Here is a 124,663-nt window from a genome sequence, read left to right as displayed (position 1 = left end):
AACATGAGATTTACACTCTTAACAATTTTTTTTAGTTACAATCATTATTTTTATTCTTTCAGCACACAGGGTTTTCTAAGATTTTATTTATTCAAGAGAGACACAGAGAGAGAGGCAAAGACACAGGCAGAGGGAGACGCAGGCTCCCCACAGGGAGCCTGATGCGGGACTTGATCCCAGGACCCCAGGATCATGCCCTGAGCCAAAGGCAGATGCTCAACCGATGAGCCACCCATGCACCCCTATCTTGTGGCCCTCCACCCATGGAGCCAGCCGGGTCTGGCCCTTTTAAGCTGCATAAATCTCCAAGGGTTCTCCAAAACCTTGGCCAGGAGACTTGGTCTTGAGCAATAACTTTGAATATGAAAAAGACAGGGCAGCCCAGGTGGCTCAGTGGTTGAGTGTCTGCCTTTGGCTCAGGTTGTGTTCTTGGGGTCCTGGGATCAAGTTCCACCTCAGGCCCCCCACAGGGAGCTTGCTTCTCCCTCTGCCTGTGTCTCTGCCTCTCTCTCTCTCTCTCTCTCTCTCTCTCTGTCTCTCATGAATAAATAAATAAAATATTTTACAAAAGAAAAAGACAGGTCACCTTAGTTGTCCTCCAAGCTGGTGAAGCCAGTCATGTGGACAGCAGTACAGGTGCTTTGTCTCCCCTCCTCAATAGCATGATGCAGAAAAGCACTAAAAGTATCGAGAGGGAGAGAAGAGCCAGGCTTCCAATTTGGTTTCCAACGGGCTAGAGCCGAATTGTCTTGGTCAAGTCATTTAACCTCTGAGACTCAGTGTCTATGTCTGTAAAATCACAATCATCTCACCTACCCTGTAGGGCCATTGTGAGGATTGTGAGAGTGTGTATATAAAATACCGAGCACCTAATAGACCCTCAGTAGGTGAATTGCTGCCTTCCATCAAGACAGGCACTGGGGCGCCCGGATGGCTCAGTTGGTTATGCGTCTGACTCTTGATTTTGGCTCAGGTCATGATCTCAGGGTCCCGGAAGTGAGCCCCATATCAGGCTCCATGCTCAGCACGGAGTCTGCTTGTCCCTCTCCTGCTCTCTCTTTCTCTTTCAAGTAGAAGAATAAAATTTTAAAAAAAGACAGGCACCATATTGTGTTGTAGAATCTCAATGGGACCACATATAATTCAGCAGACAGTAAGGCCCCAGCAAAGGCTCATTGGTTTGATACTTAGATTCCCCCATAGTAACACACCCTCAGAATGGAAGCACACATCCCACAGACTTGGGGCCTACAGGTTGTTGAGCACTGACAGAATGAGAGGCGTATTCTCTCAGCCTTGCCTTTGCCCTCATCTTGGCCTGGAGGCCACATCTGCATACTCACTATCCCAGATGACACATCTTCTCACACCTCCTGCCCAGCTGTGGCTGTGTGGTTGCTCCATCCTTGCTCTTTCTCATTCACACTAAGGCCATGAGGGGAATCCATGCCCCTATGGCGTCCTGCAGCTTCCTTGGGTCCTCCCTGTGGACCCCCCCCCCAGTCGGCTTGCCAAAACTCACCACTTTGGCCCTGTCCCCTTCACCACTGGTTGATGTGTCCAGAGTCTTTCAAAAATATTTTCTTTAAAGCTTCAAAATAAGTTGTATAGACTGCATTTGAATTTCTTCTACAAACCCCATTGTATTTTGTACCTACTCTTTATTTTTTTTTATTTTTTTAATTTTTATTTATTTATTTATGATAGTCACAGAGAGAGAGAGAGAGAGAGAGAGAGAGAGAGGCAGAGACATAGGCAGAGGGAGAAGCAGGCTCCGTGCACCGGGAGCCCGATGTGGGATTCGATCCCGGGTCTCCAGGATCGCGCCCTGGGCCAAAGGCAGGCGCCAAACCGCTGCGCCACCCAGGGATCCCTGTACCTACTCTTTAAAGTCTGTCACATTCTGCCTTGGATTAGCTTTTTTGTGCATTTGTCTTCCAATTTGGTTTCCAAATTCTTTCTCTTTTCTTTCTTTCTTTCTTTCTTTCTTTCTTTCTTTCTTTCTTTCTTTCTTTCTTTCTTTCCTTTCCTTTCCTTTCCTTTCCTTTCCTTTCCTTCCTTTAATTTAAATTCAATTTGCCAGCATACAGTATAACACCCAGTGCTCATCTCATCACATGCCCTCCTTAATTACCTAAAATGAACTATTTTTAAAAATTACCACTCACATCAAGATACTGAACAGTCTGCATATGAACGTGTTATTTACCAAAGATTCTTTTTTTTAAGTTTTTTTAAAATTTTTTTTATTTATGATAGTCACACACACACAGAGAGAGAGAGGCAGAGACACAGGCAGAGGGAGAAGCAGGCTCCATGCACCAGTAGCCCGACGTGGGACTCGATCCCGGGTCCCCAGGATCGAGCCCTGGGCCAAAGGCAGGTGCCAAACCGCTGCGCCACCCAGGGATCCCCCTTTACTAAAGATTCTTAAATGCTACATCCTACACTGTGTTGTATACTTTGTTATAGCTTAAATTCTGATAAAAATGTTGCTTCCTACTTCAATTTCTATGACTTAAAGGTTTTCATTATCTTTAAACTCCTTTAATCCTTTGTTTTATACAAATGTGAAGATCACATTTCAAGTTCAGAGAGTCATTTTTGACCCAACTGGAATGACCCCATCCCCCCACTCTCCTCCCATTAATGTGTATTTCTGTCCAGGTGTAATTGACTTATGACATATTAGTCAGGTGTGCAATGTCAGGGATCAATATTTGTAGGCCTTGCAAAGTGATCACTACAATAAATCTAGCTAACATCTGTCACCATCCATAGCGCCAAAAATGTCTTTCTTGCGATGAGACCTTATAAGATCTGCTCCATTCACCATTTTCAAATACTCCACACAGAATTATTAACTACCGTCATCATGCTGTGCATCTCATCTCCTCGACTTACTTATTTCGTAACTGGAAGTCTGTATCTTTTGACCCCTTTTACACATTTCACCAACTACCTACCCCACCTCTGGCGACCACCCATCTGTCCTCTGTATCCACGAGCTCATGAGCTCCTTTTTGTTTGTTTTTTTAGATCTTACAAATAAGGGACGTTATACTGTGTCTTTTTTTCTTTTTCCTTTTTTTTTTTGTATTTGTCTATTCCCTGTCTGACTTTCTCCCCTCGGCGTAATGCCTTCAAGTTCCAGCCATGTTTTCACAAATGACAAGATCAAAAGTCTTCATTGATTTGAGGACATAACTTTTGTTTCTTAAACACAGAGCTGAATGATTTACGAAAAATACAAACTTCCACAGTGGAAATGGTGATGGGCTGGTTTTTAATGTCTGTGCGGTTGTACTTTTGATGTGGGATTTCTGTTCTAAGTATTCATAATAGGTTATAACAGGTTAATTTGGTGTTAAATGTGTTCCTCACAGTCCCCAAACCCAGAAAGTGCTGATAAAGGAAGAGTTCATTTGTTCCTAAAACAAACCTAAGTTTGTATTGTACCAGTGGGAACATGACCCTTTGGGTTTTTTTGAGGTCCTTCAATGTTTGCAGTAAAAATACAATTAATCAGTGCTCCAAAATGGCCTGTTTGTTTAAGGATTTAGCACCTCCCTTGAACAACAAACCTTATTGTTTAATTGAGAACCGTCCTCTTGGTAAAGGACATTAGAATATCTTGATTTCATTCCTGAACAGTATCCAAGACAAATAACACCAGTTGTAAAATTAAAAAAAGAAAATGTTACTGTCCAACTGGATTGAATTTTAAAGAACTAATTTGGTGTGTTCTGTTTGTGAATGATTCTCTTTTTCTGTACAAAAGCCGAAATCGCGGCCCTGCTGTGGCAGCTGGTGGGAGCACCTGGTGGTCACGGCTGCCAGGGGAGCCTTTGGCCCCAGCGGGGACAAAAAAGCCTGGAAAAGAAGAAAGAGCGTGACACAATCCGAACCAAAGTTAAAAGCTGCCCAGTGAACTTTTGCTCCTTTCACCCAGGCATGTCGGTACAGAAAAACAAACCACTAAAAATACAACAAAAGCTCGTTTGATGGTGAGGACTGTCCTCCACCTTCTGGTTGAAGCAGCGTGGTTTTCCACCAGAAGAAGGAATCAGCAGGGGTGGCCCCGAGGGGTCCTAAGAGGGCAGGGACAAGCTTCATGGGTAACACTCTGAATGGGTGTCACTGTTCAAAGCACAGATACCATCGCTCACCACCCTTCTCTGCCAAAGCTGACCCACGAGAAATTTAATCAATTGAGATTTCAAAACCAGAATTCCTTAGTTCCACTCTTGCCGGATGTGATCCTCGCTTGTGGGGTTTGATGACTTCATCCTAATTCGTACGCCCAGGAATTTTATTGGCAGATTTGGATATTCTTGTGGCGTGGCAGATCTTCCCAGGCGACCGTGTATTTTATGGGCATCCAACCGAGGAGAAGCAATCCTCATTTCAAGGGCTGCCGTAAGCACGTACCACCACAGAGGGCCAGACAAGCAGAGATGTAACTCCTCCTGGTCCTGGAGGCTGGAAGTCCAGGATCATGGTGTCCTTGGCAGGGCTGGCTCCCTCTGAGGGCTGTGAGGAAGACTGGCTTCCAGACCTCTCTCCCCAGCTCCAGGGCAGTGGTCTCTCCCCGTGCCTCCACATCATCTTCACTCTTGTGTATCTACATCCAGATTTCTACCACAGTTTAGCCAGGTGGGTGACTGGCATGGACTATTTATATAATTTTTTTATCAACCTTTGCAATTGTACTGCCTTAATTAAAATAATGTGGAGATTTTTCCTCTTTTTCCATGCCCCAAACAGTATCCAAAAATCTCCTCTGTTAGAATTTTTTGTGACATCGACAAAGTCTGAACCTTTGGGGGAAGCTAGCAACTCTGAAAATTTTTTGTATTTCTTTTTTAAAAACCTCTACTTATATCTTCTCTCTTCTGGGATCTTTCTTTTTTAAAAGATTTTATTTATTTATTCATGAGACACACAGAGAGAGGGGCAGAGACACAGGCAGAGGGAGAAGCAGGCTCCCTGCGGGGAGCCTGAGGTGGAACTCGATCCCAGGACCCCAAGAACACAACCTGAGCCAAAGGCAGACGCTCAACCACTGAGCCACCAAGGTACCCCTCTTCTGGGATCTTTCTGATAAATAATATCCTCTTAGAAAATGATCCAGCTTTTCAAATTTGGTGTTTTGTTTTTTTAATGAATGATGAATGAATTAGCTTATATCTTCAACTTTATTCCTTCCATCTCCCAATCCTACCACCAAACTTTTGTGTTAGTTCTGTGATAAATATAGTCTATATGTACCACCCTCCTTTTACCAAAATGTATCCAGTTATTCCTTAGTTGATCCAAATTCATCCTCTAGTAATCTCTTCAAGAATTGCTCATGAGGGATGCCTGGGTGGCTCATCGGTGTCTCTGCCTCTCTCTGTGTGTCTCTCATGAATAAATAAATAAAATATTTTTAAAAAGAGCTCATGAAACCATTATCAAATCATGCATGTCCAAAATTGCCTAAGGTTTTGAGAATTAGAAGATAAGCCACAGACTGGGGGTAGGGAATTTGCAAAACATATATATGACAAATGACTTCTATTCAAAATTTACAGAGCGTTAGGGTGCCTGGCTGGCTCAGTCAGTGGAGCATACGACTGTAGATCTCAGGGGTTGTAAGTTCGAGCCCCACATTGGGTGTAGAGATTACTTAAAAATAAAATCTTAAAAAAAAATTTACAAAGAGCTCCTAAAATTCAACAATAAGAAAATAAACAACCCAACTGGAAAATGGGCAAAACATCTGAACAGTCACCTCACCAAAGACATGTGGACAGCAGGCAAGCATATGAAAAGATGCTCAACATCCTATATCAGAAGGGCACTTAAAACACCAGTGGGACACTACTGCACACCTATCAGAATGGCTAAAATCCACACCGACAACAGAGGCTGGCAAGGGTGGGAAGTAATAGAAGCTCTGGTTCACCGCCACTGGGAATGAAGTGTCCCACCATTATGGAAGACAACTTGGCCATTTCTTACAAAGCTAAACATAGACTTACCATACAATCCAGCAATCACACTCCTAGGTATTTGTCCAAATGAGTTGAAAATGTATGTCCACACAACAACCTGTACATGAATATCTGTAGCAGCTTTACTCATAATTTCCCCAAATTGGAAGCAACCAAGGTGTCCCTTAAGAGGTGAAAGGATAAGCAAACTGAGGTGCTTCCACACAATGGAATTTTTTTTAATGAGCTATTAAGCTACCTAAGAACATGGAAGAAATTTAAATGCATATTGCTAAGTGAAAGAAGCCACACTGGAAAAGCTACACACCATAGGGTTCCAACTATATGATATTTTGGAAAAAAAAAAAAAAAAGCAAAACTATTTTGAGGTGGCAAAAAAGATCGGTGGTTGCCAGGAGGAGGAGGGGGAAGGAGGATGGAAAACTGGCCTTCTCATAAAATCCTGACTTCACCTTCTTTCCTTGAGAATAGTGGGCCACCTCTGCTGGAGTTTGCTGTGGATCTGTGGACATGCAAGGTTGGCCCGATCTTTATCCCCTTGTAAGTGGCTTGACCCTTTATTTTTTTTTCCTGGCTGCTCAAAAAATTCTTTATTTTTAAAATTCAATATGCTTGATCCATTTTCCTTGGCATAGAGTTTTCTCTTTCAATATATGGATTCATCTAAGGAAAATTTCTTGAATTATTTATTGAAATGTATGTATGTTCTATCAATTCTTTGGGATTTCTTCTTCAGAGATTCCAACTATGTGTGTATTAGACTTCTTTGCATGTCATACATAAAATATATGACATGTCTGTGTATAGTATAGAGATGCATTACATATTTTATATATATAAAACTTTTCTCATTCTTTTTAGTTCTACATTTATTCCCACTTCATTTGCTCACTTTCATCCCCTCTATTTGTCATGTCCTGTATAGTGTATTCCACAATGTCTGTCCCCCTCATACTCCTTTCACTGCATTTTTATTTCTCTGTGATGTTCATCTCTCATTTCTATTTTTTTAAGATTTTATTTATTTATTTGAGAGAGAGGGAGAGCAAAAGCAGGGGGAGCCGGGGGGGGCAGAAGGAGAAGCAGGCTCCCTGCTGAGCCAAGAGCCCCACATGGGACTGGATCCCAGGACCCTGAGGTCACGACCTGAACCCAAGGCAGACACTCAATTGACGGAGCCCCCCAGGTGCTCCTCACCTCTCATTTCTTTGTGCAATTCAACCAGTTCTCATGTCATGTCTCCTGTTGTCCCATAATCTCTTCTCTTGCATTTCAGCCTTATGACCTCCTTTCATCAGGCTGCTCGCTTAACTAATATGCCTAGTGTCTGGTCACCGTCTTCACCTGCTCCATGGCAACATTTTTTCTGGTGGCTGTTTTTCATCTAACTGTGAGTTTAATGGCTATTCTCCACACCCATCTCTCTGGGCATCTCTCAGCAAGGCTGCGCCATTGGTGCTTAGACTATCACGGAATGGGTTGGATTGTCCTGAGCCAACTAATGGCACAGCAGCCTCCCCAGTATCTCAGCCCAGACTCTCCATGGGATTATTTTTTTAACATTTTATTTATTTATATTTAAAGAGACAGTGTGTGTGTGCTTGTGGTGGAAGGGGGGTGGGGGCGTCAGGCAGAGAGAGAAGAAGAGAAACAGACTCACTGCTGAGCACAGAGCCCCACGCGGAGCTCGATCTCACGACCCTGAGATCACGACCTGAGCCTAAATCAAGACCTGGACACTTAACCCACTGGGCCACCCAGTCATCCCTCCACTGTAGGGTTTCTTGTGGGATCCTGAGCCCACTGCTTCGCTGCACAGGCAATGAGCAGAGTGATGCCGCCAGCCTTGCTCCCTGCAGGCCCTGCTCATGCTTTACCCCAGGGAAACACAGAACGACCCTGGCCCCTCCAGGAAGGGTTTCAGGCACCCTGAAAGCTGCAGCCCTTACCCCCACTTGCCATGTCCCCATTTCCCTTTCTCCTAATCCCAGGTTCCACCTTATCCAATTGTGGAGTTTATACATATCTCTGAAAATGGAATTATTTCTTCTTCTTCTTCTTCTTCTTCTTCTTCTTCTTCTTCTTCTTCTTTAATTTCTATTCTCTTCACTTCTCTTATATACTTTTCCCAGCTCCATCCCTGCCCTGCCAGGCTTGGGTCTTACCAAGTCTGTAAATTCTTGTTGCTGCCGTCACTGTCACACGGGGAGTTCTGACACATGTGGGAAGTCGCTGCACTCTCTGCTAACCCTGTCCTCTTGCACCTGGTTTCTCCAGGTCCCGCTGCCCCAGCCTGGCACCTTGTCCCACAACAGGAGCACAAAATAGGCATAAAGAGCCAGGCCACCTCCCTGCCCTGAGGCTCTTATTTAATAGATCTTGGTTGATTTCCATAACTGACCATTTGGGCCACTTTGTCTTTTGTCTTGCCTGGGCTTTAAATTCTCTTTAATGTTTTAAATTCACCAACAGAATGAGCCTGCAAAGCCCCAGGCCCCCACCCTCGACCCCAATAAAAGCCACTGGCTGCACATGCTCTCACTGCACCTGCCACCTCACTGTGGGGCTCCAAGTGCCCTGTACAGTTTCCAGGTCTTTTTTTTTTTCTTTAAGATTTTTTTTTTTTTTGACAGAGAGGTACAGACAGAGCATGCACAAGCAGGGGGAGCCACAGGCAGAGAGATAAGCAGGCTCCCCATAGAGCAGGGAGCCCTCCGCGGGGCTCGATCCCAGGATCCCAGGATCACAACCCAAGCTGCAGGCAGAGGCCCACCAACTGAGTCACCCAGGTGCCCCGTTCCCAGGTCTTTGGTAAGCGATAAATCTTTATTTTTTTTTCAAAGATTCCCAATGGTCATTCCCAAAGGGTGTCTTGTAATCATACCACGAGGGCCAGGCCAGTCATAACATTGGTTTGAAAAGGGCACCCATCAATAATTGCAAGTGGCATGTGGTCAGCAGAGCGGGTGTCTAATGTGGGAATGTGGGTGTGACTCGGGACGGAGAGGACGTGCATGGGTGCAGAGATCCTGGCCCCCGGAGCGGGCAGATGGGTGACAAGGGAATGAAAGTGCCACCAAGCCATGTGAGCCCCTACGAAGTCCTCGAGGGACAAGCTCCCCCCAAGCCCCCCACCCCGTGGCCATGACCAGTCAGGGAGACTCTGGGGGGAATCTGGAACCTCTGGGCCTTGCAGATTTGCTAAGAAGCAGCGGTGCCCAGGCAGGAATCCAGGCCCTCTGCAGAGGTATGACCACCCCACTGTGCTTTAGGCACGTCCCTGGATGGCACACGGGTTTCATTCCCCAGGGGGGTAGACAGTTGGCCACGAGAGCCATGGGAGGCAGATATTTTTCCCCTTCAGTTTGCAATTCGTACTGGAAACGTCCACGTCCACTGTCAGTGAGTGGAGAAGGACGCGCTGAAAATCCCCCAAAGCAACCGGCTACTTAATGAAAACAGGAAAACAGGGGTGCCTGGGTGACTCAGTGGTTGAGCGTCTACCATCAGCTCAGGTCGTGATCCCAAGGTCCTGCATCGGGCTCCCCGCAGGGAGCCTGCTTCTCCTTCTGCCAGTGTCTCTGCCTCTCTCTCTGGGTCTCTCATAATAAAATAAAATATAAAATAAAATAAATAAAATAAAATAAAATAAAATAAAATAAAATAAAATAAAATAAAATAAAATAAAATAAAATAAATGGATGACAATTACATATTCCAGTGTCTTGGTGTCTACTTTCCTTCTCCACTGGTTTGAGATTGTGGGAGGGGTTCATGTTTACCTGTTAATTATTATCATCCTGCTGAAAATGGCAACATAAGCACCAGAATTGAAAAATCTGAACATAAAAAAAAAAAAAAGAAAAATCTGAACATAGAATAAATTTATGCTACAGGGATGCGCTGTGCTGAAGTCACTGGTTTCGTGGAAGGTCATGAGGGAAAACCAACCGGCAGGAATACTTTATGGAGCAGTCAGACTTCCCGAATCCTGCAGAAGCATCGAGATACAATCCGCGGGGTTTTTTTCCGTCATACAGGTGGAGCGCATTCCATGCTATTTCGAAAGAGTTTATTTATGGTAAAACATGTGACTTTGGGGGGAGGGGCTGAAGCTCTCTGGTTCTTATTTCACAGAAAAGGTTTTCAGCTTTGAAATTTGAAGTGTTCTTCACCTCCTGTTAAAACATCAGGGGTAGCAGGGCGCCTCTGTACCCACGCTACCACAGCTTATCCCGTTGATACGAAATGCCTCATTCAACCAGATTTTTTGAGAACTATTGTTCCAGCCACGCAGAATCAAGAAAGATACCACATAAGAAATAAATGATTTCCATCATCAAATTTCTTTTTAAATCTGACGAGGTCAGTGAATGGGAGAGACATCGTCCCCCCCAACCATTCACCACATCTTTTCTTTTTTTTTTTTTAATGTTTATTTATTTATGATAGTCACACACAGAGAGAGAGAGAGAGAGGCAGAGACACAGGCAGAGGGAGAAGCAGGCTCCACGCACCGGGAGCCCGACGTGGGATTCGATCCCGGGTCTCCAGGATCGCGCCCTAGGCCAAAGGCAGGCGCCAAACCGCTGCGCCACCCAGGGATCCCTACCACATCTTTTCTTCTCCAATTTGAAACTCCCCCTTCATGATTAAAGGAAAACTCTTGTTTCCTCTACTCATAGCACTTTGGACACCAAATTTAGGGGATGGGGAGAGGTTCCCACACCAACCAATTTTCCAACTTTACAGACACCAACTGAGTATCCGACAGTTCGGTTATGACCCCAACTACCCAGAGTTAGCTCAGACCCCACAGGTAAGTGCTCGGTCGACAGGACTGCCTTCCCTCCAGTTGAGATGCCATCTGCACCCCCAGATGGTCACCTGCATGTCTGACCAACCAGCTCTAAGTCAGGTGTGCCCATGGGCCCCCTCCTCAGACTTGTGATCATTTGCTCTAAGGGCTCACAAAGAAAACACTCGTGTACCGGTTTGTTATAAAGGATATGACTAAGGACACAGATGAACAGCCAAATGAAGAGGAATCTAAGGAGGCGTCCAGAGAGGTCGCAAGCGCAGGGATTTGGAGTGCAACCGCTCTCCTCGCACATGAAGATGTTCTCTGACCCAAAAGCTCTCTGAACCCCCTAATGGAGAGATTTTTTTTAATATTTTATTTATTTATTTATTTATTTATTTATTTATTTATTTATTTATTTATTTATTTGAAAGAGAGAGAGAGAGAGAGCAGGGGAGAAGGGCAGAGGGAGAGGGAGTAGCAGATCCCTGCAGAGCAGGGAACCCAATGCGGGACTCGATCCCAGGACACTGAGATCATGACCTAAGCCAAAGGCAGACACTTCACCAACTGAGCCCCCTGGGCATCCTTGTAGAGACTTTTACGGAAGCTTCATGACATAGGCATGACCAATTTTTAACTCAATCTCCATGGAGGACGGGCAGGGCTGACAATCCCAAGTTTCTAATCATGGCTTGGTCTTTGGGGTGACCAGCTCCCAACCTGAAGCTCTGCAGGAAACCACCAGGGTCACCTCATTAGAACGAAAGATGCTCCTATTGCCCAACAGGTGCCAAAGGATTCAGGGTGTCAAGAACTGGGGACAGAGACCAAATACATATTTCTGATTGTGTCCCAACTAGCTACTAAATTCTTATGCATATATTTTGATGCAATGGACATCTGACGTTTGGTTGGCCCACCCCACTCCAACCCCGTGCCCCAGTCACCGTATTCCTGTGATCTCTCCCCTCCTTCCCATGGGGGGTCATCGAAGCAGCCAGGTCATGACACGCCCCTGCCCTGGCTCCAGTTTATTAGCACGGTGTTAGTGGACCCAGCGAGAGCCAGTCCATGTCTTCCATCCACGGGAGTTTGGACAAGGGGAGAGAGAGAGACGGAGAGGGAGAGAGGGTGCTATAAGGATGTGGACTGAAACACGGAGAAGCAGGTCTGTGGTAGGAGAAACAACGAGGCTGGAGTTCTGGAAGGAGCAGGGCGCCGGCCCCCGACTGGACTGCCAGAGGCCCCATGAGCTGCTACTCCACCCACCGAGACCCTCCTCGCTGTGCCTGAGCTCGTGCCCTCTGGGTTCCTGCCACAGACAAAACAGCCCCAGTTAATTCTCTGGATCCAGGTCTGGGGTCTGTTCCTCATCACTGATCCATCTCGTTCCTGGGCCAGGGCCAGGTATGCTTTCACCACTTACTTTACAATTTAATACATGGTAGGACAAGCCCCGCGATTATTGTTCTTACAATTTTCTGCTGGCTATTCTCACATATTTTATGCTTCCTGATAAATTTAGAATCTTGGTGTCCAATTGCAAAAAAAAATTGCATAGGAATTTGGATTCATATAACCTTGAATCTCTTAGATTCATCTAGAGAAAATGGACATCCCTGGAACACTGAGACTCGGTCACCAGGAATAAGTTGGCTACATTCCAGGCTCTTCACGGCCTTTATGAGTTTCACAGTTGTTTTCACTCACACCTTGCACCTCTCCTAAGTTCATTTCTAGGCGTTTTGTGTATCAGCTGCTTCTGCATGTCCTCGACCTGCTTTCTGGAGTTTGGGCACCGGGTCTCCTGGTAGACGTCCCTGGTGCCCCACATCCCATCCCCTTTGGGCCACCACGGGCGGGCCACCTCCTCCTGTGGGCAGCCAGCGGCCACCACCGGGCCCTCGGCGCCTTCTCTTCCCAGGTCTCCTCCAGCCGCCCCCCCACTCCCCCTCACCCCACCGCACCCCATCCCCACCTTGGGGCCCGGATAGAGCCGGCCCAGGGCAGCTGCAGAGTCCCCACGCAGGGGGAAGGTGCTGGGGGAGACCTGCTCCCCTGCTTTTGCATCCACTGCTCTGTGAGAGTGGAGAGGCCAGGGAGCCCTCTCCTCCCCCCCACCCCCGCCTCACTTCCCTTGCTCCCCCACTGCTTTCTGGCACACTCCGCCAGGAAAACCCCCGGCCTGGCCCTCGAGCCTGTCTCCCACAATCTGCTTTGGGGACCTGCAAGCCAAGACAGGCCCCCATGGGGTCCTGACTCATCGTGACACAGTTGACTTTAGGGGAGAATCACTGGAGTCAGTAGGTTGGTTTGTGGCTGCCAGGAGCCCCATGGCTAGGTCCACCTCCCACCCCCACCTCCCACCTCCACCTCCCATGTCCACAAGTCCACCTTCCTCCTCTCACCACTCTCCCCCCACCTCCACTTCCCACCACCCTCTCCCACCTCCCTCCTCCCACCTCCCACCTCCCACCTCCCACCTCCCACCTCCACTTCCACACGGCTGGGACCCCGCAGCGTGTGTAGTCCACAGCCCATGGGGGTCCCCCACGTTGTCCCTGCAGGGGGTGGGAGTGAGCACCCTGGGAGAGCCCTCTTGGCCGCAGGGGGCAGGGGCAAGGATGGCTAACCCAGTTGAGAGCCTCGCTGGGGGAGCTAGAACTCCAGGTGACAGCGGAGCGCGCGTGTGCCCCTGTGCGGGAGCAGGTTCGTGCGGTGTGCACGCGCCTCGCCTGTGCCGGGCTCCCGAGTTCTCCAGCCTCTGGCGCCTTGCCCCTCCCCGAGATGCTCTAACAAGCATGTAACCCCCCCCCCCACAAAACCGCAGCCTTCCCACACACACAACCCCCCCCCCCCCCCCGTGCCTGCTTCCGGGCGGGATCCAACCCCAGCTCCTCCCTTTATTCCTGAAAACAGTTAGCTTGAGGCAGTGGAGAAGCAAGAAACAGTGCTGGAGAGGGGCCAGGGGATCCAGCGGGGATTTTTTTTTTTGATGGGAAAGTCTTTGAACATGGAAAAGATCCATGAAGGGGGAGAGGAGAGGTTGAACACACCAGAGAAAAGCAACAATCACTGCTGTGAATTAAGGAAATACATAGCACTCGTGGGCTTTTTTTGTTGTTTTTTGGGGGTTTGGGGGGGTTGGGGGTTTTTTTGAGGGGGGAGCTACATAGATGGGATTATATCGTATATATTGTGTTGCAGACTGAATTTTTAAAAAGATTTTATTTATTTATTCATGAGAGACACAGGGAGAGAGGCAGAGACACAGGCAGAGGGAGAAGCAGGCTCCATGCTGGGAACCCGATGCGGACTCAGTCCCAGGTCCAGCTTATTTCCTTTAAGACCTTAAAAGCATGATCCTCTCCTCTCCACTCCAACTATTATTACCCATTCGCACCATCCACTCAAGACCCCACACGCTAGGAGAGTGAAACCTGTGGGCCTGGGTAGGGCTGATGTCATGCCCACCCCCAGCTACACAGAGCAGGGTGGGCAGGGAGGATGTGACCCCTTTGGCTACTTGTGCCCCAAGTTTGCACATAATGAAGGATTCCCTAAAACACAGAAGACAAATATTTACTACAATATCATTTCTCTGTTGGATTGGGTTTTTTTTTTGTTGTTGTTGTTATTTTGTGGGAGTTCTTTATATTCTGGACATTAATCACTTGTTATAATGTTGCAAATAGTGCATCCCAGTCCTCTGCTTGTTTCTAACTTTAGTGAGGTCAGCCTCTTTTTTCTTTTCTTTTCTTTTTTTTTAAGATTTATTTGCTTATAAATCTTGCTTGTGCTCAGGGCGTGATCCCAAGGTCCTGGAATCAAGTTCCACATCGGGCTCCCCACAGGGAGCCTGCTTCTCCCTCTGCCTGTGTCTCTGCCTCTGTGTGTGTGTGTCTCTCATGAATAAATAGATAAAATCTTTTAAAAAATAAAAATAAAAAATAAACATTTTTGCACCTCTCTTTAAAAAAAGATTTATTTACTTATTAGAGAGACAGAGAGAGAGCAGGAGTGGAGGGCAAGGGCAGAGGGAGAGAATCTCAAGGAGACTCCTCGCTGAGCTCAGCGGCCAAAGGGGGCTGGATCTCACCATCTTGAGATCATGACCTGAGCGGAAACCAAGAGTTCGTGGCTCAACTGACTGAGCCACTCAAGCACCCCGTCCCTCTTTTTTTTTTTTTTTTTTGAGATTTTATTTATTTTTAAGATATCTCTACATCCAATGTGAGGTCGAACTCCCAACCCCGAGATCAAGAGTCCCATGTTCCACCCACTGAGCCAGCAAGGCACCCCCAAATTGGTCCCTCTCCTATGTAGAAGCAAAATCTGATTTCCCCAGACTGCACTTGTAACAAATCTATTATGTCCTATTTTTCAGTTGAGCCCTATCTTTAGGCCCTGCTGTTTTTGATTCCGCTCTAGTGAACAAAGTATGTCTAAAAGTTGAGAGACTCATATGATGAACACCCACAAACCTCTCTCAGTCAGATTGGGTTCAAGGTCCTCTGAGAAGAACATTTCACAAGTGACTCTGCGTGGCCCCCACTGCATCACAATGGGAGATGCCTAATGTCTGCAAATCAAATATATATATATTTGATCAAATATATATATTTGAATATAAATATATATTCCACATTTTCCAATATTGGAAATTTTTCCAATATTTTTTATTCTCATTACTCACTCTGGATCCACCACCAGACATAGCCTGGAAGGTCAGGGTCCTGGCCCCCGTGGGCTGCATCTCATCTCTCCCCATGAAGGATCCTAGCCGCACGGAGCCTGTGGGGCACCTGTACACTTCTCCTTCTGGACCAGATGTGAGGCTGGAGTGTCCCATCCTCTGCTGAGCCAGGCTCTCAGCTCTTGCCACCTCGTGTAGATGTTTCCCTTCACCCTGGTGGCACCTGCTCTTCTCCAACCAGCGAACACTGGAATGGGTTTTGACCTGCACTGGAAAATGCACAGATCCTTGAAAATCATCTAGTACTGTGGCAGGTGTAGGCTGTTGCTTTTGATCTATGTGATTGTGTTCTAGAATATATCCTTTTTGCTTTTTCTCCTTCAGGGACTATTTCAGGGCTCCCCGCATTGTTGTGTGTACACGTAGTTGCTGTTGGTTTGCTTTTTCCGTGAAATATGCTTCTATTATGTTTTTCCAGCTTTATTGAGGTATGATCAACAGATAAAAATTATCTACATTTCAGGGGTACAGTGTGTTTTTGGTGTGCGGTGTGACGATTTTATCACATATGCATCGGGAAATGATTCCCACCAGCGAGCTAAGTAACATTCGTCACCTCACATAGTTACCATTTGTGTGGTAAGAACACTTGAGATCTCTACTGTCTTAGCAAATTTCTGAGCACGCAGCACAGCATTATTAAGTACAATCACCACGCTGTACAGTAGAGACTCAGACCCATCTTATAGTAAAACTTTGAATCCTTTGGGTGAGCCTGGGCGGCTCAGCGGGTTAAGCATCTGCTTTTGGCTCAGGCCCTGATCACAGGGTCTAGGGATCCATTCCCTGCTTCTCCAGGGAAGGCTGCTTCTCCCTCTCCCTCTGCCCCTCCTCCTGGTTGCACTCTCTCTCTCAAATAATTACAATCTTTAAAAATAAATAAATAAACCTTTGTGCCCTTTGCCTGGCATCTCCCCATTCCCCACCCCACCCCCAGCCCCTGGTAACCACCCTTCCACTCTCTGGTTCTCTTAGTTTGACTTTTTTTTCAAAAACACAACAGTATTGGGATGCTGGGAGGCTCAGGGGTTGAGCAGCTGCCTTTGGTTCAGGGTGTGACCCCCAGGTCCTGGGATCAAGTCCCCCATGCCCCCCCCCCCCCGGGAGCCTGCTTTCCCTCTGCCTGTGTCTCTGCCTCTCTCTGTGTGTCTCTCATGAATAAATAAATAAAATCTTGAAACACACAACAGTATTTGTCCTTCTGTCTGGCTGATTCCAGGGAACATAATGCCCTGGAATTAAGGCGCAGGAGCGCCTTCTTTTTTGCGGCTCAATCCTATTCCGCGGGATTGTGTTCTCCACATTCTCTTTCCTTGGCCTACAGACCCTTTGGTTGTTTGCTGAGAACGCTGTTGCGGTGAACGTGGGGGGTGATTACGCTTCCTTCAGATACATACCTAGAAGCGGATTGGTAGGTCTGGGGTGCGTGTTGAGGACCCCCACACCTCCGCGGTGTGTGCCCACTGGCTGCCCGCAGTCACTGTTTCCAAGTCCAGGGTGGGGTGGGGCAATATCGCCGCAGGGGCACATCCCACATCGCGCTTTGGGCTTTGGGCGAGCACTGAGGTCGTTTCCAGCTTCTGTTACCCACGGGCCCCGCCGTGCACGTCTTCACCGGGTCCAGCGGACCAGCCGACCAGCGAGAGGACCTTTGGTATGTTTACCCAGAAGCAGACTTGCAGGGATCAGGCCAGATATGCATTCCTAATTCCACTAAATACCTTGGAGAAGGGCTCTGGCGATGGGTGCTCCCGGGAGGAGGGAGGAGTGTGTGAGCTCCTCTCCCCACACCCACACCTTGCCACCCCTTGACTTCATCTCTGATTCTTGTCAACCAGATGGCTGCTTGACGGTTTTCGTCACATTACATCAGACTCTCTGCAGACTACCTCTCTCTACCATTTGCTACTGCTAATGTAGGTTTCCTCCCCCACCCCCCACCCCCCACCCCGGCCTCAGACTCCTGTGTCTTCTGTTTGTCCGTCCACCTCTACCATATACCCTGTTCCTCATCGTTGTTCTTTGGCCTCCGTCACCGAGCTGTATGGCTGCATCATCCCTTTCCATTCCAGTGGCAGCAGATGATCAGAGGGAGGAAGAGGAGGGAAGTGATGTTAGCTCCTCCAGCTTCTCCCCCACCAACCAGCAGTGAGCTAGCTGCCTCCAGCCGCCTGGAGTTATAACAGACACAGGTCCTATTGGGGAGGGGGGGCTCTTCTCTCTTCTCAGGTTCCTGGAGGTGCCAACAACTCCTCACTGCTGGGATCCCTGGGGCCCTGCCCTCTTTCTTGTGGCTTCCCTAACCCTGCTCATCTCTTCCTAGAATCATTCCTGTATTAAAATATCCTCTGGGGGCCCCTGGCTGGCCCAGTGGTGGAGCGTGCAACTATTGATCTTGGAGTTCTGGGTTCGAACCCCACATTGGGTGTAGAGATTAGAGATCACTTAAAAATAAAACCTTTTGGGGCAGCTGGGTGGCTTAGTGGCTGAGCGACTGCTTTCGGCTCAGGGTGTGACACCCTCCCCCCCGCCCCCCGCCGGGTCCTGGGATCAAGTCCCACATCTGGCTCTGCACAGGGAGCCTGCTTCTCCCTCTGCCTGTGTCTCTGCCTCTCTGTCTCTCAGGAATAAATAAATAAAATATTTTAAAAATAAAAATAAAATATTTTACAAAAAAATCCTCCAATTACCCATTTCACATATGCCATCTGTTTCTTGCTGGGTTACCTGATACATTGTCACTGAGCTGAAATGTTTCATTTTCATGCAATCAATTTCACCAAAATTGTTTTGGCTTTTTGGTATTTGCTTTAGAGTTCTTATGGATGAAGTCCTTCTGTACCCCTCTATAACAAGATTATCCTTCCTTCTTTTTTTTTTTTTTCCTATTACTTCTGTACTGTACTTTTACATTTTCTATTTAGGTCTTGAATCTATCCAGCGTCCAATTTTGTATGTGATGTTAGGTATGATGCGGGAAACAAAGGCAGAAGAGAAGTGATTAAATTTCCGTGCTCCCTACAGCCCACTGACCAGTCCTTGAATCAGGCAGGGGGCCTTCCTCCAGGGGCTCAGTGGCCTCCATGGTCACCTGTCACTCAGGGCAAAAGGCAACCTTAGCCCCACCCCCAGGACCCTGTGAGTCTGCTTTATTTTTTTATTTTTATTTTTTGTGAGTCTGCTTTAACACAGAACAATTCCTTTAGAACCTTCCTTCCTCTCAAACCCCCAAGATCATGCCCCAGGCATCTGACCCACAGATGCACATCTGAAGGGTCTCATGCCTCAGGTTTTATTAGACGGTAATAAATGACCTTTCCCGACAATAGCTGGTCCCCTCAGGGTCCCAGGAACCTTGCTTCCAAATTCCTCAGAGTCTCAGGCTCTCCCTGACCCCCTCCCGACTTGAAAGTCTATAACGGGCCCTCCAGGGATCCCTGGGTGGCGCAGCTTGGCGCCTGCCTTTGGCCCGGGGCGTGATCCTGGAGACCCGGGATCGAATCCCACATCAGGCTCCCGGTGCATGGAGCCTGCTTCTCCCTCTGTCTGTGTCTCTGCCTCTCTGTCTCTCTCTCTATGACTATCATGAATAAATAAATAAAATCTTTAAAAAAAAAAAAAAAAACGGGCCCTCCTTGTGACCCCGTGCAGCCCTTCCTGCCCACGGGTCCTGTCCCCAGTCTTTCATCAAACCATCTTTTTGGAGGCACCTGGGTGGCTCAGTGGTTGACCATCTGCCTTTGGCTCAGGGCGTGATCCCGGGGTCCCAGGATCGAGTCCCACATCGGGCTCCCCACAGGAAGCCTGCTTCTCCCTCTGCTTGTATCTCTGCCTCTCTCTGTGTCTCTCAGGAACAAATAAAATTTCTAAAAATTAAAATTAAAATGTCCCATTGTACTCAAATAAAATACATACCCTGTAGTTGATTATTTTAATAAACCCCTGCCTTCTCTTCTGAAGGATTTTATTCTTTTTCCAGTTCTTTGAGCCAAAACTTAGCTCATTTCAATTTAGCCGTGTTTTTTTAGCAAACGGGATTAAGTCCATATACTTTTCCTCCTGAGAACTGCTTTAGACAGTCCCACAACCTCAGTATGGAGTGCTCTCCTAGCTCATTTCTGAATTACCTGTCTCATTTTTATTTTCTGTTGTACCCAAAGTAATCCAGAAAGATGGTGAGATGGCTCACCATCATTTATATGCTGATGGATCTTTTTGTCTCTACTTTTGTGTTCATTCAGTATTTGTTGATGCTCCCATAGGTGCCTGCAAAGTCTTAATCTGTTTGTTCCTGTGTTCCTCCTGGGTTGTGGATTCTATTCATTTGGGGACTTCTTTTCCACTTTCCAGTTTTCTGGCTTTCTTCTCAGGTTTGGTGGTTCTCGGTGGTGGGCTCATCCTCACATTCATTGTATTTGTTGCCTGCCTGTGGACACTGCCTCTGTCCACTGTAATGCATGTGACAGGCACCAATGAGTTTCATGCAAAGTTTTCTTTTTTAAAGATTTTATCTATTTATTCACGAGAGACACAGAAAGAGACAGAGACGCAGGCAGAGGGACAAGCAGGCTCCTTGCAGGGAGCCCCATGCAGGACTTGATCCCAGGACCCCAGGGTCACGCCCTGAGCAGAAGGCAGATGCTCAACTGCTGAGCCCCCCAGGTGCCCCCATGCTAAGCTTTAGAAGTCCTGGACACCTGGGGTGATTCTGATCTTAGGGGGATTGCACAGGTGCACTGGTCCTTAGTCCCAGGACACCTTTACAGGGGAGACCCAGAACAGGAGCCCTAACTCCCACACCTGTAAGTACCAAAGCCCCCTCATTCCTCTCCAGGCCACACCGCCTGCCCCAGGCTTCCTTCCCACCCGCCCACTCCCGATTCCCAACGCCCAATAACCAGACAACAGTGGCACGTTCGAATATTTCTGGGTTTTTTACTCTAAAAAAACGTGGACCATAACCTGCAAACCGCGGCAGGTAATATTGGATTCCATCTCCCCACCCCTCCAAACGTGAGTCTGCGAATCACAGACGTCGTCCTGTCCCCTTCCCTTAAAATCCTGGATCAGCCATCCCAGAGGAGGTGGAGGAGGCCCCTCCTCCACCGGGACGGGGGCGGGAGGATCACGGGGCAGGGGGAGGCACTGTGGAAATAAATTAGGGGAGAGGAGGCCCCTAGGTGGCGGGGTCGCGCGCCGCCTCGCACACCCAGCGGTAGGGCCTCTGGCACACGTCGTCGTTCCAGCGGCCGTCGTCCGTGAAGTGCGCGCAGTCCTCGCCGCCCCCGAGCCCGTGCCCGTACCAGTCGTCTGGCTGCTCAGGCCTCCAGTTCCTGCGGATACCAGTGGATGTGCGCCTCCACCCCGACCAAGCCTCCCCCGCCCCCCCCCGGCGCCCCGGGTGGGGATGGGGGTGGGGTGGGAGTGGGGACCCGCGGGGCTGGGACGTGCACCGCCAGGGCGGGGCGGCGCACACTCACTTGAAGCCGGTCTCGTAGTCCGTCCCGTCCACCCACTTCCAGGGCCCACTCTGGTCCGTGAGGCCCATCCAGGTGTTCACGGGCCCCATGTGATGCTGGATGAACTTCTGGGGAGAGGGGATGGAGTGGTGGGCGCCCCCCGGAGCAGCCAGCACCCCAGCACCGCCAGGCCCCCCTTACCTGCCCCCACGAGCCCTGGGGCGCTCACCTGTTCCTCCCTGGAGTTGACGACCACCAGGTGCGCGCTCTCCAGCTGGCAGTACTTGTCGGCCTCCGGCCAGGTCTTCCCGGAGCGGGAGAACCAGTAGCAGCTGCCCTCGTACTCCAGCCAGTTGACGGGGCAGCAGGTCAGCGTGGAGCCTGGGGGGCGGGGAGGAAGGAGCGGGGAGGCTGAGGCGCTGCCCGTGGGCAGGTGGGCGCCAGGGTGGGCTACCGGGGCCTCGCCTCCTCACCGTTGCCATGGAGCGCCGCGATCTGACAGCTCAGGCTTCGCAGGTCCGACACGAACTGCTTCACGTGCAGCAGCAGGTCCGAGTGATCTGGGGGCGCCCAAGGCAGGGGATCGGGGGACCAGCCACAGGCACAGCCAGGCCCTCGCTTTGGCCTGAGGGACCCCACCACCCCTGCACACACGCCCTCTGACCTTCACTCAGATCCTTCTGCTGCTTCTCCAGCTGAGACTCCAGGGATTTCATCTTTCTGCCCACATTTCCTCCTGGGGAGACACTTGCTCAGTGCCCCCACATCCCTAGCGCCCCACGCACCCCCTCAGCCCCAGCCCCAAGCCCCCCTCACCCTGGCTGCTCAGAGCTTTGACTTCGACCTCGGTGCTTGCCGTGAAGTTGCTGAAAGTCTCCCTCAGAGCCTGCAGCTCCCCCCGCAGCTTGGAGTCTGGATGGGAAAGAGTTGCAGAGAGCAAAACAAGGGGGCTGCGGGTGCCATCGCAGCAGCCAGCCCTCCCACCTTGCCACCCCAGGCCCCCCCAGGGCACTCACTCTGGGATCCGATGACGCAGACGACCACCAGCAGCAGGACACTGAGGCCCAGGGACAGCAGGAGGAGGCAGGGTCCGGAGCAGAGCCTCCGCAGGAGTGGCTGGGGGGCGGGTGGCACTGCAAGAAGCCCGGGTATGAGGATCCCTGGGACACACGGGCGGCTCTGGGGCCCCGGGGCGGGAGGGGGGGAGTGGCAGGGGTGGGGGGGGGAGAGCGGGCTAAGGCTCCCCCTCCTGGCCCAGGAGGAACCACAGGGATGAGGAAGGCTGGGGTAGGAGACCCTGAGGGGCAGGGCAGCTGGCGGTGGGCGCCCAGCGGGACCGCCCCGGCCCACCCAGGCCCTGGGCCGTTGCTGACACCTAGCGGCCACGCTGTGTCACCGGAGCTGCTGGACCTCCCCGGAGCTGAGGGCCGAGCCTGGGCGGGAGTCGGGGTGGCTGGGGTCACTCCCCCCACCAAAAGGCGGGAAAGAGGAAGAGGTTCCTTTCTCCCCCGCCCCACGAATTCCCCTCCTCTGGCTGGGTGCTGGGAGAGAAGACGGAGTAGCTGGAGACCATCAAGGTGCTCCCACCTGGGGAGGCCTACCCTGCAGCCCGTCTCCCCCCCACCAGCCCACCCCTCAGGACCCTCCTGCTCAGCCCCAACAACACCCCCGCAGGTGGGAGAGAGAAGGGGGGCTTGTTTCTGTTGGATGAAGGCCTCCTCCTTCTTGGATACTTGGTGCCTTGGCCTCCTCACGGAAGTATGACCCCTTGATCCCCTGCACTAATGCTCACACACACTCACTCACATCAGGTGTTAGAGGAAAGGAGGGGGACCTCACCTCTCTGAGTCACTCCTGGGCCCCTGGACCCTCACCCTCCCCAAGCTCTGAGCAGTGGGTGACACGGCAGGGTCAGGAGGCACGTAGTGTCCCAGGACGCCTGCCCCAGAGAAAGGGACTTGGGCCCACAACCCACGGAGGGCACCTCCCCAAAGAGGGGCGGCTCAGGCCATCCTCTTGTGTGCAGTGCAGACCCAGGGACCTGGCTGTCACAGAAGGAAGCAGGGGCTGAGGCAAGGGGCAGTCCCATCACGCTCACCTTTCAGAAATGGAAGGAACCCTTACCTTGTCTGAGGTGATGGTCATTGTCCTCATTGTCCAGATGCTGAAGATCCTGATAGTCATTTGTCATGGTAGGGCTGGCTGGACCCGGGCCTAGGTCAAGGTTGGGGTTAGGGCTGGGGCCGAACAGAGCCAGGGTGGGAGGTCCAGTCGGTCTCTAAGTGACCACTGGCTACAGGAAGACTTCCTTTCTCCTGTTCCCTGTTCGCTCCCAGGCTTGACATCCAAACTTTGTCCTCTGAAGTACTCCTGCCTGGTCCCCAGCCCACCCCGTCCCCTGCCTCTGCTTCCCCTTTTACTTGCTGATGGTCTTGAGGTCAGTTCCTGGATGCCTCAGTGCTGTGCAGATAGTAGCCTAAAAAGGCTGAAGCCTGGAGACTTGGGGTGCTCCGATAGCCCTGGAGGATGGGAGGGGAGGGTGCAGGGCCCATACGAGGGCCCTGAGCGCTGCGCAGCTGCGTATCTGTGTGTCCGTGTGTCTCAACACTCAGAACCTGGCATCCCCAGGGCCTGGGACTTTGGACAGTAAATAGAGGTGAAAAGGGATTTGGGACTCGGGGGATGTGTGTGGGGTGGGAGTGGGGGATGGGTCGCCACTGCTTCCCCCCCACCAGGGGGACTCTCCTGATTTGGCCCCCTCCCCCTTGCCCCCCTGCTGGTCACCTCACTCATCACTGGTATGGGGAGCCAGGCCAGGAGGGGCCCGGGGTGCACACTGCTGTTTCTGCCCCTCCCTCCTTTCACTTCCTGCCATCAAATTTCCCAGAATTGTTGGTGTTTCCAAATATCCCTGCCCAGGATTAGGGGGCCCTGTGCTCTGCTCTTGCCCAACCCCGGCTCTAACCCTGGCATCTGAGCCTGGGCCCCTTCCTGCAGAGGCTCTGCAGTCAGGCTCTCTGGCTTGGGGCTCGCTGGCTTCACTCCCCCAGGGGGCAAAGTCCTCCAAGCAGCCTGGGGTGGTTGGGGGAGAGACAGGAAAGCAGGTCTTTCCCACCCAAGCCCGGACTGGTGCCAGCAGGCTCCCATCGGCTCCCACTGTGTGTCTGGACTTGTCATCCATGAACTCCAGAGGCCGATGAGGAAACCAGCCCCCCAGGCAAGACGTTCCCCCAGGGTTATAACAGGCAAGGAAGCAGCAGAGAGAGGACTGGACTGTAATCCTCCTGGCCCCAGGACCAGAACGAAGAACCACACCCAGAACCAGGGATCCCATACCACCACCATGGCGGGGCCCTGGGGTCCCCAAGATGCTGACGCACAGACCCTCACAGTCCCACGGGGGATTCTGGCAGGAGTGTATGCATTCAAATCCTGCCAAGTTAGAAATCGGGCAATCCTAAAGATGTTCACTCGTCCCAAATGCCAAGTCATGCAAACCCTACGTTACAGTAATTTATTTCAATGACAGAACTAGACTTTATCATGAGAGTTCTATATGTCATGAGACCTTCTGGAACACAGTCCTTGCATGACACGTGAAAGGTCCGGGCACACCCCCATCGTCTGTGTCCTGAAAAGCCCCCTGTTGTGTGTACACACTGGGACTGTGGCCAGTCCTTTTGGGGACTTTTGGACTGTTGGTTTAGCATTCCCTTATATCATCACTCACAATCTGGTTTATTCGGGCAAATAAACCTGTGCTGCTTTGAGCCCAATAGTGGTTTACTCTTGTAGACACAGTGACTTGGGAGGCAGCATAAGAAGGCTTCTGGGGAACAGAAATGTGCACATCTTGATCCGGATGCCAGTTGCATGGACATGCTCCAAACTGCAGAAAGCCACATGCTCAGGATTTCTGCATTCCTCCATTTGCATGTTATATACTGAAATATGATGTTTCTGAAATCTGTTTTCTTATCCATAACCGCGTTCCCCAAACCCACTGATTAGGGAACAGGAAGCGGAGCCGTACTGAAAAATGCTCTCCAAAGCCAGTAGCTTTAGAATGGGAGCCCTCGGTGATAAAACAATGTGAAGAAAGCCAGACGAACCACATGATACACTGACCAATCAGGGCACTAACTTATAAGCAAGCCTCTTGCAAAATACCAAAGACAGTCCTAAGAAATGAAAAAGTAGCCAAAAAGGAAACTATGCCCCAATGATGGTATGTTTATGCTGAGAACTCACCCACCTCTTACACTTATTCCTTTGATAATATGTATCTTAGGGCGCCTGGCCAGTAGAGTGTAAGACTTGATCTCAGCATCGTGGGTTCAAGCCCCTGTTGGGCATGGAGCCTACTTTCATATATATATATATATATATATATATATATATATATATATATATATATATTAAATTATGCAAGGTCTTCAGGGACATAGGGCCTCATCTGTTTATTCTCTACTGCTGAGTAACTAAGTACCACAAAGTTAGTGGCTTAAAACAACACCTATTTATTAGCTTGCAGTTCTGTGGGCCAGAAGGTCAACTGGGTTCTCTGCTCAGATCTCACAAAGTTGAGGTCAAGGTGTAGGCAGGACTGTCTTCGTTAATGGAGGCGAAGAAGAAACAGAACGTGCTTCTAGTATATTCACATTGCTGATAGAACCTAGTTTCTTGTGGTTGTAGGACTGAGGTCCCTCTTTTCCTTGCTGGCTGTCAGTCAGGAGCTGCCCTCATCCTTGTCATGTGTGGCCTGTCCACCTTCAAAGTCGGCAACAGCACATGGACTCTTTCTCCAGTTTCAAATCTGACTCCCTCTGTGCTTTTAAAGGGGCCCACGTGGTTAGACTAGATCCACTTGGAAAATCTTTTCTTAAGGTCATCTGTGCACACATGATATATGGTCATATATAAGGTCAACTCTATAGGGGCATCTGGGTGGCTCAGGGGTGGAGCATCTGCCTTTGGCTAAGGTTGTGATCTCAGGGTCCTGGGATCGAGTCCCGCATTGGGCTCCCCGAGGGAGCCTGCTTCTCCCTCTGCCTGTGTCTCTGCCTCTCTCTGTGTGTCTCTCATGAATAAATAAATACAATCTTTAAAAAGAAAAACTTTGGGCAGCCCTGGTGACCCAGCGGTTTAGCGCCACCTTCAGCCTAGGGCGTGATCCTGGAAACCCAGGATCGAGTCCCACATTGAGCTCCCTGCATGGAGCCTGCTTCTCCCTCTGCCTGTGTCTCTACCTCTCTCTCTCTCTCTCTCTCTGTCTCTGTGTCTCTCATGAATAAATAAAAAAAAATCTTAAAAAGAAAAAAGTAAACATCTTTAAAAAAAAAGAAAGAAAAACTTTGACAGAGGCTGCAGAACTCACTTCAGGGACGCTCACTGGGGAGTCGGGGCTGGCAGTCAGCAGGAGGCCGCAGCTCCTCACCAAGCAGGCCTCCCCTCGGGGCTGCTTGAGGTCCTGACAACCTGGCGGCCACTCCCCGCAGAGCAAGGGATTCAGGAGCCCAAGGCGGAGCCACGGTTTCTCCCCTCAGAGTTAACTCTCCATCATTTCCACAATATCCTCAGGGTTACACAGGTCACCCCACCCAGTGCGGGAGGGCACCACACAGGGTGTAAATACAGGGAGGTGAGAATAATTGGGGGCCATCCTGAGGGCTGACTACATGTCTAGAATTCATCAGTGGGTGAATATGCCCTGGGGGACACACGGAGGCTCAAGAACACTTTACAGTCTGGCTATAGACTCTGAGACCCACGAAGAGTTGCTGGCAAGGCAGGTCTGTGAGCTCAATGGGAGCCTGGCCTCGGGGTGGGTGGTGGGTCCAAGGTGGGCTGCCAGGACGCAGGGCGCTGGGTCCCAGTGAGAATCTGTGAGGCTGGAGGCCAGAGAGGGAAGCACGTGGGCAGAACTCTAGCAGAGGGTGGGATTGGACCTCGTGGCTGCTGCACACCCATGAGGAAGAGAATCGTGGGGAGGGGGGACATCGGTGCAGGTAAGCAGGCCAGAAGGTGGCCAGAGATGGCTCTGGAGTCCACGGAGATGCCTGAGCTGGAGACACTCACCAGAGTGCAGAGTGTGGCCCAGGTGTGGCCCTGCGATGAACCCCCCCCCCCAGTGACAGTCATGGTGGAAAGGAAGTAGATGGGACAGGGTCCCTGCCAATGGAGGAAGCTGAAGAGAGATGGCCGGCGCTACCAGTCATCCAAGCCAAGGAGTGGGGCTGACCTTCGGGCCAGCCCTGGGGACTCCAAGGGCCAGGTTAAGACCTCCAAGGGGAGGGATCCCTGGGTGGCACAGCGGTTTGGCGCCTGCCTTTGGCCCAGGGCGCGATCCTGGAGACCGGAGATCAAGTCCCACGTCGGGCTCCCTGCATGGAGCCTGCTTCTCCCTCTGCCTGTGTCTCTGCCTCTCTCTCTCTCTCTCTCTCTCTCTCTCTCTCTCTCTGTGACTATCATAAATAAAAATTAAGATTTAAAAAAAAAAAAGACCTCCAAGGGGAGATGGGGAAGGGCCTCCCATTGGGGTGAGCCAGGAGAAGGAAGGGTTTCTGGGCAGGTGGTGAGCAGAGAACAGAGAGCATGCAGGCGCTGGGAAGGAAGGGTGCTGAGGGAAGGGGCGCTGGGCAGCACAGTTCTGGGTGCTGAGCTCCCTTGGGTTCACCCACTCCCTCTCAGAGGGCTTTCAGACTCAAGCTTGGGATTGACCTCGCCTGGCCCTTCGTCAGAGGGGGCACTGCATGCCAGCCCAGAGTCACTGCCAAGGTCAGGTGAGAGAGTGAGGGAAAAGCGCTTAGTGCCAGGCCTGGGACACACTAGGTTCTCAACACCTGCTGGCTCTTCGGGTACTGTTCTCATCACCAGCAGCACAGCTGAGAGTGCAGTAAGCCTCCCCACCCTGGAGCCTGTGAATGTGGGGAAGGGGGAAGGCTGGGGTCAGGACAGCAGAGCACCTGTCTCCCCATCTCCCAGAGGGGGGGTTAGGAACTACCCTGGGGCAGAACTGGGGACCTGGTGTGTTGGCTAAGACAGCCCCTCCCTTCCTATGCAGAAGACCTGGGTGCTGAGCCCCCTCAGGTTTCAGGCTTGAGCTTGGGACAGGCCTGCCTGGCTTGCGCCCTTGCCACCACCCCAGGGTCCAGACAGCCCATTGCACCCTCAGGCTGCAAAGTCAGACACCCAAGAAGCCTCTCCAAGAGATGATGGGACAACAGGCAGAGGGGGGAACAGAAGGCTCAGTGCTGACTTTCCAGACAGGGTGACCTACAGCTCCCCAAATCCAGGAGAGGCTGAGCAGGGCCTGGGTGGAGATGAAGCAGGAGGGGTTAAGGGAGGGGCGCACGGGCTGGAGGCTCAGTGCTGGGAGCCCCCTGCAAAGGAAGAGGGTCTCCAGGGGCGGCAAGGAGGAGGTTTCCAGCAAGAACCCACAGAGCCCACTCAAGGGTGTCCAGACCCGAGGCTGCTGGGCAAGAACTTCCTCGTCCTGGCTCCTCGCTGTTGGCACAGCCAGGATTCTGGGACCCAGGACCCAGCCCGCTCCTCTTTCCCACTTTTATTTACAGGTGTACGTTTAGAAAAAAAAATTCAAACGCCACGTTTCCAGGTTTTATTTAACTAAAGAACAGACCGGGCGGCAATGGCACTGGTGCTGACCACCTGCTGGCGGGCGCAGGACTGTGCGCAGCGGGCCTTGCGTGCGCCACGACCAGCGAGGTGAGCAGTTACTGTTCGCAGCCCCGACCTAGAGATGCGGTTGGCCCAATTTGCGCTCTGAGCCCCAGCCCAGCGCCCCGCCACCCCTCCCCTCCCCTCCCCGCCCGGCCTCACCTCCCTGCGCCGTCCGCCTGGCTCTCGAGCGCCCCCTGCCGCGCCTCCGCCCCCTGCGCAGGGCAGCCCCGCGGCGCCCACCTGCCGCGCCCACCTGCCAGCTGTGTCGGGCGCTCTCCCTCAAACCCACAAGTCTCTCGCTTCTCTGACCCTCTCCCGTCTCCGTCTCCGCCGCCCGCTCCACCCCAGTGACCTCCTTCCCTTCTGTCCTCCAGCATCACCGGCTTCTTCCCACGTTGGCATTCCTCTGTCCATCTGCCCTTCCTCTGTCCATCCGGCACACCGGACGCCGCAGGCTTTGGCGCCCTGCAGGCCTCAAGCCCAGCGCTGCTCGGAGAAGCCGCCTCCCTAGCGACCCGTCTGACCCAGCGAAGGCGCTTTCCTTTTCCCTGCGCTGCGCTGCCATCATCCTTTCCCTGACCCGACCTGCCCCGCGTCCCTTCACTTCCTGGGCTCTGCACTCCCCACTGCAAGGACCCCAGGGCCCCCTGGGAGGCCGGGATGTTGCACTCCCAGCATTTCAAACACTGCTTGGCACCAAGGAAGAGCCAAATGAGTATTTGTTGAAAGAAATGGCCGGGAGTGAAGAGGAGGAGGCAGGATTTGAACCCTAGTCGGCCTGGGAATCCAGTGTGCCTATCCACTCAAACATTCAGGCTCCGAACCCGGCCAGGGAAGAGCTCTTTATAGATTTGGAAGAACATACCACAAACTGCCAAAGCGCTTCCCTCTGAGGAGTGTGTGGAATGAGATGGGGAGGGAATTTTTTTAAAACCATATGTATTTCTATATTTATTTGAATTTTTATAAGGTACATGTATTACTTTCATAATATAAAAAGTGATGCATGCAGAATGAGGTGACTCTACCCCTTCTCAGTGAACTCTCCTTAACCCCTTCAATCCAGGCACATTACCTGCACACACCTTCCTCAGCTCACAGATTCCTCCCTCCGGCCGATGGCAGAAAACACCAGCATAGCCTCAAACCATCTGCTCCTACGCAGAACCAAGCTAAAAGAAGGATTATGTGGGGGGAAAAAAAAGCCATCCTTGGAAGAAGTACTTCTGCACCCAGCAAGACATTAGAGTCACCTTGGAGGTTTCCCGAAATGTAGACCCCCCCAGGATTCGGTTGGCTGGGTTCTTTTGTCTAGAGCCTGCACAGAGGTTTGTAGGGACAATCCAAAGAGGACCGCTGGTTTAAGTGACACGCGGCTAGAGATCTGTACCCGCTTAGGTTGGGCCAATCCCACCCTCCCCAGAACTGCTGCTCCGTGGGGGCAGTGGAGGGAATCTTTTGCATTCAACTCTCTGTTAACCTGGGGCAACAGAAACTGCCCTTCTGCACTGTTTGGGGCTTAACCATCTCAAGTCTGTACCCTCCACCTCAGCCTCCCCCACACACACCTTGGGGCCCCTAAATCAGAGGGAGAATGGGGTAGTGCCAGCAATGGCTCATTGATTGCTGCAGCTGAGGCCTTTCTGGCGGAAGGGAGCCTGTCAAGTGCACGAACAGTGGCAGAAGAAAGGCCAAGAACCAATACTCTACATAACAGCATCTGAGAAGCATCAGCAAGGCTTGGGGTCAGGAAAATCTGACTCCCTGAAAGAACCAGAGTTTTTTGATCTCCTTTCTAACAATGAACTACATGATGGGCTGCTTCCCTTTTTGCCCTGTCTACCAGGAGGCTCAGAGATCCTATTTCCCCTTCTAGCTACTGCAGATGTTTTTGCCTTTTTTTTTTTTTTAATATATTGAGGTTCCATTTTCCTACCCTGGTTAGTGGCAAAGCTGCTTCGAATCTCTCTATAGAGATGGGGTATAAAGGAATCCCACAAAAAAATATTTCCACAGCATTTCTTACCAGGAAACCTCTGTAAACATCACTGCCAGAGCCCAGCTCTGTCCGCAAGTCTATGAACCTGAACCGAGAGTTTCCTCTCTATTTTCCCTTAGGGAGTGTCATGCTGCCCAACAGGACCCAGGCGGCCCAGGGGAGTGATCAGGGCTGGGCTAAGTTTGTAGGGACATATGCCAGTCCAGCCTCTTTCCAGGTCTGTCAGTGACTTTGGACAGATGGTGTGTCCAGTTCGTCCCAGGCCCACACTTCACTACCAACTTGGACTCCCTGGTTTCAGGGTCCTTCCAAGACCCCCTGTAAGCCATCCTCCCCTCTATGGGCTGGTGTGAAGAAGGATCTGACTACAAGAGTCATCCCTACACTCCCACCTTGTCTCCCTCCATACCCAGGTCCCAAATAACCAGGCCACACACCAGGTTTCAAGTATCTGTCTCTTCCTTTCACTCTCTCAAAAGAAAAAAATAAATAAATTGCAGAAGGCGGCAGCATTTCCAGTCTTCCCCTGGCTCCCAGACGCACAACCCCCGACCCCTGCCCCCCACCCTCCCTCCCACGCTCCCACTCCCTAGACCCAACCCTCCCCTTTCCCCAAAAAGAAAAAAAAAAAGGAAAAAAAGAAAAAAGAAAAGAAAAGAATCCCAGGAAAAAAAAAAGCCACAATTAGACCTTCCATTCATGCAAACCGGCAAAGAAAAAAGGTGGGGGGCACGTGGAAGGCAGGGGGCCCACAGCGGGGTCCCCCACTTATCCCCCCAAAAAAACCACCTTTGAGAAGAAAAAAATGGGAAAAAAATAAATGCTAAACCAAGGGACCTGGGGAGTTATGACAGGGGCAGGGGGGACCCAGGCCTGGCCTCAGGAGACAGAGGAGGCCTGTGCCCTGCGTCCCTGCAGCGGGGTGCTCCTTGAGGGGGCCCTGACTTCTGGAATGTGTGTGGGAGGAGGTGGGGGAGGGCAGGTGGCCCCCGATGGGCTCATGTGTGCGTTGGGGGCGGGCAAGGGCTAGGGTCCTCAGGAGCATGGGCTTGGGACCAGGAGCCCGGCTCCCCCCCAGACCCCAGGTTCCTGGGGTGCGGGGATACATGCAGGGGAGTGTCCCCCCTCCAGGGCTGGATCCAGTGAGAAAGGAAATAAATAAGAAGGGATGGGAGGGAGGCTAGGGGGCGCGGAGGGCTTGGGCAATTCAGTCCAGACCAAGGGGCCCGCGGGACGGAGGCGGGGCGAGTCCAGGCCACAGCAGGGCAGGAGTCAGAGTCTCTCTCGGGCCGGGACCCAGATGTAGGGGCCTGAGAGGTCCTCGATGACACGCTTCACCTTGTGGTAGATCTCCTCAAAGCTGTCGCCCTCCACGATGGCTGGGGGTGGAGCAGGGAGTGAGGCCAGACCCCAGCCAACAGTGGGGCACCCACCCAGGGAAGCCTCCTTCCAATCTGTCCATCCCACGGGCCTCACCTGAGAAGCACTCTGTGAATTCCTGCTCCAGCTTGGTGGCTCTGTCGAAGGCTTTGCGGGCTTGCTCCTCTGTGATCCGCTTGTTAATCTCTCTGTGGACAGCGAGACAGATGCAGCCCTGAGCACAGGTCTCACCTGCCTTTTACCTCCTTCATCCAGGGATGTCAAGTGGCCACCAGCAGGTTCTTGTTTGGAGCACAGAGCAAAACACACAATTCCCAGGATCCTCTTGGGCCGCACTGACCCCTCCACACACACCCACTCCAGGACCCACCCCAGCCAGGTGTGGCCACTCTGGACCTCTTCAGAGCCTCATCCTTCTGGCCTTCAGCCCCAGTGATGGCACTGGGACTCTAACCCCTGACAGCCTAGCCTGGAAGGCCCTGGCTCACCCCGGCAGGTGTAGGCCCTGGCAGGTGTACCCCCTGGGCGCTGCTGGGATAGGCAGTCCTGCCCAGTCTCTCCCTCAGGCTGGAGAGGAAGGGAAAGGCCTGGTGGGCCTTGCACCCTCTGGGTTCCAGCTTTCGTGCAGATCCCCATCCAGGGCCAGGGGAGAAGTCACCAGAGGCCCTCTGAGGCCCGGGGCCACAGATGCAGGGGGTGGGGGCGGAGGGGAGGCCTCCCCCAGGGACCATACTCACAGCACATTCTCCAGGGAGCGGGGGCGGATGAAGATGGCGATAGGGTGCAGGTGGGCCGCCTGCAGCCGCCGCACGGCATTGGCCGAGACATCGAGGATGCAGTGCTTCCCCTGGGGATGGGCGGGGTGGGCGGAGGGGACCGGCAGGCGGGGGGCGGGCAGGACAGATAGAGGTGCCAGGCAGGACATGGAACATGTGACATGGGACGTGGAAAGGTGGGGGATGGGAGGTGGGCCAAAAGGGAAGTGACACGGATGTCAACAGACACGGGGGCAGAGAGTCAAGGTGGGAGGGGTTGTGGACAGAGGGAGTGAAAGACAGAGATAAAGGAAGGGATGGATAGAGCAGAGGAAGAAGCCAGCACAGGAGGAGGGGTGAGGGGCAGGTAGGAAGGGGACCCAAAAGGTGGGGCAGCATGCAGGGTGGGGGTGTGGAGGGCAGCAGAAGAAAGGAAGTAGGATGGGGGGGACAGACAGAGGACAGACAGATGGAAGAAACAAGGAGAGACAGGTGGGAGGGAGGAGAGGCAGATGGAGAAGGGAGCCACAGGGGGTGAGAAGGCAGGAGTTGGGGGCAGCGGGGGCGGGGGGAAGGAGGAGCAGGACAGGGGGGCAGAGACCCCGGGAGAGGCAAGAGCCAGGGGCCACAAGGGAGCAGGGCAGAGGGAGGGTCCACATCGGAGAGGCCAAGGCCCCACGGGCAAGACCACAGGAAGAGACGAGAAGTGGGGCAAGGCACAGAGAAGGGGAGGAGAGGGCACAGATGGTGGCATGAGTTTGGGGTCAGGAAACAAGCGAGGGAGAGAGGGAGGCAGGGGAGCAGGTCGGGGAGCAGCCAGGGAAGCAGGTGGGGGGAGCAGGCAGCCAGAGTTGCCCCAGAGGAGGAGGAAGAGGCGGAGGAGGGAGTGGAGACCCAGTGGGGAGAGAGACAGAGAGAGAGAGTTAGAGAGAGCTGGGGAAGGCCATGGGATGGGGAGAGGGAGGGGAAGGGGCCAGCTGCCCACAGGGCCTTACCTGCTCGGCCACCTCCCGCACGGACTGGACGCTCGTCCCATACAGGTGGCTATTGTACTGGCCCGCCTCGATGAACTTGTGCGCCTGGATGTCCTTCTCCATCTTCTCCCGGGAGGACACGAAGTGGTAGTCCCGGCCGTCTATCTCATACTCCCGTTTGGGTCGAGTTGTATCTGCCAGGAAGTCACCCCAGCCCCCGAAGATCTAACCACCAACCCTCATCTAGGGAGACCAGTACTGCAGGGGCTGGCGGTGCCTGTCAGGGCCCCCCTCCTCTGAAGACCCCTGTGTCCTCCTACACCCCAACGCCTGCAGGCCCACTGCCTGAGACCCCCCATGGGCCCCACCGCCACCTCCCTGCCTCGCCCCAGGGGCCCCACCCACACTCACGGGGAACACAGGATCCGAACTTGTCGGGGAACTCGGAGAGAAGGTCATCGTTGGCTCGGTCCTTGGTGGGTCCAAGAATGATGATGGGGCGAGCATAGTGAACTGGGGACAGAAAGCCAGCTCAGGTGGACGGCTGGGCAGAGTGCGGCAGGGGTGCGGCAGGGGTGCAGCAGGGACAGGGCTGGGGCGCAGCAGGGGCCAGGACTCACCTTCCATCTGAGTCACTGTCTCATAGCTCAGAACGGAGTCTTCTCGACCTAGTAGGAGGCAGGGCGTCTGCGAGGGGCTTGGAGATGGGACTTAGGACCCCCTGCCGCCTTCCTGACGCTATCAAGAGAGGCTCAGGGCTCCCTCACCCCAGGGTGCTGAGTGGACCCTACCTACCCTGTGATCCAGAGCTGGAGCCCCAATCCTACGAGAAAGAGCAGACCACGTGGTTGGTGGAGTCCTGCCCACCCTGCCCCTCCCCGCCAAGCTCACTCCCGGGACCTACCTTGGCCTTTAACCTTGACCACTCCCGTCGTTCGACCCTGTGGGGAACATGGAGGGATGGGCGGGTAGGGAGATGCCGGGCACCCTCCCTCCCAGGAGGTCCTGGGGCTGCCCACCCGGGGACCTCTGGGCCTTGAGGGCCTGTGGCAGGAAGGCTGTGGGCCTGGGAGCCTCACCGCCGTTTGCTGGGGATGAAGCCGATGTCATCCGTCTCACTGTCAGAGTGGACCCGCCGCGCCTGCCACCACTCTTCGTCGCTGGCATCGATGACGTGCAGCACGTCCCCAAAGCGGAAGCTCAGGGCCTGGCTCAGGAAGCCGCAGTCCTTGGTCTTGTCATAATCAAACAGGGCCCTGGGGGGCAGGCAGCCATCTATCAGAGGTGGGCCGAGGCTACTCCTGAGCCCCGCACCCCTAGATCCGCCTGGGGTTCCAGACCAGGGGGCTACAGCCAAGCACAGCGGCTGACAGCCTGCCCACAGGGGCCGCGGACTCCAAGGAACTCAAAACCTGGGAGGACAGAAAGCTCTACTATTGAGGCACACTCAATACATCTGCCGCTCAGTCCACACTGTGTCAGGGACCAGAGCCGCTACAGACTCAGTGCAATTCCTAGAGAACAATCTGGAACACCACCCTCCCATGGAAGCAGTGTGCAGCACGCATGCACAGGACAACCAGAGGTAACCCAGAATCGGCACAAGGTCCTAAGAAAGAAAAGGACCGCTGTGCTATCCCTGATCAGCCCCACCAGTATCGAATTCCTATCAGCCTACCACGACCCCTGGGGTCAGGCCAGGGGAAGGAAAGACCACTGAGGCAGCCAAGACGCAGAGCACAGCAACGAGGCGAAAGGGGAGACGCTCTGGGACGGCCTGGAGACACCCGGAAGCCAGAACAGACCAACCCAGGACAGGGCGGCGGGGGGAGGGGGGGCACCGGAGCCCAGCAGGCAGGACAGGGCCAAGCCAGGCCCCCTGGAGGCAGGAGTCTGGGCGGATGGGCGCCAGTTAACGGCACCAGTTAGCGAGGGAGAAAGCTGGGGCAGCAAGACAGAGCTCCAGGACATGGGAGAAAGCAGTGAGCCCCCACTCAGGACATGTAGAGCTAAGATGCCTGTGGGACATCCCGGGGGAACGTGTCCAGAAAGCAGATGGCCAGCAGTGTGGGTCTGGGCCTTGGGGAAGAGGTGAGGCGACAGTTCTGAGGACAGCAGTGGAGCCCCGGCAGGGGAGGCTGGGGAGGCAGAAGCCATGGCGCCCACGACACCAGGCACCCTGCTCCCCTGGGCCACCCCCGGGGAGGTGCCCGCACAGGCCACAGTCCACCCAGCCCAGAGGCCCCTGCCCTGCCAGCCAGTGACCTGCATGTCACCAGATTGTGGAGGTGTCAGGGGGAAACATAGGGGCGACCAAGGGCCAGACGGCAGCAGGGGAACTCAGCCCAGAGGCCCCCTTCCGGCTGATACAGAGTATCTAAGGTCCCTAACCTATGCGGCCGAGCCCATGGCCAGCGGCAGAGCATCAGGCCCAGCTGGGAGTGGGAGGTAGGCAGGGGTGAGGAGAAGATCTGGAGGGCAGCGGCAGGGGGCAGAGAACAAAGTCAAGCCTGGCCCGGAAGCACCCCAACCTGATGTAGAAACCCCTTTTGGGATTGCTCCGCAGGGAGGCGGTTCCTGAGCCGAGGCTACTGTTCATGAGCTGCTCCCGGAGGTCATGGATCTTGGCCTCGAATCGGCTGTACTCTAGAAGGGACCAGAAGGTTCCTGAGCTGCGGCCCTGGCCTTCCTGCCGCCCTTACTGGGCCTGGCAGAAGCCACAAGCCAAGGGGCTGGCACCCCGAAGACCAGCTTAGCCACAGGCTGGGGCGCTTCAGGCCTGGTACCTTCTGGTTTATACTGGGCAATGATGGTGACTGTCTGACCCGCGTTCTTCAAGGCGATGGCAGCCTGCTCGTGGCTGGCGCTGCGGAGGTCCACACCATTCACCTAGAGACAAGGGAGAGGCCGGGTTGTCAGAGCTGGGCCCCAGAGCTCTGCGCTCTGCCCCAGGGGACGGGAGGGGGGGTGCCCAGTGGTGAGGGGGCAGGGGCAGGCCTTCCCTCACCGAGAGGATCTGGTCGCCCTTCCGCAGCTCCCCGCTGAGGTCTGCAGGGCCACCGGCCAGGATAAAGGAGATGAAGATGCCCTCACCGTCCTCGCCACCCACAATGTTGAAACCCAGGCCCGTAGAGCCCCGGTGGATCACGATCCGCCTCGGTTCCCGGGGAATGTCTTCCTCCCCCAGCAGGTCCTTGGCCACCGGGGAGTAACGCCGAGGGGAAGTGGGGGTCATGGCTGTGGGGTAGTCAGTCCCCAGGTAACTGCTATGACTGATCTCGTTGTCCAGGTGCTGGGAATAAGCTGGAGAGAGGAAGACGTGGGAGAAGGGGTAAGATCGAACTTCGAGAAGGAAAGCACCCACCACCCCACCTTCTCCCTAGGGAACCAGGAGGGAATCAGGAGAGTGGGCTCAGACAGGAGAGTGGGGTGAAGGGGGCATCACATCCCAGCAATGGTGGGGGCAGGATTCACAGGCCATATCAGGGGCTGGTTCTCCCAGGGGGTCATCGATTTGAAGGTCACATGTCCTCGGTATGCCTGGGGTGCTCAAGTCATGGGGAATATGAATACCAGGCTTCGGGACTTTGGGGGTTTTCTTTTGGGTGCTGTTTCTCAAATCTCTTAATCTATAAAATTCCTCCCTCCCTCTCTCTCTCTGTCTCTCTCTCTCTCTTCCTTCTGTTGGCCATCCGTTGGTTGGGAAAACTAGGTCATCTGTCTAACAGAATTTCCCATTTTCTATTAGGCTGATTCTAATGGAGAAATGACTGCTTGCTTCTTCGGTGGTGTTAACATGCGCCTCTGCTCTGTTTTTCCAGTAAACTGGTAATTCATTCTGGAGACTTTGTCAGACTCAAGCTCAATTTTTCAGGGGCACAAATACTTCATCGACAACCCAGTAGAAATGGACAGCTGTGCAACAGGAGACAAGACTATCAGGTGATCTTAGGTGAAACTACCTGGCAGGTTCAGAGGTGGCCAGCCGATCCCCCCACCCCAGCCTTTTACCGAAGAGCTTTAGCGGCCACTGAGGACTACTACCTGGTTCAGATAGTTCATTGGGGATTGCAAAATAGGGTATTCTACTTTTGTTTTGGAGGTAGAAGCACTTATCAGTAGGAATTATTCTATAAAAAAAGAACCTTCCCTTGGGGCACCTGGCTGGCTCAGTTGGTAGAGCATACAACTCTTGATCTAGGGGTTGAGTTCAAGCCTCATGTTGGGTGTAGAGTCTACTCTAAATAAATAAATAAATAAATAAATAAATAAATAAATAAATAAATGTGTTCTTAGGGACACCTGGATGGCTCAGTGGTTGAACGTCTGCCTTCGGCTCAGGTCATGATCCGAGGGTCCTGGGATCGAGTCCCACATCAGGTTCCCCTCAAGGAGCCTGCTTCTCCTTCTGCCTGTGACTCTGCCTCTCTTTGTGTGTCTCTCATGAATAAATAAGTAAAATCTTCTTTAAAAAAAAATTTTTTTTAAAAAGAACTTTGCAGGATGCCTGGGTGGCTCAGTGGTTAAGCGTCTGCCTTCAGCTCAGGGCGTGATCCCGGAGTCCCAAGATCGAGTCCCGTATCGGGCTCCTTGCATGGAGCCTGCTTCTCCTGTCTCTGCCTGCCTCTCTCTGTGTCTCTCCTGAATAAGTAAATAAGATCTTTAAAAAAAAAAAAAAAAAACACTTTGCTACATCAATAATTTGGTAATTCTGAGGTATCATTTGTATAGGAAAGGGAACGTAAATACCTCACTTTTTCTCTGTGTTTGCCAGGTGTCAGAATGAATGGGTCTCCTAGCATCCTCCAAGGACACCCAATTATTCTTACACATCATTATGATCTCACAGACTTTCACATATTGAATGTTTTGATGGAAGAGCCAGTAGGGGCCCATCCTGTGTCATTATAACACAACCTAGCAATCTTGAGTATCTCCATTACTTTCTGACATAAAAAAAAAAAGTTACAAGCTCATATCATACATTTCTGGCCCAAGATTGAGAATTGGCCCCTTCTCCAAGGAGCCAAGGATCCTCTTGGTAGGACAACTACTTTTCATGTACGGAAAATGTCTGCATTCCTCGTTTACTAAGCTTTCACGTGAAAACAGATGTTGCATTTCCTCAATGTCTCTTCCCACATCTAGTTGAAGGAGCTTACAATTTTAGTCTCTCAAACAAATCATATTAAAAGGTTTCCCAATACACAGGCACCTGGGTGGCTCAGTGCATCTGCCTTTGACTCAAGTCATAACCCCAGGGTCCCGGGATCAAGTCCCACATCGGGCTCCCCAAAGGGAGCCTGCTTCTCCCTCTGCCTCTATCTCTGCCTCTCTCTGCATGTCTCTCATGAATAAATAAAATCTTTAAAAAAAAAACAAAGTTTCCCCAAACAGAACCATCTTTAGTTTTCTGAAAACAAATGCTATTTTGTAACGTTATCCCCTTAAACCGCTGCTATGTTTATCAGTATGTCACAATAAACTTTCACATCTCTATTCAGAAGTAAAATGAGGCCTATATTCTCCTTTTACAACAGCTTTGCGACCATTTGAAGTGCCCTCATAAAATAAAACGTGAATTTTTTTTAATCTTTTCTCTTGCTCAGAAGGAGCGTAAGAATAATCTCTCCTCCCCCAAAAAAATTAAAAAATTAAAAAAGAATAATCTCTTCCCTAAAGATTTGAAAAAATGAGCCACAAAACCATCTGGGCCTTGTGCCTTCTGGGGAAGAGACTATTGACAATCTTTTCTGGGTTTTCTGTGGTGACTGATTTTTCCATCGAGTCTCCAACCACAGAACATAAGAAGTGGTTTCTATTTCGTGGGAAGTATCTGAAGAGGAATGGGGCCCTGGAATGTCACAGGAGTAAATGGGACGGGGTCATGGGGAGCTTTGAGGTTTGGAGGGCTCTCACAGGTTGTGATGTCTGGGGGAGCATAGCTGTCACTCAGGTAGGCATTGCTGGGCTTGGCCACCTTTAGGTAGACAACGTCATATGTATTTTTCAGGGCTGCCACGGCATCCTCATGCATGACGTCCTCCAGCCCCACACTGTTGACCTAGGGCCAAGGAAGGAGAGCTCAGATGGGGCCGGAAACAGCCCCATGACAGACATGCTGTGGGGACGGTGATGAGGAAGGCTGGGCCTGCCGGGGGCCAGGAGGGGCTCAAGCATGAGCTGGGGGAATGATGGAGGTCCTCACCGCTAGGATCTTGTCCCCAATCTGCAGCCTCCCATCCTTGTGGGCGGCACCCCCTTCGATGATCTTCGTCACATAGATGCTGTTATCTCCAGGGATGTGCTGGTTCCCTACACCCCCCGCGATGCTGAAGCCAAGACCTGGATGGAGGCAGGACAGAGGTGGGCGCCCCGGTGCCAGGGGAGCAGGCCTCGGGGGCGGGGGGGACCGGTTGGGCTGGGGCAGTTGGGAGATGTGACAGATTACTACCTTTAGGGCCCTTGATAAGCTTAATTTCCATGAGCTTCTCAGCTGGGGGCTTCCGGCGCATGACATAGAGGCGGACAATGGAGCCCGCCTCCTTGAGGGCCTCCACTGCAGCGGAGTGGGTCACCTCCCGTACGTCCACTTCATTCACGAACAAGATGCTATCGTTAACCCTGGGGGCAGCAAGGTGGGCCTGAGCCAGGAGCTTCTGCCACCAGGGCCCTCCCTTCAGAGGGGAGCAGCATTCTGACCCCCATCCCCTCTCCCCACCTGAGGCGGCCATCCTGGGCCGCAGCCCCCCCAGGAATGATCTTGGTGATGAAGATGGATGGGTCGTCGCCAATGTGCGGGTTGTCGGTGCCACCTGCGATGCTGAAGCCCAGCCCGGAGTTGCCCTGGGCAGAAGGAGGGGAGGAGTGTCAGGCCTCCCCCCAGCTGCCCGCTGCCTGCCTGCTGCAGGCAAGGTGACTGGCGGGGGGGCGGGGGGGAGCAGGGAGCCATGAGCAGGGACAAAGCTGAGAGATTGGCCCCGACAACAGCCCCCAGAGGGAGGCAGGGGGCTCTCGGCATGGGGAGCCTGCTCACCCTTTCCAATGTGATCTCTTCGTATTCCATTTCCCCCTCCGTCCCGTTCACCTGCAACTCCAACATGGATCAGAAACACAAAACCAGTGAGATGGGCACCCCTACCGCAGAACCAAGGACCAGCCCCCACCCCACCCCCTCCCTCCTTCCTCCTGCAAGGGCCCTAAAATCTAAACAACTCACATAGCCTGGGGCTTCTAGGGTGTCTGTGTTGACAATCACAGGAGGAGAATTGGCCTGTGAGGGGAAAGGAGATACAGGGCTGCCTGAGTCTTGGCTCAAAAGGAAGCCTGTCATCGGGGGTCCCCACAGTCCGGCTACCCTTTCAGCCTCCTAACCAAGCCTCCTCGTGAACCACTCAAGGAGCCAGCTCAACCCTTATCACAAACACACACGCACATGTGCCAGACCCTAACTCTGCCCGGCCCAGGCCCCCTGAATGTGGAAGGAGGTGTCTGAGAAAGCAGTAATGGAGGGAGTGACAACCAGATGGGGGAGCAGCAGATGGTAAAGGGGGGGGGCAGGCGAAGGGGGTAGTTCTCACCGGATGTAACACCACAGGGTGCTGCTGCCTTATGTGCTACACACTTACACCCCTGGGCTTCTATGTCCACCGGGTCCTGCCCCCCATCCTGCCCCTATCCCTGCCCCTGTCCGCCTATATACACCCAGAAACCTTGAGAAACTGCCCTCAGATGTGCTGCTCACCATCACACACATTTGCCCTAACCCATAGGTCCCAGGAATCCGGGGTTCCCCCAGCTGCAGGCCCCTCCCTCCCCCCCAATCCACCCCTTCCTCTAGCGACTCTGTTGCCTAGCAACGGTATCTAAGCCCAGCCAAGGCCTGGGGAGACCCACCTCCAGAAGGCCCTGTCGCCAGGACAACGGGAGGGGGGAGATGGGCGTGGCCTAGGGGCGACCAGATTCCCGAAGGCAGAGGGATCCGCTAGCCCCGCCTCCTGGGCCCTGGCCCCGCCCCCCGAGAGCCCGGCGAGAGCGATCCAAGCCCAAGAGGTAGGTGCGCGCAGCACATCCTCAAGAGCCCCTGGCGCCCACCCGGCGCCCCTCACCCTACGCTGTGAACAGGACGTCAGGAGGGAGTGGTGAAAGACATCCGGGTCCTATCTCATCTACTCCCCACCCCCACCCCGCGACACGCGGGAGAGGGTTAAAGCCGGGCGTGCCCAGGTCCTGACGTCAGTCGCCCCGACGTAGCAGGGTCTCTAGACTCTGGGGCGGGGCCAGCTTCAGGCCGGTCCTAGGGGCTTCCCCAATTGCCAGGGCAACCGAAGCCCCGTCGCCATGGCAATGGGGGAGGCAGGCACGAGCTTCCTTCCGGGGTCCCCAACTTATCTCCTCCTTAAACAAATATTTATTTGGAGCCTACCAAGCGCGAGGCACTCATCCCGGATTCCCCAGACTCTTCGATCTCCCCCTCCAAAGGGGCCCCTCCTCTCTCCTACTGCTATTTCTTGACACCACACTTTACCTCTCCCAGCTCTGTCATAGATTTCATCTCATACCCATAAATCTATTAAAACCACCAACCTCTGACCCTTCAAATCTCAGCAAATGCTGCTATCCAACCAATGGCCCCTGAGTGCTAAAATCTCATCCACATGTCAGTTCCCCATCCCACAGCCCATCCCCCATCCCCACCCCATCCTTATCCTAGAGCCTCCTTCCCCAAAAGCCTTCTTCTCAACTACCTTCACCTGCTTCCCATCCCTTTCTACAGCATCCCACACCCTCCACGGTATCTCTGTTCCACCCTACAGTTTCCACCTGCCAACCCAGCCTGTGTCCTTGTCTTGGGCCCCTATGGCCCCTCCAGCCCCACTCCTCCTCTCTGTGGGGCCCTCATCCTCCATTCTGACTCCCCGGAGAGATCAATCACCACCAGTCTCCCTTATCCCAGTTTCAAACCCTCGGGATTCTGTCCCCAAATCAGTCCTTCATTCTCACCCCACTCCCCATCTCCTCTACCAATCGAGGCTTCTCCTGTCCCCCAGATGCTGCCTCACGGGATGGGATCGGGGCCTCCAGCACTCTCTTCTCCACTTCCCTTGCTTCCAGAGCCCCCACTCCCGATCCCAATGCTCACTAGCCTCAGCCCACTACCCTCTTGCACACCTTCCTCTCCCACGTCTCCTCCTGCAGGGACCTAATGGCCCGATCCCACAAAGAGCATGTCCAGTCGGCCTTCCTGCACTCCCACGGATACCCCGTGCTGTTTCCTCACCTCCAGATGGGCCTTTATGTCCGTTCCCCTCCATCAGCTCACCCGGGCCCCAACTTCACAGGCTTGCCCAGCCCATCCTCGCACCAGGGGCCTCTGACCCTTCTGTGGTCTCTCCATGTGACTGCGGGCCACAGAATGGTCTTCCCTTCCCTGCGGACTCCTCTTCCTCACACCTGCACCTACTGCCACCCCCTCCCTGACTCCTCATCTTCCTCTTCTAGGTGCAGTGTCAGCAGCCTTGCCCTTCCCAGGACATCCCACAAGATTCTGGAATCCCACCCCTGCCCCTCCTGGATCGCCTGGTGTCTCCCCCATCTCGCCTGGTGTCTCCCCCATCTCGGTGTGGCCCTGAGAAGGGAAAACATAGTGCGAGCACGTTGGAGGAGAAGGGGCAGGAAATAGGTGGTGGTGGGTAATAATGAGGGGACAGGAGGGACCCGAAGAAAAGAAGCACGGTGGCAGTGAGGGCAGTGGCGGTGGCAGTGGGATGAGAGAGAGGTGCGGCAGGAAGAGGAGAGGGGACCACAAGGGAATGGTAACCAGAGGAGGGAGAGCTGGCTGCCCCACGAGGAGGGCCTGAGCTGGGGCTTGGGGAGGCAGCAGGAGAGTGCGTGGGAGGAAGAGAGAGACAGCATCCAGAAGCAGCAGCCAGCCAGCCAGCGGGAGGCAAAGGCGGGGAGGAGGGGACCTGAGGCTGGGGCAGCCAGGGGCCGGGGGCCAAGGCAGAAAGGCCCCGTGGCTGCCGGGAGGCTGCCGGGAATCTCCGGCCAGACAGATAGAAAGGGCTGGAGATGCGGGAACGGCGGAGAGCCAGGCTCAGAGGCCGGAAGTGGGGGGAGGAGGCCAAGAAGGGACTGGAGCAAATGAGGGCAGCAGGCGCTCTGAACAGAGCTCAGGACACAAGGAACGGAAACAGAGGTGGGGGGTGTGAAGGAATGGAGAGGACCTGGGGCGGGAGCATCCTGGAGGTGCACGCACATTCACCCTGGCTTTGGGCTGGCCCCCTCCCACTCGTCGGGCCTCTGTTTCTCCTCTGGGGCATCAGGTGTCTCTGCTCCCCCCCCAACTCCATGCTCCCCCTCCAGGCCCCAGCAGCTCCAGCCCCGGCTGCCCCGTCCCACCTATGGCTGTGGCCCTACCAGCCCTTGGGGGTGGCCGCCGCTCCGAGGTTCCAAGGGCCGCACTGGGGAGGGGGTCGCCCGAGTCTCCTACCTTGAGGGGGGAGAGGTGGGTGTGGCCCACGACCCCGTGGACAGCCTCGAGGTGGGACAAGTTCCTCTCCGCCACGTGCACCAGCTCGGGGGCGTTTACCTGGTTGGGGAGGTGGGCCGGGCTGTGCTCCAGAGGGGGCGTGTCTTCATCTTGGTAGCGGTATTTCTGGGGATGGGGACCAAGGCGTCACTGGGGCCGGCCCAGGGCCTCGGGCTCCAGGCTGCCGGCCCGGCCACCTCCTCTCCCCCCTCCCATCCCCACCCCCCCTCCAGTGCTGTGCGGAAAGCCACGGGGCCAAACCAGTTCCTCCCCCCTCCCTCCAGCGCCATTGTTTCTGCACTCTCCACCTTCCCCCAGCCCCTGTGCCGCCTAGGCCACCAGCTCCCAGCTGAAATCCCAGCCCCCATCCCCACGTCCCAGCCCCCAGCCGCCCCCCCCACCCTCCCCACCCCCTTCCACACCGCACACCCCCTCCTCCAGCCTCCATCTCTCCCCCCTTGCCTGGGCCTTAGGCATCAGGTCCCCGTCACACATCCTGTCCCATCACCAGCCCTCTGACACTTGTACCCCCATCCTTCTCCTCATCTTCACCCCACTCCCCCCACGTCTGTAAGCTCCCCCCCTCCATACTCTACTTGCAGCGCGGGCGCTCTCTCACACACACACACACACACACACACACACACACACCCCACATCCCATCTCATTCCTGCCCCACCCTCCTCCAGGCCTCAGTCTTCCCACTGCAGCCTCTACCCCAAGAGCGACTGGCTGTTCCAGCACTGGCAGGTACTTCGCATCAGCCCCCCAAACAGGACAACGCTAAACTAGTCCAGCTCCTCTTCCACTGGCCCAGCTGGTTCCCAAGTAGTCCGCAAAGGGGCCCCCAGATGCCTGGCCCCATCCCTACCAATGCCCACAGCCCAGCCAGTTAATCGGATATACTAGAAGGGGATGGGGAAGGAAGGGGAGGAAGTGAGGCAGTGGGGCTCAGAGGGCGGGCAGGAATGGGTGTCAGTTCCAGGCTGGCTGATGCGGAAGGGGGTAGAGCGCTGAGTCTCAGAGTCCATTGCTGGTCCCCCTCTGGCCTTCAGGGGGCAAGACCCAACACAACACCTGACTCCAGTCCCAACCAACCACAGCCATCTCACAGACCTCCCATGCTAGCTTAACAAGGACACCAGGAAAGGAGATTAACTGGGGGCTAGAGAGAGAGAGTAATAGCGCAACTGGAGACCGCAGTGAAGGTGGCAACCCTGCCAGGGCCCTCCCACATCGGCCTCTGCCCTCACACTACTCTCTCCCCAAGCAGACCCTCCCAAACTCCAAGCTCAGGGGAGGAGGAGGAGGGTACCACAGGCAGGGCTCCCTTGGGGACTGGAAAAGACAGAAGCCACCCCACCCACACCCACCACCGGACACACAGATAATAAGAGAAGACAGACTTCCTCTCAAAAAAGCATCTGAGAAGCTGTGTACCCCAACATGTGGAGGGCACCAGTTACGAGATCCAAGGTCAATGCTTGATGCTAGAGTGGGATTCTGTAAGTTCCCAGTATGTGACCCACGTTTGGCTGTAGCTAAGTGGGCAGCAAGAGAACAGGAGGGACATGGGGCCGCGACACGAAGCCTGTCCCACCCATGACAGAGATGAGGGGTAAGGAGTGCCTCTCAGAAGGAAAACAGGAGTTCATCAAGATACACTCCGTCTTCTAAGCCACAGACTCATAAAGAAAATCCTGAGCTCTGGGTTTCAAGCCCATGGGCACAACAAGCAGGAAGAAGAAAAGTTGGAGGTGGGGGGTGGGGCTAAGTTAAATACACCCAAGGCTGGGCCATCTTGGTAACAGAATATCGAGAACTGAAAGAGGATGTTCACTCCACATCCTGAAAAGGTGGTCTGCAGCCTAGACTGGGGGTCCAGGGGGGCAGGGAGGAAGCAGCTCTCCTGGCTGTGTCGGGTGTCCCCATACCCTGCGGGGTGCGGGGCAAGGCCCCAGGGTGGAAGCTTCTAGCCTCTCACGGTCTGGGGGAGGGTGGGAGCCCATGGCCCCTCTATCTTCAGCCCACCTCACAAAGAAAGATCCCCAAATGTGATGCAGACATATCAGGGTGCACATAAAGAAAATGGAATCGCAGAAATTCATCATTTATTCTAGAAAGGGGATGAAGGCAAATTTTTGTCACAGTGAGACTGCAGCCGGCTCTGCCTGCCTCACCCCCACAGTGGTGGGGGGGGACGACCATCTAGGACAAGGGAAAAGACTTCCCTGCCTTAGAAGCCAGCGTGAGGGAAATGGGGCACAAGGGGAGGGTACCAAAGTTCCCAGAATGTGGCTGATGGAGGTTAGGCCCTATGTCCATTGCTGGGAAATTTTCAGAGTATTGGACATGTAGTAAGGGGGAGGAGGGGAACCGTCTGAAGCGATGGGGGATACCGCTCATACCTGCTAACTGAGAGGTGGGGTGGGGTCAGCACCTCTTCGGCCCAGATTACTGGTCAAGTAAAGCAGGGCAGGCAGGAAAGGAGCATCCCCTCTATTACCCTACTGGGACTCTGGGCTGGAGCGGCAACAGCTCCGATGCCACGTTGGGACCAAGTCTGAACCCCCAGTGCGTTAGGGCAGGTAAAAGGCCTGGGGATCGCTGTTGCTCCTTCCCCCCTTGGCCCTCTCATCACTGGAGCCGCAGCTGCACAGAATGACCTGGAACCGAAGCTTGCACCCCCGAAACAGAGGGGTGTGAGTGGAAGTGGAGATGTTGATAAGAGGGGCGACCCACTGCGCCTGTCCGCGAGACACTGCAACCCAGAGACCCCGCGCCAAGCAGAAGGAAGAGCGACAGCACTTGAAGCTTGCACCCTGAGATTTGGGGGGTCCGGGAAGAGGGAAGCGGGGTCGGAGCCCGTACCGCGGCACGTACCACGCAGAGACACATGGAGGCGAATCTGTTCCGAGCCGACATGGAGAAGGGGAGGGGGACTGAGGGGATGGGGGCGGGTGGGAGAGAGCGAGGGTCCCAGGGTTGGGGGAGGGGGAGGGGCAGAGGGGCGGGGGCTGCGGCGGACGCGGCGACTGGAGGCTGCGGCCGGAGGGGGGGGGGAGGCGCCTGCGCAGTGCGGGAGAGCGTCACGATGGGAGAGAGGGGGTGAGGGGAGACCCTCTTAGCTATCAACTTACAGGGTTCCAGCGGTTTCTCTGTGGACTTCACCTTGCACAGAACACTCACATTCCGACCCCTCTGCACAGACACTCCTGAGATTTACCAATTTATAACTGCAGTTCTCACCGAATCGTCTGCCCCTCAAATGACCAGACCCCTAACTACTCCCACACTTCACTGGACCACTCCTCTCTACTGGACGCCCGAGGCGCCAGAAGGAAAAAGTACTTCCCTCTCACGGCAGAGGGACCCCCAAACTATCTAAAATGCCTCCCGCAAGCCCCCCCCCTCCACAATCCCCTCCACAAAGACGGTTGATGTGGATCCCCTCGGATGCCAGGACAGCTACTATCCTAACCAGCAGTCCAGTCAGCCCCACCTGAGAGAACACGATGCTTTCCAAGAGTTTGAGGACCACAGGTACTGGCTGTCCCTTCAAAGTAAACTACCCTTTAAGTCATCCCTTTCAAAGTCATATCCCCTCATCCCCTCACAGAGACCTTGAAATTAGTGCAAATATCACCCTTGCTCTAGTGCAAACAACCAAATAAGCATTCTTCAAATCCGTTTGGGGTCCCCTGGCCACATCTCTGCATCTAATGAGACACTCATGATTTTCCAGGATGCAGGTCCAGGGACCACCAGTGGGGTCTCTGGCTGGCTCAGTGGGAAGAGCATGCAACTCTTGATCTCTGAGCCATGAGTTTGAGCTCCACATTGGGCGTAGAGATTACTTAAATCAGTAACTTAAAAAAAAAAAAAAAGGAAAAACTTAAAAAATATATATCACCAGACCCCGATTTCTGGGAGTCCTTAATGTGTCTTAAAGCTGACCCTCCAAATTCAATGGCAATGTCTTCAACTTATTCCTAAACCTTTAAGTTGCAAGATACTTCCCTATCTCCTTTCTTCACTCAAGTTCATACATTACTCTTTTTCTGGCTGCCCTTCCTACATCTCAACATCATCTTCATGATTCCGAACTCCAACTTTGTTAGAAGAGTGCTCCCAAAAATATCTATCTCCCCCACATCCAAGCCTCAAAAAAAAAAAATTCATCTAAAGTAAGATCTGGCCTGCAACTTGCAGTGACCCACAAATCCTCCAGAACACCCCCAAAACGACTGCCTCTCAGGTTTCCATCTTCCCCCCAAACAGCTGACCCTGAAAGCAACTCTTCCAAATACTCTCCTATTAAACGCCCACCTTCCCAACTCTTAAAGCCCAGTGAGCAATCTTTTCAAATCTGCTTCTCCTTGGGCCTCTCTATCTTTAATGCCCACACAGGGAAGAGAGGACGGACTGCCCTAGAACCTCGCCTATGTCACTCCCGTCCCGTTGGTCGGAATCTGCGGGATACGCCCCCAAGATGACCCCCAATGCCCTAGTTTCATATGTGTATAGGATGCTCGGTTCCTCAGAGGGAGCCCGAGCTCAAGGAGCTGGACTAGAAATTCCTTCTAGAATAGAAAATGCACACTCCTTCGTTCTCCACCAGTGGGCGCTGTGGCCCCTTAAGACCCCCCTCCCATCCCCCATTTCCTTTTTCCCTCCATTTTCCGTTTCCCTGTTGCCTGGCAACGCAGCAATCATGGACTTTGCCGTCGCCTAGCAACCGTCTCTCTGGAACAGAGAGCTGAGGTAGGAGGTTGTGCTCTGATGAAATCCGAACAGGCCTCCATCTTAGGAAAAGTGAGACGTCAGATCGCCCAGCCCTTGGATTCTCCTTCTCAAAGACCCCGGCACCCCGCAGCCCCTTAGACTGCAGGCCCTCAGACCCCGCGACTCCTCTCGGCACGGGGGACCACGCCACGCCCCTGCGGGGTCAGCCCCGCCCTCATCCCGGTTGGGGTAGCCGGCCTCAGCCTCAGGCCCCGCCCCTTCCCAAGGGGTGCCACCGCCTCCCTCCACGGAGTAAGCCAGACCCCACCCACCTGCCTCCGGGAGGCCACGCCTCCGTCCACTTCCCGCCCATTCGCTCCCCCGGCCTCGCCTACACTGGCCCTCCGCCACGCCCCTGGCCGCCAATGAATGAGGCCTCTGGCCACACCGCCCCGCCCCCGGCACCTCGGCAGGGCCCAATGAGGACCACCCGGAGGGTTTAACCGCTTCGCCCCCGGGGCTCCGGCCAAAGCCACCCCCCGCCGGCCTAGTCTTTCCCCACTCCCCCTCCCCCACCCGTTCCGCTCCGCCCTCCGACACCCTCGCCCGGCCCCTCCAGTCGGCCACGCAACCTCAGTCGTCGCCGGTTGCCATGGCAACGGCGGCAGCAGCGCGGGGAGCACGGAGAGGGACGGGGGCGGAGTGGGAGAGATTCTCAGAGACCGACGCCGGCAGAGACCCCGGCGCAGAGTAAGACCCAGGGATCGCTCTGAAGGCAGGAGTTAGCACAAAGCACAGGGCCTGGCGCATGGTAGGCATTCCATACATGTTCCCCAAATTACTGCGGCACGAATCTAAATATAGGCAACGGAAGATGGACGACTCCCAAATGGGGCTGGGAAGCGCAACGACCGCAGAGCCTGAGCACCCCCTACCCCACCCAGAGTCTTGGGGGCGGGGGAGGGCGCTGGTGGGAGAGGCGGGGGAGGGGGGCGGGAGACAGGTGCCTCCTGCCCCCTGCCGGCTCCTCCCGGGGCCACCCTCCGCTGCCCTGGATAGAGAGGAACCACAACTCCCAACAGCCCCGCGGACAGCAACCCTCTACCACTGAGGGCTCTGGTGCCTCAAGGCCTTATGGGAGTTGGAGTCTCCATCATCCCGAGACAGACAAGTTTTCTGGCCAAGGAATGTGGCAAGCCTGGGTCTCCTCCGCGCCTCTGTAAAAGCCCCCAAATGCATGATTGATCCTCTCTGCGCAAGGCTCCTTCCTTCGGGGACGCTCACCCTGGGCTCCGTCGAAGAAGTAGGAGTCTGGAAGGGAGATAAAGAAGCTCCCCCTCCCAGAATAGCTGCCAGTACAGGCAAGCCCCTCACCCTCGCTCGCATATGTGTGTTCCCATGTTGGAAGCAGAGCCCACACATTCCACATTCCAACTGGCTTTCTGGGTACACCTGTACGCAGGGGACCACAGCCAGCAAAGCTGAGGCCGCCAGGGGCACGCTAAGGGCAGGAGACAGGAGAAGCAAAGGATCAGACAGACATTAGAGGAGACGAGGCCAGAGTAAGCAAGAGGCAAAAATCCACTGCAACTCCAGGGCATGGGGGAAGTGGCAGCATAGGAGAAAGCCTGGAGCCCACAGAACTGGGGGGGGGGGGAGCAAGCAAATAGCTCTGCAGAGGGTGTGGGGACTCCAGACCCTGAGGTCCCCAGCCTCCAGTCTCTTCCATCCATGCTCACACGTGCACGATGCATGTGTACACACATGTGTGAGTTTGTGGCAGGGAACATGTGTGTCCTCAGCTCCCTCCCCTGAGAAGCTGCAGTTCCCACTAAATATAACCCCCTCCCCAGCCTGTGACTCACCCGGACCCCGCCTCCCCGGCCCCCACTTCCTGTCCCACCCCCCAACCCCCAGCTGCCTGCCACCCGCCCAAGCTCCCTCCACACACCAGGCATCCAGCTTGCCAGTCCCAGAGCCTCACAGCCAAGACCTAGGTATTCTGCATCCCACCAGGAGCTGGCCTGTGCTCCCCATCCAAGCGCTGCCCTTTCCGGCTCCAACCACGGGGACCCCCTCCGCCGGTCCTCACTGCTGCCAACCCTGCCCTCCTCCTCCAGCTCCTTTGCACCCTGGGAACCTGAAATCCAGGTGTCCTCCCCCACCTTGATGCCAAGTGACAGGGGTAAGGGGAACATGCCCCTCCATCTGCTCTTCTCCTTTCTCAACAAGGGGTGGATACAGTGTGGGAGGAGACAGGGATATTGAGCACCTGCCTGGGCCACCCCCAAATTCTGCACCACCCACCTGGTCCCCTCCTCAAATCCCCTCTCTCCCCAAAGCTCTCCTCCTCCACCTCCTCAGGGTCTGGCATCCTCCACTGCTGCAAGCCTCTCCCTCCCAAGGGAGCACCCCAAATCCTCACCTCACCTGGTCCATTCCCTCAGGTGATCCTGTGTCAGGCGCTAGCCCTCTGACAATTCCCAACTATCCCGCTCTATAGGATCAAACCCTGAATTCCCAGTTCCCCGTAATTGAGCGTACCCCCAAATGTATCCACCACGAGACGCTTGCTCTATAGGTTGAAGGCCCACCCCTTCTCTGCCAGCTGACACCCCCAGACCAGTCAGGCACTCACAGCCAATAACCGTCTACCCCCATGCCAAGAGCCCCTGAAATTGGACAAGACACCCAGAAGCCAGTTTGTCCCTCAGGAGGGAAGAGAACCCCCCCTCACACAGTCCACCTTCTAATGTACAAGAGCAGGACTCCCATGTGAGCCAGGTTTCTCCTTAAATAAGTCTCCCTCAAACATCATTGGTGAACCCCAAAACCCATCAGCCCCCCAAACCACAAAACAGCCCAAATTTTCCATTTCTCTACAGGTACAAAGAGATCACTACAGGGGGCACCTGTGGCCAAACCTAGCACGATCTCAGATGTGAACCCCCGAAGTAAATCATGACCCCCCTGTACACTCCCAGCCTCCAGCCCCAGATCAGGCCTGCCTAACCCCTCCCCACAAACTCATACCCTCCCCCCATTTGAGAGCCCCCCTATCGTGCTTACCTTGGTTGTCACTATACAGAGACAGTCCATGTTGGGGGGGCTGGCCGCGGCGGCGGGTAAGGGGCTCTGACTTCATCGGAGTTTCGTTCCTCCCCTCTGTGGGTTCTCACCCCTCCCCCCTCCGCACCCCACTTTTGCAGGGGGGGCCAGGATGGGGGGAGGGGTGAGAGGGGAAAGAGGGGGTTGGAGAAGGGAAGGGGAGGGGTGCGTGGGAGGGAGGGGAAGGGGGCCCTAGAAGGGGGTCCCCAGTGGAGGGGAGGGGGCCTGGGGAGCACACCCCGATTCTCAGGAGGGGCGGGGGCACCGGGGGCTGGCAGCCCCGGAGTTCGGGGGCTGGGGCATGAGCTGTGGTGGGGGAGGGGAACTGGATTTCAGGGAGCCCCGGGGTAGGGGGGGGGTCTTGCCTGCTGGCCAGGGGCTAGGGCCCGCGGCGGGGGAGTGGGGTGGGGGGGTAGGAGGCGGCAGCGGCCGAGGGAGCCGTGGAGCCGAGGAGGGAAGGGGAGAGAGGAGGAGAGAGGAAGCAGGGGGAGGGAGGGAGGGAGCGAGGAGCGAGGATGGAGGGGTGCCTTGGCAGAGTTAACTGCTTCGGTGCCGGCAGGAACCCGGATAATGGGAGAGGAGAGCAGAGCGGAGGCAGACAGGCCCCGAGGCAAAGATGGAGGCCTGGCCAGGCACCAGCGCCAGAGATCAGGAGGCCTCCTGGGTCTCAGGAGAGGAAGCACCCGCTGTGGGGCTGGCAGTACCCATGCTAGTTGCAGTGCTGGCTGGCGGGAGGGGGGGGTTTGGGGGGGCAGGCAGGGGGGACTCCGGGGGGGGGCAGCTTTCCCTCAGGCTGCACAGGAGGAATGATTAGAAGTAATTCTGTGCTGGACTCCTTATGCCCGAAATTGGGGCCAAGGGAGGAGGGGGGCGGGGAAGCAGAAGGGGAAAGGGACCAACAGGACCGAGGAGTCTGGGATTCTCTGCACCCCGGGCTCAGAAGTCTGTCTTCAAGGCCCCCAAGTGTGGGGCGGCAGCTGGGCCCCTGCCCTGCCTGCCCCTCTGGGGAGGTGCCCCACCTCACCCCCTTACCTGGCTCTCCGAGATGGAAGCCTCATAATAGTCCAGGATATCTGTCACCAGAATACAGCTGAGTTACCCTCCCCCACCCCACCTGGGGGGGCTCCCCTGCCCTGACTGCTGCTGGCACCCCAGGGCCTCCTGGCTGCCAACCCAACAGTCCCCCAAGTGTGTTCACTGCCCTGGCAGGCCCAGGCCAGCTCTTTGCACCCCAGCCTCCCCAGAGAATCAGGGCTACTCACCCAGCAGGGCCTGGAAGAGGTCACTGTGCAGAACAGCCAAGAGAGGGGGCGCCCATCGCAACAGTGGGGGGGCCAGGAGCCAGAGGGCTGACCGGGGAGCTGGTGAAATGCAAGTGAGGGAGGAATGGGACAGGGAAGAGACCCATGGACCAAGGCGCGGCTCACTCGCCTCCCCTAGCCTGTCCCCTCTCCCTGGGCTTAAGTGGGGTGGGGAAGGATCAGCACGAGGGTCCTCAAGTCCCAGCCCCACTCGGCTCCGCCCCCAGGCCTTTCCTCCACAGGACTCTCCAGTTTCACCTCTGGGTCTCTCGGACATCTCTTCTCTCTGATTTTAATCTCTCTAATCCCCAGGGTTGGAGCTGAGCTGCCTCCCCACCAGGTTCCAGCCTTTAGCCTTTAGCCACCGAAGTGGGCAGTCCTGTCCTAACCCCCTGGGTCGCCTGGCACAATGGTCTCTCTTCCCAAAGCCAGGGGTGAGTTTGCTGCACTTTCCAGAGGGACTGGGCACTGGGGACGGGGGTGGGGGTGGGGGGTGTCCCCAAGGAGGCTCCTGCAGCCCCAGCCCAGGCCTCTCCCCACTGGGTGTGTCCGCAGGGCAGGGGTATACATGACCTATACATGACCTGGGACTCCTTGACCCAAGGCTAGGGAAGTAGGTGTGTGTGGCGAGAGTGGGCGGCAGGAGAGTCCCTACAGTTCCACTCCCCCTGGGAAGAGTCCAGGATGTCACACAGTCTCAGGAGGAAACACGGGCAGAGAAAGAGACACCTGCTGGGGAAGGTCTCCAGCGCCCCGATGGGGAGGCAGTGAATTTGCAGAGGGGAAGGGAGGGGAGGGCCCTACGGTGAGAATTCAGGTGTTTCTTAAAGTTAATGACACCTCAGGTCTCAGGAGAATATGCCTGGGCCGCCCCACGCCACCATGTCCCTCCCTCTGTGTTGATGGAGATGGGTTTCACAAGGGACTCCATAGAGTCGTCTGCCCCTGCTTCTGCCGTCTTACATTTTTTTTCTCCCACCTCTCCCTTCCAGCTCCACCGGGGAAGTCCTCCTGTTGGCCCACCCTCCATCCCTCCGGCTGCAAAAGCCTGAGCTCCTCCTCCTTCCGCCCCAGCCTATCCCATCGCCCCTTCCGAGGGCTACACTCGAGTTCGGCCTGGTGGGACGAAGGCGTTTGGGAGAGACGGGAACGTCTGGAGATAGCCCTAGGTTAACCAGAATGCAGGGGCGGGGGAACTACATCCGGAACTACATCTCCCAGCATGCGCTGGCGGCCGGAAGCCCAGCCCCCCCCGGTGCATTGTGGACGATGAGTCAAGACCGGACCAGGGCAGCCAGACTTTGGCAGACGGGTGGACGGCGCTAGATCTGCGCTCGGGTCCGCGGCGGCCGGAGTGGTTGGGAGATGCAGGCGGCACGGATGACCCCGAGCGTGGGGCGGCAGCTGCGGAGGCTGGGGGTCGGAAGGTGCGAGTCAGACAGGAGGGCAGGGCCGGGGTGGCAGCGGGACCGGGGACCCGGACTGAGCCCCCGCTCCCCACAGCTCGTGGCCCAGCACGCTCCTGGGGCAGCCCCCGCCCGGTCCGGCCCGCCGACCCTATGCCAGTGGGGCCGCTCAGGTGAGTGACGGCGGCCCGGGGCGCGCGGAGCGGGAGGGGGAGTCCGCCTCGGTTCCCCCTTCCCTGCCGCCGGCAGGGGTCTCCCTCTCCGTCTCGGACACCTGGCGCCCGCGGTGGCGCCGAAAGTAGGGGAAAGGGCAGGCCAGGGTGCCCTGATGATGGAAGTAGGGGAAAGGTCGCTGCGTCCGCGTCCGCCTCCGCCTGCACCCAGAGCTTCCCCTGGGGTCTCCAGCCCCTCGGGAGCCCCTTACCGGGCCTCGCTAACTGTCCCTTTCCCCAGGCGGTTCTGGAGAAGTCAGATTCCCAGTCCTCTGAGGCTCCGACCAGGGAGAAGCAGGCCAAGGCGGTACGTGGCCTCCATACCGGGAGGACCTAGGCCAGGGGCTCACCCACTGCAGCAGACAGCTCGCTGAAACCCCCTTCTCCCTGCGCAGGAATCCAAGTCCTTTGCTGCGGGGATGTTCAAGGGTCAGCTCACCACCGATCAGGTGTTCCCTTACCCATCTGGTAAGTAGTCGTCGGGGTGGGGCAGGGCAGGGCCTCTCCACTTCCCCAGTGACCTGACCAGCCTGTCCTCCCCCACAGTACTCAGTGAGGAGCAGACCCAGTTTCTCAAAGAACTGGTGGGGCCTGTGTCCCGTTTCTTTGAGGTGAGGAAGGACTGGGGTGGGGGAACAGAGGGCTTCGGTCCCTGATGGGATGGCAGAGGTGTTCAGCAGCCTAAAAAGCCTGGATGCGACATCCTGTGCCTTCTCCAGGAAGTGAACGATCCTGCCAAGAATGACACGTTGGAGAAGGTGGAGGAGACCACCCTGCAAGGCCTCAAGGAGCTGGGGGCCTTTGGTCTGCAAGTACCCAGCGAGCTGGGTGGTGTGGGCCTCTGCAACACCCAGGTGAGGGAGCCCTGGTCACTGCCGGCATCGCAGGCTATTCCAACATTGCTGATTAAGCGCCTTCCTCATGGGACCTAGTGTTTAGGTTTGTCAATTAAGGGGGGGTCTGTGTGATGTTGACTGTGCCAATATGTACATCTTTCAAAACAAAAAACATGGCTCTGTTCCCAGTACATAACACCTTTCCCAACAAAATACCAAACTATATGATATCCCTCCGGGCCACAGAATTCACCCAGGCTCACATGCCCTAATGGTAGATGGGAAGCCTCCAAACCAGGGTCCCACTCTACCATGGGAACATTCTCTCCAGTCACTATGTAGGGATGCCCCTATTTGGCCCTGTCAAGACCCCTCCCCCCACACACACAGTTAACCCGACACTGCTTTTCCCCCCAGTACGCCCGCTTGGTGGAGATTGTGGGCACACATGACCTTGGTGTGGGCATCACCCTGGGAGCCCATCAGAGCATCGGCTTCAAAGGCATCCTGCTCTTTGGCACAAAGGCCCAGAAAGAAAAATACCTCCCCAAACTGGCATCTGGTGAGGCGGCTCTTGGAGCCCCAGCAACTGGGGGTGTCCCGGGCTGGGTACAGATGCCACCACACAGGTGGGTGGCTCAGTACATGGGGGTTCTGGGAAGGAGTGAAGCTGAGCGTTTCCAGGAGCACTGAGGGAACGGCTGCAGGCAGGGTGCAGACAGCGAGGGGCCTCTGCCTATCAGCACCCAGTTTAAAGGCTCTCATCCACAGGGGAGAGCATAGCTGCTTTCTGTCTAACGGAGCCCTCCAGTGGGTCAGATGCAGCCTCCATCCGATCATCAGCTGTGCCCAGCCCCTGTGGAAAATACTATACCCTCAATGGAAGCAAGATCTGGATCAGGCAATCCCTCTACCCCCCCCCCCCCATACCACCCTGTCCTCCTCCTCCACCTCTTCCTAACTTCAGGTCCCCCCTGCTCTGTCTCCCGCACCCTGATAGCCCCTCGTTTTTCCATAGTAATGGGGGCCTGGCAGATGTCTTCACGGTCTTTGCCAAGACACCAGTTACAGATGCAGCCACGGGGGCTGTGAAGGAGAAGATCACAGCTTTTGTGGTGGAGAGGAGCTTTGGAGGTGTTACCCAGTGAGTGGGTTTGGGGAGGAAGCAAGCAGTGGAGCCAAGTGGGGGCAGCACTGAAGTCCAGGGCAGACGGTGTTACAGGTCACCCTGGGGATGCGTGCAAAACCCCAAGCAGCTGGATGGCTTGTTCGCTTTGGGATTAAACTGCATGGAACTAACATAAAGCTTTAGCTCCCACAAGCAGTGAGCCCAACATACAGTAGGACAGAAAACCAGGCATCTACCCTGTGAGCATGGAAGCCTGTTGCCTGCACCCTCTCCTATGCTGGCAGCTGCGATTCCTCCCTGGCTCCTAAGAAAGGTACCCCCCCCCCACCCCACCCTTGGCTACCTGTTGAGCACACCTCTGCTTCCCTGTCCTGCCCCGTCACAGCGGGCCCCCTGAGAAGAAGATGGGCATCAAAGCCTCCAACACGGCAGAGGTGTACTTTGACAGTGTGCGGGTGCCAGCAGAGAACGTGCTTGGGGAGGTGGGGAGTGGCTTCAAGGTCGCCATGCACATCCTCAACAACGGAAGGTTCGGCATGGCCGCAGCCCTTGCAGGCACCATGAGGGGCATCATTGCAAAGGCGGTAAGCATCTTCCCTTCCCCTGGCACCCAGCTCTCTGTGGGCCCATCCCTCTCAGCCCTGCCCCTTGGGGGGGGGGGGCTACAGAACCACAACGCAACACATGTGCCCTCTTCCAGGTGGATCATGCTGCTAATCGTACCCAGTTTGGGGAGAAAATTCACAACTTTGGGCTGATTCAAGAGAAGCTGGCCCGGATGGCGATGCTGCAGTATGTGACTGAGGTAAGGCTCTCCTCCCCTGCCCACCCCTCCCTGCCGTCTCCCCCGGTGGTTGGACTACAACCCCCAGCAGCACCTGGGGCAGTGGGTCTCCAGCTCCACACCAATGCCCTAGGGGATGCGGGGGGGCGCAGTCAGCTCGGGAAGCTGTGCCGATCTCCCAGACCCACTCAAACTTTATTCCACTTGCCCCCCACCCTTACTTCTTCACCCCTTTCAAACAAGTCACATGGCTACAAGCCCCCGCTGAACCATCTCCGGGGACCAGATATTTCACCAAGCCCAACAGGTGGAGCTAGAAGGTGAAGGCGAGGGGAGCTACGGCAGACTTGTTCCTGGGGGCTCTGAGCCATCAGGGCCAGTCTGATGCTGTCCTTTTCCTTCCTGTGTCCCCACCATGCGATCTCAGTCCATGGCTTACATGGTGAGCGCCAACATGGACCAGGGATCCACAGACTTCCAGATTGAGGCTGCCATCAGTAAAATCTTTGGCTCGGTGAGTTCTGGGCCTACAGGGCGGGAGAGCCCAGTGTGGAGCTTGGTTCCAGGACCCGTCTCACATGGTTCTCCGTCCCCAGGAGGCAGCCTGGAAGGTGACCGATGAGTGCATCCAGATATTGGGCGGCATGGGCTTCATGAAGGTACCAGGTGGCTCTCTGCCTGGGGTGGCCACGGTGGGGATGGCAGGGGCGAGTGGGCTTTTAGGGACGTGTGCTCTGGCTTCCCCCCACGGCAGGAGCCTGGAGTGGAGCGTGTTCTCCGAGATCTTCGCATTTTCCGGATCTTTGAGGGGACAAACGACATCCTCCGGCTGTTTGTGGCTCTGCAGGGCTGTATGGTAAGAGGAAACTGGGGCCCAGGTGGGGACAAAAGCACGCCCTGACGGTTGGGCCCTCTTCCCACACAGGACAAAGGAAAGGAACTTTCTGGACTGGGCAATGCCCTCAAGAATCCCTTCGGGAATGCTGGTCTCCTGCTAGGAGAGGCAGGCAAACAGCTGAGGAGGTAAGCTCTGAGCCCAGGGTGGGGCAGGGTGGGCTGGGGCAGGGTGCAGCCACTAACCAGTCACTCTCCCCCTTCTGTGAAGGCGGGCAGGGCTGGGCAGCGGCCTGAGTCTCAGCGGCATCATCCACCAGGAGCTGAACCGGAGCGGCGAGCTGGTAAGCCAGCAGGTGGGCGGCCAGCAGCCTGCATCGGGCAGGGGCTGGTGCGGCTGGGCCACCTGAGCCCTGGGCGCCTGCCCTCTTTGTGCAGACTGTGCAGGCTCTGGAGCAGTTTGCCACTGTGGTGGAAGCCAAGCTGATAAAACACAAGAAGGGGATTGTCAGTGAGTGAGCCCTACCCCATCCCCACCCGGCTTCCATTCCTTCCCTCCTTCCCTTCCCGGCTGTCACCATCCCAACCCATCCCATCTACCTGACAGATGAACAGTTCGTGCTGCAGCGCCTAGCAGACAGTGCTATTGACCTCTACGCCATGGTGGTAGTTCTGTCCAGGTGAGGCAGCAGCGTGGAAGGTGGCCGGGGGGGGGGGGTGGGGTGGCGGGGGGTGGGGGGAGTTCCCAGGCCAGGCTCAGGGAGGTTCATGTTCCCTTCCTGCCTCGCACCAGGGCCTCCAGATCCCTGAGTGAGGGCCACCCTACAGCCCAGCATGAGAAGATGCTCTGTGACAGCTGGTGTATCGAGGTGAGGTTTGGGGTTACCCAGGGCAGGTATGCGGCTCAGGGCAGGCGTGCGCCAGCCTGAACACCTCCTTCTCTGTCCCCAGGCCGCAGCCCGGGTCCGGGAGACCATGGCCGCTCTGCAGTCTGACCGGCAGCAACAGGAGCTCTTCCGGAACTTCAAAAGCATCTCTAAGGCCTTGGTAGAGCGAGGTGGCATGGTCACCAGCAACCCCCTCGGCTTCTGAGTGCTCCCCACTGGGGCCTGGCCAGGCCTGTACCTTCTATCTCCAGCCCAGCCTGGCCCCGATTCTGCCTTAAAGAGGCCCTGGCCCCGGGGCGCTGCTGCTCTCGGAGGCCCACTTACAGCCTCTCAAGTAAAGGTTCTCACAAGCCACACTCTGCTCTCCTCTCGTCTTTCCCTCGCTGCCTGCCTCCCTCCCAAAGAAAGGAGCCAGAGGCGGGGGGAGTTTGCCCCTATTGCTTTATTTGGTTTTATACAAGTGACTAAATAAATAGAGTAACAAAAGCAGCTACGTGGGCCCCCAAGACCAAACACCCCAGCTTCCTCTGACTGCCGGCTAGGGTGCCCAGCCCCTTCCTCCTCCCAAGGTACCACTGACCACCCCCCACCCCGCGCAGGGCACAACTGACAGGGCAAACAGAGTGGGAGATCACATTCAGGGGCTAGAAGAAAGGGCCCAGGAGACAAAGATTCTTCATATAAAAGTGGAAATATCTACTAAAAAAATAGTCCAAAAAATGTATGAAAGTCTATTTCAAACCCCCCAGAAGTCTTACAAAAACGGTAAAGCTAAAAATAACCAAGGTCCCTTGTACACCCCCGAGGAAAAGGGGAGGAACCAGGCACTGCTGGTGAGAGTCACAGTGGCAAAGACCCCAGCGGGTGGCTAAGCCCAGGCCCTAGAGGCGTGATGGGCAGGTGACCGATGAGACACCCAGTCATAGGACAGAAGCACCAAGGGCGGACTGGATGGGCCGAGGGAGGAAACTCAACGCGGCCCCGCTGCGCGCCCTACATAACATCCACAAAGAACTCACTGGGGTTGCCCATGGCCATGTGGAAGCTTTGGCGGCTAGCTGTCAGTTCTGGGGGCACAGAGCCCAGGTCTCTGACAGGAGGGGCCCCTGGGGGCTGCACTGCTGGTGGGACAGGGGGTGGAGGGGGGGGCATCATGACCACCATCATAGGATTATAGGGGAGGGCCATCCCCGGGGGTGGCCCATAGGGATGGAGCCCAGGGTGGGCTCGGAGATTGGGGACACCCCCTGACGAGCCTCTGGAAGGGGGAGGGCCCCCATCACCAGCCCCACCCGGCTCCCCGCCCCGCCGAAGGCTGCCCCCACGGCTGGAGGGCTCAGACTCACTGCCGCTGCCGGACTTGGACTCAGGGGCCCTTTCCTCGGGCCTCCCTGTACGGCCTGCCCCCCCATCGCTTCGTGTTGACCCACTGCTCCGGCTCCCTGTGAAGGTGGAGGGGATGGAGCCGCCTGAGCCCTGGCCCAGTGTCCCTCGGCCTTCCCAGTCCCCTGGGCTGTCCCCACCACCAGCGCTACCCGCTGTCAGACCATGACTTACCCTCGCTGTGCTGGCTGCTGGCACTGCCGCCACCATAGGTGTAGGATGACAGCTCGTGGTAGGGGGGCGGCTGCGGGCTGTATGGGTGTGGAGTTGGGTACTGGTAGGAGAAGGTGGGCAGCAGAGGCCAGGGGGTCGCCCCAGGCAGAGGAGCCAAGGTGTCCTGGTCTGAAGCCCCACTGGAGCCATCGTTGTCATTCAGAGACAGGTTGACCAGGTCTGGAAAGCAAGAGAGGAGATGGAGAGTCGCTGCTTCAAGAGGCTGGGATGTCAGGCATCGCAGAGAAGCTGATTCCCTGAACCATGCATGATGGAGGTGAAGACAAGGGCCTCTGACAGGACACTCCTCCTGTACCACTGCCATTGCTCCCAGGGCCACAAGTACCCCATGCTCTCGTGAAACTCCAGAGAAGACAGCACCCCCCCTCTGCCCGGGTACCCCCAGCCCCGCACCCAGGGCCAGCCTGGCCACAAAACACAGGAGGATGTTGTTGGCCAGGGCAGGTCCCAACGCAGGACACACACTGCTTAACAGTGGCCCTGGCTGGCTACTGGAGGTGGAACAAGGCAGCGGGGACACACAGACTCACAGCTCTCACAGCCGCCACTGAGGTCTCCGAAGACGTAATAGCACTGCTCGGAAAACGTGATCTTGTTCACAGTGTGGCGGATGAGGCCCGCCTTGAGCAGCCCGCTGGCATACTTGCGGGCCTCCCGCCGCTCAGGAAAGCCCTCCACGTGATGGTAGAGCCAGTCGACCACGTCCGAGCCTGAGATCAGAGAGCACTCAGGTTCTCCTCTCCAGCTCCTGCCTCACCCCTGCCCACCACTGCCACCTCATCTTCATGCCACCTGCCTGGGGCCCACCCATACCCAGAAAGGCGTTAGGGATGGTGATCTTGAGCCACATGCGGTCTCGAACTTCCAGTCCAGACTCCGGAGCTGCCATGGCCTTGGTGACAGATGCCATGTCCGTATGGATGGACAGACCCCGGCCCTCACAGCCTATCGGAGAAGAAATAAGGAGTAGAGATGGGGCCACACACTGCTGAAAGGCCTCCCAGGGAGGGGAGGGTGAGGTAGGCTGGGGGCTCACCCTCGGGCAGAGAAGACCCGGATGTCATGGTGCTCATGGAAGAGGAGCCCGGGTAGGTGGGGAAGGTGCCAGTCAGTGCAGCCGAGTGAGACACCCAGGCAGCTGGGTCGATCGGCTGGATGGGCTCATCTGGGACAGAGAAGGTCCCCACAATGATCGTTTCCCTGCCACTCCCCAACTGAGACCCCCGACCCCCATCCCACCTCTGCCCTGACCCTCCTCCACCCCTTCAGCACTCACTTCGAGGAAGAGTGAAATAGGCCTGGGGAGACGGATCCCAGCACTTGGCCACAGTCAGCACAATGGGGCTGTGGGGACGGGGAGAAGCAGTCAGGCAGGGGAGGGGGGGATGGGGTGAGGCTTTGGAAGGGTGGAGGATGGACAGAGACACAGACGGACCAGGCTGGAGAGCTGAGCCTGGAGGCATCAGTGAAGGTGACCCACCGACACAGACAACACTAGAAATGAGGCTGAAACACAGAACCACACACACTCTATGTATGGGTCCATGCAGAGCCAGTCCAAGTCAGAGAAGCTGAGCCCGCTGATCGAGGATGGGGACGGACACATGCACATGGACACACACACAAGGGGAGGGGAGACAAAGCAGTGCAGTGGTGACAGATGACAAAGGACGCCAGGGCAGTGCTCCCTGCCAGGGAGACTGGGGAGGGGACTGCAGACTCTGGAGCACAACCCCCCAGCTCACGATCAGGTGGGGGTCATGCGGGCCATCCTCTGCCCCACGGTGATGTCACGTTATGGCTCAGCTCCTCTGGACATGCACCACCACGCCCATGCTAAGGGTGAAGCCACGGGCACCAGTAGAGCAGACGAGAGGTGGCTCACCCCGGCTTGTGCACGATGTCCCGCAGCACCCGCACTGCATCATCGTTGCTCATGTTCTCGAAATTCATGTCGTTGACCTGGAAGCCAGGTTGGCAGGTGAGTGTGGGTGAGAGCTGGTGAGACGCATCTGCCCCCCAGATCCCCCACAGGGCACCTGCAGCAGCATGTCACCCGGCTCGATGCGCCCATCGGCTGCCACCGCACCGCCCTTCATGATGGAGCCAATGTAGATGCCGCCGTCGCCCCGCTCGTTGCTCTGGCCCACAATGGAGATGCCCAGGAAGTTGTACTTCTCTGCAGAGCAGGCGCCCATGACGAGGAAGCCAGCCAGGGTTCCCCGGGGCCCCCCCCCGGACCCCCAACTGGGGCCCCCTCATACCCATGTTGAGTGTGACCGTGATGATGTTGAGAGACATGGTGGAGTCAGTGACGCTGCTGAAGGACGACGCCTAGTGGGGAGACAGGGAAGGCTTGGGTTGCCTCCAATGACCCCAGATTCTCACTTTCTGGGCCCACATACCCCTGAGACCAAGACCCCCTACTCCTACAAGATGTGGCCATCCCGTGAGCTCCCCTCACCCTCTCCAGGCGGGGTGGCCGCTGTTTCCTCCGCCGCCGGTGGCGCTTGAGGAGGCGAGAGGCACTGCTCTGCTCCGTGGAGCTGCTGAATCTGTCCGGAGGAGAGGTAGGGGAGTGCTGGCTGGCAGAGCAGGTGGGGGGGGGGGGGAGGCAGAGACCAGCTTGGGCCTGGAGGACATCAGCCGGTGGAGCTGGGAAGTGCAGGGCTGGGTGCCACACCTGCTCATGGTGTCATCCTCATCGGAGTCCCCCAGGCTAGTGCTCTCCAGCTCGCTGGTCATAAGGGTTGAGGAGCTCTCATACCCGGCCAGGTGGCGCTCCAGCCTCGAGGGTCCACCAGGCCTGTGGCCCCCTGCTGTGAAAAACCAGAACCGTCGGGGACCTGACCTCAGGCTGCCTCCCCCATCACAAGGGGGCCTGAGCCCAGCCCCCAGCTCCTGGGCTCCTGGGCCCCCCTCACCACCGTGCTCACTGCTGTCTCTCCTACGAGGCCGTTCCCGCCGCAGGGACACCACCGACTCGGTTTCCGTCTCAGGCTCCAGGTTCTCCCGGCTGCTGGACACGTTAGGGCTGGGTGGATAGAGATGGCATGCAACCCCGTCAGGGGGACGGGGCTCCGTGTCCTCAACCTCCCCCTGCCCAGGGGCTGGGGTCTCCTCCTTGCCTCCCTCCCCCGGACTAAAGAATCCCAGAGACTCACTGGAAGGACGGAGGCCTAGAGTCCCCGATGCCGCTGGTCCTCTCCGGTGGCAGGGGGGGTAGCGGTGGGGGGGGCGGTGCCAGCTCTGCCCGGGGCTCGTGGGCTGGGGGAGCCATCTCGGGTTGGGGGTTCTCTGACGACACCAGCTGGAAAGATGCAATGACAAAAACTGACTCAAACAAGGAGGGAGGCATCCGAGGTGGGAAGACAGGGAGAAGACAGGGTCTGAGCAAGCACGTGGCCTGCAAAAAACACAGGGAAAGCAGGAGGGAGCGGTAGATGCTCCAGAAGGCTGAGGAGCTACAGCTGGCTCCCCAAGCAGGTGGAGTGGTGAGGACCCAGACTGACAGGACCCTGGCGATGCGGGATGGACAGGGCTGCTTACCCAGGACACCACCCTCCCGTTGAAGCAGGGAAGGTGGGCGTTGTCATCTGAAATCTCCTCCTTCACCACCCTGCCAGGAGGGACAACACAAGAACCAGTGAGATCGGCCTAGCGCCCCCCACATGCACCCCGACTCGAGGCTTCTCATCTTCGTCCAGCTCGAGGACGATGACTTTCGTGCAGCCCGGCCAGGCCCTCTTCCCCAACACCGAGACACTTCACTCTCATGCCCCAGGAGTCTCCAAATTCACTCACCCCCTTTCCTTCCTCCTCCTCCTCCTCTCCCCAGCTCATCCTCGGCTTTCAATGCTGGTCCAAAGATTTCCCAGAGTCTGTGTCAAACCTCATTCTCTAATCTCAACGACCGTCGCACTCCCTCAGGTGACCCCAGCTGCCCCAAAGATCTCTAACCTTTGGGGTCTCTAACAGCCCAGAATGACCCCAAACCTCCCTGAGCCCTACCCCGCTCCTCAAGGCGCCGTCCCCAAACCCTCTGAAGTCTCTATTCTCATGCTTTCTTGGTTTTCTCTAAGTCACGTCCAAAGCCCTAGCCCAACATGCTACCTTTCCCCCATGAAAATATACCCATGAGACCCAAGGATGAGACCTCCTCGCTAGGCTGAGCACTCCCAAGGAGAGGTGAAGCCCACCTTCCCCTTCCCCCGGGGCTCATCTGGCACAAAATTCTACACTGAGCAACCTGTTCTGCCTGACGGACCTCAAAGCCTAGCCTTGGGGTCATTCCTCCCCTGGGTTCCTTGGGATGGACAGGACTTTGCCCCTTCTTCTCAACCACCATGTGGGATCACCACAGCCTATTCTGTTCAACACCGCATCCTGGTCACACAGCAAAGACCCTGATGGTGGTGAGGTGAATGTTAATAAATATCTGTTGAATACTGTTAACGAGTATACTTGTTGAACAAGTATCTCATGAATAAACACGAACTGTGAGACTCTGAGCATTGAACAGAAAATCTCTCTCATACTCTCACATCCTCACCTCCAAATTAGGACAGCCTGTCTGATTAACCCTTTACCCTAATATGGTTCTAGGAGCCTGGATGCGTGACAACTTAATCCCACTTGTTATCGATAGGGCCACTCAGCCCAATCCCTACCACTGCTCTGTCTCGATATAACGCTGGATTCTTAGAGATGTAACCCAGTCTTGGCGGAGCCAAGCCCGGCAAATGATTCCACTCTCTATCACCATAACCCCATTTACAGATTAGCTGAGCTCAACGCTAGCGATCATCACAACTCGCAAAAAAATTACTGTGCATCACTTACCTATACGAAGTTTCTTCCACCAACTGTGTCTATCTCCTGGGTCACATCATTGCTAACAAACAGGAATTTCGATCTAAATCAAAGGTAACTCCCAACACAGTCCCACCTTCCTCACGTTCAACGGTCTTTCTCAGTAGAAGCCAGTCCATTCAGCTATCCCAGAACATGAGCTGTCTCAGGCCAATCCACCCTGCCTTCAAGAGCTGAGGCTGGCTACCTGGAGAGCTCAGCCTCAAAAACCATAAGCAAATTTATTATTAAGAATCTAAGTCTGGCCCAGAATGACCCCAAACACTCCAGAATAGCCATATTGGGCTATTTTAGCAATGACCTACAACGTCTCCACACGCAGCCGTCCATACCAATACAGACCAGATTATCCCAATACAGCTGTCTGCACTGGCATAGCCTCAAAAACCCTGTCTGCCTCTCTACAGAGCGTCCCCATGAAACACTTGACCCCAACAGAAACTTAAGATCAACCAACACAACCTAGAAGAGACAGAACAGCAGAAATTCTTCCGAGAGAGCCTGGTAATCTGCTCCAAAGCAGCCTAGAACATCCCAACACACCCTTTTCTGCACCAGAACAGGCCAGATGTCCCCAAACAATCTTATCTGCTCTAGGATGGTCTGGAATGCCCTAAAGCACCCCAACACGGCCCAATCATCGAGATTCCACAATACTGCCCGTGGGCTGCAGGTCTGCTCGGAAGGCATCGGATTACCCAGAATAACTCCCAAATAAACCATTGTGCCCCATTCTATTCCAGAACAGCCTAATCTTTCCTGATCTGGTTCGGCACGGCCCGGTGTGTCGTCCTGGAGCTCCGTGCGCCCCGATTTGTCCAAGCATAACCTTACCCAACCTGGGATGCCCAATCTAACCCCCGCATAATGCCCTGTCCAGCACTCCAGCCCAGGAAAACCCAGCGTGGCCTAAGGCCGACCTGTGCCCCTCAGCAGTGGCCGATCCACCGCCGCGCAGCCCCCACCGGTTCCAGCCTAGGCCTCGCGCTCACCCGAAATCCTGATCCATAGACTTGAAAAAGTACTTAGCGCCCGCGGGCCGCTGCAGGACGCTCTTGAAGTCACCGAGGGTGATGCGTTCGGCCGGAACAGGGATCTTCACCAGGTAGGGAGTCTCCTCCTCATCCAGGTGGTAAATCACCTTCGTCTCCCCGACGCCGCCGCCCCCCGCGCCGCTGCCCGCCATGGTCTCGCCCGCGCGCTCCCGGGTCCCGCCGCCCACCCAACCCGGCGAAGTGCCCCCACCGCGCCTGCGCACACCCGCACCCCGCCGCGCGAGCGCGGACACGATCGGCCGGGCGCCGGAAAGGCGCGGAGGGAAGGCGAAGGGGATCAGCGGGGTGGCGGCCGACGGAAGGGAAGGGGGCGGGCCGGAGGGCTCAACCCGATGCCGCAGACTCGGCCGCCGTCGCCGCCGCCACCGCGCGCCACCGCCGCCGACGTCGCGGGCGCCCTGCGGCACCCCGCCCACCTCTCCCCATGTCACGTGGCCCGCGGCGGCCCGCCCTCCGTCACGTGACTCCTCCGACCACGTGACCTACAGGCCCCGCCCAGTGCCATCGCCACGTGATCGTTGCTTTCAGCAACGGTCTCCTAGCCCTCGACGGCCCCGCCCCCAAATGTGTCCCCACCCGCGTCCTCTGAGCACCCCGGCGGAGGCCGGCACTGGCCTTCGGGGGGCCTGGCCACTGGTACCCATCCCGTTTGGCCCCACTCGGGCGGAGAGCTCCAAACAACGTTGATTCCCTGGAGCGTGCGTGTTGGGAGATAGGATGGGGGTCCTGGGCTGGGGTGCCCGGTGGAAGCAAGCTGACTGAGGGCCAGGCTGGGGGCGGGGGTCTGGGGAGCTGGGGGGTGGGGGCGCCCAGAGCCGGGTGGTTTTCTGCTCTGGAGGTGGGCTTCAGCCCCCCCCACCCCCCCACACCTTCTGCTTTTCCACCGCGCCCCCACCCAAGCAGGACAGTCAGGGAGGGCTATAAACACAAAAGAGCCCACTCTGCTTTATTTACAATACGCAGGCTGTCTGTACAAACAGCTGGCCAATATTATTAAAAACAAAAGAGGTGAGCGAACATATCGTCACCTGTTTTCCTTCCTCCCTTGGCCAGACCCTGGTTGGTACTCCACCTCCGAGCTGCCCTGCCCAAAAGGGGAAGTCCAAAATTAAAAATACAACCGGTGTAGAATAAATGGGGAGATAAAAGAAAAGATGAAGAAGGGGAGTGCTCTATTTACACTAGAGTTTTATAGCCAGCTGTCCCATTCCACCCCAATTCCAACCCTGGCCCAGAAAGCGAAGGGTGGCAGGTCTAGGGGACAGAAATTATGTGTCTAGGGACCAGCCTCTCACCCCCAACTGCAGCAGGTCCATATTCAAGTCCACAAGGAGGGAAGGAAAGATAAGGTTGGAAGGTGAGACACTCCTTTCCAAACCAGCCTCCAGTGGGAATTCCTGCCTCGAGTGGGACAATACCCAAGCTCCAGGGGGACGGGCCGAAGACCCGGAGGCTCAGCTCCCAAGTCATGCTGTCACAGGGAGTCCCAGCCTAGGCACGGCGATGTCAGGGCTCTCCAGACTTGGGAGTACCCCCTAACCGCCGGGCCTCTGGCCGCAGTTCCTTGCATTTCTGGCAGTAAAAGAAGTCAGGGACGTTGGTCTTCTTGATCTTAGCACAAGAGAGGTGGATCCACGTCCCACACAGGCTGCACTCAATCATGGGCCGCCCTGCAAAGGGCTTTCGGCAGTAGCATGTGATCAGGTCCCATGAGTCATCACCTGGGGAGAGAAGGTTTGCTTGGTGTTGAGTTGTCTGCAACAGCCCCAGGCCCACCCTCCAAGCCAAGCCTGGGTGGCCCCAAACCTCACCTGATTCTACCATGATGTCCTCATCCATGACCCGCATTTCGCCTTCACTGGAGCTGGCATCACCATCCTGGCTCGTTTCAGTGCTGCCCACTTCCTTGCTTTCGCCGTCGGTGGGAGGGGCTCCTTCGGGGTGCACTGTGGCTGGAGGCCTAGAAGCCTCAGGGGGTGTTGGCAGCACGGGGGCTGGGGCTTCCCCCCCTACCATGGCTACCATGTCTTCCTCTTCTTCCTCTTCCTCCTCTTCCTCCTCCTCTTCAGAGTCTGTGTCACTGGGGGGTGCCCGGGGAGGCCCAGGAGGTGGGAGTCTATCTCCTCGGTCTGCCTTTTTCAACTTCCGTTTCTTGCTCTTCTTAATTCGAGACCTCTTTTCCCCGTCCCCAGGAGCTGGCCGAGGCCTCCTAAGCACCCCAAAGCCAGCCCCCCCTCCTGGCCCCAACTTTCGGTTCTTCCGGTCCTTCTTTCGAGGGGGCTGTGAGAGGTCTCCCTGGGCAAGGGGTACTGGGGTGAGAGCAGCAGGGGGTCGGGAGGCGTGTGTCAGGGAGGTGGGGGACAGTGGGGACGCCACTTTGGGACCATCTAGATCAAAGAGAGAGTCCTTGAGCTTCATCTTCTCGAGCAGAGTTGCACTGTCAGGGGCCTGCAGACGAGAGAAAGTGGACCTTGGGGGTCCTGGCTGAGTGGGACCCCCCTGAGCTGCCCTCCTCTTGGATGACTTTGCTTTCTTCACAAACGTCTGGATGGTTCGGAGATCTGAAGGGGCTGAGTCCCAGCCATCACTGTCTGCTGCACTCTCACCGCGCAATGGAGAGCTGGAGCCAGAGGCTGGCCAGTCACTTTCCTTGAAGGGGGTGGCAGGGAGATCAGCGTCAGCAAGCCGCCCAGTGGCATCTCATCCCATCTACAAACCCAGCTTAAAAACCAGGGTCAAGACTGACCCCAAAATATCCTGCCCAAGCCACCCAAGATCACTATACTCATAATTGTCCCCCCCCCCCAATTCCCCTTAGCATCTCCTCTTGGCAATGTCTACGTTACCTCTGCCCTCACATCCTGGCTGTCTCCCCAGTACCCCCTGCCTGACAGCACTGTCTCCCTAGACCAGAGCCCTCTTTCTTTACCGGCTTTCCTAAAGTCCCATTTGTGAACCACTTTCAGCTTTCTCAAAGGCATGAAAAGGCTCTTCCATGATCACGCCCTATCCCTAGACCATTCACTGCTACTCAACCTACCTAATTAATACCACCCCCTAGGGCATTTTTCCCACCAGCTACCCGGTTTCACTTGTGGTAGATTTCTCCTATCAAGGAAAGCAGTCCCCGTTGCTTCGCACCCTTCCAAGGTCCTAGCACACCACCCCTCAGCTTGTTGTCCCCCAGTCCCTACCTCTTTACTAGGGGGGATGTAACCGGCATAAGCCAAGACAAAACTGCAGAATTTGTTGAAATCTTCAATTGTTCTCCGACGTTTCTCTGGAGGCTGAAAGGAAGGAAACCTGTATCACAAGGAATTTAAAAGGGACCTTCCGAAGAAGGCACAGTCCCTGTGGTAAGCGATCTAGAACCAGCAGGAGGAGGAGGAGGAAGAGGGAGGGAGGGCCACCGACAGAAATACCGGCCAGCAAAGGTAAAGGAAAGCTCACCTGAGTTTCTGGCTTCAGGGTCGGAGGTGGATCTGGGAAAGCAATAAAAGCTGAGTCAAGGCACCAGCAGAGTCCGTGCGAAGACCCAGCTCTAAATCTCCAAAGTCCCAAGCGAACCGAACCCCCTCTCGCCTCCGGTCCCCCCGCCAGGCCGGCAGGTCCCCAGCTGTGCTGGACTCGCCCCTGCTCCCCCTTCCGCCCTGCGAGGGGCGGAGTCAGGGCGCGGCGCCCTCCCAGGCCTCGCTATAGCGCTCCCCTTCCCCCCACCGGAGGCCTGGCGCCCCGCCCCCCCAACTCACGGTTTCTCTCGACTCCACAGTCTACTCGATCTCTTGGCGCCCCACCCCGCCATACCGCTCCCCGGACCGAGCCCCGGCCGCCGCCTGCCCTGCCCTTCCCACGCGCCCAGCGCCTCGCGCCCCCGCCGGGCTGCGATCCGCCGCCCGGGGCCCTCGGAGCCCGCACACGCAGCCCGCCGGCCCCCAGGGTCCAGGATGACCACGCCGAACCGCTCCCCGCCCTCCGGCCCCTTCTGCCCGAGCACGAGGCCCGGCGTGCCCCTCACCTCCCCCTCCAACACACACAGGCACACACATCCAACGCCACTCTGCGGCCGGGACGGACCGGAGAGCTCTGGCTCGGACGGCCCCACCTGCCCCCTCCGACCGCGCTCCCCACAATTTCGCCGTCCCTCCGCCCCCATCCGGGGCTTTGGCCCCTCCCCGTCTCGAGCTCCTCGGGCTCCCCGCCGGGCCCCCGGGCCCAATTCCTAGCCCTCCGGCCGCCGCCCCCCCTCCGCCCCCGTACTCACCACCAAGTGACTAGGCTGCGGACCCCTAAACTCTGGCCGCCCACTCTTCCCCCCCCCCCCGCTACTCTCTCCCTCCACGGCAACCCCCGCTGCTGCCGCCGCCGCTGCCCCCCTCACCCTCCGCAACTCTCAGGCTCCAGCCCTCGCCGACCAACACCCCCCCCAACTCGCCGGTCTGAACACCCCCCCCGCACCCCGCCCCACCGCCCCTACAACTACCCGGCTCTCCTCGCTTCCCGGCGTTCTGTCCCCACAACTACCCGCCCTGTCCAGGTCTCCCTAGCGAAGACAATACCCAGACCCCCTCTTCTCCCCACAACTCTCTGCCCAGCCCTCCAACAATCACCCGGCCACCTCCAGCGGCAACTACCCGGAGCTCCGACACCGCCGCCACAAACTCCCCCACCTCGGCCAACTACCGGGCTCCTCACTCAGTCCTCCTCTACATCCTCCCTCCTCAACAACTCTTGGGCTCCCGATACCCCCCCCAACCTCCCGGCCTCAGGGCCCCAACGTGCTGGAGGCCCTCTCGGCCCCTAACCCCCGGAGCTCCGGCTCCCACTCCCCACCCCCCCAACACACACATTCTCGGTGTCTCATATCCAACTACCCCCAGCCCGGTCTCCCACTTCTCTTTCACCAAGGTCTCTCAACTCGTCGCTCTCCCAGCTCCAGGGGCAGGCCCTCGACCCCCTCCCCGCGCTCCCCCGCCGGGTTTCGGGGCTCGACCTCCAAGTTTGTCAATTGATTCCTCGCCCGCCCCCACCCCCCACCGGCTCAGCGCTCCGTGCCGGTCGAGAGCTCACCTTCGGGACTGGGCTCCGCCATGGCTTCCAGCATCGCCCCCTCCCCTCCTCCCGGTCCGGCGCCCCCCTCCCCTTAAGCCGGGGATCCCGGTGCCGCCTCCGGTGCTCGGTGCTCCTACTGCCTCTCTCCACAGAGGTGTCTGCCTCGGCCCGGTAATGACTCGAGTCCGCTAGCCGCTGCCGCCACCTCCCTCTACCCCTGCCTCCCGCACTCCCGGACCGGGCCCCCTCCCCCCGCGCCGCCGGCCGCCTGCTCCCTCCTCCTCCTCCTCTCTCCTCTCTCCTCCCTCCTCCCTCCCCTCTACCCCCTCCCTTCGCGGGCGCCGACGCACAATGCATCATGGGGCTTGTAGTCTGTCCGGGGCCAGCGGAAAAGGGATCGCATAGGCCTCTGGAACTTCACTTCCCAGCAAGCCAAGGAACGGCGCAGGCGCACTAAACCGCTCCCCTCCCCCGGGGAGTGGCGGGGAGATTGGGAGCAGAGGGCAGAGCGGAAGAGCGCGCGCAGGCTCCTGGGAAATGTAGGCTGGGCGGGACTAAGAAAGAGGGAAAAGAAGGGATTAGAACTCTCGGCCACCATACTGCCTCATTCTGCGGCTTCTTTCTCCCCGGGGGACCGCCCCACTTCCGGCCAGGCGGAGAAATGCTTGCTGGGGGATGAAGTTCTCCTGATGATAATGGCTCCCTCCTCCCTCCCTTGAATTCCACCCACTGGCACCAAGTCTGGTCAAGTGAGATGCAACCCAGGACAGAGTCCTCTGACTGGCTCCCACGCACGAAAATCTCTTCTTTCATCCAAAAGCTGTAACAAACTTGGGTGCATTTATCTAAAGTGGATACTTACTTTCTCCCCAGGAACCCAAAGTAAAAAAAACAAAAGCCACTCTATTTTTTACATTGGGACCCAATACACACGTATATAAAAGTATGGTTTCATGACCCGATACTCGGGAGTATTCGATCACAACAAAAATACTTTTGCGCAAGCAGTAACCCAATATCAACAGAATAAACCAGAATGTAGGATTACTGCCCCTCCAACCTCCACTCTCCCCACCAGAGGACAACTAGGAAAAAAGGGGCAGGAAGCAACACAAAGTAAAATCCAGTTCAGGTTGGTGGTTTCCTCTTTATTGATGTGCCTCCTGCCTTCCCCCCAACAATTTCAGTCCCTTCCCTCTACCCCCAAAAATGAAGGTAATGAGAGGAAGGGAATGTTGGGGTTCTGAGCCCCTTGGGCAGTTAGGGAACAGAAACCAAAACAATCACCGGATGTGACAGAGACGGACAATCAAGAAGTCTAGAGCAGAGTGGGAAAGGTCTTCGAAGAGGAAGAGGAGAAAGGAGAGGTCCAAGAAGCCACCTCCCCCATGAGCCCTCCTGCTGAGAAGGGCTGGAGGAGAGCCTCAAACATTAGGAAGTGCAGGTCCCAACAAAGGGAGGTGAGGGATGAGCCCAAAGAAGGAGTAGGTCGAGGATGGGGGCCACCTCTGTCTTTGTAAAACAGGACCCCCCCAACATCAGGGGCAGCAGCTTCACAGACCGTAGACGCTTTCATCACTGTAGGCAATGTATAGAAAGAAGTCTTCTTCGTGGTGTTCCTGGGTGGAGGCAGAAAACTATGGCACTCAGAGGTCGGGGCTGTGGGCACGTGAACCACCCACTGCCCAGACACGTTTTTTGGAAAGCCCGTTCTTTCTGAAGACCCCCAAACACTAGTGGCCTGACTCATACTCACTCATTTGCTCCAGGCCTTAGCAGCCAACAAGATTACCCCTGGCAGCAGTCCTGGACAAAAAGATCTCAAACTGTTCCAAAATCTGCTGCCTTGGGATGGTGGGGAAAGTGGACAAGAGGGTGGATCCAAAGCACTGCTGTAGTTCTCCCTTCCATTCCCAATGTCTTTATCCAAGCCCTCAACCTGGGACTACCCTCAAAATTTTGAGGTCACACGTAAAACTGAGAGGCAGCCAGCTAGTCCAAGAACTGCTGACCTGAAAATCTCTTCCAACACCTCTGCAGAGCCCCTGACTCCTTCCCAGTCACCATACCTGGTATAGCTGACCCATTGTGGCACTGGTGGGTGGAATGACGTTGTTGACAAAGAAAAACAAGGCATCCTCAGCTCGGAGATGAATTCGCTTCCGGATCAAGAAGTAGAACTGACCAACTGCCAAAGAGACAAGATACGATAAAGTCACAGAGATCAAAAAAGGCCTCAGAAGAGCAGTCACTACGGGGAGGCAGCATCTTCCCACGGACACTGTACCCCCACGCACACGCAGCAAACTTGGGTCCTGGGTCAGGTTCCCACCTGTGAGATCAGAAGGCACCAGATATTTTTTTTTGTCCAGGTCTCCTATCCGAGCTTTGGGAGCCTTTTCTACTATCACCTAGAAAAAGAAAGACGGAAATTAGGAAGCATCGAGGGGGGGCAGTCCCACAGCCACCCCGTCGAGAACTCCAGGAACAAAACTGCTAGCACCCCAACCCATCCAACTCGTTTTTCTTTGTCTGGGAACACGCGGTGCAGTCTCAAGCAGAGACATCCTGACCCCGCAGCGTCAGGCTCACCTCGATATCCCGGATCCCCCGGCTGGGCGTCATAATAAACAAGGATCTTAATCAGGCAGGCATGGCTCGTGCGGGCCGACGACAGCGTCGGCCTCGACGAGCCGGCCAGCTGGGAGGTGGCCATGGGAAGCCCCGACTGTCAAACTCCCTGCAGCCTCCCCAGCACGCCCCACGTCTCCCTCGGCCAGCCGCGGCCCCCCACCCCCAGCTCCCTCGCCGCCCCGCTCCTTCCAACCTCCGCTCCCGGACACGGCAGCCCCTGGCCCGGTCCCCGGCCACCCCAGCCAGCAGCCCGATGCCCGCGCTGCCCCGCCGGACCCCAAGCCGGGCTGTGGCGTCAGAGCCAGCGCCCCGCGTCTGCGGCCCCGGCTACGGTTCTCACCGGAACCCGGTCCGGGTATTTCTTTCGGATCTTCTCGCCCTCAGAGCGGCGTTTCTCGAACGGATGCTCTTCTTTATACACGAACTTCATCCTCCCGGGAACCGGGCTGGACCGGGCTGGGCTGAGGGAACCCGGGGGGGGCCGGGACGGGGGGCGGCGGCGACGGCGGCGACGCGCGGGCGGACTCAGCGGAGCGATCCCGGGACTTGCGCCACTTCCCTATTCACCAACCCCGCCTCCGGCCGTCGGGGCCGCCCCGCCCGCTGGGTTACGCTACTAGCGTAACGGCCCTCACGCCGCCGGCGTAGCACCACCTACTGACCGCCCCCCTCACGCCGCCTGCGTAATCGCTTTGGAATCAGCTTGAGGGCTACGCAGCCGACGTAGCCAAGGTGGTTGGTCTGGGCTATGGTCGAAAATAACCGAAAACCCACATTCCGCCGTGCCCCACCGAGCTGGGCACCACAAGGGCTCGGAACTGCCGATTGTATTCTGAGGCTTGGTGCTCCGAAAAGTCTTTTCGGATACAAGGTGAAAAGGGGGATGGGGGGAAAGCAGAGAATTTTAAGGACAGCTATTCACGAAACGCGTCGGTACGCCGAAGGCGGCTGCTGACTCCCAAAACAAAGTAGTACCCAAACGGAGAAGCTGGATCTCCGGGAAGAAAGGAGGGCAGACACGAAACAGGTATTCGCAGAAACGCACAGAACGCCTAGGTTCCAAGGAGGAGTGGACCAATGGGGACCGGAGAGAAGGTCCGAAAGGTAGGGACTACGTCAGCGCGGAGGAACACCTTCGGTACTGGCAGAACGAGTCATGTGATCTCAAAGAAGGGCGGAGCGTCACGTGGCGGCCGCGGGAAGTAGAGCCGGCCGCGGGGGGAGGGGCGCCGGCGGGAGGGGAGGGGGCGGGGCCGAGGGCCGGGGCACTCTCTGCGTCCACGTCGGTGCGCGCGTCCACGTCGGTGCGCCCGCTCACCCACCGCGGCTTTCTCCTGCCATGCAGCTCCGGTTCGCCGTGACCCACGGCTGTCCCTCCGACCCCACCCAGGGCACCCATCCTGCGGCCGAGACCCTTCCCGCCAAAGGTCGACTCGTTCCCTGCTCCTTCCTCCGGAGCCAGCACCGCTGCTCCCTGACCCTCGGGCCTCCTCGGGCCTCCTCGGCCTCCGCTTCGGGGGGCCAGAGTGGATGTGAACAAAGACTCCTCCCCTCATTTCCCAACCCTGAGAGAAGGACCTAGGGCAGCTTTGGTTTCAAAGTTATAATGCATGGTTTAAAAGAGAGGAAAGAAAAAGCGCGCTGGTTACAGGTCTGAGAGAGTATAGGAAGAAGGGAATGTAGAGGGAAAGGTCGGGGGACAAGTTTGGGGAAAATCCAGTGGCCCAAAATCCCAGTTTCCCACCCACAGCCCAGCCCTTGGAGTGAAGAATTAGATCAGTTTTGTACAAGAGTTTTTAAAAAATCAAATCACAACAAAGCTGGCTTGGCTTTTCTTTGAGCCTCCCGGATTACCGAATGTCTGTGTGTCATTCTGGCCAGTCCTGTCTCCACCAGACAGTTTGGACTCTCCTGGGCCTCCGCTTATGTCCCAGTCTGGGGTTTCCAGGGAGTGCGAACACGAAGTTATAGTGAGGCTGCTGCAGAGTCTGACCCATGCGTCCATCCAGACTCCGTGTGGAGTGCAGGGCTCCCAGGGCAGAGAGGGGCGGGAGGGGCAGACCCTGCCCAGACAGTCCTCACCATGGGACAGGGCATCAGACGGCATCCCGAGTGCTCACCCTCCCTTTCCCCCCCACCCCAACTCAGGTGGAGGGGGAGCAGCTGTCACCAGAGCCGATGTTGGTGAAGGTTTCGGCTCAGCACAGAACGAACATCAGCGGTGAACCTGGGACGACAATAACTTGCATTGGTAGAGTCCTCAAAACACTAGCGTTAGGCAGCCTCATTGGAGATGTGGGGCAAAATGATCACCTTTCTCACATGAAACTGAGGTCCAGTTTGCCCAAAACCCACTGGCTAAAAGTGATGAACTTTACTGTAAGAAGGCCTGGGTTCAAATGCTAAGTTCTTAAGGGAAAAGAGATAAATAAGTCAAACAGGACATATATTTATTCCCTCTTGGGATCCCCCACCTCCTCTCCTCAGAAACCTAAGTGTCTAGCTTCCCTTACCTGAGGGCATCCAGCATTGGAAGCAGGTTGAGAAGGGCGGTGTCGCTGGGGTCACTGAACCAGGATTTGATGGGGATGGCATTGTCTAGGACACATGAAAATAAATGCACATGAGAAAAAACAGTTCAAGAGACAGGCTGATTTTTCTTTTTCTTTTTTTCTTTTTTTGGATTTTTCTTTTTATTTGGGAATGGGGATCATTGCTTTCAAATAGGTTCCTCCCCCACCCCCCCAAACTCAGCAGCCTAAATGAAACCTTCCTGATTCATCCTCCAAAATAAAACTAACTTTAAATCACCATATCTCACATTAGCGTGAGGCTGGCTTCTAGGCAAACTCATTGCCCCTGTGTCTCACCTGAAGCAAATTTGGTCTGAGCAACATGACCTATGAAAGGGATATATTGGGGAAGAGGAACATCTCATGTAAAAGAAATCTCTTGCGGGATCCCTGGGTGGCTCAGCGGTTTGGCGCCTGCCTTTGGCCCAGGGCGTGATCCTGGAGACACAGGATCCAATCCCACATCGGGCTCCCGGTGCATGGAGCCTGCTTCTCCCTCTGCCTGTGTCTCTGCCTCCCTCCCTCCCTCCCTCTCTCTCTCTCTCTCTCTCTCTCTCTCTCTCACTATCATAAATAAATAAATAAATATCATATCATAAATAAATAAATAAATAAATAAATAAATAAATAGCCTCTTGCATCCTGACCTACAGTAAACCAGGAATCCCAGGCTCCTGGCTTTCAGAATGCTGCCTCAGAACCACTTGCCGGTCCTGCCAGACTGGCCGCCTTCTTGCATACCTGGGTGGCTCCTATAGGCCCCTGGGGAGTTATCCAGGATGACGATGCTGGAGAGGTCACTGTGGACCACAGAGAGGTCTTTGATGTAGCTGCCCAGTTCCAAAGTGCAGTGCTGGAGGGAAGGGCGAGCTGGGCATCAGGAAGAGACTTGGCCCTATGACCGCTGCCCAGTCCCAACCTTGCCCTCGGCCAGCCCACTCCCTCAAGGGGGTTAGGCGGTATATGCCTCCCCCTGCCACCCTCCCTCCAGGATCCCATTCCAGGGCAGCTGCCTCAAACTCAGATCCTTCCCTGGTGGATTGCCTGCCAAGCTTCCTCTCAGCCCCTCACCTGTCTGTAGTACCTCCTCTTGAGAATGCTCCTGCTGTTGTCCAGTTTATCTGCCACAGCAGAGCCGTAAATCTCCATGCTTGCTGTGAACACCACCAGCTCATACCATTGACTCACCTGAGATTGAGCGGGAAGAGGGAGGCGTCAGAAGAGGGGACCGTTCCTCTAGACATACAGCTCTGCACTAGGATTCCAGCCTGGTTCTTGGGGCCTCTCAACAACATCAAACATCTCTGAGAACACAAAACTCTGAAAACTCCCAAACTCAAGAGTCCTAGGCACCGTGCACCCTTAAGATTCAGGGATGCAACAATTAAAGAGCAGGCAGGCCAAGGAAGAACAGAATTACATAAGCACAACAAATGAACCCAAACTGCTGAAAGCCAGCCAGCCGTCCTCTAACCTCCACTGACTGTCCCACAACCTCTCCTCTCTAAAACTGTCATACCCATTTCTCCTTAGCCCGTACTTCCTCCGAATCAGCTAAATTCACAGAGCCCTAAAACCATTCCTTCGTCACAGAGCTCCCTGTATTTTCTACAAACTCACCACTTCCAAGAAGAAATCCACATGGGGCCTCTTATGTACAAAAAAACGGACGGGATGTTTGTCTATTACCACCTGCAGAGAAACAGGGAAGGGCTTGGGGGATGGTCCTGAGCACCAGAGCACAGGCCCAAAAGACACCCCCACCACCCCATTGCCTGCTTCCCTCGTTGAGGCTGCCACTGCTGCCGGGGGACAGGGACAGGGACAAGACGCTCTGGGATTGGCAAAGGAAGCCCAGGTCTGAACGGAGTAAAAGACACAACCATCGCATCACTTCCCATCCCCACATACCTTGAGGATGAAGTCAGGGGGCGTTCCGGGCCGGACTGTGGGCCTCAGGACCCCATCATGATGGGAGTGAATAAGTGTCTCATCCAGATCCAGCACCAGGATCTTCCTCTTCACCTGACCTGAGCCACAATGCCAAGGATGATGATAGCAACTAACCTCCAGCCTGCATCTTGAACCCTACCTCACCCTAGAGGAGTCTTCCCAGCCAGCACACTCACCTAGCCGATTCCGGGACACGGGAGATAAGGGAAGGATGTCATATCGAACAGTCTGGTACTGAATTACCTAAAAATATCAAGAGAGGGAATTAGAACCCTTGACAAGGAACCTTTACCATATGCTGGGCATCCTGAAAGTGACTGAGGATTATTGCATTGAATCCTCAAAACCGTAGTAATAATATGATAATACTGACAACAGCAGCATCTCATCTCCGAGGCTTAGCCAGGTTAAATAGCTTGTGTGAGACTGCAAGCTAAGAATGATCTTATCTGGTTGCCTGTCCCCCCATTTAGAATGAAAGTTCCACAACATGCATGTTGTCTCCATCACTGTTGTATCCATGAGAGCACACATGATGTGAGGACATATACACAGATTCTCAGTTAATACCAGGGTCCTTGCAGGGGTGGAGGCGGGATGACCCCAGTGCCGTTTGACCCAGGCACCTGCCCTCTTGACCACGATACTAGTGTGCTATGCCAGAACAAAGAAACGCACGGCCCTCCGCACTTCTAGCCCAAGCATTCTTTGTGACAGCTCCCATTACCTCCCCTTGGGAACCTTAGTGGCCTGAGAGGAAGTCTTTGGGTACCTAAGGGGAAGGGAGGATGAGGGAATCCAGGGGTTGTCAGGTCAGCTAAGTTCCTCTGGCTGGGGGCCACCAGGCCTATTTTAACCAGCCACCTGTCCACTTCTGTCTCTCCCAGCCAAGTCACAAGTGGCAGAGAACCTCAGGCCTCTGACCTGCCTCCTTATTCCAGTACCCAGGGTAAGGCACAGAGTACTGGAAAGTCCCACCCACCGGGATAACCGACAGGGTATCAGGAAGGCTAGGGTGAAGGAAGGGCCATGACAGAGGTGAGGAAGGGACAAGGACGTCACCACCTCAACCTTCCAGCTTCTCCAGGTCTTCTCTAGAGGCTCCTGTTTCTAGCCCTGCGATCTCTCCCACACAAACCTAGGAGATCCCTTCCTCTGCAAATCCTCTTTGGTCCATCCTTAGGCCTGAGCCTCACCAGAACCAGGCGCTCCCCCCTTGCAAACCACAGGGCCCTCTCCCCTTAATGCCAAGGCATCTGCCCTTCTTTTCTCCCCAGGGCCTGGGATGAGGGCCGCAACAGCTCGGGTGTCCTGCCCTGCTATCTCGGGTTGCACATGCTGGGCATGTAGGGAATGCTCCAAACATCTGCCAGGAAGGGGGTGGGGGCCGAAAGCAGACTGGGAGAGAAGGAAAGGAAGACAAAAGGCTGTGGGGTCACTGCTGCCCCAGCAGAGAGCAATTTTGCTCCTAACTAGCATCTGGATGGGCTGCAGCGCTACTCCCTGCATCCAGGGAGTGGAGGAGAGAAGGGGGTGTGCTCCAAGCAAGGCCGGGCAGAGAGAACTGTAGTTAACGTGTAAAGAGAACCCCAGAAGCTCACATCTCACACACATCTCAGCATCTCTGACCCCAAATTCTTGGCTGCTAAGGTGTCTCAGGGAAACAGCCCTGCCTGAGTATGACCACCTAGAAACAATCTTCACCCTAAATCAGGAAATAGACTAGACTGGAAGGGAGACACAGAATCCCAGACCAGACCCCCTTCCCCAGGTCAGTAAGTCCTCCACCTCCACCTCCACCTCCACCTCCACCTCCACCTCCACCACCACCACCAAGGGCTCTCTGGAAATCCTCTGGCCAAGGCAGGCCCTCGCTGCTTTTATTCTTCTAAGTTTTACTGAGGTCCGCCAAAGAGGACAGACCAGAGAACTTCTGCACCTCGGCTTACTGAATTCTCCCCACTCTCAGATGAAAACACAAGAGTACGTTCATTAGATGATGTTAGCTTGCAGAGCTTTGACCTTGGAGAAAAGCTCCAGGGAAGGCAACCCAGAGATACTGGGGCATAGGCATCCTCTTTACTGCCCGCAGCGTCCCCCACAATGCTGGGGTCTCCTGGAGAGGCAAGTGTGGCCACAGCTTCCAGTCTACAACTGACAAGCGCCATCTGCCCACAAAGATACCCAAACGTGAATGTGCTCCCTTCCCTGAACCCTAACAAAAGCATCTTTCTCCGTCCTAGGGTGTCAATAAATCCAGATCCCCACGCTCTAAGTTTCCAGGCCCTTTTTGGAGGAGTCCCGGTGAAGCGACCCGCAGGGGTCTCTCCTTCACAGCCGAGGCCTGTCACAGAGGCTCTCCCACCCACCCCTACCCTTGACACAGAAGCCTGGCTCTTCCTTGTTACAAGACCTAACACCCACGGAGGTTCCCGGTAGCAGGAGGGTCTTCCGCAAGCCCACGTCGACACAGCCGGCGCTAGCAAACAGGTGTTCCCCTCCTCTTGGTTTCTTGAACAACAACTCCGGCTTCCTTAAAGGGCGCCCCACCCACCACCCCAGCCCCCGAGAGTTGCCAAATCCTGTCCCCGACAGCACCCCTCCTCTCGGTTCCCCTACTGGGGGGGCCGCCCCTTCCCCACGGCACTCCACGCCCGGCTGAGGGTGCCCCCATCCTCTAACGGGAAAAGCCGCCGCCAGGACTCCGTTCCGAAGCCCCAACAGAGGCCCGACACTTTGCGAAACCCCGTGAGCAGGTCTGACATGGGTCCCCCGCCCCCCGCCCGCCACCAGCGCCCACCCAGGCTCACCGTGCGGATCTGCCTCCGCAAAAGGTAAATGAAGAAGCTCCAGAGCTTGGCGGCGAAGGCCACGAACGTGCGCAGCCCCAGCAGACACTGCGTCCGCATCATCCCGATGACCCCGGCACCGCCGGCCCCGGGGCCCCCGCGGCCCAGCTCCGCCAGCCCCCCGGGGGCAGCCCCCCGCCGCCGGGAGGGGGAACGGGGGCCCCGAGTGGCAGGAAAGGCTGCAGAGAGGGGCGCGGAGCGGGCGGCTTAGAAAGCCACCCCCGGCGAGGGGAAAGCCCAGCGGAACCGGGAGCTGGGGGACAGGCGTGGGCAGCCCGCGGGGGCCCACATGGGCGGGGAGTGGCACCGTCGGCTTCGCGGGGGTTGCGGGCCGAGACGGGTCGGGCTAGGACGGGGTCCTCCGAGACCGGGAGGGAAGGGGATGGAGAATTGGGGGAGGGGGCAGTGGGGGAGGGGGCCGGGGAGAAGGGAGGGAGGGAGGAGGGAGGGGGAGGGGAAGGGGGGAAGCGGAGGGTGGCCCGCTGCGCAGGCGCGCTAGGGGGCTGCCCGCGGAAAAGGGCGGGCGGGGGCCGCGGCGCGAGCAGAGCTGCGGCGGCGGGGAACGGGCGGGCTAAGCGGAGGAGCGGAAGGAGGGGGAGGGGGAGCCGAGGGGTGCGGACCGCTGGGCCGAGGCGGCCTCCCCCTCCCCGAGGCCGGGGGTGCCTTAGCCGCTGGGGATCGGGGCTGCAGCCTCTGCAGCTCGATTTCCCACTCTGACAGGCGCCATTTTACTGCCCTGAGGGCTCCCTCCTCCCTTCGTCCCCCCCCTTCCCCTCTGACACTGCTTCCGGTGATGACGTGTAGTCGCTTCACCAGGATTAAAGTTCCCCTCCTCGGCCTGTGAGGGCGGGTCTGGCGAGCGGAACGGGCTCCAGCGAGGCCGCAGAATCGCGCAAGCGCGGAAGGGGGCGGCGGGGCGGGGCCTGGGACGCAGCGGGACCGCCGGGAGCGGCGGAGGCGGGGCGGGGTGACGTCACTGGCCACCGAGGGGCGGGCGGGCTGACGGGGCCTGCGGCGTCCTCCCCCTCCCACCGACAACTGCCCCAACGGCTCTTCGGGCCCTAATCGTGGAAAAAATGTCCGGCGTCTGTGCTCCGGAGCTCGGGAGGGGCCCCTCCGCGTGAGCCCCCCCTGGGATATTGCACATAATCACCTTTCATTCCAGACTAGGCTGTGTCTCAGTGGAGGGAGGATTCATGGGGGCCCCGCCCCTTTCTCCTGGAGGGGGCGGGGCTGTGGGCCGTGACAGCATCAAAGGGCGCCGGACAAGGGTCCCGACGCACCTTGGAGATGGAGTCTGTGTGGGGTCTGGGCGGCCTGGTGCTGCTGCGGGGTGAGAGCCTGCGGTACAGGGGGTTCCGAGCCGGGCTCCCGGGGCGGAAGCGGAGAGGAGCCGCCATGCGTCCTAGACTAGGGGTGGTCTCCAGGGACGGAAACGTCCGCGTTCTCATGCTGTTTCTCCTTCCCCTGCTGTCCTCAGACTCCGTGGAGTGGGAGGGGCGCAGTCTCTTGAAGGCGCTTGTCAAGAAATCGGCGCTGTGGTGAGTATCCCGCAGCTTCTCCCCCGAAGTCCCTGACGGAGGAGGGCGAGGGAAGGCCGGCCCCACTCCGTGACACTCCATCTCTGCCGTAGTGGGGAGCAAGTCCACATCCTGGGCTGTGAAGTGAGCGAGGACGAGTTTCGTGAAGGTTTCGACTCCAGTATCAACAGCCGGTGCGTTGGGAGAGAGTGCCTTGGGTGTGGGGTCTCTTCAGGACATCCGTCTATAGCAGCAAGCGCAGGACCTGGTGTGCAGATAGGCATCGGAGGTGTGGGTAAGGGGCTTTCAGGAGGCGGAGATTCCTGAGAGGTGAGGAGTGGTGAGTATCTGGAGAATCCAGAGAATAGACCGTAGAAGCTGAGAGAGAAATAGAGCGTGATAAAAGGCTGTGAGTTTAGTGTCCTGGAAGATGAGAATGAATATGTTCCAGGGGCCTGGCTGGCTCGGTGGGCAGAGCCTGTGACTCTCAGTCCCAGAGTTGTGAGTTCCAGCACCACCTTGGGTGTAGATATTACTTAAAGATAAAATTTTGGGGCGTCTGGGTGACTCAGTGGTTGAGTATCTGCCTTTCGCTCAGGTTGTGATCCAGGTCCTGGGACCCAGTCCCTCCTCAGGTTCCCTGCAGGGAGCCTGCTTCTCCTGCTTATGCCTCTGCCTGTTTCTTTCTTTTTTTTTTTTTTTTTTTACATTTTTTTTTAAATTTTATTTTTATTTTATGATAGTCACAGAGAGAGAGAGAGGCAGAGTGAGAAGCAGGCTCCATGCACCGGGAGCCCGATATGGGATTCGATCCCGGGTCTCCAGGATCGCGCCCTGGGCCAAAGGCAGGCGCCAAACCGCTGCGCCACCCAGGGATCCCTGCCTGTTTCTTTTTTTAAGATTTTATTTATTTGAGAGTGAGAGATCATGAGCAAGGGGAAAAGGCAAAGGAGAAGCAGACTCCCTGCTGAGCAGAGATTTGGACATGGGGCTCCATCCCACGACCCATGACTATGACTGGAGCCGAAGGCAGGTGCTTAACCGACTAAGCTTACCCAGGCACCCAAAAATAAAATCTTTTTAAGTAAAATGAATATACTCTACCTTTTTTGGGTTATTCAAAATATCATGATGATCAGTCCGGACATAGATTCCAAACTTGCATCAACTCTACCTAGCTGCAAGCTTTTGAGCAGTTTGTTCTAGAGGCAGAGGAAACAGCCTGTGCAAAATTAGGGATGTATGTGAAAGCATGCTGTTTGTGGGAGGTGGAAGAGCTTCCTGAGTCCATACAGATAAAAATGTACCTTGTAGTAAAGGTTCTTAGCGTGGAGAGGAGTTCAGATGTTATCCTAAAGGCAGTGAGAGTCCTTTAGAAATTTGGGAGGAGACTGATAACATCATACCTGTTAGACTACTCCAGTGGGTGATATGGAGACAGAAGGGGACAGCCTGGAGATCAACCAGGAGGAAAACCCTTGCAGTTTTCAGGTTGTGCTCAAAGGACAAGTGTAAAAGGACCCCAGCAGGTGGAATTTCCAGGAGTTACAGACTGATGTGGTGAGGAGGTCAGGAGGCTCCTGAACCCACCCATATGCCTGCTTGCAAAGACTACTATTTGGTCTGGAGAGCTCATTAGATTACATCTGTCTGTTCAACCCTAATTTTGAATCAGATCTTGGGATAAATTATGTTAAAATGGCATAAGAGAAGCAAAAGATAGGAGGTGTCTGGGAAGGAGTTTGACCACCACGAATCCTTAAAAATCCCAGGATTTTTTTTTTTAAGATTTTATTTATTCATGAGAGAGAAAGGCAGAGACACAGGCAGAAGGAGAAGCAGGCTCCATTCAGGGAGCCTGATGTGGGACTTGATCCCGGGTCTCCAGGATCACGCCCTGGGCCAAAGGCAGGCGCTAAACCGCTGAGCCACCCAGGGATCCCCGAAATCCCGGGATTTCTAAGCCATGCCAGACTCCTTTATCTGCACTGCTATTGTATTAGTACGTAGTTCCAAGTGACTTAATTCTTATGTTCTCTAAGCTGTTTTATCAGCAGGAAGCATGTGTTGTGTTGCCTTCTCTCTCTCTCTGTCCAGGGAATGATACGTTTTATTTTTTTTTTAATTTTTATTTATTTATGATAGGCACACAGTGAGAGAGAGAGGAAGAGACATAGGCAGAGGGTGAAGCAGGCTCCATGCACCGGGAGCCCGACGGGGGATTCGATCCCGGGTCTCCAGGATCGCGCCCTGGGCCAAAGGCAGGCGCTAAACCACTGCGCCACCCAGGGATCCCGAATGATACGTTTTAAGCACTACTCAGGAAATAGTTGATTTTGATGATGATAGCAAATATTTATGAAGCATTTACTATGTGTCAGGCATTGTTGTAAAGATCAAGTGGTGGGGGCAGCCCCAGTGGCACAGCGGTTTAGCACCGCCTGCAGCCCAGGGCGTGATCCTGGAGACCTTGGATCCAGTCCCGCGTCGGGCTCTCTGCATGGAGCCTGCTTCTCCCTCTGCCTGTGTCTCTGCCTCTCTCTCTGTGTGTCTCTATGAATAAATAAATAAAATCTTAAAAAAAAAAAAAAGATCAAGTGGTGGGGTATCTCTATTCTACAAACAGAACCCAATCTCACTTTAATTTATCAGGTGACTTTGGGTACATAGTAAAGCCAACCTTGGAGCTCAAGGCTTTGTGATGCCAAAGTCTATGCTATCAATCACAACGTTCTATCTTTCAGTGTTACCTTCCACTGATATTTAGGATATTAAGTCAGAAGACTAGAGCCCTGAAGATCACAGGGTGAAGTCAGGACTGAGGGAAGGAGGGCAGTATTAAGTTATTTCCTGTTTTCCCTCTGCAGGCTGGTTTACCATGACCTCTTCCGAGACCCCTTCAACTGGTCACAGGCTGGAGAAGCCCTTCCAGGGGGACCCCTGGGAGCCTTGCGAGCCCTGTGCAGAAGGACAGAGCCTGGTCCTGTCACCATTGCTCTCGATTCACTAAGCTGGCTGCTGCTGCACCTCCCCTGTACCACCCTCTGCCAAGCCCTGTGTACCTTGAGCCAGCAGCATTCCCCCCTTGGTGAGACTCCCCTTCGTTCTTCTTATATGTCTTTCTCTGCCAAGGAACAAGCCCTTTTCCATCCTAAGAAAAACCATATTAGAAATTTCCAGTTGGGCCTTATTCTATTTCTAATAATTGTTTTCATTCTAGACTGCCACGATTGCCATCTACTGATGACTTAATTTTTTCGCGAAGTTCTTTCTTACTCATTGGTTTCGTTCACTGAACAGATATGATATCGTGTAATATGTCAGGTACAATAGTAGACGATAGGAAGATAAAGGCTAAGTGTAGTCAGATTCCCACTCAAAGTTCCATAAAGGATATAGACAGGTAAATAAGCAATTACTAGATAGTCTGATAGCAGCCATGACGATAGAGGAACAGGCAGTATGTTTTGAGGAAAGACGTGTCCTTAAGAACAAGCAGTTGGCTAGGCAAATTTGGCCAGGCCAGGGGCCCTGGCACTAGCCTGAAGTATCCTGTGGGTTCTGCAGTGGACTTTGGAGCCGGACACCCCGCTTGGTGTTAAGTTGTTTTATATCTCAGTGTTTGAGTTTGCTCTATAAAAGGATGGGGGGGGGGTGTAAATTGATAGCAGTTCCAGATGGTTCATCCTAATACTGTTTCTGCAGGTCAGATAGGGACAGACGTCAAGTGGTAGCAATTTCACGTGGTTCAGCCTAAAAATGCTGGCCCTCATAAGGATTAAAATGTGAAAGTATCTGGTACAGTGTGTTGACACGTGGTAGATGCGCCCAGAAAGGGAGGGAGCCAAAGGATCCCCTGGGGAGTGGATCCAACTGGGATCCTAGTGTATAGTTCCAAAGCCTGCAAGTAGCTCTGCGCATCAGAGATGAGGCAGAGATCAGAGGGGGAAGGTGTTCACCGCATTCTGAAGGCCGTGAGGAAGAGGCTGCTGGGACTGAGGTCAGCATGGGCCGTGATCATATTGGCCCTGGTGAGGTAAGGGCTGAAGGGGTGAGGTGAGACTAGCCCAGGGGAGGCAGGACTGGCAGAGGTGCCATGGAAGGTGGGCCTCACCTCGTGTGCTCCTGCCTTACTGTGGGATTCCAGGCCACTGTCCTACAGGTTCCCCACTGCCCTTCGCGCCCTACCCTTCTGCCCCTCCAGGTGGCAGCCCCCCCGTGGAGCCTGTCCGTGTGCTAGGCCTGCTACACATGGAGCTTCATGGCCCAGGCCCCATGGGAGCATTGAGCAGCCTGGCCCAGACTGAAGTGACCCTGAGTGGGACAGCAGGCCAGGCCTTGGCCCACATCCTCTGTCAGAGGCCCCGCCAACACCCAACCCACCAGGTCAGGAGAACCCCAGGCGAGCACTGGAGGTTGGGGTCACCCACAAGGGGCGTTCGGATGGGAAAAGCAGTAAGAGCTGACATGATGGAGTACTTCCTGCGTTCATTGTTTTGTCATTTTCCTCATTCAATCTTCACAGCTACCCTGTCAGGTCGATTGTTTTATTATGCCCATTTAGCAGCTTGGGGGAAGGTTACCCAGAGCTCCAAAAAGTAACTAGTAGAGACGGGATTTGAAGTCAAGGTTGCCTGACTCGGATTCCATGAGCTTAACCAAGAAGAAGTGTCAGCTTCCAAGAAACGGCAAAAGAGGAAAGACTGGGAACAGTTCCTGGGGGAGGAGGAATGAGTCCCAGTGGAGTGGTTGGAAAGGAGGGCTGAGGAGGGAAGAGCAGGTGCCGTAAGCAGCCCATTACATAGAAGATCGGGGCCTGGGGCCATTAGATCCGAGTTCTCCCTTGTTTGGTTCATAGGGTGGAAAACACCTTTCTGTTAATACTCTTTTTTCTCCCCAGACTCAGTGTTTCTCCATCCTGCCTGACTTCAGCCTGGATCTCCAAGAGGGACCCCCGCTAGAGTCCCAGCCCCACCTAGATCCTCACATACCCCCGGTATCTAGGGGTACCAGGGCCAGAATAAGGGAATGAAGATGGAGGAATAAAACCTGCAGAGGTTGGGGGTGGTCAGGGATTCCAGCATTGAGGCAGAGTGGCAGCATCCTTTGTACCTACAGGTGGAGCCCACAACTCATTTGACCTTTAACCTTCACCTGTCCAAGAAAGAGAGAGAAGCCAAAGACAGCCTGACACTGCCCTTCCAGTTCAGCTCTGAAAAGTAAGGTTGGGGGCGCTACGCACCTGGGTTCTTGAGTAGAGCCCCACATGTGGGCTTGGGATGGGAGTGATAGCTAGTTATTGATTAACCTCCCAGACTTCATAGGGGCTGAAGTCCACCTCCAGAGACAAGTCTGGGGAGTGGTTCACTATCCACTCATACTACCAACAAGGCAAAGGGGCCTTTATGTCTTTTTTCTGTGCATTGGAGCCTCGGGTCACAGAGCAATCTGAGGCTGGCCAGCCCAGACCCCGGGGAAGTGGCCCTACAGATCTCTAGGCAAGAGTGCTGGGAGGACAGGAAGCTAGATGGGTGTGGCAAAGACAGGTTAATAATGACTTCAGTATATGCCTGCTGTTCTCTGCCCAGTGTGTGGGTGGGTGAAGCAAGAGTGGCAGGATCCTTGCCCTCAAGCTGCTAAGAATGTGAGGTGTCATTAGGAGAGCGGTATGAAAGTCTCTATCCCATACCAAATGGTGCTTTGGTACTAACTAAACGGGGAGGTTGGGGAAAGGGACTCGGAGCAAGAAAACCTGGAGGGCAAAGAGGAGGGAGTCAGTCACCTGGAAGAGTACACAGATGTGACCCATCACCCACCCTCACCAACACCAATTCTCCCCTTCTCTGTCCTCAGGCAGCAGGCTCTCCTGCGTCCTGGGCCAAGTCAGGCTACCAGCAACATCTTCTATGAGCCGGATGTGTATGATGACTTGGACCAAGAGGACCCAGATGATGACCTGGATGTTTGACTGGCGGGTTGGACTGGCCTAGAATTGGAGGGGAAAGACCTTGGACCCATAACCATCCTTTGGCTGTTTGCTTTGGCCTTGCCCTGTCCCTGCCCCCACCTTATTCCCTGGTGTGGGGGCCCTGCCCCATGACACATAAGTCAGAGTAGCTTCCCATCAGGACAAAAGGTGGGAGGGGGGTGTTAGGGGAAGGTGAAGAAAATGGGAACCCTCCCCACGTAATAAAATTTTTATTTTTCTACTGAAAAAGCAGCTTTGGTAGCTGTTCAAACAAGAATTGGGAGTGGAAGGGACTGAAGAATGGGAAGAGGTGAGGGAAGCCAAGCACCTCAGTCTTCTAGAGTCAGTGGGCAGTGTTGGGGCCTGAGTGACAAGGAACAGTGGCGCAGAGAGAACAGTACGTTTTAAGCGGAAGCCGGTACATTTAAAGGTTCCAGGTTCCCCGCAAAGATTTGGGGTGGAAGAAAGTAAAGGCCCTGACGGGGAAAAAAAAAGAAACGTACTTTCCAAAACATACTTTTTTTATTACTGTACAAAAAGCACATCCTCCCTTTTTTGTCTCCCCCACCCCCCCACCCTGGGAACTGTACATGGTGTGCGGGGTGATGAGGCGAGGCTCCAGTTCCATACCCCACCCATGGGCTGAGCTCTGCCCCAGGTCATTTCAGCACCTGGGCACACCAGAGGCTGCCAGGCTGGGGCTGGGGGGGTCCCAGCTCACACGTACTCCTTGGCAGAGTTGGGCTTAGGGTAGGAGCGGGGTGCATGGTACCCAGCTTTGCTCTCGCTCCCAGGACAGGAGCAAGAGAGCAGGGCACCTCCCAGAATGACCAGAGCAGACCCTGCCCAGCCAATGAAGATGGCAGGACCAAACTCGTACCTACGGAGAGAGGGGGTTGGGGTCAGAAATCCTGCCTTTCCAGACACCAGGAATGTAGACCTATGTCCCCTCAGGAGGCAGGACTCTCATACTTACTTAATATTCATGGGGACCAGGGGGTTGTAGAAGTCCGTGACAATCTGGTGGCCGTACCAGGAGCAGGCTACCAAGGCAGCAAGACCTGGAGATAGAGTGGTTCAGTGGTTCGGGTGTATTAGGTGACCCCAAACCAGCACCTGGAGCACCCTCGCTCCAGGACACAAGGGGAAGGCCGTTGAGCCCACCTGGGGCCTGTTGCTCACCTCCCACAATGAAAATGATGCCTCCGGTCATAGCTATTCGGGCCTTCTTCACTTTGTCGTCTCCCCCACAGTTGGTACACTTCATGCCCATCGTGGCCACAAACATGGCCAGGAAGCCCAGCACCAGGGACACCACCATCAGGGCACGGGTGGCCTGTAAGGCCGCTGCGGAGCAGGGGGAAGGACGCCCTCACTGCGGGAAGTGTGCTCGGCTCCCGCCTTCGGGTCGCCAGCCTGGAGCCCCTCCGGCCTGGGGCCCCTCCGGCGGCCTCGGACCGAGCGGGTGGATCCCGCCCCTCCCGGCTCCGCGGCCTTCCCGCCCCGCCCCGCCCTCTCCCGGCCAAGGAACCCGCCCGGGGCGCAAGGGTTTCGATGAAACTGCCCGAGGTTTGGGGGGGAAGGGGAGGACGGGCCCAGCGGAGGGAGCGGAGGCGGTAGCCAGAGACCCCCGCGGGCCACACGGTCTGGCCCGCGGCCCAGCGCTGACCCCGCTATCGTGGCCACCGGGTTTGTGGCTTCAGCTAATCGGCCGATAAGATTACAGGCCGCCGCCGGCGGCCCGTCTGATGGAGCGCACGGCCCCTCGCCGACCCTGCGGCCTCCGCCGCGCGCCACCTTTTGTCCGGGAGAAAAGGGCGGGAGGCGGAGGCCGCCACCTGCGCGGGGTGGCGGGTGGTGAGGGTCCAAGGGGCGCGCAGCTGGCCGGGGCGCAGTCCGACGAGCAGCCGCTGGAACCCGGGCCCGCGGCCCTCCCGCGCCCCTGCCCGCCGCGGCCGCTTCCGCTTCCTCCTCCCCACCCGCTCCCCAGCAACCCCGGGCGTTGGGCCCCGGCAGCCCGCACCCCGCACCCCGCCCCGGCTCGGCCGCCCCGTCGGCCCCGCGGCCTTACCCGACAGGGCCAGCACCGAGTCGTACATTTTGCAGCTCATCATGCCGGTGCTCTGCGTCACGCACTCCATCCACAGCCCCTTGTACATGGCCTGGGCCGTGATGATGTTGTCGCCCGCGTACGAGCTCATCTGCCATTGCGGGATGGCGGTGCTCGCCACCAGGCCCGCCCAGCCCACCAGGGCCAGGGCGAAGCCTAGCAGCTGCAGGCCCGAGTTGGCCATGTTCGCCCTCGGAAGAGGTTGGGGACGCCGGGTGGGCGACCCTGCGGTGAAACAAAGCAAATTTGGGGGGCGGCCCCACGGAAAGACAACTTGCGGCGGAGTCTTAAGTCACCCAAAGAGAAGGTTTGGGTCGGGTGATCCCAAATCTTTTTGTCACCCGGAGAAAATAAATCGATCCTTCCGGCGGGGCGAGGGTCTCAGCTCGAGGAAGAGGCTCCGCTCGAGGACCGGGGGTCCAAAGAGCGATCCGCGAAGGCCGGGCGGTCCCCTCCGGCGCTCTGGGCGACCCTACTCACACAAAAGGCAGTCGGGCAGTGTCCGCGCCGTCCTGGGGGCTGGAGGTCCCCAAAGTGCCCTGGGCGGGAGGCTGCTCAGCCGCGAACAGGCAGGTGCGGGCGGACAGGTGCGGCGCACCTGAGTATATGTAGGGCGTCAGGGGCGCGCCCCCGCGGGCACCGGGAGCGCGGGGCAGGCGGGACCGGAGGGGCGGCCGAGGGTGACCTGACGTCACCGAAGGGACACTCACCTGAGCCGGAAGTCCTGGCCTCCACCCCTCCGGGCCCAGGTGAAGAGGAAGAAACCTGAGCGCCAGGGTCACGCCCCTTCTCTGGCCCGGCTCGGGCCGCAGGTGGGGAGGAGGTGGAGGCTTCTTGGGAGTTCCACGCTCGAAGTCAGCCCCTCGAGACAGGACTTCCCTCGGGAGCCAGGGTGCCCCCTCCCCTCTCCCCAGCAGGTGAGCCTGGGTACTATGGAACCAGAGCTGTGGAGGGACGCTCTGGGCTCCTTGTCTCCTCCTACCCACCCCTCCCGCAGGGACTCTTGGTTTCTACTCGAGGTGTATTCCTGGCCCTGCCCTACTTTCACCCCCACCCTCTGCTCTTTTTTTACAGTTGGCTATCCCAACCGTCCCCAGCTTCAGGAGCCCCAGCTCCAATCCTCAGAACCCTGCTGCCTTCGGCACCCTCCTGGGAGTCTCCAGGCCCAGAGCCACCGCCCTGCGCCCGCTGCCAACCTCCTGCTGTGCTGCCCTCCTGCTGACATCCCACTCCCAGGCAGGGCGCCCCGATACCCTCATCTTCGTGGCTCTCCGAGTCAATCTCTATCCCTGACACAACTCTTGCCTGGGCCCTTTGCGCCCCACCCCCACCGGCGATCACTGTCCCCCCTGCCTCGAGGCTCCTTCCTAGCAAAAGGACAAAAACTCGGAGGCCAGAAGTTCAGCAGAGGGTGGGGAGCAGGGTAAGGCCTGGGTCAGATTCTTGGCCACACCTGTCATTCCCCTCCCTTGGAATCTTTCCAGAACCCATCCACTTTCTGGCTTCCCCCTCCCTCCAGCCCTACTACACATGTTTCCTTTTCCTTTGAGCCCGGACCTGACTGCGCGCTTCCCATCCTCTGGCGGCACTGTCTCCCTAACACCCAGCTCCCCGGTGGCCTTGGATGCGGCCCTCAGAACCCCAGGTGGCCCTTGGGCTTCTGTTCCCACGCTTCCCAGACTGTTGCCCCCACCGCCCTATGGACATCTCTACCGAGTGTCTCCAATCGCTCATCCCACCCTCGCCTCGTGTCATCTCCCCTGCCTGCCTTTCCTCCGTCCCATTCCGCACCCTTCTGAGTCGCCCTTGGAGCCCCTTCTCGGGAGCCCAGCCACACCACACCCCTGCCCCCTCGCCCAGAGCCCTCTGCACCCTCCTCTCCTCTGCTCCTACTCCTGGACTCACACCTTCCCATCTTCTTCTCCATTTCTCTTTCTCTTTACCTCCACTCTCTCCCATTTTCCATTTTTCTTCCCCCTTTGAAACATTTCTCCATAAGGCTCTCCTTTTATGCAGTAAAAATATTAAAGGGCCCCGGGACTGAGCTCATCTCCCTGCACTTCTACAAAACGCAGACTTCGATGAGTTCTTTGTTGTTCGTTTTTATTTTTCTACTTTTTTGATTAATGGTGAGTTGGGTTTTGTTAAGGTGCTTTCTGGCTCCAAAATGATATGTTTCTTGTTACCATCCTATATCCATTTGTCTCCAAGCTCACTGCCACTACCTCAGGCCCACCCACTGTCACCCCCTGCCTGCGCACCACAAGTGCCTCCAAACCAGCATCCCTGCTTCCCTGCTGGTCCTTCCAAAATCCATTATCCGGAAGGAAACGTGTGTGTGTGTGTGTGTGTGTGTGTGTGTGTGTGTGTGTGTGTGTGTGTTTCAAACTTAGGTCTTGCTACTTTCAGTTTAAAATCCTTAAAATCGGGGCACTCAGGTGGCTTGGTGGGTGAGTGTCTGCCTCCGACTCAGGGCGTGATCCCAGGGTCCTGGGATCAAGTCCTTCATCGGGCTCCCCGCAGGGAGCCTGCTTCTCCCTCTGCCTGTGTCTCTGCCTTTCTCTGTGTGTCTCTCATGAATAAATGAATCAAATCTTTAAAAAAAGAAATTTAAAATCCTTGAAATTGAAGTGGCCAGGTGGTTCAGTCGGTGAAGCATCTGCCTTCAGCTCAGGTCATGATCCCTGGGTCTTGGGATCGAGTTCCACGTGGGGCTCCCTGCTCAGCTGGTACTGCTCTTCCTACTTGTGCTTGCTTTCTCTCTCTCTCAAATAAATAAAAATCTTTTTTTTTTAATCCGTAAAATCTTCCAATGTCATGCCTCTGCTCCTCTTGCTCCATGGATTTGGCAAATAAAGGCCATATTGTGGCTTATCAGACCGGGCCTCAGCCCCACTGACCTTCTCTCCACTCCTGACATCTATTACTTTCACGCCCACCAAAGTACCCTTCACACACTCTGTTCCCTATGCCTGGATGCTCTTCTCTGTGCTCCTGACCTGCCTTCCTCTACCGGACTCATCCCTGAGGGATCAGCTCATATATCACTTCTCCTGGAAAGCCTGGCCTGATCACCCCGCCCCAGACTGAGTCATATCACCACTACTCCAGCTTTAACTTTCAAAATTCTTATCATATCACGGTTTCAGACTATTTACTCTGCGTGATTATTTATTCAATGTCAGTCTCCCACTGTTGATGTGTCTGGGTTTATCGCCAATAAATATTTGATGAACGAATGAAGAAAGAAAAAGTGAACAATATCTTCATTTACTTGCTCAGCAGATATTTTCCGTGTTCCTGGATAACGTACCAGACACCATGCTTGACGCCGAAACAGGAGAGATGAGGACACTGCACTCATGTCACTTAGATTCTAGAGGGAGGAAACAGACCACAGGGACAAAAAGAACATGGTGCATGTTTTAAAGGCAATAAGACGGGCAGTGTGATAAGGTTGGGTCCACTCTAGACATCAGGGAGAACTTCCCAGGAAGTCACCATAAAATAAGGAGCCAGCCGAGAGAAAAAACCATGTTGTAGGTAAAGGGAATGTCCAAGTGCTGGGATCCCATGTCGATTTAGCCTTTGCAACTTTGTAGTATTAATTTAAAGCAGGATCTCTCAACCCCAGTACCTTTGACATTTGGAGCCAGATAATTTTTTTTAATTTTTAAATAGGATTTTATTTATTTATTTATTTCAGAAAGAGAGAGAGAGAGCACACAAGCATGAGGTGGGGTGGAGCAGAGGGAGAAGCAGACACCCCCCTGACCAGGGAGCCCAATGTGGGGCTCAATCCCAGGACTCCAGGATCATGAGCTGAGGCATGAAGGCAGATGCTTAGCCAACTGAGCCACCCAGGTGCCCCAGGGGCAGATAATTCTTTGTTGTAGGTGACTGTCCTGTGCATTATAGGACATTTAGCAGCATCGTTGACTTGCACTGATGAGATGCCGTAGAACCCTCCTCTGTGCCCCAGTGTGACAATCCAAAATGGCTCCAGACACATTGCCAAATGTCCAAATGAAGGGACAGGCAAAATGGGTCCCAGTTAAGAGCCACTGAGTTAAAGTGTGACCAGTCAACATCACTGTGGTTGTTTTGCTCTAGTAGCTTCAGGTGAATGGTTGGGTTCAAGGAGCAAATAGATGGATGGGCGAACTTAACCAGGATTGGGATTTTGCTAAGAACAGAGAGAAATGATTTAATATATTTGCATGAGAATGTTTTATGTGTTAGATTGTGGATATAAATTGGGAAAGAAGGAAAGTAAGCCTAAAAAAAATAAAATTACCAATTGAGATAACCATATAATTTTCTTTTTTTTTAATTAAAGATTTTATTTATTCATGAGAGACAGAGAGAGACAGAGAGAGAGAGAGAGAGGCAGAGACATAGGCAGAGGGAGAAGCAGGCTCCATTCAGGGAACCTGATGTGGGGCTCGATCCTGGGACTCCAGGATCACACTGTGGGCCGAAGGCAGGCGCTAAACCGCTGAGCCACCCAGGGATCCCCTCAATTGGTAATTTTAAAAAGCGTTTGATAAGGTCCAACACCTACTGATGATAAGAACTTTTAGCAAACAAAGATTAGAAAGGAAATTTGTATACCTGATAAAGAAGTATTAGACTCATCTCTTTTATTTTTGGTAAAAGGACAAAGAAGGTCACTGTTATCCCTTTTGTTTGGACAAAGTCCCAGAGGTCTTGACCAATGCTACAGGGAAATAGGGATGCCTCGTGGGGCTCAGGGCGTGATCCCGGGGTCCTGGGATCAAGTCCGGCATCTGGCTCCCTGTGAGGAGCCCACTTCTCCCTCTGCCTGTGTCTCTGTGTCTCTCATGGCTAAATAAATAAATTCTTTTTAAAAAAAATAAATTTTTTTGAAAAGTTAAAAAAATTTTAAAAAATATCTCAATAGGGGATACCTGGGTGTCTCAGCAGCTTGGCGCCTGCCTTTGGCCCAGGGCGCAATCCTGGAATCCCTGGATAGAGTCCCAGATCGGGCTCCCTGCATGGAGCCTGCTTCTCCCTCCGCCTGTGTCTCTGCCTCTCTCTCTCTATCATAAATAAATAAAGAAATCTTTAAAATTCATATATATATATATATATATATATATATATATATATATATATATAGCGATAACTTTACCCTCAAATTTGTATGGAGCAGTAAAAGACCACAAATGGTAAATAACCATTGAAAAGAAAGAGTAACAAGAAAGGTCTTGGGCTTCCAGAAATTTAAACTTGCTACAAAGCATCATGAAAAATGACAACAATAACACTGTGTAGTATTCATGCAAGAAAGGAAGGATACACCAGTGGAACACAGTAGGAGTTCAGAGGTAGACACTTTATCAGAATTTGTGGTAAATGTGGCTCAATAAGAGAAAAATAAATTGGATCCCTAGCACACAAAACAAGGAAGCACTCTAGATGGATTTAAAAGACCCAAATACAGGCATGCCAAGCTGGCTCTGTTGGCAGAGTATGCAACTCTTCTTTTTTTTTTTTTTTTAAGAGAGATTTTATTTATTTATTCATGAGACACATAGAGAGAGGCAGAGACACAGGCAGAGAGAAGCAGGCTCCCTGTGGGGAGCCCGATGCAGGACTCAAACCCTGGACCCCGGGGTCACTACCTGAGCTGAAGGCAGATGTTCAACCACTGAGCCACCCAGGCATCCAAGAATATGGAACTCTTGATCCTGATCTTGGGGTGGTGAGTTCGAGCCCCACGTGTAGCCTAATGGTTACTTAAAAATAAGTAAGTAAATAAATAAATAAATATCACCTGAATATGAAGACTAAAACTGCAGTTGTTGAAATAAAATGCAAAAGAATAGAATAGTTTTGTGGTACAGAGATGGAACAAAACATTTGCAAATTTTCCAAATCACAAACCATAAGGGGAAAATCTATTATTTAAGGATTTATATTGAAGTTCACCAAAGAATAATTAAAGGGCAGATGACAGAATTAGAGAAAATATTTGCAAAGTGCAAATCTGACGAAGGACAGATGTCATTTTTTAAAAGGTCTTATTTATTCATTTGAGATAGAGAGAGAGACACACACACACAGCATGAGCAGGAGGAGATGCAGAGGGAGAGAGGGAAGCAGGCTCCCTGATAAGCCCCATATGAGACTCAGTCCCAGGTCCCAGAGACCATAACCTGAGCTAAAGGCTCATCTGAGCATCCACTGATGTCATTTTTTTAAAACTTTTTGCCAGTCACAAGAAAAATACTCCCAAGACTGCAGCCCCGGTGCCCAGCAGTTTAGCGCTGCCTTCAGCCCAGAGCATGATCTCGGAGACCTGGGATCGAGTCCCACATCGGGGTCCCTGCATAGAGCCTGTTTCTTCCTCTGCCTGGGTCTCTGCCTCTCTCTCTCTCTCTCTCTCTCTCTCTCTCTCTCTGTGTCTCTCATGAATAAATAGATAGAATCTTAAAAAACAAAAAACTCCCAAGAGAAAAGGAGCAGAGTATACAAGGACATTTACAAGAGAAGAAAGCCAGGATGCTAACAAGTGTTTCAACAGATTTTCCAAACCATGAGTCACCAGATGAAACTGCAGTAAGACATATCTTTCATCCGTTGAACTGAGAAATATTACAAATCCATTTGTAATACAAATATTACAAATCCAAAGAAATTTTCATTTATTGGATTAAAATCTCATACTCCATTCTGGTATTTATTTATTTATTTATTCATTCATTCCTTCATTCCTTCATTCATACAGATTTTATTTATTTAACCACCAGAGGGAGACAGAGCACAAGCAGGGGGAGCAGCAGAGGGAGAGGGAGAAGCAGGTTCCCTACAGAGCAGGGAGCCCCATGTGGGGGCTTGATCCGAGAACCTCAGGACCATGACGTGAGCCAGAAGGCAGACGCCCAAGCAACTGAGCCACCCAAGGATCCCTTATTTTATTTCTTTAATTTTACTTATTTTAGTTTTTGATAGAGAGTGTGTGAGCAGTGAGGGGCAGAGAGAGAGAGAAGCTTAAGTAGACTGCATGCCCAGCAGGGAACAAGATGTGGGGCTGATTTCATGACCCCTGAGATCATGGCCTGAGCCTAAATCAAGAGTCAGAAACTTTTTTTTTTTTTAAGATTTGATTTATTTATTCATGAGAGACACACAGAGAGATGCAGAGACACAGGCAGAGGGAGAAGCAGACTCCACGCAGGGAGCCCCATGCGGGACCCGATCCCAGGACCCCAGGATCAACGCCCTGAGCCAAAGACAGGCGCCAAACCGCTGAGCCACCCAGGGATCCCCAAGAGTCAGAAACTTAACTGACTGAGCCACCCAGGCCCCCCCATTCTGACTTTTAAAGGCCTTACCATCCCAAGTGTTAGTGAGAGTGTGAAGAAACGGAAATTCTCACACCTTGCTGAGGGGAATGTAAAATGGTACAACCACTTTGGAAAACAGGTTCATACAAATTTACAGATATGTCTGTAATATAATCTAGTTGTTCTAGTTCTTTTCCAAGAGTAATGCAAGCACAGTGTCCATACAAAGATTTGTACCCGAATGGTCCTGGCAGTTTTATCCATAGGAGCCTACAACTGAAAGTGACCCAAATGACAGCAACAGGTGAATGGGTAACCAGACTGGCTACTATTGATAATTGAATCAATAATCTTCAGGAATAATAAGGAATGAACTCTTGATACACACAACCACACATATGAATCTCAAAATAAATCCATAAAGTGAAAGAGGCCAGACAACAGTACAATCTGGGGGCCCCTGGGCGGGTCAGTAGGTTGTGTGGCTGACTCTTCGTTTCGGCTCAAGTCATGATCTCTTGGGATGGAGCCCAAGATTGAGATCAGCTCCACACTCTGTGGGTAGTCTGCTGGGATTTCTCCCTCCCCCCGCCCCTCCCCTTACTCGTGCTCTTGTTCTCTCTAAAATAAATAACTTTTTTAAACAGAGAGATAGAGTAAATTCTGTATGTTTCCATTTGCATGAAATTCCAGAAAATGCAAAGTGTTCTGTAAGGACAGCACTGGCTGCTTAGGGTGGGGTGCAAGGGCGGTAGGGAGGGATTACAGAGAGATACAAGGAAACTTGCGGGGGGAAGATGAATATGCTCATTCTCTTGATGACAGTTCCATGGGTGTAGACATCTGTCAAAACTTACCAAATTGTACATTTGAACACATGTGGAGTTTATTGTTTGTCAACACCTCAATAAAGCTGTTAACACACACACACACACACACACACACACACACACACACAAACCCTTATTCAGGGATGCCTGGTTGGCTTTGTAGTTGAGCATCTGCCTTCAGCTCAGGTCATGACCCTGGAGTCCTGGGATCGAGTCCCACATCAGGCTCCCCACAGTGAGCCTGCTTCTCCTTCTGTCTGTGTCTCTGCCTCTCTCTCTGTGTGTCTCATGAATAAATAAATACAATCTTAAAACAAAACAAAACAAAAAACTTATTCAGTTCAATGTCCTCTAAATCCCTATGAGTGTTACATTATTCACCTTCTCATTTTAAGGATGAGATAAATAAGGCGGAGAGATCAGGAAACTTTCCCAAGGGCACAGTGTCAGTAAGTGCCCCAGCAGGTACTCAAACTCAGGCTGTGGGAACCTAACCATACTCTTCCCTCTGCTGCCTCAGGCCTGTTGCTGAGAGTCCGCAGTGGCAGCAGGATACTGTCGCCTGCTGACGGATGTGGAGACAGGGACAGTCATTCTTCAGAGCAAGCTGGTAGTACTGAGTCAAATTAGGTATAAGTATGCCCTATGACTCAGAAATTCCACTTGTGGAGACAGACAGAGATAATAATAGACATGCGCATAGGCAGAGATGGATCTCCCAAAGAAGTTCTCATAGGAGCCCATAACAAACCTTGTATGGAATGCGTGTTCCCACATCCTGTGTCGCAGGTGGGAGACTGCAGGGGATACGACGTGGGTGCTCACAGGGGGGATTGCAAGCAACTGAAACGTGGAGTGAATGATGCCGTGGGGTACCGTGCAACGAATTCGATAGTCACCAAGCACGGCTGAGGTTTTAAAACCACTGTTTTAAGTACTGTCAGTGCTTACTGACAGTAAGGAGGACCAGAATGAAACATATGATGCTATTTACATAAATTAGAAATATTTGCTCACAAAACACCTGATTTTTTAAAAAATATTTATTTATTTATTTGAAGAGGGAGAGAGAGTGAGTGTGAGTTGAAGGCAGGTGACAGAGGGAGGGAGAATCCCAAGCAGACTCCCTGCTGAGTGGGGGAGCCAGACATGGGGCTCCATCCCATGACCCTGAGATCATGACTTGAGCTGAAATCAAGAGTTGGACGCTTAATGTACTGAATCACCCATGTGCCCAAAACAAACGATGTTTTTTGCAAGAGCTCAAACAAAAACAAGCATGAAGTGCATTGAGTTGGTTGCCTTTTGTAGGAGATCAAGTGGGAAATGGGTATGGAAATTTTTAAGAATAGGCTTTTTTACTTTGGGTTTTTTTTTTATTTTTTTATTTTTTTAAAGATTTTATTAGACACAGAGGGGAGAGAGAGAGAGAGACAGAGAGAGACAGAGAGAGACAGAGACACAGGCAGAGGGAGAAGCAGGCTCCTCACCAGAAGCCTGGATCCTGGAACTCCGGATCATGCCCTGAGCCAAAGGCAGACACTCAACCACTGAGCAACCCAGGTGTCCCTGTTTTTGTTTAAGTAAGCTCTATGCCCAACGTGAGGCTTGAACTCACAACCCTGAGATTAAGAGTTACGTGCTCCACTGACTGAGACAGCCCAGAACCCCAAAAGAGAATCCCTTTTATTTTTTTTTTAATTTATTTATGATAGTCACACACAGAGAGAGACACAGGCAGAGGGAGAAGCAGGCTCCATGCACCGGGAGCCCGACGTGGGACTCGATCCCGGGTCTCCAGGATCACACCCTGGGCCAAAGGCAGGCGCCAAACTGCTGTGCCACCCAGGGATCCCCGAGAATCTCTTTTAAAATAAAAATAAGGGGATCCCTGGGTGGCGCAGCGGTTCGGCGCCACCTACAGCCCAGGGCGTGATCCTGGAGACCCGGAATCCAGTCCCCCGTCAGGCTTCCTGCATGGAGCTTGCTTCTCCCTCTGCCTATGTCTCTGCCTCTCTCTCTTTCCTCTCTGTGTATTCTCATGAATAAATAAATAAAATAAAAATAAGGGGGATGCCTGGGTGGCTCAGTCAGTTAAGCATCTGCCTTCGGCTCAGGTCATGATCTCAGGGTCCCAGGATTGGCCTTGCGTTGGGCTAGCTGCTTGACAGGGAGTCTACTCATCCCTCTCGCTTTGCCCCCCCCGTTGTGTGCTCCCCCTCAAATGAATAAGATCTTACAAATAAATAAATAAAATAAAATAAGACACAGGTCAGGGGATCCCTGGGTGGCGCAGCGGTTTGGCGCCTGCCTCTGGCCCAGGGCACGATCCTGGAGACCCGGGATCGAATCCCACATCGGGCTTCCGGTGCATGGAGCCTGCTTCTCCCTCTGCCTGTGTCTCTGCCTCTCTCTCTCTCTGTGACTATCATAAATAAATAAAAAATCAAAAAAAAATTAAAAAAAAAAAAAAAAAGACACAGGTCAGAGAACACAATGCCCAAAGAACTGTGTCTGAATTCGATCCTCTGCAGATAAGACCCTGATCTAGAGACAACACGGGGCAAAGAGACAAGGAGGGCGGCGGCATTGCTGGAGTCCAGAAGCAAGGTCGCCCTACAGGACCTGGAAGCAAAATGGGCCTGTGGAGTAGGAGCCGGAGCCAGTGTGCCTGTAGGGGTCCCCCGCTTTGCTGCCCGCCCCCCCCCCCGCCGGCCCCCGCCAATCTCTTACCTGCCTTGAGCAGAAGGCAGTGGTCCCAGGAGCTTAGCAGACAAAAGCCCAAGGGGATGAGGCCCCCCCCCGCCCCCCGGGGACAGAAGGCAGAGTTTAGGAAGGGCTGCAGCTGGTTCCATTGGATGAGCCAAGGATCACTCCACAAGATCCACACCCCCGGACCCCAGGCAAGGTCCTCACCTCACCACCCCTCCCTGCCCTGCATCCTGTGCCTCTCCTTCCCTTCCCATCTTCTATCAGCACCCTCGCTCCCACCTTCCAGGCCATTCTTCCTCCTCCCTGCCAGCTCTCCTGCTCTCTCTCATTTCCTCTTCTACTTCCCCATCACTTCCAAACTACCCTATCTATCTACTTCTAGCTCTGACTTACTTTCTTTGATTCTACTTCTCTGGGGGTGGGGCGGGGAGGGGGTTAAACCCCTAGAAGGGTCTTTGTGTGATCACCCCCCAACCTGCTCTATTGGCTGTAAGGACCAGACCCCTTATTTCATCCATTCAGCATTTGCTAGGTGCCAACTGCTAGGCTGGGGGCTGGGTCCATAGCGGTAAACAAAGTGACCTTCTCTCAAGGCTGTCCTATTGGAAAGAAATGGTGACACTCTACTACACTGGGAACACATGGTTTGCTTTTTTTCTTTTCTTTCTTTTTCTTTCTTCCTTCCTTTCTTTCTTTCTTTCTTTCTTTCTTTCTTTCTTTCTTTCTTTCTTTCTTTCTTTCTTTCTTTCTTTCTTTCTTTCTTTCTTTCTTTCTTTCTCCTGGAGGAAGCCAATAAAGATTTCACAAAGGGCATGAGCATGTTTTGAAGGGTGAATAGGAGTCCTCCAGTATTCCAGCCTGAGGCTTTTGTCCATCAGAGGCACCCAGGAGAGAGATGGCATAGTGTGTTCTGGGTGTAAGGAGTTAGGTGTTGAGTAGAACTAGAAGGTGAGGCAGAGATAGGACAAGGAAGGCAGGAGGCTTTGGTCACTCTGAAAAGGGGTTTGAACTGTTTTGGGGGGTGTTTTTTCTAAAAAAAAATGTTATTGATTTATTCATGAGAGACACACAGAGAGAGGCAGAGGCACAGGCAGAGGGAGAAGCAGGCTCCCTGAGGGGAGCCCGATATGGGACTCGATCCCAGGACCCCGGGGTCATGCCCTGAGCCAAAGACAGATGCTCAACCTCTGAGCCCCCCAGGCGCCCCAATGGGTTTGAACTTGACAGTAGGGGCAGCAAAGAACCATTGACTTTTGGGGCGAGAGTGATGAGGTTGAACTTCTTTTTACATTGAACTCAGCCCTCCTCCTAAGGGGAAGGAAGGAGCAGGGGGTCATGGTGGTCTGGATCCAAGTGGCAGCTGTACAGGTGGAGAAAATCAGATGAACGTGAGCTTAGGAGGTCAGCACGCCGATGCGGTTAACAACTGGATAAGGGTGGGGATGGGGGGCAGGGGTGGAAGAGGAGAGGAGTGGAGCTCGACCTCCAGTATTCTCACAGGAGCGACAGGGTGGCCAACGGGACATCCACCGTTGTGAGGACGGTAAGGAGGAGGAACAGGTTCGCACGTGAGGCGCACGCGAGCTACCCGGTGCAAGTGGCAGCCCAACCCTGGGATCCCGAGCTCCAGATGGAGCACGTATGGGAGCCTTGCCGGGGAGGACCCGGGAGGGACGCCTCCCCTCACCCTACGACTCTGCCCTCATCCGCGGCGGATCTGCGCTCTCCCTCCAGGTGGCACCACAGTCCCGCGCTTCGGAGGCCGGTTGGCCGCGCAGAGCGCTGCGCTCCGCTCTGGACGCGCCAACTCTTAGGTCGCGCCCTCCTCGCTGCAGGTTCAGACCCGGAGCGGCCTCCAGAGAGCGTGTCTAAGTGGTCCACGCGGCCAGCACGTTTGAGGCAGCTCGGGGACCTCAGGCTGGTGGCGTGGTTGGTGTGAGCAGCGGCCTCTCGGGCCGCCCCCAGGAACCAGCGTGGGGAACGCGTGTAGGGGAAGGGACAGATGGGCAGGGCCCGGAGCACGGACACACGAAGGGAGGACCACCGAGCCCAGACGCCCAAGACGCTGGGAACGGAATCTCTTGTGCCCCGGGGCCAGCCCCGCGTGGGAAGCGTGTCTCGGACCCTTTAAGGCTCCGTCGCCCTGCCCTCCCCCGCCCGGGGACAGGCCGGGACACCCAGGACCTGACATTTGGCGTCTCCCAACGTGGGAGCTAAAAATAGCCGCGGGGGGTTACTCCAGGCCAGTGTTCCCCTGCCACCTCGCGCGAATCTTCCCGGGGCCGGCGGACCTGCCACATCCCCTCTTCTCGGACCCCGCGCCCCTCCAGCCCGCGGCGCCTGACCTTCCAGGGGCCTCCGCAGCCCCGAGCCCCTGTGCACTCGAGGTGGGGCGAGGCCTCCTGGGTCCCGAGACCCCTGTCCCCAAACTTCGCCGCGGGAGGAGGCCCGGCGCGCGCGGGGCGTGTCTCCCCGGGATCTCTGGGGAGGCGTGGCCTCGCGGGCGGGCCCGCTCCCCCCGGTGCCAAATTTCCAAACCCGGAGAGCGGGGAGGGGCGTGGCTTCCTGGGGTGTGCGGGCTCCTGGCCAATGGGTGTTGCGAAGGGCGTGGCCCGTGGGGGCAGCGGGGGCTCTTCGGGGCTCTCCCCCCAGCCCGGTTCCTCCAGATCCCCCGGAGCCCTGCCGCTCTCTGGATCCTTGGCCCGCGACAGTGGGTCCCGCCAGGCTCGCCCTCCGCACGCCGCTCCAGGACGCCCGGCGCCCCCGCGCCCTTTGCCCGCCAGGCCCGGGCCGCCGACCTCGCAGTCGCCTCCCTGTTAATCGCGGTCCCTGCGCATCGGGTCCCTAAGACAAGATGCCGTCGGGCTTCCAGCAGATCGGCTCGGAAGTAGGGTTCAGCACGCGGGGGCGGGACGGGGGCACAGGGCCCACGTTTCTCGGGCTGGGGTCGCCGATGGGGTCAGCTAGGGGGCGGTCCCTGCGCAGGCGCGGGGGGCGGGGGGGGGAAATGGGGGCCTGGCTATTTATACCCGGGCTGGACAACCCATGACTGTGCGATTCCAATCCTTCGAAGAGGCTGAGTGGGTCTGGGGGGGGGGGCGTCCGTGGGCACGGGCAGCCGCGGGATTCCCCAAATCCAGGGCTCGTCCCCTTCTCCAGTGCGCGGCACACGGGGATCGGGGACACTCTGCCCCCTGGATCCGGCTGCAGAAAGCAGGTCCAGGACACTCTTGTCCCCCTGGAGCTGCCCGTGTGTCCCAGCTCGCGGGAAGTTTTTCGAGGAGCGGAGGCACCCGTGGGCCCCCCCCCCCACGGCGGTCCTCCAGGACACTGAACTTTCCCTTGGCCCCACGGTTGGTGGAGGGGCTGAGGGGAGTGGCAGCCCCCCCCCCCCCAGCTCAGGTTTCCGCTTGGAGACAGTCTGTGCCGCCAGCAAGCGGCCACCACCGCCACCGCCCCCATCCCCTGGGCACCGGCGCTCCGGGGCAGAAGCCCCCCCCTCCCCCCCGCGCCCTGCCCTGCGTCGTAGTCGTCAGAGCCTGGAGGGGGAAGGGAGACCGGGGCGGAGACACGGGAGGCCACCCCAAGGGCTGAATGCGGGGAGGAATGACCGCGATGTCCTTTTCGGAAGTACCTCTCTTGAGTCTGTTGGGGGCCTCCGGTGGCGGTGGCGCGCTGAGTGAAGCCCTGAGGGGAGGAAAGAGGACCGACGCCCCCACAATAAGGCACTGGCAGGTTTAGGAATCGAGTGCCATCAGGAATACCCTTAGCATTGGGTTTTGATTTTTCTCACTTGCACAGACATCTACACAAAGCAGGCAACACCGCCCACCCCTACCTCCTCCCTTAACACAGAGGAAACCTAGCTCCAGAGCCGGGAAGTGACTTGGCCAAGGTCACACAAATCTGAACTCCAGTCTTAAGGCCAAGCCTGCCCCCAAGGTCACCTAGAAATGGTGAGGCCAAGGCCCTCAAACATTTCCCAGCTTGCTGGACTCAGACATCCAGTTTCCCCTTCATGCCTGGTTACTGGGTGCTTCCTGCTCCTGTTTACACTGAGATCCTTGCTCGATTCCTAATATGGTCCAGTTTCCCTCACCCAACGTGTTGGATGGAACCCAGCATCTTCAGGCTCTGGCTGGGCCCAGGCCCCCGGGATGGAGGAAAGAAATCTTGATTCCGTGTGACCTGCCTCCTCTCTGCTTCTGACCCCCCAGGACGGGGAACCCCCTCAGCAGCGAATCACTGGGACCCTGGTCCTTGCCGTGTTCTCTGCTGTGCTTGGCTCCCTGCAGTTTGGCTATAACATCGGAGTCATTAATGCGCCACAGAAGGTGAGGGGCTTGCGACTGGCACGGTGGGCTGGGGACAGCAGGGGACAGCAGACAGGGATGTCCCTGTAAGTGTTCACTGCTCCGTGTCTCCCCACCCCCGCCAGGTGATTGAACAGAGCTACAATGAGACATGGCTGGGGAGGCAGGGGCCCGAGGGGCCCAGCTCCATTCCACCGGGCACCCTCACCACTCTCTGGGCTCTCTCAGTGGCCATCTTTTCTGTGGGTGGCATGATCTCCTCCTTCCTCATTGGCATCATCTCTCAGTGGCTGGGAAGGTATGGGGCTGGCAGGTGAGGGTGGGCCGGGCAGGAGGGGGGCTGCTGCATGGCACCCGAACTCTCCTACTCGCTCTTTGCCTCTCAGGAAGAGGGCAATGCTGGTCAACAACATCCTGGCGGTGCTGGGGGGTGCCCTCATGGGCCTGGCCCACGCTGCTGCCTCCTACGAGATGCTCATTCTTGGGCGGTTCCTCATTGGCGCCTACTCAGGTACCGACGGGCAGCATGGCCCTGCCCAGCATCCCGCTGTCCTCCACCAGCACTGAGCTTGAGGGTGGGAGTGGCCAGCTGCCCACAGCCCTCTCTTCTTCCCTCTGCTCAGGGCTCACATCGGGGCTGGTGCCCATGTACGTGGGGGAGATCGCCCCCACTCACCTGCGGGGCGCCTTGGGGACACTCAACCAACTGGCCATCGTCATTGGCATTCTGATCGCCCAGGTGACTGGGCCTGGCCTTCTGGGTGGCTAGGCAGGGGGTTGAGTGGGGCTCGGGACTGAGTGGCCTGCCCTCTTTCCCATGCTTCTCCCACAGGTGCTGGGCTTAGAGTCCATGCTGGGCACTACCACCCTATGGCCACTCCTCCTGGGCATCACAGTGCTGCCTGCCCTCCTGCAGCTGGTCCTGCTGCCCTTCTGCCCAGAGAGCCCTCGCTACCTCTACATAATCCGGAACCTAGAGGGGCCCGCCAGAAAGAGTGAGCTTCCACCCCATCTTGCAAGCTCCTGTCCTGCCTGGCACCCTCTCTGTCCTCTCAGCCCTGACTCTCCTCCCCTGCAGGTCTGAAGCGCCTGACCGGCTGGGCTGATGTATCTGGGGAACTGGCTGAGCTGAAGGAGGAGAAGCGGAAGCTGGAGCGGGAGCGGCCCCTGTCCCTGCTACAGCTCCTGGGCAGCCGCACCCACCGGCAGCCTCTGGTCATCGCCGTTGTGCTGCAGCTGAGCCAGCAGCTGTCAGGCATTAATGCTGTATGTAGGCAGCAGCCTCGGGGTGGGGCAGGGGTGGGGGGACGGCCCCAAAGATGGGGAAAAGGCAGCAAGCCTCCTCTGTCCAGAGTCGGGGTCAGTGGGGCTTGTTGTGGCTGCAAGGAAGGGACGTGCCCACCACCCCCTCTCCTTCTCCCCCCATAGGTTTTCTATTATTCAACCAGCATCTTCGAGACAGCAGGGGTCGGGCAGCCAGCCTATGCGACCATAGGAGCTGGTGTGGTCAACACAGTCTTCACCTTGGTCTCGGTAACTGCTGGCACCCACTGTTGGCTCCACATCCCCTGGCTGCCCCTCCCAGTCCCTCCCACTTCCTGTGCCCTGGAGGCCCCTGCCAAGCCCTGACTTTCCCTACAGGTGTTCCTGGTCGAGCGGGCTGGCCGTCGGACACTCCATCTCCTGGGCCTGGCAGGAATGTGTGGCTGTGCCATCTTGATGACCATAGCCCTGCTTCTGCTGGTGAGGCCTGGGGAGCAGGAAGGGACCAGAGGCCCAACCCATGGGAACTACCCCAAGAGGCTGTGTCCTTGGAACATGCCTTTGATCCTGGGGCTGGCCTGTGTGCTCCCGAGGGTCCCAGGCTGCACTTCTTGCCCCCTCTGGGAGAAAGCTCTAGCACACTTCTGGCAGCCAGGAAGGAGATCCAGTGTCCAATCTCAGAAACAATCATTCCTAAGGACCCAACTTCATTTTATTTTAAAGATTTGATTGATTCATTCATGAGAGAGACAGAGAGAGAGGCAGAGCCACAGGCTGAGGGAGAAGGAGGCTCCATGTGGGGAGCCCGATGCGGGACTCAATTCCAGGACCACAACCTGAGTCAAAGGCAGACGCTCAACCACTGAGCCCCCTGGGTGCCCCTGGGACCCAATTTTATTTTATTTTATTTTATTTTATTTTATTTTATTTTATTTTATTTTAATTTTTTTGGGGGACCCAATTTTAGAACCAAGAGAGCACTGACCGTCCTAACATCCAAGAGGGTGTTAACATTGCCTGTGCCCCGAGTAGGGCAGTAGGGCAGCCAGCTGAGGGTCAACACTCAGAACTGGTCAATGAAAGGCCTGCTGTCACCTAGGGTGGCAGGCTCCTCTGTGAACTGCTGGGAGAGGTTTTCAGGTCTCTCCACTGAGGGCAACTTAAGATCCAGAGAGACATGACCTGAAGTCCTTTCCCTCCCTGCCTGCCCCAGGAGCGGCTTCCAGCCATGAGCTACGTCTCCATCGTGGCCATCTTTGGCTTTGTGGCCTTCTTTGAGATTGGCCCGGGCCCCATACCCTGGTTCATCGTGGCCGAGCTGTTCAGCCAGGGCCCCCGCCCAGCAGCCATGGCCGTGGCTGGCTTCTCCAACTGGACAAGCAACTTCATCATTGGCATGGGTTTCCAGTATATCGCGGTAGGTGCCCTGGCCCGTGTTCCCACTCCCACCCCGTAGGCCATAGGGCAGCAAGTCACAGCCAGCCCACTTGCTTTCCCCACTCCTGTCTGGGGATCACTTTGGTGGGCCCTGTGGACCCTGAAAACCACCTGCTCGACCACTACAGAAGGAGGGAAGGGGGCTGAAGTATGTGGGCTACTGAGAGAGGGGTGTTCAAGACCCACTGTGCCAGAACAGACCAGAATTACCAGCTGCACACTTGTACTGCAGAGGGCTACTGCTCTCAGGCCAGGGGAGGGTGATGATAGCAGGTGGGGCACAGAGACGTCTTTCTTCCCTTGTTCCTGGGGTCTCCCTTGCCCCACAGAGGAGCCATCTGCCTGTGGAGATGTCTGTGGAGCCCCCCTGCCGCCAGGACCTCCCCTTCCTCAACACCTCTTTCTCCACCTGTCCCAGGAGGCCATGGGGCCCTATGTCTTCCTTCTGTTCGCGGTTCTCCTGCTCGCCTTCTTCATCTTCACCTTCCTAAAAGTGCCTGAAACCCGAGGCCGGACTTTTGACCAGATCTCGGCTGACTTCCGCCGGACACCGTCTCTTCTAGAGCAGGAGGTGAAGCCCAGCACGGAACTCGATTACTTAGGACCTGACGACGAGAATGACTGAGGGTCCAGGGCAGGGGTGGGAGGGCTATGCTCTCGTCCCCCCCCCTCGCCCCCCACCGGAGACCTCTCCTATGCAGCACTTTCGCCCTCTCTTCCCTGTTACTTACTGATGGAACTGGGAAGCCGGAGGGAAGGGTGGTCTCAGCACCCCCTCATTCCCCTCGTGTGACTCTTGGATTATTTATGTGTCATGGTTAGGCTGTGGCCATCAGGGTGGACCACTCTGGCCACTCATCCCCTTCCTCCTCTGTAGCCCACCCCACCCACACCCGGCCTCAGCTCCAGAATATTCTCGTCCCTCACTAGAGAAGGGGGCTGCAGGGAGGAGAGGCCCTAGGGCCGACTCTTTGGTCAGGGAGCAGGACCTGTGAAGACAAACAGCTTCCTGCCACCTTGGGCTCCTCCTACTTTCTGGCACTTTCTCTGAATTCTTGCCACATAGACTCTGGGTGAAGGGGGTCCCGTCTTGACCCCTGACAGGCCGCACCCTCCCAAGGCCTCAGTTCACTCCTCCTGGCAGGCTCAGCCCTCTCGCTCAACTGGAGGGCCATATGCCCATGCAAGGGGAGAGGGCCTGCTCCCCCAGGCCGCAGAGGGGGAGCCCCGCTCTTGTCCCCTTGCCCCTCCTGAAGGGTGTGCCGCCTCCAAGCTTTTGACTAACTAAGGGAAAGGAGGATTTGAAAGGCTGCCTGTAAACATGGGGTAGGAGGAGCCTTCAGATATTTTTGTACATGTTTGCAAAAGGGGTGGGGAGAAGAAACCAAAGGTCTGTTGTACTAAATGTATATATATATATGTATAGATGGATATATAAAGTCACTGTACGTGATGGCATCCTGCTGTGAGGCACCCAGGAGGGGCTGGATGAACCACAGCGTCTCTCCCCACCTGCCAAAGAAGCCTCTGGATGTGCTCACTCTGCCCCCACTTATGCTTCTAGTCGGCCCCCCTTTTTATTTTTTTTTCAGTTCCCCCCTTTTAAACTAAGCTCTACACTCATTGTGGGGCCTGAACACACGACCCCAAGATCGAGAGTCGACCCCAAGATCAAGAGTTGCGTGTTCCACCAACTGACCAGCTGGGCGCCCCTGATCATTGCTTTTGTTAACACAGTAAATGCTCAGTAAGTTTAGCCCCAAGTGGCAGAAGCTGCCCTGGGCACGTTCCAGAACCCTCCTTCTGCAGAGGAGAGGTCAGCCCCAGGTTTCAGCTGGGAGAAGTGAATCTCACAGCCCAGAGCTGCAGGCCTAGAGACACCCCGGCCCTGGGCCCTGCCTCCTGCCCCCCACCCCTGCGCCCCATCCTCTGCCGCCCCCTTCAGCAGGGAGTTACCCACAATTCTCCACAGAGAAGAGGCAAGAGACCAAGACCACAGGGAAAGCCTGTTTTTTGTTTTTACTGGAGGCTCAGGTGGCACATGACAGTTCATAAAATGGCTTCAGAGGTAGGGGCTGGGGTTGGGGGAGGAGGAGACAAAAAATAAACTGGGGTGGGAAAGAAAACAACCAGGAGGAGGTAAGAGCTGGCTGGTTCCTTCTCAGCCTGATTTAGGGGAGGGAGCTGGTGCCTCTGAACAATAGGTTGGATCCCTTCCTTCACCCCTTGGTAGGGGAGAGAGAAAAAGCAAAAGGTTGTTGCTTTGGCCCTCCTGAGTCTCAAGGGAAAGGGGAAAGCCGGTGTGTTCTGATGTCATGAATTCTGGGAAGGGGGGGGGTGCTGGGTCGGGTAGAGGGCAGCTGGAAAAACTGGCAGATAACCTGAGAGAGAGAAGGACACAGACTAATGTGACTGGAGGACCCCCGCCCCCATGTGCCCCAGGCTCCCAGCCTGTGACCCCTCCCTGCACCCCAGGGCCCCCCTCTGCTGAGCCCGCCCCAGGCACAGCAACTCACCAGATGGTGGCTCTGGGGGTCCTTCATGTTGGAGTCACTCCAGTATAGTGGGGGGGGGTCCCCCACTGTTGATGGGGGCCGAGGTCTGGAGAGAAGGGGGGCAGTCACCTGAGACCCTCTCGTTCTTGACACCCCCCAACTTCAGTGTTCTCCCACCTTTTTTCTCCCATTCCTCCCTAGTTCACATTCACAAGTGGAGCCGTGACTCCAGGGAGAGCGAGAGGGGTGTCTGGGGGTGGGGGGCGCCTGCTGGACGTGGTGGACCGGGCCACCTGGCTCACTGGTGTGTGTGTGGGGAACAGGCAGGGCCTTTACTCCTAGTCCCCAGTCCTAGCAGCCCAAGACCTCACCTCTGGGGCTGTGGACTGCCTGGGTCCAGGGGGCTGCTGCTGCCGCCGCCGTTGGAAATACGGACGGTTTCGTGGGCGCTGGGGCTCAGGCCGGGAACCATCAGTGGGGCCTTGGCTGGGCTTGGTCTCACCATCCCCACCTTCCGTAGTAGGCTGCTGGGGTGGCCTGGGGCGGAAAGGCCTGGGGAGACAAGTGGGGGACCCTGGAGGGGGCAGGGAGCCCGTGTGTTCCGTCTCCCTCCCTCCCAGGGCTTTCCGGGCAGAGGGGGCCTGGCCTGCTCTCCGTCTCCCTGGGCAGTTAAGCAGCCACCACTGAGCTGCCCAGGCCCCTGCCACTGCCACCAAGACTTGCTATGCCCCCTCCCACTGGGACCAGTCCTGGAAGGCAAGGGGAAGCTGGGCCCAGAAAGGGGGTCTCACCTTCGGTACCTAGGCCGGAACCTGGGAGGGGGGACCCGCTCATCTCCTTGCTGTTGGTCTCCCTCCAATGGAGCGGTCTCTTTGGGCTCTACCCCGTCGGTGCCCTAGGAACACACGAGACCTGGGGGAGCTGGGGCAACACCTGTCGCCAAGGATCCCAACCTCGGGGACCCATCCTGGCCCTCCTCCCCTTCTTCGGGAGCCCCGGAGGTCTCTGTCCTCACAGATGCCCCCTCCCTCCCCAGGTGTACTAGCAGCTTCTGCGTCCCAGGACTCCCACCTCTATAGGCTGCTGCTGGTTGAGGGGCCGAGGGCCTCGCACAAAGCGCCGGCGGTAGAAGAAGGGAGGTGGCCGCCGTCGCCTGGGCCTCTGCCCAGAGTCCTCAGGTCGCTCCCCCTCGCTGCCTGGTTCTGTCCCACCTGATGGAGCCTCTGCCACCATGGGCGGCGGGGCAGCTGGACGGGGCCGGGGGATGAATCGGCGGAACCTGCGACGATTGGGGGCATAGCGGCTGCCCTTCACTGGCACGCCCCCGGGCCCAGTTACATTGGCAGCTTCTGCACCCTGGAGAGAAAGCAGGTGGGGAGGACAGTGAGTGCCCACTCAGCCACACACACCTCCCCAAACCTGCTTCCCCTTCTTCCAACCAAGGCCCCCATTCAGTTCCTCCTCGGCTGCTGTCTCCTGGCCTCCTCCAGGGGACTTTCCAGGAGGGTAGCTGCTGCCGCTGGACCCTTGTGGACTCAGGACCCTTAGGGGACATGGCACGTGGAGAATGGACTGGGACTGGGAGTGCTTGGTGCATGACAAAGAAACCCCAATGTCATCAAGTGACCAAAGGGACTCAGTCCTTAGGACACCAGGGTGGGGAAGGCAGTGCTGTCCTCCCATGGCCTGGGCTGACTGGCCCAAGGAAGGGGGTTCTGGGGGGGGGCTCTCTCCGGCAGCCCAAACCTTCTCTCCCTCCACGACATCAAACTCCACCGTCTCCCCATCTCCGACGCTACGCAGGAACTTCCTGGGGTTGTTCCTCTTAATGGCCGTCTGGCAGGGGAAAGGCGAGGAGAAAGGTGAGGGCAGGGAGCCCGGAGCCTCCCTCACCCCTGCTGGGTCCGCCACCCTGCTCCATTCGGTTCACCAGCGACGATCCCTGCGGCCCAGCCAGAGGGTGAGGGTGGAGGCGGGCCAGGTTTAGTAGGGGATAAGCCAAGACCCAGGAGGCGCCTCCCAGCGTTGGTGCCCGAGCCCGGTCCCCAGAACACACTCCCTCCTCCCTTTACCCCTCAGAGGCTCTGAAGAGGGAGGCCAGAGACAGGAACTCAGCGAAAAAAAAGGCAGAGACAGTCTTAAGTTGCAAAGCCGGCAAAACGCACCATGCTGCTTACCTCAGAGCTTCTGCCACCAGAGTGGTGGTTCTCACCCCGGGGCCTGCATCAGCATCACCTGGAGAGCTCGTTAGAACAGATTGCTGGGCTCCGCCCCCAAGTCGGCCTGAGCCAGCAGGTCTGGGGTGGGGCCTGAGAGTTTGCACGACAGGTGATGCTGCTGCTGCTGGGGACAGCACTTTGAGAACCACCACACCCAAGTATCTCTAGCCTGTGTTGGCTCCCTCCACATGCTGCCTAGGACTCGTCCTTGTGTTACCAGGTCCTGGTGTAGGTAGTGAGCATGCCACGGCCAGAGGGCAACAAGTTCATTCCTCACAGACACAACCTGACACAAGTGGGGCCAATGGTGGGGAATATAGGCACCTGATGGAGGGGGAGGGGAAGCCATTTCTCCTGGCCATGCTGTCGTGAGGGGAAGAGCAGGAAACCGCTGTGTGCTGCTAAGGATTACAGCAAAGACCTTCAGAGAGAGGGTGGGTTCCCTCCACACCCTCCCCAAACCAACCTAGCTCTTACCTGGTGAACAAAGACATCCTCCTTGGTGTCATTCCTGCAGAACAGGGGGCTGGTTATGGGGTGCTCTTGGTGAGGCCTCCCAGCCCGGCCCTAAAAGCAGCAGGCCCACCCTTGCCAGCCTCCCCTGACTCCTTGGGGGTAGACGGGGCCCAGAGTGACAAGAGCCAGAGACTGGTGAGAAGTATACCAAAAACCTCAGCGAAAGCCCTGAGCTCCCTAAGGGTGGAGGACAGGCAAAGTCACCTTGAAGAAGTCGGGCAAGTTCTGCACCTGCTGAGGACTCGCCCCTCTGCCCCTGGGGCACCTTAGAGCCTGGCAGTGCTCAGTCTAACTGTTCCAGGCCAACACCCCTCTGTCCCAACCCCCACCATGGCTGCAAAATCCCTCTTCAGCCCTTCCCTTCTGCAGTCAGGAAAGGGGGATAAAGAGCAGCCTGGATAGGGGTGCCGAACAAGTCTGAGAATGGGACAAGTTGGCACGATCCTGCTCGGAACTCCCCCAGGACTTGCTTCTCACCCTCAGCCCGGAGGTGAGCCCCAGGGGCAGGCCCCGCGCTCAACAAACTGAGAGACTGAGGGTGAGAAAGAGTATTGGGCCATTCTCTATCATGACTTGCTCGTTACCCCACTTGATCCCAGCACCCCATGGCAGGGGTGGGGGGATGGGAAGGTTTTCCTTCAGAACATCCCAGGAGCCCTCAGCTTCCAGAATTAGAGAGGGATCCTTCCCTAGATCAAATGTTCCAGCTTTAAAGCACTTGGAGCTGCACAAAGGTCAGGCTGCTAAGAGGGAACCAGGGCCTCCCAGGAGGGCTGGGCCAGGCTGGCTCTCCGGCATGGGGAAGGGCCCACTGGGGGAGCCCTGGCTCTGCTCAGAATCTGCCACTACTGCCCCTCCCAGTAGTGATGGGGGTGGAGGGATTGGGGCTGCCCAGCTGAAGGGAACCGGCAGGGCTGGCTTCCTTCCCCAACAGCCACCCCCCTCACCAGCCCACAGCACCATCAGGTGGGGGGATTCAAATGAGCCAGCAGCCCTCTAAGGGAGATGAGTCAGGGGAGTGCTCCTCCAGCCGCCCCAAACAGGAAATGAGGGAGGATTCCAGCCCAGAGCCCTGAGGCGCAGACAGCAGGTACATTCTGCCCCAAAGGCGAAGCAAACTAAACCACAAGGTGAGACAGGCAAGCCAGGCGGCTCCGAGCCAGGTTTGCCAAGTTCCTAGATCATTAACTCTCTGCTGCCCTCGGAGATGTGGAGGAGGCTCATCTTGCCCCCATTTGTGCGGCGGTTAAATACTTTCAATCAGCGTCAGCTGGACATTGCAACCATGTGCCTCAGCAGGGGTAGAGAGGAGGTGGGGAAGGTGTCCAGTCCCACGGGCCAGATTGGAAGACACCCCTGCCACCCCCTCCCTGGGTTTCTAAGGTACCTGTTGATGAATCCGTAACCATTCCGGACGTTGAACCATTTGACAGTGCCCAGGACTTGGATTGCTGCCAGGCAGAGATGCAGTGGGGGCAGTAAGGTGGGGGGGAAGAGATGGGGTTGGGCTCAGTTTGGAAACACTCCAAATCGAATCTACCTCCCTTTACCTATTAAGCTTAACTTCAAGCCACGGGGTTTCACCCAGTGGCTAGCTTTAAGGCATTCTGATCCCAGGTCCACCAAATGGAGGCGCCCACACAGAGGGGGCTCAGGCTTTCGAGACCCTTCCAACTCTAAATCACATTTCTCCTGAGCTACAAAGCCCGGCCCTTCACCTAGAACCAGGTACTCACCCGGCCCACTGGTTCCTGCCCTCCCAAAGAAAAGGTTCCCGGTGCACCTGCTTCCCAGGCTAGGATTCGGCTGGGACTAGGCCGAGCCTCCCGCTGTAGGGGGCGTGCCCAGGGCACCAGTCGGGAAGGCACGGCAGGATTGCCCAACAGGGGAACCCACTCTGGTCAGCCGCCCCCTGGCCCAGCTAGTCCTTTGAGCCTCGGGCGCCAGGCCAGCCTCCGACGGCTTCCTGCATCGCGTGGGCTCCGCAACGCCCCTCCCCCAGCCCGACGACCCCGTAGAGCCGCTCTGGCACGCGCCCTCCCCTCACCCAGAACCGGCTTGTCCGCCTGACTCCGGGCCGGGGGCGCGGGGGTCCCCGAGGCTGCCGTCGCCGGGTTGCCAGGGGTGCGGGGACCCAGCGCCGAGGGGGTCCCAGCAGCGGGGCCCGAGGCGGCTCCGACCCCGCCGCCGCCCGCCCCGCTGCCTGCTTTCTGTGGCTCCCCTGCGGGCACCGGCACCACCACAGCTACCACCCCTGCCGCCGTCGCGGGCACCGTCGCCGCGGGGGCCGCTGTCGCCACCGCTGCCGCCTCCGCCTCGCTCATCCCGCCGGGTCCGGTACCGGCCCCCGCCGCCGCCGCCGCCTCCTCCGCCGCCGCCACCGCCACCGCCCCGACCCCTCCCCCCGGCTCGCGAACCCTCCGCCCCGCTCGGTCCTCGCGCCCCGATCCTCGCCCGCACGCCGCCAGCCGGCCTCCGGCCGAGGCCAATAGCAACCCGCAGCCGCGGCGCGCGCAGGCCCCGCCTCCCGGCCACGGGCCAATTGGAGAGGAGCAGCTCCCCCGGCGCGCACACCGGCCACGCCTCCCGGACTTCGCGCGGAGGCCAAGGCCCCCGCTCACCGCCCCGTAAGTACACCTGGGCCCCGCCCCTAGGTTGTCACGTGACAGCGGCCGGCACAGCCCATTGGCCGGCGGCCCCTCGCCCCTCCCCCTCCCCCCCTCTCCACCGGCCGCGGGAAATCAAACGGGCTGGTCGCGCACCAACCGCCACCTGGCTGCTGCGCGCAGGGCGGGGCGGGGGGCGCAGCTCCAGGGTTGCCCCTGACGACCCGGGAGGGGGCTGGCGCCGACCGCCTCGGCTCCGGCTGCGGTCGGCCCCGTTCCTCTCTGCCCTCGCCCTCCAGACGGCGGGTGCCCGCACGCCGCCTGTCCCCGGGGGTACCCGCACGCCCCAGACGCGTACCCGCCCGCGCCGCACAAGGATGACTGCCCAGCTCGTAGCTGTGCTCCCTTTTGCATCAGAGGTAGAATCCACGGAGCAAAATGCACGACTCCCGTTTATCCGTGCGGCCGACACCGCGGTAAAACAGAGCTCCCCTCGACCCCTTACAGGCACCCCAATATCCCCGCGGACCCCGACGGTTTCTGGGTGCTGGCCGCCCCTTCCGGCTCCCGGGCCGTTCCCTCCACCTTCCATCTTTTCCCCCAAGCGGCCAGGCTCTGCGGCCTCTGGGCCTTTGCAGGGGCACTGTCCTCCCCCTGGAACGCGCCTCTGTGCTTCTCCGGGCGGCCTCCTCTTTGGCACATCATCCTTTATTCTTCTCTTTCCTTGCCTGAACATCTGAGCGCCTCCTGCACCTGCCCGTTTATTCTCCCCCCGCACCGCCTCGGCCCCGTGACGCCGAACCGCACGGCTGTAAGAACTTGTCGGCGGCGCGCCTGACGCCCGCAGCCGCTACTCACTGTTTCTTGGAGAAATACACGGCCCCCATCCTGCAGACGGGAAGACTGAGGCCTGGGCGAGGCTCTCCCCAGGTGCCTTGGGAGCCCCGCGGGCTCGCCCAAAGCTGCATTCTCCCTCCGGGCTGCAGAGGTCGCTCCTTCCGAGAGCCGCCCCCTCTTCGGCCCCGCGACCTGGACCGCGCGCGCGTATTTTTAGCCGGGCCTCTAAGCGCCAGTAGCTTGTGCCCGCACGCGCCCCGGTCCCGGGGGCCGCTCTCCCTCGGCTGCCGCGGCCAATCCCGGTGCCCGCGCGCCCTCTGCCGGCCGCGCCCGGAGGCACCGGCTCCCCCCACCCCCAGTCCCCCGCGGTGTCGCCACCTGCTTCCCCGCCCGCCCCAGCCCTGCGGCCCTTCCCTAGGCCACTGTCCTCTGTCCCAGCGCCTTGGGCAGCGCGGACACAAAAGGCAGGGGATAGGTAAGAAAAAGACTAAGTCGCAAGGCAAGGCCGGGATGGACGCAGAGAGGACCACCCCTCCCTTGGGCTAAGGACCCATGCACCTGTGTCCAGCCAGGAGCCCGAGGAGTGCAGAAGCGGGAGGTCAGGGCGGGGCGAGGCAAGTGGGAGCCACTGCGAGGGGCCCGGGCGGCAGAGGGAGCACGCAGGAGGTGCAGAGGGCGCGGACTGGTTAACCGAACTGTGAGATGAGAGGAAGTCCCCAGGAAGGGTGAGCCCTGTCTATGATAGGGGTAAAAAGATGTCAAGAGGACCTCCCTGCCCGGCGTGGGGCAACGAGGGACAAGCGCCCTGCGACAGCGCAGAGGCAGGAAACAGTGACGTGCTGTCTATATCCATGGACAGGAATTAGCAGATGCCCGGGCGACAAGCAGTCAGTGTGCCTGTTCAGTGGGAGGGTTTGCAGGTGTGATTTTCCAATGATTTAAATATGTTTCAGGGCTAGAACTAGCAAGGGCTCCTGGCCATTCTAGCCAAAAGACTTCCTCCTCTGTCACTGCCTCCCCGTTAGCTCCTGTCCACCTAAGTTCACCGTCTTGCTTGACTTGCTCACTGTTTTATTTATTTTTAAGATTTGATTTATTTATTCTTGAGAGACACACAGAGAGAGGGGGACACAAGTAGAGGGAGAAGCAGGCTCCCTGTGGGGAGCCCGATGTGGGACTCGATCCCAGGACCCCAGGGTCACACCCTTGAGCCAAAGGCAGATGCTCAATTGCTGAGCCCCCCAGGCACCCCATGCTCCCTGTTTTAAAAATTAATACATTAAAGCAAAAGCCCTCCCTCCTTAAATGGTGTCCTTTGCAGCTCTATCAAAGAAACACCAGACTTCCTGAAAGCAGTCTTTAGGGTGGTGTCCTACTTCCTCTTGTGTCTTTCGCACCCCACCACCCCAGATCTGGTGTCCGCCCCCCAGCTGTCTTCAGCAGTGGTCCACGAGCCCTTGCTGATGGGGGCAGTCATTGCCTGGCATCTGCTTCTCTTTCTACTCTGTAGGGACAAGTGTTCCTGCTGTGTCTCCCACCATGCCCTCAGGCCTCTCCTTTTGTGGCTCATCCTCCTCCACCAGCCTCAGTCCTTTCTGGACTGTCTCCTCCTGCCACCAGGTCATTCTATTCATAGTTTGGACGGCCACCTGCCGATGAGGACTCTGAAGCCAGTGTGCCCAGCCCCTCCCACCTCCTAGCAGACTCAGAGCCCACTCCTTCTAGTTGGTCCCCCCCACCTCCACGCAGGCTTCTGACCCTGGAGGAACCCGCCTGTAAACTCCTCGTTCGCCTCCCTCCCACCGCTGCTCCCTGAGCCAGTGCCCACACACAATGGTTCTCTGGGGCCCATCACTCACTTGCAGGAGGCCCCCTGGCCACCCAGGCGTGGCACCACAAAGGTGACGCTGTGTGGTATCACCCAAATGGAGACACTTGAGATTTAAGATGCTCCCAGTGACCTCCACCTCGCCCCCCGACACACGCACCTTCTCCTCATGGCCCAAACCAGAGTTTACATCTTCTCTCCTCCAGCACCTGCTCTGTCTTCTCAGCTGCTGCCAAGAGTCCGCGGACCTACAGCCTTCACCTCATCTCCTGATGGCCCTTGAGTGGCTGTCCCAGATTTCCAAGCTCTGCAGGCACTGCCAAATCCTTGACCTTTCCTCCACCCTCTGCCTCCGTGTCCCATCTGCCGCCTCTGATATTACTTACCACCTCCTCGAAACCTCCTCGTCTTGTGGGTGGTAGTGGTTGTGAGTTTTTTTTTAACCAGATGGTAACAAGAATTAATATTTATTTAGTGCTTAACTATGTGCCACATGCTGTGCTAAGCATTTTAGGTACCCTCAATCATGAATTCCTTACTGCAGCCCTGAGAGGTGGGTCCTGGAGTTGGCCCCATTCTTCAGACAAGGAGACTGAGGTGTGGGGGAGTCAACCAGGCCAAGACCGCACAGCTGCGGAACGCACTCAGGGGGGCCCCACAAGCAGAGCAGCCCAACTCCAGGGCAAATCAGTCACCACCCTCCTTCCTTCCACTGTGCTGGGACCATTCTTTTTCAACCCTTCTAGTTCTTTCCATATGTCACGCTTTTCCTTCTAAGCCACATTTCTTGAGAGTCTGTCGGCATTACCCAAGCCCTGCTTCTTCCCTTGGCCTAGTATTGTGGAAACACACAGACACCTGCCAGACCACCTAGTTCAATGGATACCCTGTTTCCTTTTCCTCCTCCACCTTGGCCTATGTGGCAGGTGTACCTGGAGACCATTTCGTTCTCGGATTTCTTCCTGGACTCCTCAGCCTTCCTAAAGGCCAGAGTCCCTAGCTGTTCTTGTCTTCTGACTCTATGACCTCTCCTTTGGAGAGCCCACCCACTCCCATGGCTTCATATACAACCCTGTGATGGGTCGAATTTTGTGTCCCCTTAGGAGCACATGTTGAAGTCCTAACCTCCACATCTGTGAATGGGACCATATTCGGAAATAGGGTCTTTGCAGATGTAATCAAGTTCAGATGACATCACTAGGGTGGCCCCTAATCTGGCACAACTAGAAACAGCCACCATAGAGGCAGACACGAAGGTAGAGGGCCTGGCTATGACAGGCAGAGCCCCAAGCATCAGGAGCTGCAAGTCGAGGAGTACCTGCGGCCAACAGCTAGAAGAGGCCAGCTCTCTCCAAGGCTTAGCAGAGAGGGTTGTCTTGCCAACATCTGGATTTCAGACTTCCCTCCTACACAACTGTAAGCATCAATTTCTGTCTTTTTTTTTTTTTTTTTTAGATTTTATTTATCTGTGAGAGACACACAGAGAAAGGCAGAGACAAAGGCAGAGGGAGAAGCAGGCTCCCTGCAGGGAGCCCAATGTGGGACTTGATCCCAGGACCCCGGGGTCACGACCTGAGCCGAAGGCAGACAGACACCCAATCACTGAGCCACCCAGGTGCCCCGATTTCTGTCTTCTTAAGCATATAGTTTGTGGCACTTTGTTCCGGCAGTCCTAAGGGGCCAATGGCCAGCCCAATCTCAGAGGACTCCCCCCAGTCTGTGCCCAGCCCAGATCACTTGAGCTCCAGACCTGTGATAGCCAGCTGCCAGCTGGGAACCCCCCGGGCCCCCCATCTTGGCAAAGGGCTCCCCTATATCCGGACACAGAGGTATGAGCCTTACTGTCCCCATGGGGTTCACACCATGGGAGGCTCTCACCTGCATCACTTCTGAAGCCTCTGCCTACTTGCTTTCCTCACCCGCCCTTGGGACTGCCCCCTGGAGTCCACTTTGCACAAAGCACTTCACCAGCAAAATAGCCTTGGGGACATTCTGTCCTCCCATCCTGCTTGATTTCCAGGACAGTATTTATCCGTACCTGATATTTTCTTTTTCTTGTTTTTAAAGAATTTTATTTATTTATTCATGATAGACACACACAAAGAGGCAGGGACAGAAGCAGTCTCCATGCAGGGAGCCCGACGTGGGACTCGATCCCAGGACTCCAGGATCATGCTTGGACCGAAGGCAGGCACCAAACCGCTGACCCACCCAGGGATCCCCATACCTGATATTTTCTTGTTTGTAGTTTCTTGTGCTGTGTAAGTTTGAGATCTTATGTGTCTTGTTCACCACTCTCTTCTCAGTTCTTAAAACTGTAGCCAACATCTAGGAGCTGAACAGTGAATATTTGTAAAGGAAGTAATGAAGGCAGACAGAGACATCTTTCTGAAATGCATATTTTTTTCCTGGCAATGCCTAGGCACCTTCAAAGATGTATTTATTTATTTGAGAGAGAGAGAGAGAGAAAATCTCAAATAGAGATTCTCTCACCTGGGTCTCAATCTCATGACCCTGAGATGAGGACCTGAGCCGAAACCAAGAGTTTTGGAGTTTCAGTCAGAGGCTCAATTGACTGAGCCACTCAGGTGCCCCTCTGAGGCGCCTTCAGTATACACCTTCTCCATGGCCAGCAGCTTATCCACTGGACACATGACCCAGAGAGATTCTTTTACAGGTCTGCAAGGGGGTGTGCATGGGAATGAAGAAGCGAGAAGTTAGAGGCAACCCGGGCACCCATTGCTGGGGGTGTGCCAGGTAAATTGTGGTAGGCATCCACCTAGAGTATCATGCAGCAGTTAGCAGTGACTGGCTCAGGGCTCCTGGGGGGCTGTCGGTTGAGCATCTGCCCTCAGCTCAGGTCATGATCTCAGTACTAGGATTGAGCCCCTGCATTGGGCTCACTGCTCAGCAGGGAGCCTGCTTCTCTCACAGCCCTTCCCCTCTGCTTGCGCTCTCTCTCTGTCTCAAATTTCAAAAGAAGGAGGAGGAGGAGAAGGAGGAGGAGGAGGAGGAGGAGAAAGGGAAACAGGTTCAACACTCTGTGGCAACATAGATGGAACCTAACAACCCAGCACTTAAGTAAAAAGAATAAGAAACCAAATGAAATATCAATCTCACTTAAAAAGACACAGTCCTTCTTTTAAAAAAAAGAAGAAAGAAAGAAGAAAAAAGAAAAAAAGGGACGCCTGGGAGGCTCAGTGGTTGAGCGCCTGCCTTCAACCCAGGGTGTGAGTCCTGCATCAGGCTCCTCTGTGTGTGTCTCTCATGAATAAATAAATAAAATCTTAAAAAAAGAGACACAGTCCCACAAACAACAAATTATGTCTCGTTAGAATATATAAAGACAAAAAGATTTACAGTAGCAGGATTGCCTACAGAAGGGAAGGGATAGACATGGGGAGAGAGGTCAACAAATAAACGAAGCAAATTTATGATCGAGTGAATGAAACATTCTATTCTTTTTTTTAAGATTTTATTTATTTACTTGAGAAGGAGCAAACGTGCACAAGTAGGAGGGAGGGGTACAGGGAGAAGCAGCCTCCCCGCTGAGCAGGGAGCCCCGGGCAGAACTTGATCCCAGGACCCTGGGATCATGAACTGAGCTGAAGGCAGATGCTTAAATGAGCTCCCCAGGGGCCTCTGAAACTTACATCCTGCTTGAAACTCTTCAGTGACTTCCCATTAATGGCTCATTTGGTAAAATTCAAAGACCCAAGATTGAATGAGTTCTCAAGACCTAAGATCCAGATCCAGCCCTTGCATCTGAACCCCTCCCCACCCATCCGAGCCCCAAGCACTCATCCTGACTCGGGTCTGAATGGCCCAACATAGCAGCCACCAGCTACCTATGGCAACTGAAGTTCAGTTAAGATGAAATAAAATACAAAGTCCACACGTAGCTAGTGGATGAGGTTTTAACACAGACATGGGGCATTTCTGTCCCCACAGAGAGTTCTAGGAGACAGCGTGGCTACACGTCCACCTCTTGAGCTCCCAACTTCCATAATACGATATCCGCCCTCCAGGCCCAGGGATTCCTACTTTGAATTAATTTCATGGACATTTATTGGGTCTGTTCCTCTGGCCAGAGAGGAAGGAGCACAAGGGCACCAGGAGCTATAATGATGATTGGAGTGCTTGTTGGCAATTCTGCAAGTCTTCCTCTTTTTTTTTTTAAGATTTTATTTATTTATTTGTGACAGAGAGAGAGAGAGGCAGAGACACGGGCAGAGGGAGAAGCAGGCTCCATGCTGGGAGCCCGACATGGGACTGATCCCCGATCTCCAGTATCACACCCTGGGCTGAAGGTGGTGCTAAACCGTTGGGCCACCAGGGCTGCCCTGCAAGTCTTCTTCTAAAAAGATTTCAGGTAGGGGTGCCTGGGTGGTGGAGTTTGTTGAGCATCTGATTCTTGGTTCGGGCTCAGGTCATTATCTCTGAGTCCTAAGCTCGAGCCTCATGTAGGGCTCTACATTCAGCATGGAGTCCTCTCTCTCCTTCTGCCTCTTCTGCTGATACTCTCTCTCAAATCT

General features: G+C 55.8%; 11 protein-coding genes and 1 long non-coding RNA gene across 24 annotated transcripts; 4 read left to right on the top strand and 8 right to left on the bottom strand.

Annotated features, from left to right (window-relative positions):
• The first annotated feature begins 4,399 nt into the window (after nucleotides 1-4,399).
• Nucleotides 4,400-9,950, top strand: LOC129497430 (uncharacterized). The gene is made up of 4 exons (XR_008661940.1): nucleotides 4,400-4,656; nucleotides 6,471-6,539; nucleotides 7,276-7,389; nucleotides 9,896-9,950. It is a non-coding gene; the product is annotated as an uncharacterized LOC129497430 (long non-coding RNA).
• Nucleotides 9,951-20,474: 10,524 nt separating this feature from the next.
• Nucleotides 20,475-23,646, bottom strand: LOC129497429 (asialoglycoprotein receptor 1-like). The gene is made up of 9 exons (XM_055306304.1): nucleotides 23,439-23,646; nucleotides 23,143-23,232; nucleotides 22,035-22,151; nucleotides 21,835-21,930; nucleotides 21,683-21,754; nucleotides 21,492-21,578; nucleotides 21,248-21,399; nucleotides 21,040-21,146; nucleotides 20,475-20,892 (listed from the first exon to the last, which is right to left on the bottom strand). The coding sequence occupies exons 2-9, from the start codon at nucleotides 23,207-23,209 to the stop codon at nucleotides 20,736-20,738; spliced, it is 855 nt and encodes a 284-aa protein (XP_055162279.1). The 5' UTR covers nucleotides 23,210-23,232; nucleotides 23,439-23,646; the 3' UTR covers nucleotides 20,475-20,735.
• Nucleotides 23,647-31,316: 7,670 nt separating this feature from the next.
• On the bottom strand, nucleotides 31,317-54,667 carry DLG4 (discs large MAGUK scaffold protein 4). 9 transcript variants are annotated; one of them, XM_055305340.1, is made up of 22 exons: nucleotides 54,435-54,667; nucleotides 53,433-53,531; nucleotides 53,203-53,243; nucleotides 44,299-44,463; nucleotides 41,026-41,079; nucleotides 40,843-40,902; nucleotides 40,528-40,652; nucleotides 40,261-40,430; nucleotides 40,015-40,151; nucleotides 39,726-39,870; nucleotides 36,814-37,109; nucleotides 36,593-36,695; nucleotides 36,338-36,452; nucleotides 34,886-35,062; nucleotides 34,711-34,747; nucleotides 34,602-34,629; nucleotides 34,427-34,474; nucleotides 34,218-34,319; nucleotides 33,828-34,000; nucleotides 32,815-32,924; nucleotides 32,174-32,265; nucleotides 31,317-32,076 (listed from the first exon to the last, which is right to left on the bottom strand). In XM_055305340.1, exons 1-22 carry the CDS (start codon nucleotides 54,499-54,501, stop codon nucleotides 31,970-31,972), a joined length of 2,451 nt encoding a protein of 816 aa, XP_055161315.1. In that variant the 5' UTR covers nucleotides 54,502-54,667; the 3' UTR covers nucleotides 31,317-31,969. The 9 variants fall into 9 exon arrangements, with proteins under 9 accessions (XP_055161315.1, XP_055161310.1, XP_055161311.1 ...); XM_055305335.1 differs by lacking the exon at nucleotides 54,435-54,667 and having other exon boundaries at nucleotides 53,433-53,896; XM_055305336.1 differs by lacking the exon at nucleotides 54,435-54,667 and having other exon boundaries at nucleotides 40,843-40,893; nucleotides 53,433-53,896.
• A 75-nt stretch (nucleotides 54,668-54,742) lies between these two features.
• ACADVL (acyl-CoA dehydrogenase very long chain) lies at nucleotides 54,743-59,915 on the top strand. Its single transcript, XM_055305351.1, has 20 exons — nucleotides 54,743-54,898; nucleotides 54,975-55,050; nucleotides 55,331-55,396; nucleotides 55,485-55,557; nucleotides 55,636-55,700; nucleotides 55,809-55,943; nucleotides 56,343-56,487; nucleotides 56,697-56,826; nucleotides 56,944-57,069; nucleotides 57,440-57,638; nucleotides 57,755-57,859; nucleotides 58,266-58,352; nucleotides 58,435-58,497; nucleotides 58,593-58,694; nucleotides 58,764-58,861; nucleotides 58,944-59,016; nucleotides 59,111-59,183; nucleotides 59,280-59,352; nucleotides 59,466-59,541; nucleotides 59,624-59,915. Exons 1-20 carry the CDS (start codon nucleotides 54,837-54,839, stop codon nucleotides 59,762-59,764), a joined length of 1,968 nt encoding a protein of 655 aa, XP_055161326.1. The 5' UTR covers nucleotides 54,743-54,836; the 3' UTR covers nucleotides 59,765-59,915.
• Nucleotides 59,916-59,983: 68 nt separating this feature from the next.
• Nucleotides 59,984-67,508, bottom strand: DVL2 (dishevelled segment polarity protein 2). 4 transcript variants are annotated; one of them, XM_055305346.1, is made up of 15 exons: nucleotides 67,041-67,508; nucleotides 64,726-64,795; nucleotides 64,341-64,486; nucleotides 64,101-64,210; nucleotides 63,860-63,995; nucleotides 63,641-63,731; nucleotides 63,441-63,510; nucleotides 63,216-63,355; nucleotides 63,062-63,138; nucleotides 62,453-62,520; nucleotides 62,213-62,341; nucleotides 61,990-62,121; nucleotides 61,707-61,886; nucleotides 61,117-61,335; nucleotides 59,984-61,001 (listed from the first exon to the last, which is right to left on the bottom strand). In XM_055305346.1, the coding sequence occupies exons 1-15, from the start codon at nucleotides 67,232-67,234 to the stop codon at nucleotides 60,553-60,555; spliced, it is 2,211 nt and encodes a 736-aa protein (XP_055161321.1). In that variant the 5' UTR covers nucleotides 67,235-67,508; the 3' UTR covers nucleotides 59,984-60,552. The 4 variants fall into 4 exon arrangements, with proteins under 4 accessions (XP_055161321.1, XP_055161322.1, XP_055161323.1 ...); XM_055305347.1 differs by having other exon boundaries at nucleotides 63,860-63,992; XM_055305348.1 differs by having other exon boundaries at nucleotides 64,113-64,210.
• A 516-nt stretch (nucleotides 67,509-68,024) lies between these two features.
• PHF23 (PHD finger protein 23) lies at nucleotides 68,025-72,387 on the bottom strand. Of its 2 annotated transcripts, none has more exons than XM_055306025.1 (5): nucleotides 72,171-72,387; nucleotides 70,554-70,585; nucleotides 70,298-70,390; nucleotides 68,915-69,752; nucleotides 68,025-68,824 (listed from the first exon to the last, which is right to left on the bottom strand). In XM_055306025.1, exons 1-5 carry the CDS (start codon nucleotides 72,202-72,204, stop codon nucleotides 68,610-68,612), a joined length of 1,212 nt encoding a protein of 403 aa, XP_055162000.1. In that variant the 5' UTR covers nucleotides 72,205-72,387; the 3' UTR covers nucleotides 68,025-68,609. The 2 variants fall into 2 exon arrangements, with proteins under 2 accessions (XP_055162000.1, XP_055162001.1); XM_055306026.1 differs by lacking the exon at nucleotides 72,171-72,387 and adding an exon at nucleotides 71,119-71,204.
• An 892-nt stretch (nucleotides 72,388-73,279) lies between these two features.
• GABARAP (GABA type A receptor-associated protein) lies at nucleotides 73,280-75,345 on the bottom strand. Its single transcript, XM_055306123.1, has 4 exons — nucleotides 75,127-75,345; nucleotides 74,485-74,563; nucleotides 74,222-74,340; nucleotides 73,280-73,771 (listed from the first exon to the last, which is right to left on the bottom strand). The coding sequence occupies exons 1-4, from the start codon at nucleotides 75,214-75,216 to the stop codon at nucleotides 73,706-73,708; spliced, it is 354 nt and encodes a 117-aa protein (XP_055162098.1). The 5' UTR covers nucleotides 75,217-75,345; the 3' UTR covers nucleotides 73,280-73,705.
• A 1,029-nt stretch (nucleotides 75,346-76,374) lies between these two features.
• CTDNEP1 (CTD nuclear envelope phosphatase 1) lies at nucleotides 76,375-82,998 on the bottom strand. Its single transcript, XM_055306121.1, has 8 exons — nucleotides 82,123-82,998; nucleotides 79,489-79,555; nucleotides 79,271-79,389; nucleotides 78,980-79,051; nucleotides 78,431-78,547; nucleotides 78,101-78,212; nucleotides 77,300-77,384; nucleotides 76,375-77,013 (listed from the first exon to the last, which is right to left on the bottom strand). Exons 1-8 carry the CDS (start codon nucleotides 82,222-82,224, stop codon nucleotides 76,953-76,955), a joined length of 735 nt encoding a protein of 244 aa, XP_055162096.1. The 5' UTR covers nucleotides 82,225-82,998; the 3' UTR covers nucleotides 76,375-76,952.
• A 309-nt stretch (nucleotides 82,999-83,307) lies between these two features.
• On the top strand, nucleotides 83,308-89,915 carry ELP5 (elongator acetyltransferase complex subunit 5). The gene is made up of 8 exons (XM_055306120.1): nucleotides 83,308-83,494; nucleotides 83,642-83,702; nucleotides 83,795-83,875; nucleotides 86,549-86,769; nucleotides 87,886-88,067; nucleotides 88,582-88,677; nucleotides 88,800-88,900; nucleotides 89,535-89,915. The coding sequence occupies exons 1-8, from the start codon at nucleotides 83,452-83,454 to the stop codon at nucleotides 89,647-89,649; spliced, it is 900 nt and encodes a 299-aa protein (XP_055162095.1). The 5' UTR covers nucleotides 83,308-83,451; the 3' UTR covers nucleotides 89,650-89,915.
• Nucleotides 89,916-90,233: 318 nt separating this feature from the next.
• On the bottom strand, nucleotides 90,234-92,449 carry CLDN7 (claudin 7). The gene is made up of 4 exons (XM_055306188.1): nucleotides 91,721-92,449; nucleotides 90,832-90,996; nucleotides 90,626-90,710; nucleotides 90,234-90,529 (listed from the first exon to the last, which is right to left on the bottom strand). Exons 1-4 carry the CDS (start codon nucleotides 91,941-91,943, stop codon nucleotides 90,367-90,369), a joined length of 636 nt encoding a protein of 211 aa, XP_055162163.1. The 5' UTR covers nucleotides 91,944-92,449; the 3' UTR covers nucleotides 90,234-90,366.
• A 12,811-nt stretch (nucleotides 92,450-105,260) lies between these two features.
• SLC2A4 (solute carrier family 2 member 4) lies at nucleotides 105,261-111,085 on the top strand. The gene is made up of 11 exons (XM_055306670.1): nucleotides 105,261-105,501; nucleotides 106,832-106,948; nucleotides 107,053-107,225; nucleotides 107,314-107,438; nucleotides 107,551-107,666; nucleotides 107,760-107,922; nucleotides 108,006-108,193; nucleotides 108,356-108,460; nucleotides 108,569-108,670; nucleotides 109,404-109,607; nucleotides 110,046-111,085. The coding sequence occupies exons 1-11, from the start codon at nucleotides 105,469-105,471 to the stop codon at nucleotides 110,250-110,252; spliced, it is 1,533 nt and encodes a 510-aa protein (XP_055162645.1). The 5' UTR covers nucleotides 105,261-105,468; the 3' UTR covers nucleotides 110,253-111,085.
• A 544-nt stretch (nucleotides 111,086-111,629) lies between these two features.
• On the bottom strand, nucleotides 111,630-117,200 carry YBX2 (Y-box binding protein 2). The gene is made up of 9 exons (XM_055306671.1): nucleotides 116,905-117,200; nucleotides 116,245-116,308; nucleotides 114,819-114,852; nucleotides 113,869-113,958; nucleotides 113,194-113,478; nucleotides 112,914-113,017; nucleotides 112,494-112,674; nucleotides 112,144-112,228; nucleotides 111,630-112,008 (listed from the first exon to the last, which is right to left on the bottom strand). The coding sequence occupies exons 1-8, from the start codon at nucleotides 117,179-117,181 to the stop codon at nucleotides 112,178-112,180; spliced, it is 1,086 nt and encodes a 361-aa protein (XP_055162646.1). The 5' UTR covers nucleotides 117,182-117,200; the 3' UTR covers nucleotides 111,630-112,008; nucleotides 112,144-112,177.
• Nucleotides 117,201-124,663: the final 7,463 nt, after the last annotated feature.

Source organism: Nyctereutes procyonoides, unplaced genomic scaffold (assembly GCF_905146905.1).
Source record: "Nyctereutes procyonoides isolate TBG_1078 unplaced genomic scaffold, NYPRO_anot_genome, whole genome shotgun sequence".
Taxonomy (NCBI): Eukaryota; Metazoa; Chordata; class Mammalia; order Carnivora; family Canidae; genus Nyctereutes; species Nyctereutes procyonoides.
Note: the sequence above shows the minus strand (reverse complement) of the source record. Positions and strands in the feature narration are given on the sequence as shown.

What these genes read in the sequence shown, in the direction of transcription:
- LOC129497429 (XM_055306304.1), bottom strand. Translation starts at nt 23,209, where the DNA reads ATGACAAATGACTATCAGGATCTTCAGCATCTGGACAATGAGGACAAT. An exon ending in CAAAGCTCTGAGCAGCCAGG is followed by an intron (nt 21,755 to 21,834) that starts GTGAGGGGGGCT and finishes GTGTCTCCCCAG; the next exon opens with GAGGAAATGTGGGCAGAAAG. An exon ending in TCAACTCCAGGGAGGAACAG is followed by an intron (nt 21,147 to 21,247) that starts GTGAGCGCCCCA and finishes CCCTCTCCCCAG; the next exon opens with AAGTTCATCCAGCATCACAT.
- CTDNEP1 (XM_055306121.1), bottom strand. Translation starts at nt 82,224, where the DNA reads ATGATGCGGACGCAGTGTCTGCTGGGGCTGCGCACGTTCGTGGCCTTC. An exon ending in CCCCTGACTTCATCCTCAAG is followed by an intron (nt 79,052 to 79,270) that starts GTATGTGGGGAT and finishes GTTTCTCTGCAG; the next exon opens with GTGGTAATAGACAAACATCC. An exon ending in CCAATGCTGGATGCCCTCAG is followed by an intron (nt 77,014 to 77,299) that starts GTAAGGGAAGCT and finishes TTGTCGTCCCAG; the next exon opens with GTTCACCGCTGATGTTCGTT.
- ELP5 (XM_055306120.1), top strand. Translation starts at nt 83,452, where the DNA reads ATGGAGTCTGTGTGGGGTCTGGGCGGCCTGGTGCTGCTGCGGG. An exon ending in CGGCCTGGTGCTGCTGCGGG is followed by an intron (nt 83,495 to 83,641) that starts GTGAGAGCCTGC and finishes TGCTGTCCTCAG; the next exon opens with ACTCCGTGGAGTGGGAGGGG. An exon ending in GCCAACACCCAACCCACCAG is followed by an intron (nt 88,068 to 88,581) that starts GTCAGGAGAACC and finishes TTTTCTCCCCAG; the next exon opens with ACTCAGTGTTTCTCCATCCT.
- DLG4 (XM_055305335.1), bottom strand. Translation starts at nt 53,748, where the DNA reads ATGTCCGAGAGACCCAGAGGTGAAACTGGAGAGTCCTGTGGAGGAAAG. An exon ending in CTTCCATCTCGGAGAGCCAG is followed by an intron (nt 44,464 to 53,202) that starts GTAAGGGGGTGA and finishes CCCCATCCCCAG; the next exon opens with AAATACCGCTACCAAGATGA. An exon ending in TGCGGGAGGTGGCCGAGCAG is followed by an intron (nt 32,925 to 33,827) that starts GTAAGGCCCTGT and finishes GCCCATCCCCAG; the next exon opens with GGGAAGCACTGCATCCTCGA.
- ACADVL (XM_055305351.1), top strand. Translation starts at nt 54,837, where the DNA reads ATGCAGGCGGCACGGATGACCCCGAGCGTGGGGCGGCAGCTGCGGAGG. An exon ending in CGGAGGCTGGGGGTCGGAAG is followed by an intron (nt 54,899 to 54,974) that starts GTGCGAGTCAGA and finishes CGCTCCCCACAG; the next exon opens with CTCGTGGCCCAGCACGCTCC. An exon ending in GCAGGCAAACAGCTGAGGAG is followed by an intron (nt 58,862 to 58,943) that starts GTAAGCTCTGAG and finishes CCTTCTGTGAAG; the next exon opens with GCGGGCAGGGCTGGGCAGCG.
- DVL2 (XM_055305346.1), bottom strand. Translation starts at nt 67,234, where the DNA reads ATGGCGGGCAGCGGCGCGGGGGGCGGCGGCGTCGGGGAGACGAAGGTG. An exon ending in TCTAGGCCTCCGTCCTTCCA is followed by an intron (nt 64,211 to 64,340) that starts GTGAGTCTCTGG and finishes CTATCCACCCAG; the next exon opens with CCCTAACGTGTCCAGCAGCC. An exon ending in CAGTGGCGGCTGTGAGAGCT is followed by an intron (nt 61,336 to 61,706) that starts GTGAGTCTGTGT and finishes CTTGCTTTCCAG; the next exon opens with ACCTGGTCAACCTGTCTCTG.
- CLDN7 (XM_055306188.1), bottom strand. Translation starts at nt 91,943, where the DNA reads ATGGCCAACTCGGGCCTGCAGCTGCTAGGCTTCGCCCTGGCCCTGGTG. An exon ending in CTCGGTGCTGGCCCTGTCGG is followed by an intron (nt 90,997 to 91,720) that starts GTAAGGCCGCGG and finishes CCTGCTCCGCAG; the next exon opens with CGGCCTTACAGGCCACCCGT. An exon ending in CATCATTTTCATTGTGGGAG is followed by an intron (nt 90,711 to 90,831) that starts GTGAGCAACAGG and finishes CTCTATCTCCAG; the next exon opens with GTCTTGCTGCCTTGGTAGCC.
- YBX2 (XM_055306671.1), bottom strand. Translation starts at nt 117,181, where the DNA reads ATGAGCGAGGCGGAGGCGGCAGCGGTGGCGACAGCGGCCCCCGCGGCG. An exon ending in ATGTCGTGGAGGGAGAGAAG is followed by an intron (nt 113,479 to 113,868) that starts GTTTGGGCTGCC and finishes CTTTCTCTCCAG; the next exon opens with GGTGCAGAAGCTGCCAATGT. An exon ending in TTCCGGCCTAGGTACCGAAG is followed by an intron (nt 112,675 to 112,913) that starts GTGAGACCCCCT and finishes TTGTCTCCCCAG; the next exon opens with GCCTTTCCGCCCCAGGCCAC.
- SLC2A4 (XM_055306670.1), top strand. Translation starts at nt 105,469, where the DNA reads ATGCCGTCGGGCTTCCAGCAGATCGGCTCGGAA. An exon ending in CCTCATTGGCGCCTACTCAG is followed by an intron (nt 107,439 to 107,550) that starts GTACCGACGGGC and finishes CCCTCTGCTCAG; the next exon opens with GGCTCACATCGGGGCTGGTG. An exon ending in CCATAGCCCTGCTTCTGCTG is followed by an intron (nt 108,671 to 109,403) that starts GTGAGGCCTGGG and finishes TGCCTGCCCCAG; the next exon opens with GAGCGGCTTCCAGCCATGAG.
- PHF23 (XM_055306025.1), bottom strand. Translation starts at nt 72,204, where the DNA reads ATGCTGGAAGCCATGGCGGAGCCCAGTCCCGAAG. An exon ending in GGCGGAGCCCAGTCCCGAAG is followed by an intron (nt 70,586 to 72,170) that starts GTGAGCTCTCGA and finishes TTGCTTTCCCAG; the next exon opens with ATCCACCTCCGACCCTGAAG. An exon ending in GGACATCATGGTAGAATCAG is followed by an intron (nt 68,825 to 68,914) that starts GTGAGGTTTGGG and finishes TTCTCTCCCCAG; the next exon opens with GTGATGACTCATGGGACCTG.
- GABARAP (XM_055306123.1), bottom strand. Translation starts at nt 75,216, where the DNA reads ATGAAGTTCGTGTATAAAGAAGAGCATCCGTTCGAGAAACGCCGCTCT. An exon ending in AATACCCGGACCGGGTTCCG is followed by an intron (nt 74,564 to 75,126) that starts GTGAGAACCGTA and finishes TTCTTTTTCTAG; the next exon opens with GTGATAGTAGAAAAGGCTCC. An exon ending in CAATGGGTCAGCTATACCAG is followed by an intron (nt 73,772 to 74,221) that starts GTATGGTGACTG and finishes GCCTCCACCCAG; the next exon opens with GAACACCACGAAGAAGACTT.